The following is a 144,179-nucleotide window of genomic DNA, read 5'->3' as shown; positions in this document are numbered from 1 at the left end:
ATCCCTTCTATATGATCTACATATAGTTACTATATGGTTTGCATGCAGTTTCTATACAGTTTACATGGAGTCTCTATACAGTCTACATGCAGTTTCTATACGGTCTACATATAGTTTCTATATGGTCTGAATGGAGTCTCTATACTGTCTACATGCAGTTAATATACGGTTTACATGGAGTTTCTATACAGTCTACATGGAGTTTCCATATGGATTACATGTGGTCTCTATACGGTCTACATATAGTTTCTATATGGTCTATATGCAGTTTCTAAACGGTTTAGATGCAGTTTCTATACAGGCTACATGGCATTTCTGTATGGTTTACACAGGGTTTCTATACGGTCTACATGCGTTTTCTATACGGATTACATGCGTTTTCTATACAGTTTACTTTTGGTCTCTATATGGTCTACATGGAGTTTCTATACGGTCTATATGAAGTTTCTATACAGTTTACATGGAGTTTCTATAGGGTTTTGATGCAGTTTCTATGCGGTCTACATGGTGTTTCTATACGGTCTACATGGAGATCCTATACGGTTTACATGCAGTTTCTATACGGTCTACATGGAGAATCTATACGGTCTACATGGGTTTTCTATACGGTCTACATGGGGTTTCTATACGGTCTACATGGGGTTTCTATATGGTTTCCAGGTAGTTTCTATACGGTCTATCTGCAGTTTCTATACGGTCTACATGCAGTTTCTATACAGTTTACACACAGTTTCTATACGGTTTACATGTGGGTTCTATATGGTTTACATGCAGTTCCCATACGCCTTACATGACGTTTCTATACAGTTTACACACAGTTTCTATACGGTTTATATGCAGTTTCTATACGGTCTACATGGAGTTTCTATACGTCTAAATGCAGTCTCTATACGGTTTACATGGACGTTCTATACAGTTTACATGTGGTTTCTATACAGTCTACATGCAGTTTCTATACAGTCTACATGGAGTCTCTATACGGTCTACGTGGAGTTTCTATACGGTCTATATGCGGTTTCTATACGGTCTACATGCGTTTTCTATACGGATTTCATGCGTTTTCTATACGGTTTACTTTTGGTCTCTATACGGTCTACAAGGAGTTTCTATACGGTCTATATGCGGTTTCTATACGGTTTACATGCAGTTTCTATACGATCTACATGCAGTTTCTATACAGTCTACATGGAGTCTCTATACGGTCTACGTGGAGTTTCTATACGGTCTATATGCGGTTTCTATACGGTCTACATGCGTTTTCTATACGGATTACATGCGTTTTCTATACGGTTTACTTTTGGTCTCTATACGGTCTACAAGGAGTTTCTTTATGTCTACATGGAGTTTCTATACGGTCTATATGAAGTTTCTATACAGTTTACATGGAGTTTCTATAGGGTTTTGATGCAGTTTCTATGCGGTCTACATGGTGTTTCTATACGGTCTACATGGAGATCCTATACGGTTTACATGCAGTTTCTATACGGTCTACATGGAGAATCTATACGGTCTACATGGAGATTCTATGCGGTCTACATGGTGTTTCTATACGGTCTACATGGAGATCCTATACGGTTTACATGCAGTTTCTATACGGTCTACATGGAGAATCTATACGGTCTACATGGGTTTTCTATATGGTTTACATGAAGTTTCTATACGGTCTACATGGAGAATCTATACGGTCTACATGGGGTTTCTATATGGTTTCCAGGTAGTTTCTATACGGTCTACATGGAGTTTCTATACAGTTTACACACAGTTTCTATACGGTTTACATGTGGGTTCTATATGGTTTACATGCAGTTCCCATACGGTTTACATGACGTTTCTATACAGTTTACACACAGTTTCTATATGGTTTATATGCAGTTTCTATACGGTCTACATGGAGTTTCTATACGTCTAAATGCAGTCTCTATACGGTTTACATGGACGTTCTATACAGTTTACATGTGGTTTCTATACAGTCTACATGCAGTTTCTATAAGGTCTACATGGGATTTCTATACGGTTTACATGCAGTTTCTATACAGTCTACATGCAGTTTCTATACGGTCTACATGGAGTCTCTATACGGTCTACGTGGAGTTTCTATACGGTTTACATGCAGTTTCTATACAGTCTACATGCAGTTTCTATACGGTCTACGTGGAGTTTCTATACGGTCTACATGATGTTTCTATACGGTCTACATGCGGTTGTTTATACGGTTTACATACAGTTTCTATACGGTCTACATGTGGTTTCTATACTGTCTACATATAGTTTCTATGCGGTCTACATGGAGTCTCTATATGTTCTACATGGAGTATCTATACGGTCTACATGGAGTATCTATACTGTCTGCATGGAGTTTCTATACTGTCTACATATCCCTTCTATATGATCTACATATAGTTACTATATGGTTTGCATGCAGTTTCTATACAGTTTACATGGAGTCTCTATACGGTCTACATGCAGTTTCTATACGGTCTACATATAGTTTCTATATGGTCTGAATGGAGTCTCTATACTGTCTACATGCAGTTAATATATGGTTTACATGGCGGTTCTATACAGTCTACATGGAGTTTCCATACGGATTACATGTGGTCTCTATACGGTCTACATATAGTTTCTATATGGTCTATATGCAGTTTCTAAACGGTTTAGATGCAGTTTCTATACAGTCTACATGGCATTTCTGTATGGTTTACACAGGGTTTCTATACGGTTTACATGCGTTTTCTATACGGATTACTTTTGGTCTCTATACGGTCTACAAGGAGTTTCTTTATGTCTACATGGAGTTTCTATACGGTCTATATGAAGTTTCTATACAGTTTACATGGAGTTTCTATAGGGTTTTGATGCAGTTTCTATCCGGTCTACATGGAGATCCTATACGGTTTACATGCAGTTTCTATACGGTCTACATGGAGAATCTATACGGTCTACATGGGTTTTCTATACGGTCTACATGGGGTTTCTATATGGTTTCCAGGTAGTTTCTATACGGTCTACATGGAGTTTCTATACAGTTTACACACAGTTTCTATACGGTTTACATGGAGTTTCTATACAGTCTAAATGCAGTCTCTATACGGTTTACATGGACGTTCTATACAGTTTACATGTGGTTTCTATACAGTTTACATGCAATTTCTATAAGGTCTACATGGGATTTCTATACGGTTTACATGCCGTTTCTATATGATCTACATGCAGTTTCTATATGGTCTACATGGAGTTTCTATACAGTCTACATGCAATTTCTACACGGTCTACGTGGAGTTTCTATACGGTCTACATGATGTTTCTATACGGTCTATATGTGGTTTCTATACGGTCTACATGCGGTTGTTTATACGATTTACATACAGTTTCTATACGGTCTACATGTGGTTTCTATATGATTTACATGGAGTTTTTATCCGGTCTACATGCAGCTTCTATATGGTCTACATGCAGTTACTATACGGTCTGCATAGAGTTTCTTTACAGTCTACATGCTTTTTCTATATGGTTTACATCTAGTTTTTATATGGTCTACATATAGTTTCTATGCGGTCGACATGGAGTTTCTATACGGTCTAAATGGAGTTTCTATACGGTTTATATGCAGTTTCTATACGGTCTCTATATAGTTTCTATACGGTCTACATGGAGTTTCTATATGTCTACATGGAGTCTCTATATGGTCTAAAAGGAATTTCTATATGTCTAAGTGGAGTCTCTATACAGTCTTCATGTGTTTTCTATACGGTCTATATGCAGTTTCTATGCGGTTTACATGAAGTATTATACGGTTTACATGGAGTATTATACGGTTTACATGAAGTATTATACGGTTTACATGGAGTATTATACGGTTTACATGCGGTTTCTAAACGGTTTAGATGCGGTTTCAAAACGGTCTAGATGGCATTTCTATATGGTCTACATGGGGTTTCTATACGGATTACTTTTGGTCTCTATACAGTCTACAAGGAGTTTATTTATGTCTACATGAAGTTTCTATACAGTTTACATGGAGTTTCTATATTGTCTACATGGAGTTTCTATAGGGTTTTGATGCAGTTTCTATACGGTTTACATGCAGTTTCTATACGGTCTACATGGAGAATCTATACGGTCTACATGTGTTTTCTATACAGTCTACATGGGGTTTCTATATGGTTTACATGCAGTTTCTATATGGTTTCCAGGTAGTTTCTATACAGTCTACATGCAGTTTCTATACGGTCTATCTGCAGTTTCTATACGGTCTACATGGAGTTTCTATACAGTTTACACACAGTTTCTATACGGTTTACATGTGGGTTCTATATGGTTTACATGCAGTTCCCATACGCCTTACATGACGTTTCTATACAGTTTACACACAGTTTCTATACGGTTTATATGCAGTTTCTATATGGTCTACATAGAGTTTCTATACGTCTAAATGCAGTCTCTATACGGTTTACATGGACGTTCTATACAGTTTACATGCAATTTCTATAAGGTCTACATGGGATTTCTATACGGTTTACATGCAGTTTCTATACAGTCTACATGCAGTTTCTATACGGTCTACGTGGAGTTTCTAAACAGTTTAGATGCAGTTTCTATACGGTTTACATGCAGTTTCTATACAGTCTACATGCAATTTCTATACGGTCTACGTGGAGTTTCTATACGGTCTACATGGAGTTTCTATACAGTCTACATGATGTTTCTATACGGTCTATATGATGTTTCTATACGGTCTATATGCGGTTTCTATACGGTCTACATGCGGTTGTTTATACGGTTTACATACAGTTTCTATACTGTCTACATATAGTTTCTATGCGGTCTGAATGGAGACTCTATATGGTCTGAATGGAGTTTCAATACGGTCTACATGGAGTCTCTATACGGTCTACATACAGTTTCTATACAGTCTACATAGTGGTTATATACGGTCTACATACAGTTTCTATACAGTCTACATAGTGGTTATATACGGTCTACATATAGTTTCTATACGGTCTAAATTGAGTTTCTATACGGTTTACATATCGTTTTTATATGGTCTACATATAGTTTCTATACAGTCTACATGCAGTTTCTATACTTTCTACGTGGAGTTTCTATACGGTCTACATGTGATGTCTACATGGAGTTTCTATATGGTCTACATGGAATTTCTATATGGTCTACATATAGTTTCTATACAGTCTACATGGAATTTCTATATGGTTTACATGTGGTCTCTATACGGTCTACATGGAGTTTCTATATGTCTACACGGACTCTGTATACGGTCTACATGTGGTTTTTATACGGTCGACATGCAGTTTCTAAACAGTTTAGATGCAGTTTCTATACAGTCTACAAGCGGTTTCTATACGGTCTACATGCAGTTTCTATACAGTCTACATGTAGATCCTATGCGGTTTACATGCAGTTTCTATACGGTCTACATGGGGTTTCTATACAGTCTACATGCGTTTTCTATACGGTCTACATGGGGTTTCTATACAGTTTACATGCGTTTTCTATACGGTCTACATGCGTTTTCTATACGGTCTACATGGGGTTTCTATACAGTTTACATGCGTTTTCTATACAGTCTACATGGGGTTTCTATACAGTTTACATGTGGTTTCTATACGGTTTATATGGTCTACACAGGGTTTCTATACGGTTTTCTTTTGGTCTCTATACGGTCTACGTGGAGTTTCTTTATGTCTACATATAGTTTCTATACGGTCTATATGCAGTTTCTATACAGTTTACATCAGGGGTGCACAACCTTTTTTGGTCTGAGGGCCGCGATGTACACAGGCCGATGTAAAGTGACTGGGGAGGAATGATCGCTCTCACAGTCATTCCTCCTTCAGTTACTTACATTGACTATCAGTAGCCCATCCCTGATCACACAGAGAGATGTGCGGCACCATTATACCGCCAGTTAGTGAGTGTCCCCATGAAGACGTGTTCCCAGTAACTGACCTGAATATCTCGCTGCTGGCCCTGGATAAATACTAACAGTGGCCCCGGTTTGTAGTCGGGTACAAATTGATGGAAGTCCGGGCCAGCGATACCATATTGTGGCACATTATACCGCCCCACAGTCCATCACACAATACTGCCCCCATGAGCACAAAATACATCCCCAAAAACTCTCACTGGCCGGCCGTGAGGAGGGCCCAGGCGGCCCCCCGGGAAGTTTCCCTGTCAGATCTATGGCTAATCCACCCTGGCTTAAAGGGGTTTCCCAGTAAAAATGAATTTTTAACATGTTCTTGCAGCATGGCCCCTTAAACCGAAGAGTTATACTTACCTGCTCCCGGCACTGATTACACCTGTCAGTGCATGGCCATGGTCACATGTACCTCTGCAGCCAATCACTGGCTTCAGCGGTGATGTGGCCACAAGCAGCGTGTCACTGCTGCAGCCAGTCATTGACTGGAGCGGTGTATGTGACCATGGTCATGCCCGGACAGGTGTAAAAGTGCAGGAACCGGAAGATGGAGGCAGCGGGGGCAGGGCGGCAGGGAGGCAGCGGGGGCAGGGCGGCATGGAGCAGGGAGGCAGCGGGGGCAGGGCAGAATGGAGCAGGTAAGTATGCATCTTCTGGTTCAGGGGCCACGCTGCAGGAACTGCAGAGGCCGTGCTCCCTGGTTATTACCGCCTCCTGCCCCCAGTCACAGGCGCCCTGCGATAACCAGTAAGCACTTCCTCTTACTAGTGGGGAAAGCGCTTATTGGTTAACTCTTTAATAACCAGGCCTGAAAAGACACTTTTTTTGTGTTTTTGTGCACCTGGTGGTTCAAACTTTTTTATGTGTTGGGAATACCAAAATAATTTTTGCAACAATTTCTCACTTGACAGATAGGGCCTTATGATTATTTTTTTGTTTTATTGCACAAAACATTTTAAAAAGTATTTTTTTTTCAAACTATAGCTCCTTAGTCTTTAAATATGCAAACTGACACCAAAATAAATTATTATAATTAGTTCCCTATTTTGTGTCAGTCGTTTGTTATATTTATATAATGGCAACGGTTTTGGTTGGTGTGGGCGTTTTTTCTTTTATGTATTTTATTATTTTTCATTGTATTTTAATCTTTTTTAACTTAATTTTTTATATATTTCTGCTACAAATAATATCCCCCAAGAGGTCATAAAAAGACCTTTGGGGGACACTGACACTTTTTGTGAATTTTTCACTCTTTCTTTTTTATTTATTGCTTTTATTTGTATTTGAATAATATTTTATTGTATTCTTTTTTTTATAATTGGTTTATTACTTATTATTTAAATATATTTTTGCCACATAATATCTCCCCCAAGAGGTCACAAAAAGACTGTTTGGGGACAATGAACACTCTACTATTTTGCACTTTTTTTTTCTTTTATTTGTATTATATTATTTTTTATTTATTTATTTTTTCTGTATTTTTTTTTATATATATTTTTGCCACATAATGACAAGGGATCATAAAAAGACTGTTAGGGGGCAGTAAACACTCTTTTGCTTAGCAATTTTTTACTTTTATTTGTATTGTATTTTTTTTTATAATTTTCAATTTTTTTGCCACATCATATTTTATTAATTTTTGTCTTTTTGTCACTGAAAGACCTTTGGGGACACAGACCTTTTTTTGCACTATTTCCCCTGTAACTGGAGCATCTAAAGGAGCCCCGGGTACAGGGTAAAGCAGCCTGCGGGGGGGGGGCATTGTACACAGGTCTCCTGACCCTGCAGCGCAGCGCTCCTCTGCCCCCGAGCCGGGTCCACCCTACATAGCGCTCCCCTGTGTGAGGAGAAGCGCTGATAAACTGCCTCCTCCTCGGCTCCCCCGCAGTCACTGACAGCCGACGACCCGTCCTGCTACAGTGCAGGAGCGGTAATCATCCACCGCGCGGCGCTGCGGGCAGGAACACAGATGAGTTACGATCAGCTGTGTTTCTGTCCAGGAGGACGGGGGCCGCAAATCTTGGCTCTGGGAGCCGCATGCGGCCGGCGGGCCACAGGTTGTGCACCCCTGGTTTACATGGAGTTTCTATACGGTCTATATGCAGTTTATATGCGGTTTACATGGGGTTTCTATGCTGTTTACATGGGGTTTCTATATGGTTTACATGGAGTTTCTATGCTGTTTACATGGGGTTTCTATACGGTTTACATGGGGTTTCTATGCTGTTTACATGGGGTTTCTATATGGTTTACATGGGGTTTCTATGCTGTTTACATGGGGTTTCTATACGGTCTATATGCAGTTTCTATATGGTTTACATGGGGTTTCTATATGGTTTACATGGAGTTTCTATGCTGTTTACATGGGGTTTCTATACGGTCTATATGCAGTTTCTATACAGTCTCCATTCAGTTTATATAGGGTTTAGATGCAGTTTCTATACAATCTACATCCAGTTTCTATACGGTCTACATGGAGTTTCTTTACGGTTTACATGTAGATTCTATACGGTCTACATGGAGTTTCTATATAGTTTACATGGCATTTCTATAAGGTTTACACAGAGTTTCTATACGGTTTATCTGCAGTTTTTATATGGTCTACATGTGGTTTCTATACGGTTTACATGGAGTTTCTATACGGTTTACATGGTGGTTTCTATACGGTTTACTTTTGGTCTCTATACGGTCTACAAGGAGTTTCTTTATGTCTACATGGAGTTTCTATACAGTTTACATGGAATTTCTATATGGTCTACATGGAGTTTCTATACAGTTTATACATGGGGTTTCTATATGGTCTACATGGAATTTATATACAGTTTACATGTATTCTCTATACGGTTTACATAGAGTTTCTATACAGTCTACATAGAGTTTCTATACGATTTAGATGCAGTTTCAAAACGGTCAACATGGAGTTACTACACGGTTTACATGGGGTTTCTATATAGTCTACATAGAGTTTCTATATGGTCGACATGCAGTTTCTATACAGTCTACATGCAGTTTCTATAGGGTTTTGACGCAGTTTCTATACGGTCTACATGCAATTTCTATACGGTCTAAATGGAGTTTCTATACGGTTTACATGGAGTTTCTATACAGTCTACATATAGTTTCTATATGGTCTACATGCAGTTTCTATACAGTCTACATATAGTTTCTATACGGTCTACATGCAATTTATATACGGTCTGCGTGGAGTTTCTATACGGTCTATATGTGGTTTCTATACAGTCTACATAGAGTTTCTATACGGTCTACATGCAGTTTCTAAACGGTCTACATGGAGTTACTATGGGGTTTACATGGGGTTTCTATACAGTCTACAAGTGGTTTCTATACGGTCTTCATGTGGTCTCTATGTAGTTTACATGAAGTTTCTATAGGGTTTAGATGCAGTTACTATAGTTTCTACATACAGTTTCTATACTATCTACATGGAGTGTCTATACCTCTACATGCAGTTTCTATATGGTTAACTTTTGGTCTCTATACGATCTACAAGGAGTTTCTACACGGTCTACATGCAGTTTCTATAGGGTTTAGATGCAGTTTCTATACGGTTTACTTGGAGTTTCTATACAGTCTACATGGCATTTCTATATGGTTTACACAGGGTTTCTATACGGTTTACATGCGTTTTCTATACGGTCTACATGGAGTTTCTATACAGTTTACATGTGGTTTCTATACAGTCTACATATAGGTTCTATACAGTGTTCATGCAATTTCTATAAGGTCTACATGGAGTTTCTATATGGTTTACATGCATTTTCTATGTGGTCTGCATGCCGTTTGTATACGGTCTACATGGAGTTTCTATACAGTCTACATGCAGTTTCTATATGGTCTACATGGAGTTTCTATATGGTCTACATGGAATTTCTATATGTCTACATAGAGTCTCTATATCAGGGGTGCACAGCCTGTGGCCCGGGGGCCACTTGTGGCCCTCAATACCATTTTATGCGGACCCAGCCATCTGGTAGCAGACATGTACAGTACAGACCAAAAGTTTGGACACACCTTCTCATTCAAAGAGTTCTCTTTATTTTCATGACTATGAAGACATCAAAACTATGAATTAACACATGTGGAATTATATACATAACAAACAAGTGTGAAACAACTGAAAATATGTCATATTCTAGGTTCTTCAAAGTAGCCACCTTTTGCTTTGATTACTGCTTTGCACACTCTTGGCATTCTCTTGATGAGCTTCAAGAGGTAGTCCCCTGAAATGGTCTTCCAACAGTCTTGAAGGAGTTCCCAGAGATGCTTAGCACTTGTTGGTCCTTTTGCCTTCACTCTGCGGTCCAGCTCACCCCAAACCATCTCGATTTGGTTCCGGTCCGGTGACTGTGGAGGCCAGGTCATCTGGCGCAGCACCCCATCACTCTCCTTCATGGTCAAATAGCCCTTACTTTCAAAGTTTTCCCAATTTTTCGGCTGACTGACTGACCTTCATTTCTTAAAGTAATGATGGCCACTCGTTTTTCTTTACTTAGCTGCTTTTTTCTTACCATAATACAAATTCTAACAGTCTATTCAGTAGGACTATCAGCTGTGTATCCACCTGACTTCTCCTCAACGCCACTGATGGTCCCAACCCCATTTATAAGGCCAGAAATCCCACTTATTAAACCTGACAGGGCACACCTGTGAAGTGAAGACCATTTCAGGGGACTACCTCTTGAAGCTCATCAAGAGAATGCCAAGAGTGTGCAAAGCAGTAATCAAAGCAAAAGGTGGCTACTTTGAAGAACCTAGAATATGACATATTTTCAGTTGTTTCACACTTGTTTGTTATGTATATAATTCCACATGTGTTAATTCATAGTTTTGATGCCTTCATAGTCATGAAAATAAAGAAAACTCTTTGAATGAGAAGGTGTGTCCAAACTTTTGGTCTGTACTGTATATCTATGTCTTGTGGCTGCTCACATGAATCTTTCATGTATTGTCCCATTAGATGGGAGTACTAGAAGTGTAACTAGACATTTATAATATATACTGTATGTTCAATATGCCATAAATATAGTATTTCACTTGATAATACCCCTTTAAAGTTTATTTTCGGCCCTTGCAATTGTTTCAGGTTGAAAATGTGGCCCCCAACCAGAAAAGGTTGTGCACCCCTGCTCTATACGGTCTAAATGGAGTTTCTATATGTCTACGTGGAGTCTCTATACGGTCTACATGTGATTTTTTTACAGTCTACATATAGTTTCTATGCGGTCTATATGCAGTTTCTATACGGTTTACATGGGGTTTCTATACTGTCTACATGGAGTTTCTGTACGGTTTACATGGGGTTTCTATACGGTTTAATTTTGGTCTCTATACGGTCTACATGGAGTTTCTATACGGTTTACATGGGGTTTCTATACGGTTTACATGCAGTTTCTATACAGTCTACATGGAGTTTCTATACGGTTTACATGGGGTTTCTATACAGTCTACAAGCGGTTTCTATACGGTTTAATTTTGGTCTCTATACGGTCTACATGGAGTTTCTATACGGTTTACATGGAGTTTCTATACGGTTTACATGGAGTTTCTATACGGTTTACATGGAGTTTCTATACGGTTTACATGGAGTTTCTATACAGTCTACATGGAGTTTCTATACGGTTTACATGGAGTTTCTATATGGTCTACATGCAGTTTCTATACGATCTACATGCAGTTTCTATACAGTCTACATGCAGTTTCTATAGGCTTTAGATGCAGTTTCTATATTGTCTACATGGAGTTTCTATACGGTCTACATGGAGTTTCTATAGGGTTTAGATGCAGTTTCTATAGGCTTTAGATGCAGTTTCTATACGGTCTACATGGAGTTTCTATACGGTTTACATGGAGTTTCTATATGGTCTACATGCAGTTTCTATATGGTCTACATGCAGTTTCTATAGGCTTTAGATGCAGTTTCTATACTGTCTATATGCAGTTTCTATACGGTTTAATTTTGGTCTCTATACGGTCTACATGCAGTTTCTATAGGGTTTAGATGCAGTTTCTATACGGTTTAGGTGGAGTTTCTAAACAGTCTAAATGCAATTTATATACGGTCTACATGGAGTTTCTATACGGTTTACATGGAGTTTCTATACGGTTTACATGGGGTTTCTATACAGTCTACAAGCGGTTTCTATACGGTTTACTTTTGGTCTCTATACGGTCTTCATGTGGTCTTTATATGGTCTACATGCAGTTTCTATACGGTCTACTTATAGTTTCTATACAGTCTATATGGAATTTCTATACGGTTTACATGTGATCTCTATACGGTCTACATGGAGTTTCTATATGTCTACATGGAGTCTCTATACGGTCTAAATGGAGTTTCTATATGTCTACGTGGAGTCTCTATACAGTCTACATGTGTTTTCTATACGGTCTAGATGCAGTTTCTATGCGTTTTACATGGAGTATTATGCGGTCTACATGCAGTTTCTTAACAGTCTACATGCAGTTTCAATACGGTCAACATGGGGTTTCTATACGGTTCACATGGGGTTTCTATACGGTTCACATGGGGTTTCTATACGGTTTACATGCAGTTTCTATACGGTCTACATGGAGTTTCTATACTGTTTACATGGGGTTTCTATACAGTCTACAAGCGGTTTCTATACGGTTTACTTTTGGTCTCTATACGGTTTACTTTTGGTCTCTATACGGTCTTCATGTGGTCTTTATATGGTCTACATGCAGTTTCTATACGGTCTACTTATAGTTTCTATACAGTCTACATGGAATTTCTATACGGTTTACATGTAGTCTCTATACGGTCTACATGGAGTTTCTATATGTCTACATGGAGTCTCTATACAGTCTACATGTGTTTTCTATACGGTCTATATGCAGTTTCTATGCGTTTTACATGGAGTATTATGCGGTCTACATGCAGTTTCAATACGGTCAACATGGAGTTACTATACGGTTCACATGGGGTTTCTATACGGTTCACATGGGGTTTCTATACGGTTCACATGGGGTTTCTATACGGTTTACATGGAGTTACTATACGGTTCACATGGGGTTTCTATACGGTTCACATGCAGTTTCTATACAGTCTACATGGTGGTTTCTATACGGTTTACTTTTGGTCTCTATACAGTCTACATATAGAAACATAGAAACCTAGAATGTGTCGGCAGATAAGGACCATTTGGCCCATCTAGTCTGCCCAATATACTGAGTACTATGGATAGCCCCCGGCCCTATCTTATATGAAGGATGGCCTTATGCCTATCCCATGCATGCTTAAACCCCTTCACTGTATTTGCAGCTACCACTTCTGCAGGAAGGCTATTCCATGCATCCACTACTCTCTCAGTACAGTAATACTTCCTGATATTGCTTTTAACCCTTTGCCCCTCTAATTTAAAACTATGTCCTCTTGTAGCAGTTTTTCTTCTTGTAAATCTTCTCTCCTCTTTCACCTTGTTGATTCCCTTTATGTATTTAGCAGTTTCTCTCATCTCCCCTCTGTCTCGTCTTTCTTCCAAGCTATACATGTTAAGGTCCTTTAACCTTTCCTGGTAAGTTTTATCCTGCAATCCATGGACCAGTTTAGTAGCTCTTCTCTGAACTCTCTCCAAAGTATCAGTATCCTTCTGGAGATATGGTCTCCAGTACTGAGCACAATACTCCAGATGAGGTCTCACTAGTGCTCTGTAGAGCGGCATGAGCGCCCCCCTCTGTCTACTGGTAATGCCTCTGCCTATACACCCCAGCATTCTGCTAGCATCTCCTGCTGCTCTATGACATGGTCTGCCTACCTTTAAGTCTTCTGAAATAATGATCCCTAAATCCCTTTCCTCAGATACTGAGGATAGGACTGTATCACTGATTGTATATTCTGCTCTTGGGTTTTTACACCCCAGGTGCATTATCTTGCACTTATCAACATTAAATTTTAGTTGCCATATTTTTGACCATTCCTCTAGTTTTCCTAAGTCCTTTTCCATTTGGTGTATTCCTCCAGGAACATCAACCCTGTTACAAATCTTTGTGTCATCAGCAAAAAGACACACCTCACCATCGAGGCCTTCTGCAATTTCGCTGATAAAGATATTAAATAATATGGGTCCCAGAACAGATCCCTGAGGTACCCCACTGGTAACAAGACCTTGGTCTGAATATACTCCATTGACTACAACCCTCTGTTGTCTGTCCCTCAGCCACTGCCTAATCCATTCAACAATATGGGAGTCCAAGCCCAAAGACTGCACTTTATTGATAAGCCTTCCATGTGGGACAGTATCAAAAGCCTTACTAAGGTCCAGATAAGAGATGTCTACTGCACCTCCGCCATCTATTATTTTAGTCACCCAATCGAAAAAATCAATAAGATTAGTTTGGCATGATCTCCCTGAAGTAAACCCATGCTGTTTTTCATCTTTCAATCCATGGGATTTTAGATGTTCCACAATCCTCTCCTTAAGTATGGTTTCCATTAATTTCCCCACTATTGAAGTCAGGCTTACTGGCCTATAGTTGCCCGATTCCTCCCTACTACCTTTCTTGTGAATGGGCACAACATTTGCTAATTTCCAATCTTCTGGGACGACTCCTGTTGCCAGTGATTGGTTAAATAAATCTGTTAATGGTTTTGCTAGTTCAACGCTGAGCTCTTTTAATAGCTTTGGGTGTATACCATCAGGCCCCTGTGACTTATTAGTAGTAATTTTAGACAGCTGACTTAGAACCTCTTCCTCTGTAAAGACACATGCATCAAAAGATTCATTAGTCTTCCTTCCTAACTGAGGTCCTTCTCCTTCATTTTCCTTTGTAAAGACTGAACAGAAGTATTCATTGAGGCAGTCAGCTAGTTCTTTATCTTCTTCTATATACCTTCCTTCTTTTGTTTTTAATTTGGTAATTCCTTGTTTTAGCTTCCTTTTATCATTTATGTATCTGAAGAATGCCTTATCGCCTTTTTTCCCTGACTGAGCTAATTTCTCTTCTGCCTGTGCTTTAGAAGCTCTTATAACTTGTTTGGCCTCTCTCTGCCTAATATTGTAAATTTGTCTGTCATCCTCGTTTTTTTTTTTTTTATAATTCCTAAATGCTATCTTTTTGTTTTTAATGATTTTGGCCACTTCTGCTGAGTACCACAGTGGTCTCTTCCTTTTTTTGCTTTTACTGACAAGCCTAATGCAATTTTCTGTTGCCTTCAATAGTGCCACTTTTAAGTAGTCCCATTTCTCCTGGACTCCAATGAAACTGTTCCAATCTGATAGGGACTCGTATACCACTAATATAATTTTAGAAAAGTCAGTTTTTCTAAAATCTAAAACTTTTGTTTTTGTGTGGTGTGACTCAGTCGCTGTACTTATAGTAAACCACACTGACTGGTGATCATTAGATCCCAAGCTTTCCCCTTCAGTAATATCAGATACCAAATTCCCATTTGTGAATACTAAATCTACAATGGCCTCCTTCCGGGTTGGCTCCTCAACTACTTGCTGTAGAGATAATCCCAGTAGGGTTTTTAGAATATCTGTACTCCTGGCAGAACTAGCTATTTTGGTTTTCCAGTTTACATCTGGAAGATTGAAGTCTCCCATAATGATAACTTCCCCCTTCAATGTCATTTTAGCTATTTCCTCAACTAGTAGATCATCTAATTCTTTGACTTGGCTAGGTGGTCTATATATCACACCTACACGAGTTACCTTATGATTATCAAGCTGCACGGTAACCCAAACTGACTCTAAATTGTTCTCGCTAACTTGTATCAAATTAGATTTTATGCTATCTTTCACATACAGGGCCACCCCTCCCCCCTTCTTGCCTTCTCTGTCTTTCCTGTATAGAGAGAACCCTGGTATTGATATATCCCAGTCATTACTCCCCTTGTACCACGTCTCAGTAACAGCCACTACATCTATATTCTCAGATGCCATTATAGCCTCAAGTTCATTGATCTTATTCCCTAGACTGCGAGCATTTGTAGACAAGACTCTGAGCTTGTCATTCCTTAACCTTTGTGCTACTGGCCTCTTCTGGCTTTGTTCCGGGGGGCAGTTGGACTGCTGGATTATCACTCTTTTGCCCCCCTTTCCTAGTTTAAAGGGGGGCATAGAGTTTCTATACAGTCTACATAGAGTTTCAATACGGTCTGAATGGAGTCTCTATACGGTCTTCATGTGGTCTTTATATGGTCTACATGCAGTTTCTATACGGTTTACATGGAGTATTATGCGGTCTATATGCAGTTTCTTAACAGTCTACATGCAGTTTCAATACGGTCAATATGGAGTTACTATACGGTTTACATGTGGTTTCTATACGGTTTACATGTGGTTTCTATACTGTCTACATGGAGTTTCTATACGGTTTACATGTAGATTCTATACGGTCTACATGGAGTTTCTATACAGTTTACATGGCATTTCTATAAGGTTTACACAGGGTTTCTATACAGTTTACATGTGGTTTCTATACGAATTACATGCGGTTTCTATACGGTCTACATGGGGTTTCTATACAGTTTACATGGCATTTCTATAAGGTTTACACAGGGTTTCTATACAGTTTACATGTGGTTTCTATACGAATTACATGCGGTTTCTATACGGTCTACATGGGGTTTCTATTCTGTTTACATGCAGTTTCTATATGGTCTACATAGGGTTTTTATACGGTTTACATGGAGTTTCTATACAGTTTACACACAGCTTCTATACATTTTATATGCAGTTTCTATATGGTCTACATGTGGTTTCTATACGGTTTACATGTGGTTTCTATACGGTTTACATGTGGTTTCTATGCGGTCTACATATAGTTTCTATACGGTCTACATATAGTTTCTATACATCTACATGCAGTTTCTATATGGTTTACATGGGGTTTCTATTCAGTTTCTATACAGATTACATTACATTTCTATATGGTCTACGTAGGGTTTCTATACTGTTTACATGCAGTTTCTATACAGTTTACATGGAGTTTCTATACAGTCTACATGCAGTTTCTATACAGTTTACATGGAGTTTCTATACAGTTTACATGGCATTTCTATAAGGTTTACACAGGGTTTCTATTCTGTTTACATGCAGTTTCTATACGTCTACATGGAGTTTCTATACGATCTACATGCAGTTTCTATACAGTTTACATGGAGTTTCTATACAGTCTACATGCAGTTTCTATATGATCTACATGCAGTTTCTATACAGTTTACATGGCATTTCTATAAGGTTTACACAGGGTTTCTATTCTGTTTACATGCAGTTTCTATACAGTCTACATGCAGTTTCTATATGGTCTACATGGAGTTTCTATACAGTCTACATGCAGTTTCTATACAGTCTACATAGGGTTTTTATATGGTTTACATGGAGTTTCTATACGTTTTATATGCAGTTTCTATATGGTTTACATGTGGTTTCTATACGTCTACATGGAGTCTCTATACGGTCTACATGGAGTTTTCTATACGGTTTTCTTGGAGGTTCTATACAGTTTACATGCAGTTTCTATACGTTTAATTTTTTGTTTCCATACGGTCTACAAGGAGTTTCTATAATGGTCTACATGAAGTTTCTATACAGTCTACATGCAGTTTCTATACGGTTTACGTGGAGTTTATATACAGTCTACATGCAGTTTCTATAGGGGTTTAGATGCAGTTTCTATACGGTCTACATGGAGTTTCTATACATTTACATTGAGTTTCTATACGGTCTACATGGAGTTTCTGTACGGTCTACATGCAGTTTCTTTATGGTCTACATGGAGTTTATATATACGGTCTACATGCAGTTTCTATACGGTCTACATGTGGTTTCTATATAGTCAACATCAGGGGAGTTGCTAGGGTCTCAAAGATCCGCATGTAGATCGTATAGAGACTCCATGTAGACCATATAGAAACGGAATGTGGACCGTATAGAGACTCCATGTAGACCATATAGAAACTCCATGTAGACTGTATAGAGACTCCATGTAGACCGTATAGAGACCAAAAGTAAACCATATAGAAACCACTTGTAGACTGTATAGAAACTGCATCTAAACTGTTTAGAAACTGCATATAGACCGTATAGAAACTCCATGTAGACTATATAGAGTCTCCAACGTTTGCCCTGAAGTGCCCCCAGTATTTATATCGCTCCCTACTGTTATAATGCTCACCCTGAAGTGCCCCCAGTATTTATATCGCTCCCTACTGTTATAATGCTCACCCTGAAGTGCCCCCAGTATTTATATCGCTCCCTACTGTTATAATGCTCACCCTGAAGTGCCCCCAGTATTTATTTCGCCCCTACTGTTATAATGCTCACCTTGAAGTGCCCCCAGTATTTATTTCGCCCCCTACTGTTATAATGCTCTCTGTGAAGTGCCCCCAGTTTTTATATCGCCCCTACTACCGTAGTATAATGCTCGCCCTGAAGTGCCCCCAGTATTTATATCGCTCCCTACTGTTATAATGCTCACCCTGAAGTGCCCCCAGTATTTATATCGCTCCCTACTGTTATAATGCTCACCCTGAAGTGCCCCCAGTATTTATATCGCTCCCTACTGTTATAATGCTCACCCTGAAGTGCCCCCAGTATTTATTTCGCCCCTACTGTTATAATGCTCACCTTGAAGTGCCCCCAGTATTTATTTCGCCCCCTACTGTTATAATGCTCTCTGTGAAGTGCCCCCAGTTTTTATATCGCCCCTACTACCGTAGTATAATGCTCGCCCTGAAGTGCCCCCAGTATTTATATCGCCCCTACTAGTATAATGCTCTCCCTGATGTGCGCCCAGTATTTATAACGCCCCCTACTGTTATAATGCACGCCCTGAAGTGCCCCCAGTATTTATATCGCCCACTACATTATAATGCTCGCCCTGAAGTGCCCATGGTGGCTCAGTGGTTAGCACTGGTGCCTTGCAGCGCTGGGGTCCTGGGTTCGAATCCAACAAAGGGCAACATCTGCATGGAGTTTGTATGTTCTCCCCTTGTTTCCTGCCACACTCCAAAGACATACTTACAGCGCATCGAGGCATGAAGGGTAAGACTGTGTGTACACAAGACTATACATCATCATCATCATCCAGTATTTATAATGCCCCCTACTGTTATAATGCTCAAACTGAAGTACCCCCAGTATTTATAATGCCCCCTACTGTTATAATGCTCAAACTGAAGTACCCCCAGTATTTATATCGCCCCCTACTGTTATAATGCTCAAACTGAAGTGCCCCCAGTATTTATATCGCCCCAACTAGTATAATGCTCTCCCTGATGTGCCCCCAGTATTTATATCGCCCCCTACTGTTATAATGCTCAAACTGAAGTGCCCCCAGTATTTATATCGCCCCCGTAATGTTATAATGCTCGCCCTGAAGTGCCCCCAGTATTTATATCGCCTCCTACTGTTATAATGCTCGCACTGAAGTGCCCCCAGTATTTATATCGCCCCCTACTGTTATAATGCTCTCCCCTGCAATGTCCCAGTATTTATATCGCCCCCTACTGTTATAATGCTCGCCCTGAAGTGCGCCCACTATTTATATCACCCCCCACTGTTATAATGCTCTCCCCTGCAGTGCCCCTAGTATTTATATCACCCCCTACTCTTATAATGCTCTCCCCTGCAGTGCCCCCAGTATTTATATCACCCCCTACTGTTATAATGCTCGCCCTGGAGTACCCTCAGTATGTATATCGCCCCCTACTGTTATAATGCTCGCCCTAAAGTGCGCCCACTATTTATATCACCCCCTACTGTTATAATGCTCTCCCCTGCAGTGCCCCTAGTATTTATATCGCCCCTACTGTTATAATGCTTGCCCTGGAGTGCCCCCAGTATTTATATCACCCCCCACTGTTATAATGTTCGCCCTGAAGTGCCCCCAGTATTTATATCACCCCCCACTGTTATAATGCTCGCCCTGAAGTGCCACCAGTATTTATTTCGCTCCCTACTGTTATAATGCTTGCCCTGGAGTGCCCCCAGTATTTATATCACCCCCCACTGTTATAATGTTCGCCCTGAAGTGCCTCCAGTTTTCATATAGCCCCCTACTGTTATAATGCTCGCCCTGAAGTGGCCCCAGTATTTATAATGACCCCTACTGTTATAATGTTCACCCTGAAGTGCCCCCAGTATTTATATCACCCCCCACTGTTATAATGTTCGCCCTGAAGTGCCTCCAGTATTTATATCACCCCCCACTGTTATAATATTCGCCCTGAAGTGCCTCCAGTATTTATATTGCCCCCTTCTGTTAGGGTCCATTCACACGTCCGTTGTTTCTTTCCTGATCTGTTCCGTTTTTTGCGGAACAGATCTGGACCAGTTCTGTACCCATTAATTTTCAATGGGTCCTGAAAAAAAACGGACAGCTCAGTGTCAGATTTTTTTTCAGGACCCCTTGAAAATGAATGGGTACAGAACTGGTCCAGATCTGTTCCGCAAAAAACGGAACAGATCAGGAAAGAAACAACGGACGTGTGAATGGACCCTTATAATGCTCTCCCCAGAAGTACCCCCAGTATTTATATTGCCCCCTACTGTTATAATGCTCTCCCCAGAAGTACCCTCAGTATTTATTTCGCCCCCTACTGTTATAATGCTCGCCCTGAAGTGCGCCCAGTATTCATATCGCCCCTACTGTTATAATGCTCGCCCTGAAGTTCCACCAGTATTTATAATGCCCCGTACTGTTATAATGTTCACCCTGAAGTGCCTCCAGTATTCATATCGCCCCCTACTGTTATAATGCTCCCCCTGAAGTGCCACCAGTATTTATACTGCCCCCTACTGTTATAATGCTCCCCCTGAAGTGCCTCCAGTATTCATATCGCCCCCTACTGTTATAATGCTCGCCCTGAAGTGCCCCCAGTATTTATAATGCCCCGTACTGTTATAATGCTCCCCCTGAAGTGCCCCCAGTATTTATAATGCCCCCTACTGTTATAATGCTCCCCCTGAAGTGCCCCCAGTATTTATAATGCCGTGTACTGTTATAATGCTCCCCCTGAAGTGCCCCCAGTATTTATAATGCCGTGTACTGTTATAATGCTCCCCCTGAAGTGCCCCCAGTATTTATAATGCCCCGTACTGTTATAATGTTCGGCAACTTGAGAGGAGGAAATGAAAACAAAGTTGCGGCACTCACCGAAGTGTATCAAAGGTGTTCTTTTATTGTGGCTTCCTTAGCAGGTAGCAGAAAGGATCCGGGGCGGACACATAGTTGCAAGCAGCGACGGCCGTTTCGCGCGCTAGGACGCGCTTCCTCAGGCCACTGATTACGTCATTGCGCATACGTGCGCTTTATGCGAAATGGGTGGGGGACGGCCGACGTCGTCAGCAAGTATCTCACTCCCACGGATGTGACGTGATAAAATTATTTTTTTTTCCATTTTCGGCTCAATTAACCATTGGATTGCATTTATACCTGTTGTTTTGTATGTAATTTTATCACGTCACATCCGTGGGAGTGAGATACTTGCTGACGACGTCGGCCGTCCCCCACCCATTTCGCATAAAGCGCACGTATGCGCAATGACGTAATCAGTGGCCTGAGGAAGCGCGTCCTAGCGCGCGAAACGGCCGTCGCTGCTTGCAACTATGTGTCCGCCCCGGATCCTTTCTGCTACCTGCTAAGGAAGCCACAATAAAAGAACACCTTTGATACACTTCGGTGAGTGCCGCAACTTTGTTTTCATTTCCTCCTCTCAAGTTGCCATTCGTCTACTACACATTATTCTCTGCAGAGCACCACGTGGAGAAGTGTTTTCTACTGCACCTGGCTCGGTCTAAACATGGCGTGATCAGTGTATGCAGTGCCGCCTGACTACTTTCCACGTCTCCCTCCATTTACTGTTATAATGTTCGCCCTGAAGTGCCCCCAGTATTTATAATGCCCCGTACTGTTATAATACTCACCCTGAAGTGCCCCCAGTATTTATAATGCCCCCTACTGTTATAATACTCGCCCTGAAGTTCCACCAGTATTTATAATGCCCCCTACTGTTATAATGCTCACCCTGAAGTGCCCCTAGTATTTATAATGCCCCGTACTGTTATAATGCTCGCCCTGAAGTGCGCCCAGTATTTATAATGCCCCCTACTGTTATAATGCTCACCCTGAAGTACCCCCAGTATTTATAATGCCCCGTACTGTTATAATGCTCGCCCTGAAGTGCGCCCAGTATTTATTTCGCCCCCTACTGTTATAATGCTCGCCTTGAAGTTCCACCAGTATTTATAATGCCCCCTACTGTTATAATGCTCTCCCTAGAGTTCCCCCAGTATTTATAATGCCCCGTACTGTTATAATGCTCACCCTGAAGTGCGCCCAGTATTTATATCACCCCCTACTGTTATAATGCTCGCCCTGAAGTTCCACCAGTATTTATAATGCCCCGTACTGTTATAATGCTCCCCCTGAAGTGCGCCCAGTATTTATAATGCCCCCTACTGTTATAATACTCGCCCTGAAGTTCCACCAGTATTTATATCACCCCCTACTGTTATAATGCTCGCCCTGAAGTTCCACCAGTATTTATAATGCCCCGTACTGTTATAATGCTCCCCCTGAAGTGCCCCCAGTATTTATAATGCCCCGTACTGTTATAATGCTCCCCCTGAAGTGCCCCCAGTATTTATAATGCCCCGTACTGTTATAATGCTCTCCTCTGCAGTGCCCCCTGTAGTTATATTCTTCCATTTTCTGTCCTCAGAAATTATAATTCCTCAGCCTCTCCGCCGCACAGTCCCATGTAAATAACATTTCCCTCCCTCTGCCGTAGAGTCCCATGTAAATATCATCACACCATCTCTCCAGCCCCTTCAAAATACAGTCCCATGTAAATAACATCACACCATCTATCCAGCCCCCTCCAATGTACAGTCCCACATAAATTACATCACCCCTCCCCAGCCACCTTCAACATACAGTCCCATGTAAATAACATCACTCCACCCCACTGTCCCATGTAAATAACTTCCCCTTCCGCCCTAACATACAGTGCCAGTAAAAATAACCACAACTCCCAGCATTGCTCTGCCTCTCCCTTCACTTCCCTCTCCTCATGTACAGACCTCAGCACAGCTTCTTCCCCAGTTCTTTACTGCCGTCCTCTCCTGCACTGGTCACATGATGGTGACATCATCGCAGGTCCTTTTCAGCTACTGCATTTAGAACTAATCAAATGACTGTGATGTCACCACAGGTCCTTCAGGTCTTCCAGGTCATTAGATTTTATTGTATTGCTGCCCTGAGGACTTACAGTTGTATCTAGCAGGCAGGACATTCGGGGCCTGGGACAAAACATCAGGGGCCCAGGCCCCGAATGTTTTAACCTAGCAATGCCCCTGGTCTACATGGGGTTTCTATACTGTCTACATGCAGTTTCTATAAGGTCTACATGGTGTTTCTATACAGTCTACATGGGGTCTCTATACTGTCTACATGTGGTCTCTATACAGTCTACATGGGGTCTCTATACTGTCTACATATGGTCTCTATACGGTCTACATGCAGTTTCTATACTTTCTACGTGGAGTTTCTATACGGTCTACATGTGATGTCTATATGGAGTTTCTATACAGTCTACATGGAGTTTCTATTTGGTCCACATATCGTTTCTATACAGTTTACATGCAGTTTCTATACGGTCTACATGGAGTTTTATATATGGTCTATATATAGTTTCTATGCTGTATATATGCAGTTTATATATGGTCTACATGTGGTCTCTATACGGCCTACATGTAGTTTCTATATGGTCTACATGTAGTTTCTATATGGTCTACATATACTTTTTATACGGTTTACATGCAGTTTCTATACAGTCTACATGGAGTTTCTATATGGTTTATATGGAGTTTCTATAGTTCTACATATAGTTTATATACTGTCTACATGCAGTTTCTTTAGGTCTACATGGATTTTCTATACTGTCTACATGTGGTCTCTATAAGTTCTACATGCAGTTTCTATATGGTCTACATGCAGTTTCTATACAGTCTACATATAGTTTCTATACGTTCTACATGGAGTTTCTTTACTGTCTACATGTGGTCTCTATACGGTCTACATGGAGTTTCTATATGGTCTACATGCAGTTTCTATATGGTATACATATAGTTTCTATACGTTCTACATGGAGTTTCTTTACTGTCTACATGTGGTCTCTATACGGTCTACATGGAGTTTCTATATGGTCTACATGCAGTTTCTATATGGTATACATATAGTTTCTATACTGTCTACATGGAGTTTCTATACGGTCTACATGGAGTATTATATGGTCTACTTGGAGTTTCTATACGGTTTACATGGGGTTTCTATACGGTCTACTTGTGGTCTCTATACGGTCTACATGCAGTTTCTATACGGTCTACATGCAGTTTCTATACAGTCTACATGCAGTTTCTATACGATCTACATGCAGTTTCTATACAGTCTACATGCAGTTTCTATATGATCTACATGGAGTTTCTATGCGGTCTATATACAGTTTCTATGCGGTCTATATACAGTTTCTATGCGGTCTATATACAGTTTCTATTTGGTCTACATGCATTTTCTATACGGTTTACATGCAGTTTCTATACGGTCAACATGCAGTTTCTATACGGTCTATATACAGTTTCTATGCGGTCTATATACAGTTTATATGCGGTCTATATACCGTTTCTATACAGTCTACATGGAGTTTCTTTACGGTCTACATGTGGTCTCTATACGGTCTGCATGGAGTTTCTATACGGTCTACATGGAGTTTCTATATGGCCTACATATAGTTTCTATACAGTTTGCATGCCGTTTCTACACGGTCTATATACAGTTTCTATGCGGTCTATAGGCAGTTTCTATACAGTCTACACAGAGTTTATATACGGTCTACATGTGGTCTCTATACGGTCTGAATGGAGTTTCTATACGGTTTACATGCAGTTTCTATATGGTCTATATACAGTTCCTTTATCTAAAGTACATGGAATAAAACCGCAACCTACTCGTGTAATTAACATGATGGAAGGAACATGCTACATTTTTGAGAAGCAGTCCTCATTAATGCTGTGTGTGACCACAGCCTTACAGCATTGCCCCTTTCCCTTTGAAGAAGGCACAGATGTTCTAGGGGGTCCAAATATTCCAGGACGTGACGTGTCAGATTATCAAATGCTCTGGATTATTGGATGTCATAGGGTATTCTGTGAAGTTTAGGGCAGAAAACCTAGCTGTTTCCTACTATCAGAATTTCTGGACTATCAGACTGAAAGGGCATTGGCGCACCTCTTACACCTCCAGGTGAGTGATAAAGGATAATATGATGCAGGATATTTACTCCCCATCTAAACAACACTTACGACTCGCCTTTAGTCAGTTTCTGTGCCCAGGGCACCCCTGAGGATGGGCCCCTGTGATGGCTCAGTAGGTGCTCCACTTCACATCAGGCCCATCTGCTGCCACTCTACACCGCGGTGCGAATCAAGGGTTAGAAACTGGTACTGCAAACCAGAACCATGGAAGGCTTTATAGTTGTAGAGACTGGAGCCAGTTGTATCTGGATCTTAGGTCTACAGCCCTGGCATCTGGGCAGTTCTCTGGTATGGCTGGTTTTCTGGTATGGACACTTCTCTGACATGGGCAGTTCACCTCTACGATCAGTTCTCTGATATGATCGGTTCTCTAGCATGGGCACCTCTCTGGTATGGTCTGTTCTTCTGTATGGTCGGTTCTCCAATATGGTCTGTTCTCTGGTAAGGTCTGCTCTCTGGTAGGTTGTTTCTCTGGTAGGTTATTTCTCTGGTATGGGAATTTGTCCGGTATGGCCAGTTCTCCAGTATAGTCAGTTTTCTGGTATGGTCTGTTCTCTCGTTTGATCAGTCCTCTGATATCGGTAGGTCTCTGGTATGGGCAGTTCTCTGGTGTGATCAGTTCTCTTATATGGTCAGGTCTTTGGTGTGGGCAGTTCTCTGGTATGATCAGTTCTCTAGTATGGTCTGTTCTCTGGTATGGTCAGTTCTCTGGTGTGATCAGTTCTCTGGTGTGATCAGTTCTCTGGTATGGTCAGTTCTCTGGTATGGTCTGTTCTCTCGTATAGTCTGTTCTCTGGTATGGGCAGTTCTCTGGTATGGTCAGTTCTCTGGTATAGTCAGTTCTCTGGTATAGTCTGTTCTCTGGTATAGTCTGTTCTCTGGTATGGTCGGTTCTCTGGTATGGTCAGTTCTCTGGTATAGTCTGTTCTCTGGTATAGTCTGTTCTCTGGTATGGTCAGTTCTCTGGTATGGTCTGTTCTCTGGTATGGTCAGTTCTCTGGTATGGTCTGTTCTCTGGTATAGTCTGTTCTCTGGTATGGGCAGTTCTCTGGTATGGGCAGTTCTCTGGTATAGTCTGTTCTTTGGTATGGTCTGTTCTCTGGTATGGTCAGTTCTCTGGTATGGTCTGTTCTCTGGTATAGTTGTTCTCTGGTATGGTCTGTTCTCTGGTATGGTCAGTTCTCTGGTATGGTCAGTTCTCTGGTATAGTCTGTTCTCTGGTATGGTCTGTTCTCTGGTATGGTCAGTTCTCTGGTATGGTCTGTTCTCTGGTATGGTCAGTTCGCTGGTATGGTCTGTTCTCTGGTATAGTCTGTTCTCTGGTATGGGCAGTTCTCTGGTATGGGCAGTTCTCTGGTATAGTCTGTTCTTTGGTATGGTCTGTTCTCTGGTATGGTCAGTTCTCTGGTATAGTTGTTCTCTGGTATGGTCTGTTCTCTGGTATGGTCAGTTCTCTGGTATGGTCAGTTCTCTGGTATAGTCTGTTCTCTGGTATGGTCTGTTCTCTGGTATGGTCAGTTCTCTGGTATAGTCTGTTCTCTGGTGTAATTTGTTCTCTGGTATGGTTTGTTCTCTGGTATGGTCTGTTCTCTGGTATGGTCTGTTCTCTGGTATGGTCAGTTCTTCTGTATGGTCGGTTCTCAGGTAAGGTCGGTTCTCTGGTACGGTTGTTTCTCTGGTATGGTAATTTCTCCGGTATGGCCAGTTCTCCAGTATGGTCAGTTTTCTGGTATGGTCAGTTTTCTGGTATGGTCAGTTCTCTGGTTTGATCAGTCCTCTGATATGGGTAGGTCTCTGGTATGGGCAGTTCTCTGGTGTGATCAGTTCTCTTATATGGTCAGGTCTTTGGTGTGGGCAGTTCTCTGGTGTGATCAGTTCTCTGGTATGGTCTGTTCTCTGGTATGGTCTGTTCTCTGGTATGGTCAGTTCTCTGGTATAGTCTGTTCTCTGGTATGGTCAGTTCTCTGGTGTGATCAGTTCTCTGGTGTGATCAGTTTTCTGGTATGGGCTGTTCTCTGGTATGGTCAGTTCTCTGGTGTGATCAGTTTTCTGGTGTGATCAGTTCTCTGGTATGGTCTGTTCTCTGGTATAGTCTGTTCTCTGGTATGGTCTGTTCTCTGGTATGGTCAGTTCTCTGGTATGGTCTGTTCTCTGGTATGGTCTGTTCTCTGGTATGGTCACTTCTCTGGTATAGTCTGTTCTCTGGTATAGTCTGTTCTCTGGTATGGTCTGTTCTCTGGTATGGTCAGCTCTCTGGTATGGTCAGTTCTCTGGTGTGATCAGTTCTCTGGTATGGTCTTTTCTCTGGTATGGTCTGTTCTCTGGTATGCTCTGTTCCCTGGTATGGTCTGTTCTCTGGTATGGTCTGTTCTCTGGTATGGTCTGTTCTCTGGTATGGTCTGTTCTCTGGTATGGTCTGTTCTCTGGTATGGTCAGTTCTCTGGTATGGTCAGCTCTCTGGTATGGTCAGTTCTCTGGTGTGATCAGTTCTCTGGTATGGTCTGTTCTCTGGTATGGTCTGTTCTCTGGTATGGTCAGTTCTCTGGTATGGTCAGTTCTCTGGTATGGTCAGTTCTCTGGTATGGTCAGTTCTCTGGTATGGTCTGTTATCTGGTATAGTCAGCTCTCTGGTATGGTCAGTTCTCTGGTATGGTCTGTTCTCTGGTATAGTCAGCTCTCTGGTATGGTCAGTTCTCTGGTATGGTCACTTCTCTGGTATAGTCTGTTCTCTGGTATGGTCTGTTCTCTGGTATGGTCTGTTCTCTGGTATGGTCTGTTCTCTGGTATGGTCAGCTCTCTGGTATGGTCAGTTCTCTGGTGTGATCAGTTCTCTGGTATGGCCTTTTCTCTGGTATGGTCTGTTCTCTGGTATAGTCAGCTCTCTGGTATGGTCAGTTCTCTGGTATGGTCAGTTCTCTGGTATGGTCTGTTCTCTGGTATGGTCTGTTCTCTGGTATAGTCTGTTCTCTGGTATGGTCTGTTCTCTGGTATAGTCTGTTCTCTGGTATGGTCAGTTCTCTGGTATGGTCTGTTCTCTGGTATAGTCAGCTCTCTGGTATGGTCAGTTCTCTGGTATGGTCACTTCTCTGGTATAGTCTGTTCTCTGGTATGGTCTGTTCTCTGGTATGGTCTGTTCTCTGGTATGGTCTGTTCTCTGGTATGGTCAGCTCTCTGGTATGGTCAGTTCTCTGGTGTGATCAGTTCTCTGGTATGGCCTTTTCTCTGGTATGGTCTGTTCTCTGGTATAGTCAGCTCTCTGGTATGGTCAGTTCTCTGGTATGGTCAGTTCTCTGGTATGGTCTGTTCTCTGGTATGGTCTGTTCTCTGGTATAGTCTGTTCTCTGGTATGGTCTGTTCTCTGGTATAGTCTGTTCTCTGGTATGGTCGGTTCTCTGGTATGGTCGGTTCTCTGGTATGGTCTGTTCTCTGGTATGGTCAGTTCTCTAGTATGGTCTGTTCTCTGGTATGGTCTGTTCTCTGGTATGGTCTGTTCGCTGGTATGGTCTGTTCTCTGGTATGCTCTGTTCTCTGGTATGCTCTGTTCTCTGGTATAGTCTGTTCTCTGGTATAGTCTGTTCTCTGGTATGGTCGGTTCTCTGGTATGGTCTGTTCTCTGGTATGGTCTGTTCTCTGGTATGGTCTGTTCTCTGGTATGGTCAGTTCTCTGGTATGGTCTGTTCTCTGGTATGGTCGGTTCTCTGGTATGGTCTGTTCTCTGGTATAGTCTGTTCTCTGGTATGGTCAGTTCTCTGGTATGGTCTGTTCTCTGGTATGGTCTGTTCTCTGGTATGGTCTGTTCTCTGGTATGGTCAGTTCTCTGGTATGGTCAGTTCTCTGGTATGGTCTGTTCTCTGGTATGGTCAGTTCTCTGGTATGGTCTGTTCTCTGGTATGGTCAGTTCTCTGGTATGGTCTGTTCTCTGGTATGGTCTGTTCGCTGGTATGGTCTGTTCTCTGGTGTGGGTAGTTTGCTTTCCAGAGGAGATAAGTGTCTGCTGGCATGTGCCGCAAAAACCCATAGGAGGACAGAGGACTAAGCCAGTGAAATAAGATGGCTGTAGACAAGCTGCCTCCTCAGGTATCTTACTGGGCAGTCAGGATAATGCATCAGAGGCAGAGCAAGAGGACAGGTGTAGAAGAGTTTCTGCATTTTATTGAAGTCTGATGTAGCATTGTTGAACCCTGAATAACTTGGTGGGAAGACATCATCACTTCACACGCCTCGCCAACTTGAGAAGCAGAAGAAAATAAGTTGACCAGAGGAGGGGAGCAAGTCCGCTACACAGAGCTGGATCCAGGACAGGTACACAAATTTACTGCAGAATTCTGAGAACTGACTCCTATCTAGATTTGGCAAGGAATCTATGAAGAGGACTTTTACTCTTGGAGACCATATAACCCGCATTTCTCCTGAGTACCCAGTTTTGGTTTTGGGTCTTCAGGATTTTTAGTATTGTGCCTGTGATTCCTGTGATTGTCTCCCTGTTGCTGCAGGTCCTCCTCTTCTCCACATGTTCCACCATAAATGTCTGGAGCTACAGTCTTAGTCTTATTCAGTCCAGAATGTGGTAAAGCTTCAGTCCTGTTGTTTGTGCATCAAGTAGAAGATCCATCTAGATTTGGTCAATGATCAGAGACATCTGGCAACAGAAATTACTGGAGCCTGGACAATACTGATTTCTGTAGACACATCATGACATGAGGAGATCTCTTCTAGTTCTCACTTTCTTCTACCAAGTATTGGGCCACCTTGTGTCACAGGAGAAAGGACTCTACTGCTTCAACATGCTTCATATCTCTGCTGATGTATGAAGGGTTTTCTCCTGATATTAATACTATCCTCCCCAAAGACGTGATAAATATATGTGGTTTGGAGACTTGACAACCTGACCTACGACTTTGGGGCTACACTGTCAATAGTCACATCAATCATGAGAGGGAGGAGGAGCTCACATGGACATCTAGGAGTAGTCACATCATGTGACTGCTGGTGGCATGGACATGATGCTGCAGTGCGTTATGGAAGAGCAAAGGTCAGTTGTGCACTGAGATGTTATAATTAATGGGGGGATTGTCTGCCGGGCGCCGCTGATCTTCTTAGTACTGCTCCTGACCTAGAGGAGAGTGACCCAGAATACATCAGTCGTCCACATATACACTGCGTGCAGAATTATTAGGCAAATGAGTATTTTGACCACATCATCCTCTTTATGCATGTTGTCTTACTCCAAGCTGTATAGGCTCGAAAGCCTACTACCAATTAAGCATATTAGGTGATGTGCATCTCTGTAATGAGAAGGGGTGTGGTCTAATGACATCAACACCCTATATTAGGTGTGCATAATTATCAGGCAACTTCCTTTCCTTTGGCAAAATGGGTCAAAAGAAGGACTTGACAGGCTCAGAAAAGTCAAAAATAGTGAGATATCTTGCAGAGGGATGCAGCACTCTTAAAATTGCAAAGCTTCTGAAGCGTGATCATCGAACAATCAAGCGTTTCATTCAAAATAGTCAACAGGGTCGTGTTGGAAAAACCAAGGCGCAAAATAACTGCCCATGAACTGGGAAAAGTCAAGCGTGCAGCTGCCAAGATGCCACTTGCCACCAGTTTGGCCATATTTCAGAGCTGCAACATCACTGGAGTGCCCAAAAGAACAAGGTGTGCAATTCTCAGAGACATGGCCAAGGTAAGAAAGGCTGAAAGACGACCACCACTGAACAAGACACACAAGCTGAAACGTCAAGACTGGGCCAAGAAATATCTCAAGACTGATTTTTCTAAGGTTTTATGAACTGATGAAATGAAAGTGAGTCTTGATGGGCCAGATGGATGGGCCCGTGGCTGGATTGGTAAAGGGCAGAGAGCTCCAGTCCGACTCAGACGCCAGCAAGGTGGAGGTGGAGTACTGGTTTGGGCTGGTATCATCAAAGATGAGCTTGTGGGGCCTTTTCGGGTTGAGGATGGAGTCAAGCTCAACTCCCAGTCCTACTGCCAGTTTCTGGAAGACACCTTCTTCAAGCAGTGGTACAGGAAGAAGTCTGCATCCTTCAAGAAAAACATGATTTTCATGCAGGACAATGCTCCATCACACGCGTCCAAGTACTCCACAGCGTGGCTGGCAAGAAAGGGTATAAAAGAAGAAAATCTAATGACATGGCCTCCTTGTTCACCTGATCTGAACCCCATTGAGAACCTGTAGTCCATCATCAAATGTGAGATTTACAAGGAGGGAAAACAGTACACCTCTCTGAACAGTGTCTGGGAGGCTGTGGTTGCTGCTGCACGCAATGTTGATGGTGAACAGATCAAAACACTGACAGAATCCATGGATGGCAGGCTTTTGAGTGTCCTTGCAAAGAAAGGTGGCTATATTGGTCACTGATTTGTTTTTGTTTTGTTTTTGAATGTCAGAAATGTATATTTGTGAATGTTGAGATGCTATATTGGTTTCACTGGTAAAAATAAATAATTGAAATGGGTATATATTTGTTTTTTGTTAAGTTGCCTAATAATTATGCACAGTAATAGTCACCTGCACACACAGATATCCCCCTAAAATAGCTAAAACTAAAAACAAACTAAAAACTACTTCCAAAAATATTCAGCTTTGATATTAATGAGTTTTTTGGGTTCATTGAGAACATGGTTGTTGTTCAATAATAAAATTAATCCTCAAAAATACAACTTGCCTAATAATTCTGCACTCCCTGTATATATAGATCTCCACAATGACCTCTTACAGTACAGACCTCCGCAGTGTGACCGCTCTTACAGTACAGACCTCCGCAGTGTGAGCGCTCTTACAGTACAGACCTCCGCAGTGTGACCGCTCTTACAGTACAGACCTCCGCAGTGTGACCGCTCTTACAGTACAGACCTCCGCAGTGTGACCGCTCTTACAGTACAGACCTCCGCAGTGTGAGCGCGCTTACAGTACAGACCTCCGCAGTGTGACCGCTCTTACAGTACAGACCTCCGCAGTGTGACCGCTCTTACAGTACAGACCTCCGCAGTGTGAGCGCTCTTACAGTACAGACCTCCGCAGTGTGACCGCTCTTACAGTACAGACCTCCGCAGTGTGACCGCTCTTACAGTACAGACCTCCGCAGTGTGACCGCTCTTACAGTAGACCTCCGCAGTGTGAGCGCTCTTACAGTACAGACCTCCGCAGTGTGACCGCTCTTACAGTACAGACCTCCGCAGTGTGACCGCTCTTACAGTACAGACCTCCGCAGTGTGAGCGCTCTTACAGTACAGACCTCCGCAGTGTGACCGCTCTTACAGTACAGACCTCCGCAGTGTGACCGCTCTTACAGTACAGACCTCCGCAGTGTGACCGCTCTTACAGTACAGACCTCCGCAGTGTGACCGCTCTTACAGTACAGACCTCCGCAGTGTGAGCGCTCTTACAGTACAGTCCTCCGCAGTGTGACCGCTCTCACAGTACAGTCCTCCGCAGTGTGACCGCTCTTACAGTACAGACCTCCGCAGTGTGACCGCTCTTACAGTACAGACCTCCGCAGTGTGACCGCTCTTACAGTACAGACCTCCGCAGTGTGACCGCTCTTACAGTACAGACCTCCGCAGTGTGAGCGCTCTTACAGTACAGACCTCCGCAGTGTGACCGCTCTTACAATACAGACCTCCACGGTGTGAGCGCTCTTACAGTACAGACCTCCGCAGTGTGACTGCTCTTACAGTACAGACCTCCGCAGTGTGACCGCTCTTACAGTACAGACCTCCGCAGTGTGACCGCTCTTACAGTACAGACCTCCGCAGTGTGACCGCTCTTACAGTACAGACCTCCGCAGTGTGACCGCTCTTACAGTACAGACCTCCGCAGTGTGACCGCTCTTACAGTACAGACCTCCGCAGTGTGACCGCTCTTACAGTACAGACCTCCGCAGTGTGACCGCTCTTACAGTACAGACCTCCGCAGTGTGACCGCTCTTACAGTACAGACCTCCGCAGTGTGACCGCTCTTACGGTACAGACCTCCGCAGTGTGACCGCTCTTACGGTACAGACCTCCGCAGTGTGACCGCTCTTACAGTACAGACCTCCGCAGTGTGACCGCTCTTACAGTACAGACCTCCGCAGTGTGACCGCTCTTACAGTACAGACCTCCGCAGTGTGAGCGCTCTTACAGTACAGACCTCCGCAGTGTGACCGCTCTTACAGTACAGACCTCCGCAGTGTGACCGCTCTTACAGTACAGACCTCCGCAGTGTGACCGCTCTTACAGTACAGACCTCCGCAGTGTGAGCGCTCTTACAGTACAGACCTCCGCAGTGTGACCGCTCTTACAGTACAGACCTCCGCAGTGTGACCGCTCTTACAGTACAGACCTCCGCAGTGTGACCGCTCTTACAGTACAGACCTCCGCAGTGTGACCGCTCTTACAGTACAGACCTCCGCAGTGTGACCGCTCTTACAGTACAGACCTCCGCAGTGTGACCGCTCTTACAGTACAGACCTCCGCAGTGTGACCGCTCTTACGGTACAGACCTCCGCAGTGTGACCGCTCTTACAGTACAGACCTCCGCAGTGTGACCGCTCTTACAGTACAGACCTCCGCAGTGTGACCGCTCTTACAGTACAGACCTCCGCAGTGTGACCGCTCTTACAGTACAGACCTCCGCAGTGTGACCGCTCGCTCTTACAGTAGAGACCGCCGCAGTGTGACCGCTCCTCCTTCTTCTATTAGACAGCCTGTCTTCTGTTGCTGTGCTGTCTCTTTCCTGTCTGCGGGTAGCTGCGGACATATGATGTTTGGGGCAGTATTTCCAGCTTTAGCTGCAGCTGTCTGGCACTGGTTGTCATGTACTCGTCAGTCTTTTCATGCTCTTGTCTCTGTTCACACGACGTGTATTCTCTTCTGCAGTAATTCGGGGCTGACTCGTAGATTTCCGCTGGTGAGGTGTCACAGGTTTGCGGTTTGTACTGCTCCGCGAGGATCTGCCCTGTGGTCACTCAGTGTCGCCCTCCTCGTGTTCTCCACCTGTACGGGCTGACCGGCCACTTACCTCCACTGTGGCACCAAAAATCCATCATGGAAAATTCCAGTACCGGAGATTGGAGGCCGGAGTCAGTCCCGCTGGACGGAGCGTGTAGTCCGATTTTAGTTTAGAAAATCCATGTGAATAAAGTGTCATCCGGCAACTTCATAGCGGCAAACTCTATACTGTATGTGTGTACATAGTGTGTGTATATGTGTGTACATAGTGTGTGTATATGTGTGTACATAGTAGTGTGTATATGTGTGTACATAGTGTGTGTATATGTGTGTACATAGTAGTGTGTATATGTGTGTACATAGTGTGTGTATATGTGTGTACATAGTGTGTGTATATGTGTGTGTACATAGTGTGTGTATATGTGTGTACATAGTGTGTGTATATGTGTGTACATAGTGTGTGTATATGTTTGTACATAGTGTGTGTATATGTGTGTACATAGTGTGTGTATATGTGTGTACATAGTAGTGTGTATATGTGTGTACATAGTGTGTGTATATGTGTGTACATAGTGTGTGTATATGTGTGTGTACATAGTGTGTGTATATGTGTGTACATAGTGTGTGTATATGTTTGTACATAGTGTGTGTATATGTGTGTACATAGTGTGTGTATATGTGTGTACATAGTAGTGTGTATATGTGTGTACATAGTGTGTGTATATGTGTGTACATAGTGTGTGTATATGTGTGTACATAGTGTGTGTATATGTGTGTGTACATAGTGTGTGTATATGTGTGTACATAGTCGTGTGTATATAGTCGTGTGTATATGTGTGTACATAGTCGTGTGTATATGTGTGTACATAGTGTGTGTATATGTGTGTACATAGTGTGTGTATATGTGTGTACATAGTGTGTGTATATGTGTGTACATAGTGTGTGTATATGTGTGTACATAGTGTGTGTATATGTGTGTACATAGTGTGTGTATATGTGTGTACATAGTAGTGTGTATATGTGTGTACATAGTGTGTGTATATGTGTGTACATAGTGTGTGTATATGTGTGTACATAGTGTGTGTATATGTGTGTGTACATAGTGTGTGTATATGTGTGTACATAGTCGTGTGTATATAGTCGTGTGTATATGTGTGTACATAGTCGTGTGTATATGTGTGTACATAGTGTGTGTATATGTGTGTACATAGTGTGTGTATATGTGTGTACATAGTGTGTGTATATGTGTGTACATAGTGTGTGTATATGTGTGTACATAGTGTGTGTATATGTGTGTACATAGTGTGTGTATATGTGTGGACATAGTGTGTGTATATGTGTGTACATAGTGTGTGTATATGTGTGTGTACATAGTGTGTGTATATGTGTGTACATAGTGTGTGTATATGTGTGGACATAGTGTGTGTATATGTGTGTACTTAGTGTACACACATATACACACACTATGTACACACATATACACACACTATATACACACATATACACACACTATGTACACACATATACACACACTATGTACACACACATATACACACACTATGTACACACATATACACACACTATGTACACACATATACACACACTAAGTACACACATATACACACACTATGTACACACATATACACACACTAAGTACACACATATACACACACTATGTACACACATATACACACACTATGTACACACATATACACACACTATGTACACACATATATACACATCTATGTACACACATATACACACACTATGTACACACATATACACACACTATGTACACACATATACACACACACTATGTACACACATATACACACACTATGTACACACATATACACACACTATGTACACACATATACACACACTATGTACACACATATACACACACTATGTACACACATATACACACTATGTACACACATATACACACACTATGTACACACACATATACACACACTATGTACACACACATATACACACACTATGTACACACATATACATACACTATGTACACACATATACACACACTATGTACACACATATACACACACTATGTACACACATATACACACACTATGTACACACATATACACACACTATGTCCACACATATACACACACTATGTACACACATATACACACACTATGTACACACACATATACACACACTATGTACACACATATACACACACTATGTCCACACATATACACACACTATGTACACACATATACACACACTATGTACACACACATATACACACACTATGTACACACATATACACACACTATGTACACACATATACACACACTAAGTACACACATATACACACACTATGTACACACATATACACACACTAAGTACACACATATACACACACTATGTACACACATATACACACACTATGTACACACATATACACACACTATGTACACACATATATACACATCTATGTACACACATATACACACACTATGTACACACATATACACACACTATGTACACACATATACACACACACTATGTACACACATATACACACACTATGTACACACATATACACACACTATGTACACACATATACACACACTATGTACACACATATACACACACTATGTACACACATATACACACTATGTACACACATATACACACACTATGTACACACACATATACACACACTATGTACACACACATATACACACACTATGTACACACATATACACACACTAAGTACACACATATACACACACTATGTACATAGTCGTGTGTACATGTGTGTACATAGTGTGTGTATATGTGTGTACATAGTGTGTGTATATGTGTGTACATAGTGTGTGTATATGTGTGTGTACATAGTGTGTGTATATGTGTGTACATAGTAGTGTGTATATGTGTGTACTTAGTGTGTGTATATGTGTGTACATAGTGTGTGTATATGTTTGTACATAGTGTGTGTATATGTGTGTACATAGTGTGTGTGTATATATGTGTGTACATAGTGTGTGTATATGTATGTACATAGTAGTGTGTATATGTGTGTACATAGTGTGTGTACATGGTAGTGTGTACATGTGTGTACATAGTGTGTGTATATGTATGTACATAGATGTGTGTATATGTGTGTACATAGTCGTGTGTATATGTGTGTACATAGTGTGTGTATATGTGTGTGTACATAGTCGTGTGTACATGTGTGTACATAGTGTGTGTATATGTGTGTACATAGTGTGTGTATATGTGTGTACATAGTGTGTGTATATGTGTGTACATAGTGTGTGTATATGTGTGTGTACATAGTGTGTGTATATGTGTGTACATAGTAGTGTGTATATGTATGTACATAGATGTGTGTATATGTGTGTACATAGTCGTGTGTATATGTGTGTACTTAGTGTGTGTATATGTGTGTACATAGTGTGTGTATATGTTTGTACATAGTGTGTGTATATGTGTGTACATAGTGTGTGTGTATATGTGTGTACATAGTGTGTGTATATGTATGTACATAGTAGTGTGTATATGTGTGTACATAGTGTGTGTACATGGTAGTGTGTATATGTGTGTACATAGTGTGTGTATATGTGTGTACTTAGTGTGTGTATATGTGTGTACATAGTAGTGTGTATATGTATGTACATAGATGTGTGTATATGTGTGTACATAGTCGTGTGTATATGTGTGTACATAGTCGTGTGTATATAGTCGTGTGTATATGTGTGTACATAGTCGTGTGTATATGTGTGTACATAGATGTGTGTATATGGTGAACAGTCATTTGGATAGGTTCTTCTCTTGTTTCTGGGTTGGTCTGGAGGAGCTGCAGGTTTCGATGGTTTTCTTCTTCTTTTTCTGGTGTCCTCATACATTAGACATCTTCCCCTCCCCCACCATCAGCAGCAGCCTCTCCTCCATCCTCACACCCCCTCCCCGTTCTTCCATCTTCTTCCATTCCTGCTTCTGCTCTCAGATCAGTCGGTGTTTTCATCTGGTGAAGGGTCGGGGTCTATTTCATTAATGGACATCATATACTTCAGGATAGGAGCGTCGGTGTACTGGGGGGCTTTACAGGTCATTACCGACACTCTGCCCGGTCTTCTCCAGTCCTTGGACTATGTGTCCCTCACATCCCATTACTTGCTCTGCTGCAACCCTTCAGACCACAACCTGCTCCAATAGGATGATAACCAGTAGCTAGCCATACACATTACTGAAACGAGGTCCAGCTGACAGTCATTCCTCCGAACCCTCCCACCCCACATCCATGCTGGGCTTGGCTGAGTGTATGTGTCTTCTCAAAGGGCAGAGAGAAATAAACTGCTGTCATACCCCTCTGTCCCCCTCCAAATTACTCTGTCCTCCTGACTCTTTCGTACCCTCGAGACTCCTCTGTGTCTCATTCTGTCCCCTCCAGACTCCTCTGTATTCCTCCAGATCCATCTGTCCTCTCCCAGAACCCTCTGTCCTCCTCCAGACCCCTCTGTCCTTCTCCAGACCCCTCAGTTCTCCTCCAGACCTCCCAGTCTGCTTTAAGATGAACATGCAGGGTCAGCTGAGCATGTATATAGTGGAGTCAGTAGTTGGCCACCATTAGTTTGTGTTGCAGTCAGTTGCTTCTTAATCTGGTAGAAGCCCGAAGTCCTCCTCCTCTTCCAGACTCCTCAGCTGTCTTCCATGCTCATCTCTCATCTTCTTGGCTCTCGGTCCTATTCCAGACTCCTCTGTATTCCTCCAGACCCCTCTGTCCTCCTCCAGATCCATCTGTCCTCTTCCAGATCCCTCTGTCCTCCCTCCAGACCCTTCTTTCATCCTCCAGACCCCTCTGTCTTCTTCCAGACCCCTCTGTCCTCCTCCAGACCCCTCAGTTCTCCTTCAGACCTCAGTCCTCCTCCATACCCCTCTGTCCTCCTCCAGATCCCTCTGTCCTCCTCCAGGTGCCATTGTCCTTCTCCAAACTCCTCTGTCCTCTTCCAGACCCCTCTGTCCTCCTCCAGAACCCTCTGTCCTCCTCCAGACCCTTCAGCTGTCCTCCAGGCTCATCTTTCCTCTGTCCTCTTTCAGACTACTCTGTATTCTTCCAGACCGCTCTGTCCTCTTCCAGGTCCTTCTGTCCTCCTCTCAGCCCCTCTGTCCTCCTCGACACTCCTGTGTCCTCTTACAGACTCTTCTATCCTCCTCCAGACTCCTCTGTTCTCTTCCAGACCCCCCTGTCCATCCCCAGACCCCCCCCCCTGTCCATCCCCAGACCCCTTTTTCTTTTTCCAGACCCTTCTGTCCATCCCCAGACCCCTTTTTCTGTTTCCAGACCCTTCTGACCTCTTCCAGACCTCTCAGTCCTCCTTCAGAACCCCTCTGTCCTCTTCCAGACTCCTCAGCCCTCTTCCAGACTCTGTCCTCTTCCAGGAACCCCTGTCCTCTTCTATGCTCCTCAGTCCTCTTCCAGGAACCCCTGTCCTCTTCTATGCTCCTCAGTCCTCTTCCAGACCACTCTGTCTACCTCCAGGCTCCTCTGTCTTCCTCCAGGCTCCTCTGTCCTCCTTCAAGCCTCTCTGTCCTCCTTCAGACTCCCGTATCCCCCTCTAGTCCCCTCTATCCTCTTCCAGACCCGTCTGTCCCCCTCCAGTGCCCTCTGTCCTCCTTCAGGCCCCTCTGTCCTCCTTCAGGACCCTCCATCCTCTTTAAGGCCCCTCTGTCCGCTTTCAGGTCCCTCTGTCCTCCTCCACACCTCTCTTACCTCCTCCAGACCCCCCATATCCTCTTCCAGGCTCCTCTGTCCTCTTCCAGGCTCCTCTGTCTTCTACTAGGCTCCTCAGTCCTCTTCCAGCCACCTCTGTCTTCTTCCATGGGGTCGGTCAATGATCTAATATGTGTGGTGCATTCGTGATTCTCCAACCTGCGTGCCACTGCTAGATGGGTCTGGAGGACAGAAAGCTTTCCGGAAGGGGTTTAATACCTCTGGTATATGGTGGAGTCAGTAGTTGTCCACCATTAGTTAGTGTTGCAGTTAGTGGCTCTTTAATCTGGTGGTAGTCTAAGGTCCACCTCCAGACCCCAATGTCCTCTTCCAGACCTCTTTGTCCTCTTCCAAACCACTCAGTCCTCCTCCAGACTTCTCTGTCCTCCCTCCAGACCCCTCTGTCCTCTTTCAGGCTCCTCTGTCCTCTTCCAGACCCCTCTGTCCTCCTCCAGACCCCTCTTTCCTCCTCCAGACCACTTTGTCCTCTTCCAAACCCCTTAGTCCTCCTCCAGATTCCTATGTCATCTTTCAGGCTCATCTGTTCTCTTCCAGGCCCCTCTGTCCTCTTTTAGGCTCCTCAGTCCTCTTCCAGACTCCTCTGTTCTCCTCCAGGCCACTCTGTCTTCCTCCAGGCCCCTTTGTCTTCCTCTAAGCCCTTCTGTCCTTCTCCAGGCCCTTATGTCCTCCTCCAGACTCCTGTATCCTCCTTCAGGCCCCTCTGTCCTCCTCCACATCCCTCTGTCCTCCTCCACACCCATCTGTCATTCTCCAAACCCCTCTGTCTTCTTCCAGATCCCTCTCTCCTCCTCCAGGGCCCTCTGTTCTCCAGGCTCTTCTGTCATTCTCCAGGCCATTCTGTTCTTCTCCAGACCCCTGTGTCCTCCTTCAGACCCCTCTTTCTTCCTCCAGGCCCCCCTGTCTTCCTCCAGGCCCCTCTGTCCTCCTCCTCACCCTTCTGTCTCCTCCTTCAGGCCCCTCTGTCCTCCTCCACACCCCTCTGTCGTCCTCCAAACCCCTCTGTCTTCTTCCAGACCCCTCTTTCCTCCTCCAGGGCCCTCTGTTCTCGAGTCCCATATGTTATTCTCCAGGCCCTTCTTTCCTTCTCCAGACCCTTGTGTCCTCCTCCAGACCCCTCAGTCCTCTTTCAAGCTCCTCTGTCCTCTTCTAGGCTCCTCAGTCCTCTTCCAGTCCCCTCTGTCTTCCTCCATGGGGTCGGTTGATGATTTAATATGTGTGGTGTATTCGTGATTCTCTAACCTGCCAAATGGGTCTGGAGGACAGATGAACATGCATGGTCGGCTGAGCCAGTTGTGTGTGTATATGGTGGAGTCATGAGTTGGCCACCATTAGTTTGTGTTGCAGTCAGTTGCTCCTTAATCTGGTGGAAGTCCGAGGTCTCTCCAGTCCGCAGGCTGAATATCCGCCCCACCTGGGAGATCTCGGGGTGACTGATGTGGAACACTACCATAGAAATGCTAATAGGAACAACCGTGAACAGCTAATGAGCCCCTACATACCTCCTTTGCAGCCTCTCCTGTACACGTCTCCCTCCTTCCTCTGGTTAGTAGGCAGCCCCCCGCTCGATCCCCCTCCGTCTCCCGCACATCCACTAATTATAAGTTTGTTTCTGTAATTGTCGGATTGCAGACTATAAACAGAAGGACAAGTTTAATGAAGTAAATGTTCCTGTTATTATGATCAGGAAGAGCGGGGGGGGATGGAGACGGCAGAGCGACGAGGTGGAGGGCGGCTGATGTACAGGTTCATCCCTGACTGCTCCGAGCCTCATTAGAAGAACGCCTCAGAATGTTCCTAGCACAGGAAAGTGTAAATCCTGTGACACAAAGTGATGGCGATGACACTGATCAGGGTGACGACGTGTACGGCGCTCACAGTGCACTGGACGGCTGGCGGCAGATCTCGCTCCCCGACCACTTCTCTCTCTGACGTTGACTCGTCCTCTTGTCTCATTCCAGGTTCTTCGATGTCCTACTTGAGGAGATCTGGCGGTAGCTGTGCCCGGCTCAGAGATGGAACGTAACAGAGCGGTGGCCCCGACTCCCGTCCTGCAGATGTCTGCCACTCTTCCCTCCGCTACAGTTGGATGAGAGTGTGGTATCCCGATATGTGTGCCACGTCTCTCCTGGCGTGGTCGTCCACATCCATGACCCTGTCACGCTGACCCTTCTAGCTGAATTGGATTCTATTTTTTTGCCTTTTTTACTTCGTCTGAATTTTTTTATCTTTTTGGGGTAAATTTTCAGTTTTTTTTTTTGCCTTTTCTTCTGAAAGTTTTCTTTCTCGGGCAAGAGTGTTTCTGCCGCCATCTTGCTGCATTCTCCCTGATGGCGCCAGATCTCCGGGCTCCGCTGATGCTGTGGCTCCTAGCCGCGTGTCCTGCGGCAGGGCAGAAAGTGGACGAGAAATATCCGGTAGTGAACACCAACTATGGGAAACTGCGTGGAGTGAAGAAGGATCTAAATAACGAGATCCTGGGCCCGGTGGTGCAGTATTTGGGGATCCCTTATGCCACCCCTCCCATCGGAGAGCGCAGGTTCCAGCCGCCCGAAGCCCCGGCGTCCTGGACCGAGATTAGGAACGCTACAACCTTTGCCCCCGTGTGTCCACAAAACCTACATGGAATGTTACCCGGGATCATGCTGCCTCTGTGGTTCACCGAGAACATGGACGTGGTGGCCGGATATGTACAAAACCAGAGCGAAGACTGCCTGTACCTCAACATCTACGTCCCCCTGGAAGACGGTGAGCACATATGTGTAGTCATGTGCACGTGATGTGACCGTGTAGCTCTACAGCTCTGCTATACCCACTGCTCACACACACTGCGGAGAGGAGTAAGTGCCGAGGAAACTGCCACATAAACATCATATAACGTCCAGACACCATATCCGTAGAGGCAGGTGAACGGGTGACCAATGTAGAAAGTGTATGTGACCGCCACACACCTGAATATACATAGCGGGGTACACTACTATATACAGCCTGTGACAACCCCTCGCACATGATACACAGGCAGGTTGTCAGCAGTAATAGATGGTCCTGTAGTATAAGGTGTGTGATCTCATGTCTGATCACATGTCAGTATATCAGTGATGTCATCAGCAGGGGGCGGGGCTGTGACTACCTCTCAGACAGGATATACAGGCAGGTTGTCAGCAGTAATAGATGTTCCTGTAGTATAAGGTGTGTGATCTCATGTCTGATCACATGTCATTATATCAGTGATGTCATCAGCAGGGGGCGGGGCTGTGACTACCTCTCAGACAGGATATACAGGCAGGTTGTCAGCAGTAATAGATGCTCCTGTAGTATAAGGTGTGTGATCTCATGTCTGATCACATGTCATTATATCAGTGATGTCATCAGCAGGGGGCGGGGCTGTGACTACCTCTCAGACCTGATATACAGGCAGGTTGTCAGCAGTGATAGCGGTAGTATGTGGTGTGGATGCAGTCCTGATGTCTGGGATGACGGGTATAATACAGTAAATGCTTTAATATCTGCGGCTGATCTGCGGGGGGGGGGTTTGTTGGGTCATGTGACTTCTGGAGAAGGTTTTTTAATTACATTCAGTCCCCTGGGAGAGGTTTTTGCTGCTGCGGTAGAATCGCTGGACATTTCAGGCAGTCAGCACATTCCCAGATTATTCCTTAGTATGAAGAGACAGCAGCTCTCTATATGACCATAAGTATGTGCCCTCTCCATGTGCCCATCCCTTCATTACTGACTCAGGCCTCTTGCACACGAACGTTGTGTGCCCGTGGCCATACTGTGGCCCGCATATGGCGGGTCTGCAATACACCGGCAACGGCCCGTGTGCACTCCGCATCACGGATGCGGACCCATTCATTTGAATGGGTCCGCAATCACGGAGATGCGGAACGGAAGCACGGATCGGAACCCCACGGAAGCACTACGGAGTAAGGGGTGTTCTGGTGAGGAGGTCTGCTGGTGAGGAGATCTGTTGCTGAGGAGGTCTGCTGGTGAGGGGTGTTCTGGTGAGGAGGTCTGCTGGTTAGGAGATCTGCTGCTGAGGAGGTCTGCTGGTGAGGGGTGTTCTGGTGAGAACATCTCCTAGTGAGGAGGTTTTCTGGTGAGGAGTTCAGCTGGTAAGGGGTTCTGCTAGTGGAGGGTCTGCTGATGAGATGTCCTGGTCAGGAGATTTCCTAGTGAGGTGTCTGCTGGTGAGGAGGTCTGCTGGTGAGGGGTGTTCTGGTGAGGAGATCTGCTGGTGAGGGGTGTTCTGGTGAGAACATCTCCTAGTGAGGAGGTCTGCTGGTGAGGGGTGTTCTGGTGAGGAGATCTGCTGGTGAGGGGTGTTCTGGTGAGAACATCTCCTAGTGAGGAGGTTTGCTGGTGAGGAGTTCAGCTAGTGAGGGGTTCTGCTAGTGGAGGGTCTGCTGATGAGATGTCCTGGTCAGGAGATTTCCTAGTGAGGTGTCTGCTGGTGAGGGGTGTTCTGGTGAGGAGATCTGCTGCTGCTGAGGAGGTTTGCTGGTGAGGAGGTCTGCTGGTGAGGGATTTTCTGGTAAGGAGGTCTGCTGCTGAGGAGGTCTGCTGGTGAGGGGTGTTCTGGTGAGAACATCTGCTAGTGAGGAGGTTTGCTGGTGAGGAGTTCAGCTAGTGAGGGGTTCTGCTAGTGGAGGGTCTGCTGATGAGATGTCCTGGTCAGGAGATTTCCTAGTGAGGTGTCTGCTGGTGAGGGGTGTTCTGGTGAGGAGATCTGCTGCTGCTGAGGAGGTTTGCTGGTGAGGAGGTCTGCTGGTGAGGGATTTTCTGGTAAGGAGGTCTGCTGCTGAGGAGGTCTGCTGGTGAGGGGTGTTCTGGTGAGAACATCTGCTAGTGAGGAGGTCTGCTGGTGAGGAATTTAGCTAGTGGGAGGTCTGCTGATGAGATGTCCTGGTCAGGAGATTTCCTACTGAGGTGTCTGCTGGTGAGGAGGTCTTCTGGTGAGGAGGTCTGCTGGTTAAGAGCTCTGCTGGTGAGGAGGTCTGCTGGAGAGGAGGTCTGCTGGTGAGAGGGTCTTTTGTGAGTAGGTCTTCTGGTGAGGAGGTCTGCTGGTGAGGGAGTCTGCTGGTGAGAGGGTCTTTTGGTGAGGAGGTCTGCTGGTGAGGAGGTCTCCTGGTTAGGGGGTCTGCTGGTGAGGAGGTCTCCTGGTTAGGGGGTCTGCTGGTGAGGAGATCTCCTGGTTAGGGGATCTACTGGTGAGGAGGTCTGCTGGTAAGGAGGTCTGCTGGTGAGGGGGTCTGCTGGTGCAGTTTTTATTTCTGACCATTATCTGTCCTGCACAATAGAGTTGTGCCTTCTCCTTCCATTGCCCAGTCCGGGACTCAGCCATCATCCTGCCGAATGGTAAATGGGTTCAGGTGTCTGATGGTGAAGGATTTTCTGCCTTTCATGCACAGTGATCGCTGTTTATCCTGGAAGCTCCTGCCACTGAAGTTGTGGACAGATTCTTTCCAGCTTCATGTTCCATAATCTGATGGTCCTCCGATGTCTCGTTTCTAGATGTCTACACTCCATAACGTGCCAGTGTAATTCAATGACCACAGTAAAGTTCACTGAGGTCTCTATTAGAGATGAGCGAATTTCTGGTTTTGAAATTCGTTTGCACTTCTAACTGGTAAAAGGTGAATTGCGTTATGAATTCTGTTACCACGGACCATAACGCAATTCTATGACGGAATGCAGAACAGAATGCCTTTAGAGGACTCCCCTGCATAACGGAAACAGGACGGATCCGGTTTACAGCCCGTAGACTTCTATTATGACGGAATGAATTCTGTTATGGATTCCATCATAGAATTGCGTTATGGTCCGTGGTAACGGAATCCATAACGCAATTCACCTTTTACCAGTAAACGAAGCGTCAACGAATTTCAAAATATGACACTTTAGTCGTGGCTTGGAAGGTGCTGGGAGATGTGCAGATACTTTGGGCCGTGTAGTATATTGGCCAGTCTCTGGCTTCCACCAGTTATCTATAGAGGCTTGGGGTGAGATAAGAGGGATATTATGTGATTTTATATCAGTTTGTGCTATGTTCTGGTATATGGTGCTTTATTATAGAGGCGCCATATAGTGAATCATGTTCATTACTTTAAGGGTAGGTTCACATTAGGGAGGAGCGAACTTCATATTTTAAAGTTCGGGTTGGGATATATGCTGAATTGCGTTATGGATTCTGTCACCACGGACCATAACGCAATTCCCTGACGGAATGCATACCGAAATGCCTCTCAGTGGTAAGGACTATAAGAAGAGAAGTCAGAAGCGGCTGTAGGTTGTCTCAGTGGTCAAGACTATAGGAAGAGAAGTCATGAGAGGCTGTAGGTCATCTCTGTGGTCAAGACTATAGGAAGAGAAGTCAGGAGCGGCTGTAGGTTGTCTCTGTGGTCAGAACTATAAGAAGAGAAGTCAGGAGCGACTGTTGGTTGTCTCTGTGGTCAAGACTATAGGAAGAGAAGTCAGGAGCGACTGTAGGTCATCTCAGTGGTCAGGACTATAAGAAGAGAAGTCAGGAGCGGCTTTAGGTCGTCTCCGTGGTCAGATCGATAAGAAGAGAAGTCAGGAGCAGCTGTAGGTCATCTCAGCAGTCAGTACTATAAGAAGAGAAGTCAGGAGTGGCTGTAGGTCAATTGGTCCTCTCATGGGTCAGGACTATAAGCAAAGAAGTCAGGAGCGACTGTAGGTTGAGTCAGTGGTCCAGACTATAAAAAGTGAAGTCAGGAGAGGCTGTAGGTCATCTCAGTGGTCAGGACTATAAGAAGAGAAGTCAGGAGCAGCTGTAGGTCATCTCTGTGGTCAGGACTATAAGTAGGAAGTCAGGAGCGGCTGTAGGATGTCTCTGTGCTCAGCACTGTAAGAAAAGTCTGGAGCGGCTATAGGTCATCTCAGTAGTCAGAACTATAAGAGGAGAAGTCAGGAGCGGCTGTAGGTCATCTCAGTAGTCAGAACTATAAAAGGAGAAGTCAGGAGTGGCTGTAGGTCAGGCATCCTCAAACTGCAGCCCTCCAGCTGTTGCAAAACTACAACTCCCAGCATGCCCGAATAGCCTACAGTTATCAGCCTACAGCAGGGCATTGTGGGAGTTGTAGTTTTACAACAGCTGGAGGGCCACAGTTTGAGGATGCCTGCTGTAGGTCATCTCAGTAGTCAGAACTATAAGAGGAGAAGTCAGGAGCAGCTGTAGGTTGTCTCAGTGGTCAGAACTATAAGAGGAGAAGTCAGGAGCGGCTGTAGTTCATCTCAGTGGTCAAGACTATAAGAAGAGAAGTCAGGAGTGGCTGTAGGTCATCTCAGTGGTCAGGACTTTAAGAAGAGAAGTCAGGAGCGGCTGTAGGTTGTCTCAGTGGTCAGCACTATAAGAAGAGAAGTCAGTAGCGGCTGTTGGTTGTCTCAGTGGTCAGGACTATAATAAGAAAAATCAGGAGCGGCTGTAGGTTGTCTCAGTGGTCAGAAGTATAAGAGGAGAAGTCAGGAGCGGCTGTAGGTCATCTCAGTGGTCAGGACTATAAGAAGAGAAGTCAGGAGCGGCTGTAGGTTGTCTCAGTGGTCAGGACTATAAGAAGCGATGTCAGGAGCAGCTGTAGGTCATCTCAGTGGTCAGGACTATTAGAAAAGAAGTTGGGGGTGGGCTGTAGGTCATCTCAGTGGTAAGGATTAAAGGAAGAGAAGTCAGGAGTGGCTGTTGGTCATCTCAGTGGTAAGGACTATAAGAAGAGAAGTCAGGAGCGGCTGTAGGTCATCTCAGTGGTAAGGACTATAAAAAGAGAAGTCAGGAGCGGCTGTAGGACATCTCAGTGGTCAGGACTATAAGAAGAGAAGTCAGGAGCGGCTGTTTGTCATCTCAGTGGTAAGGACTATAAGAAGAGAAGTCAGGAACGGCTGTAGGTTGTCTCAGTGGGAAGGGCTATAAGAAGAGAAGTTGGGGACGGCTGTAGGTTGTCTCAGTTAGAAGGGCTATAAGAAGAGAAGTCAGGAGCGGCTGTAGGTTGTCTCAGTGGGAAGGGCTATAAGAAGAGAAGTTGGGGACGGCTGTAGGTTGTCTCAGTTGGAAGGGCTATAAGAAGAGAAGTCAGGAGCGGCTGTAGGTCGTCTCAGTGGTCAGGACTATAAGAAGAGAAGTCAGGAGCGGCTGTAGGTTTTCTCTGTGGTCAGAACTATAAGAGGAGAAGTCAGGAGCGGCTGTAGGTCACCTCAGTAGTCAGAACTATAAAAAGAGAAGTCAGTAGCGACTGTAGGTCATCTCAACGGTCAGCACTATAAGAAGAGAAGTCTGGAGTGGCTGTAGGTTAGTTGGTCCTCTCATGGGTCAGGACTATAAGCAAAGAAGTCAGGAGCGACTGTAGGTTGAGTCAGTGGTCCGGACTATAAAAAGAGAAGTCAGGAGCGGCTGTAGGTCGTCTCAGTGGCCAAGACTGTAAAAAGAGAAGTCAGGAGCGGATGTAGATTGTCTCTGTGGTCAAGATTATAGGAAGAGAAGTCAGGAGTGGCTGTAGGTCGTCTCAGTGGTCAGGATTATAAGTAGGAAGTCAGGAGTGGCTGTAGGATGTCTCTGTGCTCAGGACTGTAAGAAGAAAAGTCTGGGGCGGCTATAGGTCATCTCAGTAGTCAGAACTATAAGAGGAGAAGTCAGGAGCGGCTGTAGGTCATCTCAGTAGTCAGAACTATAAAAAGAGAAGTCAGGAGTGGCTGTAGGTCATCTCAGTAGTCAGAAATATAAGAGGAGAAGTCAGGAGTGGCTGTAGGTCATCTCAGTGGTCAGAACTATAAGAAGAGAAGTCAGGAGTGGCTTTTGGTCATCTCAGTGGTCAGGACTATAAGAAGGGAAGTCTAGAGTGGCTGTAGGTCATCTCAGTGGTCAGCACTATGAGAAGAGAAGTCAGGAGCGGCTGTAGGTTGTCTCAGTGGGAAGGGCTATAAGAAGAGAAGTTGGGGACGGCTGTAGGTTGTCTCAGTTGGAAGGGCTATAAGAAGAGAAGTCAGGAGCTGCTGTAGGTTGTCTCAGTGGTAAGGACTATAAGAAGAGAAGTTAGGAGTGGCTGTAGGTTGTCTCAGTGGGAAGGGCTATAAGAAGAGAAGTTGGGGACGACTGTAGGTTGTCTCAGTTGGAAGGGTTATAAGAAGAGAAGTCAGGAGCGGCTGTAGGTTGTCTCAGTGGTCAGCACTATAAATAGAGAAGTCAGGAGGGGCTGTAGGTCGTCTCAGTGGTCAGGACTATAAGAAGAGAATTCAGTAGCGACTGTAGGTCATCTCAACGGTCAGCACTATAAGAAGAGAAGTCAGGAGCGGCTGTAGATTTTCTCCGTGGTCAGAACTATAAGAGGAGAAGTCAGGAGCGGCTGTAGGTCACCTCAGTAGTCAGAACTATAAGAAGAGAATTCAGTAGCGACTGTAGGTCATCTCAACGGTCAGCACTATAAGAAGAGAAGTCAGGAGTGGCTGTAGGTTAGTTGGTCCTCTCATGGGTCAGAATTATAAGCAAAGAAGTTAGGAGCGACTGTAGGTTGAGTCAGTGGCCAAGACGTTAAGAAGAGAAGTCAGGAGCGGCTGTAGATTGTCTCTGTGGTCAAGATTATAGGAAGAGAAGTCAGGAGTGGCTGTAGGTCGTCTCAGTGGTCAGCACTATAAGAAGAGAAGTCAGGAGCGGTTGTAGGTCATCTCAGTGGTCAGGATTATAAGTAGGAAGTCAGGAGTGGCTGTAGGATGTCTCTGTGCTCAGGACTGTAAGAAGAAAAGTCTGGGGCGGCAATAGGTCATCTCAGTAGTCAGAACTATAAGAGGAGAAGTCAGGAGCGGCTGTAGGTCATCTCAGTAGTCAGAAATATAAGAGGAGAAGTCAGGAGTGGCTGTAGGTCATCTCAGTGGTCAGCACTATAAATAGAGAAGTCAGGAGCGGCTGTAGGTTGTCTCAGTGGTCAGAACTATAAGAAGAGAAGTCAGGAGTGGCTTTTGGTCATCTCAGTGGTCAGGACTATAAGAAGGGAAGTCTAGAGTGGCTGTAGGTCATCTCAGTGGTCAGCACTATGAGAAGAGAAGTCAGGAGCGGCTGTAGGTCATCTCAGTAGTCCGCACTGTAAGAAGAGAAGTCAGGAGTGGCTTTTGGTCATCTCAGTAGTCAGCACTATAAGAAGAGAAGTCAGGAACAGATGTAGGTTGTCTCAGTGGTCAGGACTATAAGTAGAGAAGTCAGGAGTGGCTGTAGGTCATCTCAGTGGTCAGGACTATAGGAAGAGAAGTGAGGAGCGGCTGTAGGTTGTCTCTGTGGTCAGGACTATAAGAAGAGAAGTCTGGAGTGGCTGTTTGTTGTCTCTGTGGTCAGGACTATAAGAAGAGAAGTCAGGAGCGGCTGTAGGTTGAGTCAGTGGTCTGGACTATAAAAAGAGAAGTCAGGAGCGGCTGTAGGTCGTCTCAGTGGCCAAGACTGTAAGACGAGAAGTCAGGAGCGGCTGTAGATTGTCTCTGTGGTCAAGATTATAGGAAGAGAAGTCAGGAGTGGCTGTAGGTCATCGTCTTAGTGGTCAGCACTATAAGAAGAGAAGTCAGGAGCGGTTGTAGGTCATCTCAGTGGTCAGGACTATAAGTAGGAAGTCAGGAGTGGCTGTAGGATGTCTCTGTGCTCAGGACTGTAAGAAGAAAAGTCTGGAGCGGCTATAGGTCATCTCAGTAGTCAGAACTGTAAGAGGAGAAGTCAGGAGCAGCTGTAGGTCATCTCAGTGGTCAGCACTATGAGAAGAAAAGTCACGGACGGCTGTAGGTCATCTCAGTGGTCAGGACTATAAGAAGAGAAGTCAGAAGCGGCTGTAGGTCATCTCAGTAGTCAGCACTATAAGACGAGGAGTCAGGAGCAGCACTATAAGAAGAGAAGTCAGGAGCGGCTGTAGGTTGTCTCAGTGGTCAGCACTATAAGAAGAGAAGTCAGGAGCAGCTGTAGGTTGTCTCAGTGGTCAGCACTATAAGAAGAGAAGTTGGGGATGGCTGAAGGTTGTCTCAATGGTCAGGACTATAAGTAGAGAAGTCAGAAGTGGCTGTAGGTCATCTCAGTGGTCAGGACTATAAGAGGAGAAGTCAGGAGCGGCTGTAGGTTGTCTCAGTGGTCAGCACTATAAGAAGAGAAGTCAGGAGCGGTTGTAGGTCATCTCAGTGGTTAGGACTATAAGTAGGAAGTCAGGAGTGGCTGTAGAATGTCTCTGTGCTCAGGACTGTAAGAAGAAATGTCTGGAGCGGCTATAGGTCATCTCAGTAGTCAGAAATATAGGAGGAGAAGTCAGGTGCGGCTGTAGGTCATCTCAGTAGTCAGAAATATAAGAGAAGTCAGGAGTGGCTGTAGGTCATCTCAGTAGTCAGAACTATAAGAAGAGAAGCCAGGAGTGGCTGTAGGTCATCTCAGTGGTCAGGACTATAAGAAGGGAAGTCTGGAGTGGCTGTAGGTCATCTCAGTGGTCAGCACTATGAGAAGGGAAGTCAGGAGCGGCTGTAGGTCATCTCAATGGTCAGGACTATAAGAAGAGAAGTCAGGAGCGGCTGTAGGTCATCTCAGTGGTCAGAAATATAAGAAGAGAAGTCAGGAGCAGCTGTAGGTCATCTCAGTGGTCAGCACTATGAGAAGAGAAGTCAGGAACGGCTGTAGGTCATCTCAGTGGTCAGGACTATAAGAAGAGAAGTCAGGAGCGGCTGTAGGTCATCTCAGTAGTCAGCACTGTAAGAAGAGAACTCAGGAGCGGCTGTAGGTTGTCTCAGTGGTCAGCACTATAAGAAGAGAAGTTGGGGATGGCTGTAGGTCATCTTAGTGGTCAAGACTATAAGAAGAGAAGTCAGGAGCATCTGTAGGTTGTTTCGGTGGTCAGGACTATAAGAAGAGAAGTCAGGAGCAGCTGTAGTTCATCTCAGTGGTCAGGACTATAAGAGAAGTCAGGAGAGGCTGTAGGTCATCTCAGTGGTAAGGACTATAAGAAGAGAAGTCAGGAGCAGCTGTAGGTTGTCTCAGTGGTCAGGACTATAAGAAGAGAAGTCAGGAGCGGCTGTAGGTCATCTCAGTGGTCAGGACTATAAGAGAAGTCAGGAGCTGCTGTAGGTCATCTCAGTGGTCAGGACTATAAGAAGGGAAGTTGGGGATGGCTGTAGGTTGTCTCAGTGGTCAGGACTATAAGAAGAGAAGTCAGGAGCGGCTGTTGGTCATCTCAGTGGTAAGGACTATAAGAAGAGAAGTTGGGGATGGCTGTAGGTTGTCTCAGTGGTCAGGACTATAAGAAGAGAAGTCAGGAGCGGCTGTTGGTCATCTCAGTGGTAAGGACTATAAGAAGAGAAGTTGGGGATGGCTGTAGGTTGTCTCAGTGGGAAGGGCTGGCTTGTACCTAGACACCTGGTATGTTTATATACAGTGGGGGAAATAATTATTTGACCCCTCACTGATTTTGTAAGTTTGTCCAATGACAAAGAAATGAAAAGTCTCAGAACAGTATCATTTCAATGGTAGGTTTATTGTAACAGTGGCAGATAGCACATCAAAAGGAAAATCGAAAAAATAACTTTAAATAAAAGATAGCAACTGATTTGCATTTCATTGAGTGAAATAAGTATTTGAACCCTCTAACAAAAAAAGACTTAATACTTGGTGGAAAAACCCTTGTTTGCAAGCACAGAGGTCAAACGTTTCTTGTAATTGATGACCAAGTTTGCGCACATTTTAGGAGGAATGTTGGTCCACTCCTCTTTGCAGATCATCTCTAAATCCCTAAGGTTTCGAGGCTGTCTCTGTGCAACTCTGAGCTTGAGCTCCCTCCATAGGTTTTCGATTGGATTAAGGTCCGGAGACTGACTAGGCCACTCCATGACCTTAATGTGCTTCTTCTTGAGCCACTCCTTTGTTGCCTTTGCTGTATGTTTTGGGTCATTGTCGTGCTGGAACACCCATCCACGACCCATTTTCAGTTTCCTGGCAGAGGGAAGGAGGTTGTCGCTCAGGATTTCACGATACATGGCTCCGTCCATTTTCCCGTTTATGCGAATAAGTTGTCCTGTGCCCTTAGCAGAAAAACACCCCCAAAGCAAAATGTTTCCACCCCCATGCTTGACGGTGGGGACGGTGTTTTGGGGGTCATAGGCAGCATTTTTCTTCCTCCAAACACAGCGAGTTGAGTTAATGCCAAAGAGCTCTATTTTGGTCTCATCAGACCACAGCACCTTCTCCCAGTCACTCTCTGAATCATTCAGGTGTTCATTGGCAAACTTCAGACGGGCCTGCACATGTGCCTTCCTGAGCAGGGGGACCTTGCGAGCCCTGCAGGATTTTAATCCATTGCGGTGTAATGTGTTTCCAATGGTTTTCTTGGTGACTGTGGTCCCTGCTAATTTGAGGTCATTAACTAACTCCTCCCGTGTAGTTCTAGGATGCTTTTTCACCTTTCTCAGAACCATTGACACCCCACGAGGTGAGATCTTGCGTGGAGCCCCAGAGCGAGGTCGATTGATGGTCATTTTGTGCTCCTTCCATTTTCGAACAATCGCACCAACAGTTGTCACCTTCTCTCCCAGCTTCTTGCTAATGGTTTTGTAGCCCATTCCAGCCTTGTGCAGGTCTACAATTTTGTCTCTGACATCCTTGGACAGCTCTTTGGTCTTTCCCATGTTGGAGAGTTTGGAGTCTGCTTGATTGATTGATTCTGTGGACAGGTGTCTTTTATACAGGTGACTAGTTAAGACAGGTGTCCTTAATGAGGGTGACTAATTGAGTAGAAGTGTCTAACCACTCTGTGGGAGCCAGAACTCTTAATGGTTGGTAGGGGTTCAAATACTTATTTCACTCAATGAAATGCAAATCAGTTGCTATCTTTTATTTGAAGTTATTTTTTCGATTTTCCTTTTGATGTGCTATCTGCCACTGTTACAATAAACCTACCATTGAAATGATACTGTTCTGAGACTTTTCATTTCTTTGTCATTGGACAAACTTACAAAATCAGTGAGGGGTCAAATAATTATTTCCCCCACTGTATAATACCACCATAGGGCATCACTTCTGCTCTACACAGGAGGATATGTTGTGATGGTCACACAGTCATCATCCACCTCACCAATGTCTCCAGAAACTTCCTCCTTCGTTTGCCTGCCACATGCACCCATGTTATAGACGCTTTCTCTGTGAGATGTCTGTTAGTGTCAGCAGAAGACGAGCTTACAGGGACATGTAGCAGCTGTGACAAAGCCTGCTACCCCCATCATCTGCCGAATTATATCGCTCATATGTTTCCAGTCTGCGGAGTCATCGTGCTGCGCTGCGTGTCCACTGACCGCATTCAGCATCTCCTTTCATCTGGAAACATCTTTTAAGGGCCGGTCCTGCAGCAGGCGCTGACTTACTCCACATACTGCCAGTCACCAAATAATGATGAGGGGTTAAAGCCGCAGGAAAGTGTCTCCCAGTGAGTCTGCAGCAGCTGCTCTGGGAGTCGCAGGCGGAGGGGGCTCTTACTTTCCTTCAGATATTTCTTGATGAGTAATGAGGCTTCATGCATCTTCTCCTCAGACCTTCTTGGATCCTTTGTCAGAAACTGTTCATACCAGGAAGGTGGTGGTGAACCTGAGACACCATTACTGTCCAAGGCCTTTTTACTGAACGAGCAATGTGGATGGCACCATTATTTATGTTCAGCTGTATTTAGCTGAAATCGCTCGAAGGAGCCAAATGAGAGAAGCAGGATGCCCTGCTATCCTCTAGAGTCTAGATACCATTTTACCCAGTCTCCTAAGGCCTCAGCTTCTGGGGTTAGTAGCCTGAACACAGACAACCCCAGTTATCTTCAGTTCGCCATCTGGTTGTGCCTCGGCCGCCGCTGCTGTAATATAGGGACGTGAAGCACTGAATACTAAATATTATCTCCAGGACTCTCACTGGAGGGGGGTGCTTGGCTCTGTTCTGCATGCCCTTAGAAGTCTAACATGATGTTTGCAGGAGAACACAGCAGTGTGGCCGGCATCCCTTGCTGGTGCAGCAGCTCCAAACACTAAAGTGGTGGCGTTACTAAACTCACATCACTTCAGGGATCACTCCATCACTGGTCATCATAGGTCACTTCAGAGATCAATTCATCACTGGTCATCACAGGTCATTTTAGTGATCACTTCATCTCTGGTCATTACAGGTTATGTCAGTGATCATTACATCACTGGACATCACAGGTCACTTCAGGGATCACTCCATCACTGGGTATCACAGGTCACTTCAGAGATCAGTTCATCTCTGCTCATTACAGGTTATTTCAGGGATCACTCCATCACTGGTCATCACAGGTCAGTTCAAGGATTAGTTTATCACTGGTCATCACAGGTCACTTCAAGGATCAGTCCATCATTGGTCATCACAGGTCACTTCAGGGATCAGTCCATCATTGGTCATCACAGTTCACCTCAGGGATCAATCCATCACTGGTCACCTCAGGTCACCTCAGGGATCAGTCCTTCACGGGTCATCACAGGTCATTATGTCATTTGATGATCAGTCTTTTACTGTTGATGACCTCTATACGTCTCCAGACTTCTACCTGTCTAGTTTCCCATACTTTCTACATGGACATCTGGTCATACTCCATGGCTGGAGGTCCTTCAGCTCATGGCTTGTTTATCAGCTATCCAGACAAATCCTGTATCTGAATGTCATGTGTGTTGGTCAGCTTGAGAAGTACTACAATACAGGAGTCTTCTGAGAAGTGGCTTCCTTGTTCTTAGGGTTGATTCATGGCCAATAACAAGCACCAATTCAATTGATGATTCACAGGGTCCGATAACAAGTGAATGGGGGAAGGACAATGGTTATTATGATTGTTTGACCCCCACCTACTTTGTATATTGTCAGCAGCAACAAGGATTTTAGATGCCACATTCGTCAGGTGATGAGAGGCACATATACACGGGGCAGCTATCAAGAAGTAATGTTGGTAGGAACCAGAGCATCTCCTTGAGATCTCCTGGTGACCTGACCATGACCCCTCTGATTGTCTCCATCCACTCTGTCATGCTGGTCTTCTCAAGTGAGCTAAGTGATCTTATTGTCTCCATCCATCATCTTGTTGGTCTTCTTTAGGGAACTGGATGGTCTGATTGTCTCTATCAGCCTTCTTGTTGGTCTTCTTCAGTGAGCTTGATGATCTTATTGTCTCCATTAAACTTCTTGCTGGTCTTCTCCAGCGAGCTAGATAGTCTGATTGTATCTATCTTCTTGCTGGTCTTCTCAAGTGAGCTGCATGGTCTGATTGTCTCCATCCTCTCTGACTTGATTGTTTTCTCCAGTTATCTGAGTGGTTTGCTTGTCTTCATCCATTATCTTGCTGGTCTTTTCAGTGGTCTGGGTGGTCTGATTGTCTCCATCAATCGTGTTGCTGGTTTTCCTCATTAATCTGGGTGGTCTGATTGTCTCGATTCATCGTCTTCCTGGTCTTCTCCAGTGAGGTGGGTGTTCTGATTGTCTTCATCCATCGTCTTGCTAGTCCTCTCTATTGAGCTGGATGGTCTGATTGTCTCCATCCATCATCTTGCCGGTTTTCTCCATTGAGCTGGGTGGTCTGATTGTCTCCATCCAGAGTCTTGATTGACTTCTTCAGTGAACTGGGTGGTCTGATTGTCTCCATCCAGCATCTTACTTGGCTTTTCCAGTGAGCCAGGTGGTCTGATTGTCTCTGTCAAGCTTCTCCATTGAGCTTGGTGGTCTGATTGAGCTGGTCCTTTTGATTGAAATGGGTGGTCTCTTTGTCTCCATCCATCATCTTATTGGTCTTTTCCAGAGAGCTGAGTTGTCTGGTTACTCCATTCATCATCTTGCTGGTCTTCTCCAGTGAGGTGGGTGTTCTGATTGTCTCCATCCATCATCTTGCCGGTTTTAGCCATTGAGCTGGGTGGTCTGATTGTCTCCATCCAGCGTCTTGCTTGTCTTCTTCAGTGAACTGGGTGGTCTGATTGTCTCTATCCAGCATCATGCTGACCTTCTCCAGTGAGCCGGGTGGTCTGATTGTTTCCATCTATTGTCTTGATGGTGTTCTTCCATGATCTGGGTGGTTTCTCCATCCATCGTCTTTCTGGTCCTCTTCATTAAGCTGGGTGAACTCAATGTCGACAGTCCATCTTTTTGGCTTGTTTTCTCCAGTGAGCTGAGTGGTCTGATTTTCTTTGTCCATCATCTTGCTGGTCTTCTCCAGTGAGCTAGGTGATCTGATTTTCTCCATCCCTTGTCTTGCTGGTCTTCTCTAGTGAGGTGAGTGGTCTGGTTTCTCCATCCATCGTTTTGCTGATCTTCTCCATTGAACTGGGTGGTCTGATTGTCTCCATCCATCATCTTGCTGGTGTTCTTCTGTGAGCTGTGTTGTCTGATTGTCCCCATCCATCCTCTTGTTGGTCTCCTCCAGTGAGATGGGTGGTCTGCTTGTCTCCATCCATCTTCTTCTTGGTCTACCCCATTAAGCCGGGTGGTCTGATTGTTTCCATCTATTGTCTTGATGGTGTTCTTCCATGATCTGGGTGGTCTGGTTTTCTCCATCCATCATCTTCCTGGTCTTCTCCAGTGAGCCAGGTGGTCTGATTGTCTCCATCAAGCTTCTCCATTGAGCTGGGTGGTCTGAATTTCTCCATCCATCATCCGACTGGTCTTCACCAGTAAGGTGGGTGGTCTGGTTTCTCCATTCATTTTCTTGCTGGTCTTTTCCATTGAAATGGGTGGTATCATTGTCTCCATCCATCATCTTGCTGGTCTTCTCCTGTGAAGTGGGTGTACTGATTGTCTCCATCCATCTTCTTGCTGGTGTACTCCAGTGAGCTGGATTGTCTCATTGTCTCCATCCATCATCTCACTGGTCATCTCCAGCCAGACCTATGATCGAACAGTTTACATCTGTAACGGCATACAAGAGAATGCTCCAAACTCCGAACGGAACCTCACGAATAGCTGCTAGCAGACGAAACGCACCCAAGCGGCTTACACTCCTAGCAATCGGTCTCTAACAGCATACAGTGAATCCCCCCAAGAACGAGACGAGGCTCCGTGTTGAGGGTCAAGAGCTGTGTGTTTATTGTTCTTATATAACATTGTTACACACTAGTACCACCCACAGGGTTTTGTAAAAACAACCAATAAACACGTACAATACAGTAAAACACTCCCACACAAAATCCTCCCCTCTGCCTGTGATACAATTACCTTACACAATGGGTTGATGTAATTATCACAGGCAGGAGAATACACAATGTCTTCTGTCCTGGAGACAACCGAGGAGTAATTCATATCTCTCAGGACAAAGGGAAATCGCCAATACACACATGGAGACAATAGGACAGACATCACTACTCAAATATACAATGTCCCAACCATTACAGTAAACATAGACATTTAACATATCCCCAGATGGCTTGGATCTGAGCGCTCAATATATACAAACAGCGCTCAGATGCCACAAACAGTCAAATCGCCATGGGGTTTTAGTTTAGCATGGGCTGATGAGAGGGCCCATAATCCTGGGGCAAGAGGCTGGCAACCAGGCTTCTCCAGCACCCAGTGGCGAGGTTAGTTTCGCCACACATCTCCCCATCTTTCCAAACAGACTAACAGGGTATCTGACCTTCTGCCGGTCAGTGCCCTTGTTAGTCCAGCAGCCCACCCACAAAATAGAAACAGCAGAACAGCCCACCCACAATAAATGGTTACTATATCTGAGCAAAGGATAAACTTGTCCATGTCCATGTGCCTCACTACGGCTGCGTGGGGGACTGGTAGACTGCCTTGGTGGGTTGCTGAGTGGGCAGAGACCAGCGGTACTTTGCCCTGGTGCCAGCGCTACCACGGAAAAAGCCTGGTTGTAGCCTGGTTGTTGGAGGGGGAGACCGACTGTCTCCCCTTTAGATAAACCACCATGCTGCTGTGGGGGGAGACCAACTGTCTCCCCTTTGGCTAAACAGCCCTGTTGCTGGGGAACAGGACCAACTGTCCCTACCCCCTGTGCTGTGAGTGCAGAGACCACGGTCCCATCTGCACGGTTGTGGGGCTTACTGTCTCCCCCTAGTACGTTAAGCTGCCGCTGGGGAATGGAGACTGGGCTCCCAATTCCCAACAAATCCTTCTGTTGCTGTGGGATGGAGACTGGGCTCCCAATTCCAAATAGATCACGTTGCCACTGGGGGACAGGACCGACTGTCTCTGCCCCCTGTAACTCAGCCTGCCGCTGGGGAATGGAGACTGGGCTCCTAATTCCCAATAAATCACATTGCCGCTGGGGAGAGGGGGTAACAAGCTCCTCTCCCATACATACTTCCAGCCTCTGGGGAGGGAGACCGACTGTCTCCGCTCCCAATACAGTGTCCTGTTGCTGGGGAAAGGAGACTGGGCTCTCTATTCCCTGTAGGACACTCTGCCGCTGGGGGACAGGACCGACTGTCTCTGCCCCCTGTAACTCAGCCTGCCGCTGGGGAATGGAGACTGGGCTCCCAATTCCCTGCAGGAGCAGTGGAGAGACCTCGGTCCCACCTCCACCGGCCACCTGGGGTTCTTCCCAGTAAACCTCCACAATATCCTCCCAGCTGAAGGGCTCTGGACCTGGGTCTGACTTCTTGCTGTCCTGCTGAGCCTTCCCAATGGAGTGGAAGAGATCTCGGTAGTCCTGCTCCAGTTCCCACTCCAGGGTTGCTAGGTGAGCCAGGTCTTTCTCCACCTCATGGGGGTCTTCCCAATCCTGCCTAGCCTCCCTCTCGTAGAAAATGTCCTGAAGTCTGGACTGTGCAGGGCTCCCGAAGTCAGGCTCTGCAAAGGACTCCCATAACAAGCCAGGACCATCAAACTCCTCTCCCTCTGGCTTGTCATGCTCAGCTGTCCAGGGTATATACTGTGCCATATACCACCAGAGCGCCTGTTAGGCATCCTCCAGCCATAGCTCCTGCCATACCCGGTGCTCTAGTTCCTTCACCCATTCCTCCAGGGGCTGCTCTCCCAGGAAGGGCATCCGCAGGGCCACTTGCTTCTCCAATCGCTGCTCTTCACTGGGGAGACTCTCACCTCGCTGGCATTGTACATTATCCAGGGCCTGGTACCAGATAGAGACATAGAAACATAGAATGTGTCGGCAGATAAGAACCATTTGGCCCATCCAGTCTGCCCAATATACTAAATACTATGGATAGCCCCTGGCCCTATCTTATATGAAGGATGGCCTTATGCCTATCCCATGCATGCTTAAACTCCTCCACTGTATTTGCAGCTACCACTTCTGCAGGATGGCTATTCCATGCATCCACTACTCTCTCAGTAAAGTAATACTTCCTGATATTACTTTTAAACCTTTGCCCCTCTAATTTAAAAATAGAAACCTGCCTTTCCTTAATGCATCCCGGCCATCCAGGTCTTCCTCATCGTATGCCACTGCTGGTTCCATGCTTCTGCTGTCAGGGACGCTGTACTAGGACATGCGTAGCCCTCAAATTGTAAAATCTAGGGAATGGTGTCTCCTGTAGCTCTCCTTCTGGCTGTGGGAACGATCCTGCCGCTTGCCACCAATTGTAACGGCATACAAGGGAATGCTCCAAACTCCGAACGGAACCTCACGAATAGCTGCTAGCAGACGAATAGGAAACGCACCCAAGCGGCTTACACTCCTGGCAATCAGTCTCTAACAGCATACAGTGAATCCCTCCAAGAACGAGACGAGGCTCCGTGTTGAGGGTCAAGCAGTGGACACCCAGAGCTGTGTGTTTATTGATCTTATATAACATTGTTACACACTAGTACCACCCACAGGGTTTTGTAAAAACAACCAATAAACACGTACAATACAGTAAAACACTCCCACACAAAATCCTCCCCTCTGCCTGTGATACAATTACCTTACACAATGGGTTGATGTAATTATCACAGGCAGGAGAATACACAATGTCTTCTGTCCTGGAGACAACCGAGGAGTAATTCAATTATCTCTCAGGACAAAAGGAAATCGCCAATACACACGTGGGGACAATAGGACAGACATCACTATTTAAATATACAATGTCCCAACCATTACAGTAACATAGACATTTAACATATCCCCAGATGGCTTGGATCTGAGCGCTCTCAGATGCCACAAACAGAGTCAAATCGCCATGGGGTTTAAGTTTAGCATGGGCCGATGAGAGGGCCCATAATCCTGGGGCAAGAGGCTGGCAACCAGGCTTCTCCACCACCCAGTGGCGAGGTTGGTTTCGCCACAACATCAAAGCATCTTCATGTGTTAGAATAGCCCAAAGTCCAACCTAAATCCCATTGAGAATCTGGGACAAGACCTGAGAATTGCTGTTCACAGACGCTCTCCATCCAATCTGACTGAGCACGAGCTCTTCTGCAAAGAAGAATGGGCAAAAATTTCAGCCTCTAGATGTGCAAAACTGGTAGAGACCGACCCCAAAAGACTGGCAGCTGTAACGGCAGCAAATGGTGGTCCTACAAAGTGCGGACTCCGGGGGCTGAATACAAGTGCAGATTATTATTTATAAATCATTGTGATAACCTCGGCTCATCTTCTTCTCACAGACTTGGACTTTGTGTAGGTCGATAACATAAAATCCCCAAAAAGTACATTTAAGTTTGTGGGTTTGGAAAAGGTCAAAGGGTGCGAAGACTTTTTCAAGGTACTGTAGTGATATATCCTGCAGATTACTACACCCCTGACCTCTCTAGAGATCTGCAGAACATCGCTCTGTCCTCTCTACCTCCTGACAGATACATAGTGATATATCCTGCAGATTATTACACCCCTGACCTCTCTAGAGATCTGCAGAACATCGCTCTGTCCTCTCTACCTCCTGACAGATACATAGTGATATATCCTACAGATTATTACACCTCTGACCTCTCTAGAGATCTGCAGAACATCGCTCTGTCCTCTCTACCTCCTGACAGATACATAGTGATATATCCTACAGATTATTACACCCCTGACCTCTCTAGAGATCTGGAGAACATCGCTCTGTCCTCTCTACCTCCTGACAGATACATAGTGATATATCCTGCAGATTATTACACCCCTGACCTCTCTGGAGATCTGCAGCACATCGCGCTGTCCTCTCTACCTCCTGACAGATACACAGTGATATATCCTGCAGATTATTACACCTCTGACCCCTCTAGAGATCTGCAGCACATCGCTCTGTCCTCTCTACCTCCTGACAGATACATAGTGATATATCCTGCAGATTATCACACCCCTGACCTCTCTGGAGATCTGCAGACCTTCGCTCTGTCCTCTCTACCTCCTGACAGATACATAGTGATAGATCCTGCAGATTATTACACCCCTGACCTCTCTGGAGATCTGCAGCACATCGCTCTGTCCTCTCTACCTCCTGACAGATACATAGTGATAGATCCTGCAGATTATTACACCTCCGACCCCTCTAGAGATCTGCAGCACATCGCTCTGTCTTCTCTACCTCCTGACAGATACATAGTGATATATCCTGCAGATTATTACACCCCTGACCTCTCTAGAGATCTGCAGCACATCGTTCTGTCCTCTCTACCTCCTGACAGATACATAGTGATATATCCTGCAGATTATTACACCCCTGACCTCTCTAGAGATCTGCAGCACATCGCTCTGTCCTCTCTACCTCCTGACAGATACATAGTGATAGATCCTGCAGATTATCACACCTCTGACCTCTCTGGAGATCTGCAGCACATCGCTCTGTCCTCTCTACCTCCTGACAGATACATAGTGATATATCCTGCAGATTATTACACCACTGACCTCTAGAGACCTGCAGCACATCGCTCTGTCCTCTCTACCTCCTGACAGATACATAGTGATAGATCCTGCAGATTATTACACCCCTGACCACTCTGGAGATCTGCAGAACATTGCTCTGTCTTCTCTACCTCCTGACAGATACATAGTGATAGATCCTGCAGATTATTACACCCCTGACCTCTCTGGAGATCTGCAGCACATCGCTCTGTCCTCTATACCTCCTGATAGATACATAGTGATAGATCCTGCAGATTATTACACCCCTGACCACTCTGGAGATCTGCAGAACATCGCTCTGTCCTCTCTACCTCCTGACAGATACATAGTGATATATCCTGCAGATTATTACACCACTGACCTCTAGAGACCTGCAGCACATCGCTCTGTCCTCTCTACCTCCTGACAGATACATAGTGATAGAACCTGCAGATTATTACACCCCTGACCTCTCTGGAGATCTGCAGCACATCGCTCTGTCCTCTCTACCTCCTGACAGATACATAGTGATATATCCTGCAGATTATTACACCCCTGACCTCTCTAGAGATCTGCAGAACATCGCTCTGTCCTCTCTACCTCCTGACAGATACATAGTGATATATCCTGCAGATTATTACACCCCTGACCTCTCTAGAGATCTGCAGAACATCGCTCTGTCCTCTCTACCTCCTGACAGATACATAGTGATATATCCTACAGATTATTACACCCCTGACCTCTCTAGAGATCTGCAGAACATCGCTCTGTCCTCTCTACCTCCTGACAGATACATAGTGATATATCCTACAGATTATTACACCCCTGACCTCTCTAGAGATCTGCAGAACATCGCTCTGTCCTCTCTACCTCCTGACAGATACATAGTGATATATCCTGCAGATTATTACACCCCTGACCTCTCTAGAGATCTGCAGAACATCGCTCTGTCCTCTCTACCTCCTGACAGATACATAGTGATATATCCTGCAGATTATTACACCTCGGACCTCTCTAGAGATCTGGAGAACATCGCTCTGTCCTCTCTAACTCCTGACAGATACATAGTGATATATCCTGCAGATTATTACACCCCTGACCTCTCTAGAGATCTGCAGAACATCGCTCTGTCCTCTCTACCTCCTGACAGATACATAGTGATATATCCTGCAGATTATTACACCTCGGACCTCTCTAGAGATCTGGAGAACATCGCTCTGTCCTCTCTAACTCCTGACAGATACAGTATCAGAAGTGATGATTGGAGTGATAGTACCTTTGTGTAACCCTTAAGTATCAGCAGTGATGATGGGGGTGATAATTACTCTGTGTAACTCCTCAGTATGAGCTGTGATGATGGGGGTGGTGGTGCTGCAATGTGGCCCCGCACTATCCATTGTGATGATGGAGGTGATATTTCTGCTCATTAACCCTTCCATGCCCAGATTCTGGGCTCACCAGCCCTCATCCAGTCTGAACCAGTGGGTCCTGCACTGAATTTAACCCTGTGTATCGGGAGCCATACTGACTGGAACAGAAGGAGTTAATGCTGTGATGCATGAAGTGCACTCATGTGTTATGTTCCCCTGAGAGATTTCCCAGAAGCCTCTGCTCACAAACATGTCTGACCAGTGGTCTGGAAATGTGTCCATCAGCAAAAACATGAAGAGCAGCCGCAGGGTAACGCCCCCTGCCATGTGCACACCACCGGCTCCTCTCTATGGGTCCGCAAAAAAACACTGCACACGGGCGTCATCCATCTGTGCGGTGTCCGACCATCCAGCCGTCAATCCGACTATCTATCAGTCCGTCCGTCCATCCATCTATCCATCTGTGCAGCCATCTATCTGTCTGTCCATCCGTCCGTCTGTCCGTCCATCCGTGTGGCCATTCCGCCCATTATAGAACATATTGCAAACAATAATCATTTCTAGTAATGGGAGGGAGAAGTATTATATGGACTGTACTGCAGACAGTGTGCATGAGGCCGAAGTAATACCCACAGCGGCAGAAGTAGTAGTAATTATAGCATTATTGCTATCAGTTTTCAGTAGTGGGGGTATTACTATTATTTATTATTATAGCGCCATTCATCCCATAGCGCTGTACATATGATAAGCGGTGCACATACATAATACAGACATTGCACTAATCATAAACAAGACGAGTTACAGACTGGTACAGAAGGAGAGAGGGCCCTGCCCGCGAGGCTTATAATCTACATGGTGTGGTAGGAGGACACAGTAGGTGCAGGTGAAGCGGGTCATGGCGGTATAGAGGCAGCAGGGTCACTGGTTGGAGGCTTGTCTGAAGAAGTGGGTTTTCAGGTTTCTTTTGAAGGATTCTACTGTAGGTGAGAGTCTGATATGTTGGGGTAGCGAGTTCCAGAGTATGGGGGATGCACGGGAGAAATCTTGTAATCGATTGTGGGAAGAGGCGATAAGAGGAGAGAAGGAGGTCTTGTGAGGATCGGAGAGTGCGTGTGGGGGTGTATCGGGAAAGTAGCTCAGAGATGTAGGGAGGGGACAGGTTATGGACGGCCTTGTATGTATTTGTTAGTATTTTGAAGTGAATTCGCTGGGCAATGGGGAGCCGGTGAAGTGATTGGCAGAGCCGAGAGGCAGAGGAGTAATAGGGTGAGAGGTGGATTAGTCGGGCAGCAGAGTTGAGGATAGATTGGAGGGGTGCGAGAGTGCTAGATGGAAGGCCACAGAGGAGAGTGTTGCAGTAGTCTAGGCGGGAGATGATGAGGGCATGTACAAGCATTTTCGCAGATTCAAAGTTGAGGAAAGCGCAGATGCGGGAGATGTTTTTGAGTTGGAGGCGGCAGGTGGTGGAAAGGGCTTGGATGTGCGGTCTGCAGGAGAGGACAGAATCCAAGGTCACTCCAAGGCACCGGACTTGGTTGACCGGGGATAGTGTGCAGCCATTGATCGTGATAGATAGGTCTGTTGGGGGGGTTGAGCAAGATGGGGGAAAGATGATGAATTCTGTTTTATCCATGTTAAGTTTTAGAAAGTGAGAGGAGAAGAAGGATGATATGGAAGGTAGACATTGTGGGATTCTGGATAGTAAGGTGGTGATGTCTGGACCAGAGAGGTAGATCTGTGTGTCGTCAGCGTAGGAGTGATACTGAAAGCCATGGGACTCTATGAGATGTCCCAGGCCAAAAGTGTAAATAGAGAAGAGCAGAGGTCCTAGGACAGAGCCTTGTGGGACACCAACAGAGAGGGAATGAGACGAGGAGGTGGTGCGGGAGTGGGAAACGCTAAACGTCCGGTCTGTGAGGTATGATGTGATCCAGGAGAGGGCCAGGTCCGTGATGCCAAGAGATGAGAGAGTTTGCAACAGAAGGAAGTGGTCGACAGTGTCAAAGGCAGAGGACAGGTCAAGGAGAAGGAGGACAGAGTAATGGAGAAGGCAGAGGACAGGTCCAGGAGGAGGAGGACAGAGTAATGGAGAAGGCAGAGGACAGGTCAAGGAGAAGGAGGACAGAGTAATGTTTTTTGGCTGTTAGTAGGTCATTGGTGACTTTGGTGAGGGCAATCTCAGTCGAGTGGTGGGGTCGGAAACCAGATTGTAGGTGGTCAAAGAGGGAGCAGGAGGAGAGGTGAGAGGACAGTTCTGAATGGACATGTTGCTCAAGTAGCTTTGAGGCATACGGAAGAAGGGATATGGGGCGATAACTGGAGAAAGAAGATGGGTCAAGTGAAGGCTTTTTGAGGATGGGTGTAATGGTAGCATGTTTAAAAGTAGAGAGGAAGACACCAGAGGTTAGTGATAGGTTGAAGAGATGAGTTATGGCTGGGATAAACACTGGGGTGAGGTTAGGGATGAGGTGGGATGGGATTGGGTCATGTCCACAGGTGGTCACATGAGATCTGGAGAGTACAGGGAGTGCAGAATTATTAGGCAAGTTGTATTTTTGAGGATTAATTTTATTATTGAACAACAACCATGTTCTCAATGAACCCAAAAAACTCATTAATATCAAAGCTGAATATTTTTGGAAGTAGTTTTTAGTTTGTTTTTAGTTTTAGCTATTTTAGGGGTATATCTGTGTGTGCAGGTGACTATTACTGTGCATAATTATTAGGCAACTTAACAAAAAACAAATATATACCCATTTCAATTATTTATTTTTACCAGTGAAACCAATATAACATCTCAACATTCACAAATATACATTTCTGACATTCAAAAACAAAACAAAAACAAATCAGTGACCAATATAGCCACCTTTCTTTGCAAGGACACTCAAAAGCCTGCCATCCATGGATTCTGTCAGTGTTTTGATCTGTTCACCATCAACATTGCGTGCAGCAGCAACCACAGCCTCCCAGACACTGTTCAGAGAGGTGTACTGTTTTCCCTCCTTGTAAATCTCACATTTGATGATGGACCACAGGTTCTCAATGGGGTTCAGATCAGGTGAACAAGGAGGCCATGTCATTAGATTTTCTTCTTTTATACCCTTTCTTGCCAGCCACGCTGTGGAGTACTTGGACGCATGTGATGGAGCATTGTCCTGCATGAAAATCATGTTTTTCTTGAAGGATGCAGACTTCTTCCTGTACCACTGCTTGAAGAAGGTGTCTTCCAGAAACTGGCAGTAGGACTGGGAGTTGAGCTTGACTCCATCCTCAACCCGAAAAGGCCCCACAAGCTCATCTTTGATGATACCAGCCCAAACCAGTACTCCACCTCCACCTTGCTGGCGTCTGAGTCGGACTGGAGCTCTCTGCCCTTTACCAATCCAGCCACGGGCCCATCCATCTGGCCCATCAAGACTCACTCTCATTTCATCAGTCCATAAAACCTTAGAAAAATCAGTCTTGAGATATTTCTTGGCCCAGTCTTGACGTTTCAGCTTGTGTGTCTTGTTCAGTGGTGGTCGTCTTTCAGCCTTTCTTACCTTGGCCATGTCTCTGAGTATTGCACACCTTGTGCTTTTGGGCACTCCAGTGATGTTGCAGCTCTGAAATATGGCCAAACTGGTGGCAAGTGGCATCTTGGCAGCTGCACGCTTGACTTTTCTCAGTTCATGGGCAGTTATTTTGCGCCTTGGTTTTTCCACACGCTTCTTGCGACCCTGTTGACTATTTTGAATGAAACGCTTGATTGTTCGATGATCACGCTTCAGAAGCTTTGCAATTTTAAGAGTGCTGCATCCCTCTGCAAGATATCTCACTATTTTTGACTTTTCTGAGCCTGTCAAGTCCTTCTTTTGACCCATTTTGCCAAAGGAAAGGAAGTTGCCTAATAATTATGCACACCTAATATAGGGTGTTGATGTCATTAGACCACACCCCTTCTCATTACAGAGATGCACATCACCTAATATGCTTAATTGGTAGTAGGCTTTCGAGCCTATACAGCTTGGAGTAAGACAACATGCATAAAGAGGATGATGGGGTCAAAATACTCATTTGCCTAATAATTCTGCACGCAGTGTAGAGTGGAGAATTTTTCTTCTGTAATGGTGGAGAAGCGGGTTTTGGGAGAAGAGGACCGAGCAGTTGTGTAGAGGGTCTGTGGGGACTGTGCGCTGAAGCTTTCTCTGATGTGGACTATCTTGTTTGAAGTATGTGGCAAAGTCCTCAGCTGAGAAGAGAGGAGATGAGAGGAGAGGGTGGGTGCGCTATTATTACGATTACTACAAGTTATGTTATCAGTAGTGGTGCCATTACTAGTAGTACTATTATTACTATCAGTTATATTAGTGTAGTCGTGACATTTGTATTAGTACTATTATTACTATTACTACCAGTATATTGGTTTTAAATTTTTATATATTTATTTTTATTTTTTTACACTTTTTATTCGTTCATTCATTAGATTAGCTTTTTCATAGACTATAATGCGTTACACTATGGGGGTCATTTATGAACTGATACACTCCAATTTTATGACGTATATCTGTCGCAGATTGGGGTATGAAAGGTTATTTGTGCTGCAATATGCGACTTCTCTCCGCTTTCGCCAGGTCTGAAGAAGGGGGCGTGGTGTGGGTGGGGAAGGGGGCGTGGTGTGGGTGGGGAAGGGGGCGGGCCGGAAAGCCCGTCTCATTTATCATTTCTGCATGGAAGCTGGCGTAGATTTAGACCGGCGGTGGATGTAGAGGCCGGCACCACTTCATATCTCCGGCGGGTCCTCCACCAGCACAGAGGTTATTAAGACCAGCATCTAAAACACTGCTGGTAATAAATGACCCCCTATGGTCGTATGGAGCCTCCACAGGCCACAGCTGCGGCAGCCTCACATCCCACACCATGCGGCTCCCCCGATCCTTGCTAGGGGAAGCCGTTGCACCCATGCTCCTGGGTTTTTGAGCTCCTAGATGCTGTGGTCACATTTGAGCATGGCATCTAAGGGGTTAAATGTGTGCGATCGATGTTGTTGTCCATCGCATACATTAGCCCCGGATGTCTGCTGTTTTAAACAGCAGGCACCCTGTGGTCATGGCGGGCGCCATCTTCAAATACCCAACGTATATTTACAGAAGGGGTTAAGCAGGCCGTCCACCATGCGATCCCCCATAGCTCTGTATGTCCCTCTAACAGTATTAATGCTGTCGTTATGTTGAAGGCGGTGGGTACAGTCCTAGGAGACCCCGGAGGGTCAAACACGACTTTTCAGGGCAATCTTTTGATTCGGGTTGAATTTATTTGTACGGAAATGTAATCTTCTGACTAATTTGCTAAAATGTTACCAATTTCAAGAAATGTACTCCTCACTATGTCTGAGTATCAGTTATGTATGACTTTAGTAGTAATATTACTTGTATTACTTATGGTAGAGGCCATGTTACCAGTAGTAATGATATTTCTGTTCTCTAGAAGTAATATATTACTATTAGTACTAATGTTGCTCTTCATATTGTTATGACTATCAGTAATAGTAGAAATACTGTATGGGACTAATGCTATAACTACTATGGGGGTCATTTATTAGTCATATTTCAGGCGCAGATTGCGGCGGCGCAGCTTCTCCCCGCTCACGTGGGGGAAATAGTGGGCGAGGAGGGGCCGGCAGCCCGTCTCAATTACCATTATCTACGCCTGTCTAAGAGGTCTAGAGAGGTCTAAATGTGAGACAGCTCGGAGGCTGGAGTAGATAGACCGGCGGTGGATGCGCCGAAGTTATGTAGAGGCCGGCGCTTCTTTATACTTTCAGCGGATACACCGCCAGCTATGCGGTTTATTAGGACTGGCGTCTTAGTAAATGTGCCCCCATCAGTTTTAACATAAGAAGTAGTATTCTCCCTATTATTATCAGTAGTAATTAGGGATGAGCGAATCTCATATTTTGAAATTCGTTTTCGGTTCGTGTTGTGGTATTTACTGAATTGCGTTATGGATTCTGTTACCACGGACCATAACGCAATTCTACATCGAAATGCTTTTAGAGACATTACGTTATTCATTCTGTCATAATAGAAGTCTATGGCCTGCATAACGGATCCGTCCTGTTTCCGTTATACAGGAGTCCTCTTGTGCATAACGTAAACCAGTAGTAGTATTATTACTATTATTATCAGATATATTATCAGTAGTAGTATTATTACTATTATCAGTAGTATTATTACTGTTATTATCAGTTATATAGTCAATATTATTACTATTATTATCAATTATATTTTAATAGTATTATAAAATTCTAAGTAGTATTATTAATATAAGTTATATTATCAGAAGTATTTTTTTATATTATTATTATTACTATTATCAGTTTTATTATCAGTAATAGTATTATTACTATTATTAGCTATATAATCAGTAGTAGTATTATTAATATTATCAATTATATTGTCAGTAATAGTACTATTACTATTATTTTCAGTCATATTATCAGTAATAGTATTAATACTATTATCATCACTAGTATTATTACCAATATTATCAGTAGTACTATTAGTATTATTATCAGTAGTAGTATTATTACTATTAACAGTCATATTATCGGTAGTAGTAGTATTATTATTATTACGGTTATCAGTTTTATCAGTATTAGTTTTATTACTATCAGTTATATTATCAGTAGTAGTATTATTACTATTATCAGTTATATTATCAGTAGTATTATTACTATTATCAGTTATATTATCAGTATTATTATTATTATTATTATTACTGTTATCAGTTTTATCAGTAGTAGTATTATTACTATCAGTTATATTATCAGTACTAGTATTATTACTATTATTATCAGTTATATTATCAGTAGTAGTAGTATTACTATTATCATCAGTAGTATTATTACCATTGTTATCAGTTATTTTATCTGTAGTATTATTACTATTATTATCAGTAGTAGTATTATTACTATTATCAGTTATATTATCAGTAGTATTATTACTATCATCAGTAGTATTATTACCATTATTATAAGTTCAATTATCAGTAGTATTATTACTATTATCATATATATTATCAGTAGTAGTATTATTACTATTATCAGTAGTATTATTACTGTTATTATCAGTTATATAGTTAATATTATTACTATTATTATAAATTATATTTTAATAGTATTATAAAATTCTAAGTAGTATTATTATTATTATTATAAGTTATATTATCAGAAGTAGTATTTTTTATATTATTACTATTATCAGTTTTATTATCAGTAATAGTATTATTACTATTATTAGCTATATAATCAGTAGTAGTATTATTTATATTATCAATTATATTGTTCAGTAATAGTACTATTACTATTATTATCAGTCATATTATCAGTAATAGTATTAATACTATTATCATCAGTAGTATTATTACCAATATTATCAGTAGTACTATTAGTATTATTATCAGTAATATTATCAGTAGTAGTAGTATTACTATTCTCAGTTATATTATCAGTAGTAGTATTATTACTTTTATCAGTTTTATCAGTAGTAGTTTTATTACTATCAGTTATATTATCAGTAGTAGTATTATTACTATTATCAGTTATATTATCAGTAGTATTATTACTATTATCAGTTATATTATCAGTATTATTATTACTGTTATCAGTTATATCAGTAGTAGTATTATTACTATCAGTTATATTATCAGTAGTAGTATTACTATTATTATCAGTTATATTATCAGTAGTAGTATTACTATTATCATCAGTAGTATTATTACCATTGTTATCAGTTATATTATCAGTAGTAGTATTACTACTATTATTATCAGTAGTAGTATTATTACCATTATATTATATTATCAGTAGTAATATTATTATTGTTATCAGTTTTATAATCAGTAGTAGTAGTAGTATTATTATCGGTTATATTATCAGTAGTAGTATTATTACTATTATCATCAGTAGTATTATTACCATTATTATAAGTTAAATTATCAGTAGTATTATTACTATTATTATCAGTAATATTATCAGTAGTAGTATTATTACTATTATCAGTTTTATAGGAGAGACGACCAGTGTGACAACATTAGTAAGGACATCCAGGGTTACAACATGAGGAGAGACAACCAAGATTACATAAGGAGAGACGACCAGGGTTACAACGTTAGGAGAGAGATGACCAGGGTTACAACGTTAGGAGAGAGACGACCATGGTTACAACGTTAGGAGAGACAACCAGGGTTACAAGGTTAGGAGAGATGAGCAGGATTACAACGTTAGGAGAGACGACCAGGGTTACAACGTTAGGAGAGAGACGACCATGGTTACAATGTTAGGAGAGACGACCAGGGTTACAACGTTAGGAGGGACGACCAGGGTTACAAGGTTAGGAGAGATGACGACCAGGGTTACAACGTTAGGAGAGACGACCAGGGTTACAACGTTAGGAGAGAGACGACCATGGTTACAATGTTAGGAGAGACGACCAGGGTTACAACGTTAGGAGGGACGACCAGGGTTACAAGGTTAGGAGAGATGACGACCAGGGTTACAACGTTAGGAGAGAGAGACGACAAGGGTTACAATGTTAGGAGAGACGACCAGGGTTACAACGTTAGGAGAGACGACCAGGGCTACAACATTAGGAGGGACAACCAGGGTTACAACATTAGGAGGGACGACCAGGGTTACAACGTTAGGAGGGACGACCAGGGTTACAAGGTTAGGAGAGATGAGCAGGATTACAACATTAGGAGAGACGACCAGGGTTACAACGTTAGGAGAGAGACGACCAGGGTTACAATGTTAGGAGAGACGACCAGGGTTACAACATTAGGAAGGACGACCAGGGTTACAACATTAGGAGAGACAACCAGGATTACTATTATTATCAGTAGTAGTATTATTACTATTATATTATATTATCAGTAGTAGTATTATTATTATCAGTTTTATTATCAGTAGTAGTAGTATTACTATTATCAGTTATATTATCAGAATTAGTATTATTACTATTATCATCACTAGTATTATTACCATTATTATCAGTAATATTATCAGTAGTAGTATTATTCCTATTATCAGTTTTATAGGAGAGACGACCAGGGTAACAACATTAGGAGAGAGAGACGACAAGGGTTACAACATTAGGAGGGACGACCAGGGTTACAACGTTAGGAGAGACGACCAGGGTTACAACATTCGGAGAGAGATGACCAGGATTACAACGTTAGGAGAGAGACGAACAGGGTTACAACGTTAGGAGTGAGACGACCAGGGTTACAACGTTAGGAGAGACAACCAGGGTTACAACGTTAGGAGGGACTACCAGGGTTACAACGTTAGGAGAGAGACGACCAGGTTGACGTTAGGAGGGACGACCAGGGTTACAACTTTAGGAGAAACGACCATGGTTACAATGTTAAGAGAGAGACGACCAGGGTTACAACATTAGGAGAGAGACGACCAGGGTTACAACGTTGGGAGAGACGACCAGGGTTACAACTTTAGGAGAAACGACCAGGGTTACAATGTTAGGAGATATGACCAGGGTTACAACGTCATAAGGGATCCCGAGCCATTACAACGTTAGGAGAGAGACGACCAGGGTTACAACGTTAGGAGAGACGACCAGGGTTACATCGTTAGGAGAGACGACCAGGGTTACAACGTTAGGAAAGACGACCAAGATTACAACGTTAGGAGGGACGACCAGGGTTACAAGGTTAGGAGAGAGACGACCAGGGTTACAATGTTAGGAGAGACGACCAGGGTTACAACATTAGGAGGGACGACCAGGGTTACAACGTTAGGAGAGAGAGACGACAAGGGTTACAACATTAGGAGGGACGACCAGGGTAACAACATTAGGAGGGACGACCAGGGTTGCAACGTTACGAGCGACGACTAGGGTTACAATGTTAGGAGAGATGAGCAGGATTACAACGTTAGGAGAGACGACCAGGGTTACAACGTTAGGAGAGAGACGACCAGGGTTACAATGTTAGGAGAGACGACCAGGGTTACAACATTAGGAAGGACGACCAGGGTTACAACATTAGGAGAGACAACCAGGATTACTATTATTATCAGTAGTAGTATTATTACTATTATATTATATTATCAGTAGTAGTATTATTATTGTTATTAGTTTTATTATCAGTAGTAGTAGTGTTACTATTATCAGTTATATTATCAGTATTAGTATTATTACTATTATCATCAGTAGTAGTATTATTACTATTATCAGTTTTATAGGAGAGACGACCAGGGTAACAACATTAGGAGAGAGAGACGACAAGGGATACAACATTAGGAGGGACAACCAGGGTTACAACATTAGGAGGGACGACCAGGGTTACAACGTTAGGAGAGACGACCAGGGTTGCAACGTTAGGAGAGAGACGACCAGGGTTACAACGTTAGGAGAGACGACCAGGGTTACAACGTTAGGAGAGACGACCAGGGTTGCAACGTTAGGAGGGACGACCAGGGTTGCAACATTAGGAGGGACGACCAGGGTTACAACGTTTAGAGAGACGACCAGGGTTACAATGTTAGGAGAGACGACCAGGGTTGCAACGTTAGGAGAAACGACCAGGGTTGCAAAGTTAGGAGAGACGACCAGGCTTACGTTAGGAGAGACAACCATGGTTACAACGTTAGGAGAGAGACGACCAGGGTTACAATGTTAGTGGAGACGACCATGGTTACAACGTTAGGAGAGACGACCAGGGTTACAACGTTAGGAGGGACGACTAGGGTTACAACGTTAGTAAAGTCGACCATGGTTACAATGTTAGGAGAGACGACCAGAGTTACAACGTTAGGAGAGAGACGACCAGGGTTACAACGTTAGGAGAGACAACCAGGGTTACAACGTTAGGAGAGACGACCAGGGTTACAACGTTAGGAGGGACGACCAGGGTTACAACGTTAGGAGGGACGACCAGGGTTACAACGTTAGGAGAGAGACGACCAGGTTTACGTTAGGAGGGATGACCAGGGTTACAACTTTAGGAGAAACAACCAGGGTTAAAATGTTAGGAGAGAGACGACCAGTGTTACAACATTAGGAGAGAGATGGCCAGGGTTACAACGTTGGGAGAGTCGACCAGGGTTACAACTTTAGGAGAGACAACCAGGGTTACAAGGTAAGGAGAGATGAGCAGGATTACAACGTTAGGAGAGATGACCAGGGTTACAACGTTAGGAGAGAGACGACCAGGGTTACAACGTTAGGAGAGACGATCAAGATTACAACGTTAAGAGGGACGACCAGGGTTACAATGTTAGGAGAGACGACCAGGGTTACAACATTAGGAGAGAGATGACCAGGGTTACAACATTAGGAGGGACGACCAGGGTTACAACGTTAGGAGAGAGAGACGACAAGGGTTACAACATTAGGAGGGACGACCAGGGTTACAACATTAGGAGAGACGACCAGGGTTACAACATTAGGAGGGACGACCAGGGTTGCAACGTTAGGAGAGAGACGACCAGGGTTACAACGTTAGGAGAGACGACCAGGGTTACAACGTTAGGAGAGACGACCAGGGTTGCAACGTTAGGAGGGACGACCAGGGTTGCAACGTTAGGAGGGACGACCAGGGTTACAACGTTTAGAGAGACGACCAGGGTTACAATGTTAGGAGAGACGACCAGGGTTGCAACGTTAGGAGAAACGACCAGGGTTGCAAAGTTAGGAGAGACGACCAGGCTTACGTTAGGATAGACAACCATGGTTACAACGTTAGGAGAGAGACGACCAGGGTTACAATGTTAGTGGAGACGACCATGGTTACAACGTTAGGAGAGACGACCAGGGTTACAACGTTAGGAGGGACGACCAGGGTTACAACGTTAGGAGGGACGACCAGGGTTACAACGTTAGGAGAGGGACGACCAGGGTTACAACGTTAGGAGAGAGACGACCAGGTTTACGTTAGGAGGGATGACCAGGGTTACAACTTTAGGAGAAACGACCAGGGTTAAAATGTTAGGAGAGAGACGACCAGTGTTACAACATTAGGAGAGAGATGGCCAGGGTTACAACGTTGGGAGAGTCGACCAGGGTTACAACTTTAGGAGAGACAACCAGGGTTACAAGGTAAGGAGAGATGAGCAGGATTACAACGTTAGGAGAGATGACCAGGGTTACAACGTTAGGAGAGAGACGACCAGGGTTACAACGTTAGGAGAGAGACGACCAGGGTTACAACGTTAGGAGAGACGATCAAGATTACAACGTTAAGAGGGACGACCAGGGTTACAATGTTAGGAGAGACGACCAGGGTTACAATGTTAGGAGAGACGACCAGGGTTACAACATTAGGAGGGACGACCAGGGTTACAACGTTAGGAGAGAGAGACGACAAGGGTTACAACATTAGGAGGGACGACCAGGGTTACAACATTAGGAGAGACGACCAGGGTTACAACATTAGGAGAGACGACCAGGGTTACAACATTAGGAGGGACGACCAGGGTTACAACGTTAGGAGAGAGAGACGACAAGGGTTACAACGTTAGGAGGGACGACCAGGGTTACAATGTTAGGAGAGAGAGACAACCATGGTTACAACGTTAGGAGAGAGACGACCAGGGTTACAATGTTAGTAGAGACGACCATGGTTACAATGTTAGGAGAGACGACCAGGGTTACAACGTTAGTAGAGACGACCAGGGTTACAACGTTAGGAGAGAGACGACCAGGGTTACAACGTTAGGAGAGACGACCAGGGTTACAACGTTAGGAGAGACGACCAGGGTTACAACGTTGGGAGAGACGACCAGGGTTACAACGTTAGGAGAGACGACCAGGGTTACAACGTTAGGAGAGACGACCAGGGTTACAACGTTAGGAGAGACGACCAGGGTTACAACGTTAGGAGAGACGACCAGGGTTTCAACGTTAGGAGGGACGACTAGGGTTACAACGTTAGGAGAGACGACCAGGTTTACGTTAGGAGGGACGACCAGGGTTACAATTTTAGGAGATATGACCAGGGTTACAACGTCATGAGGGATCCCCAGCCATGAATATGGTGTGAAGGGAGGACAGAGGTCACTGGCTGATCAGAGAGCTCTGTATCAGTGCAGCCTGATGAATGGAAGCTGGTCATAGGTGCAGCACAGGAGAAGGCACATCATCATGGGCATGGTGGCCATCTTTTCTCAGTGACACCAGGCAGCCATCTTTTCTCAGTGACACCAGACAGCCATCTTTTCTCAGTGACACCAGGCAGCCATCTTTTCTCAGTGACACCGGGCAGCCATCTTTTCTCAGTGACACCGGGCAGCCATCTTTTCTCAGTGACACCGGGCAGCCATCTTTTCTCAGTGACACCGGGCAGCCATCTTTTCTCAGTGACACCGGGCAACCATCTTTTGTCAGTGACACCGGGCAGCCATCTTTTTTCAGTTACACCGGGCAGCCATCTTTTCTCAGTTACACCGGACAGCCATCTTTTCTCAGTGACACCGGGCAGCCATCTTTTCTCAGTGACACCGGGCAGCCATCTTTTCTCAGTGACACCGGGCAGCCATCTTTTCTCAGTGACATCGGGCAGCCATCTTTTTTCAGTTACACCGGGCAGCCATCTTTTCTCAGTTACACCGGACAGCCATCTTTTCTCAGTGACACCGGGCAGCCATCTTTTTCTCAGTTACACCGGACAGCCATCTTTTTCTCAGTTAGACCGGGCAGCCATCTTTTCTCAGTGACACCGGGCAACCATCTTTTGTCAGTGACACCGGGCAGCCATCTTTTTTCAGTTACACCGGACAGCCATCTTTTCTCAGTTACACCGGACAGCCATCTTTTCTCAGTGACACCGGGCAGCCATCTTTTCTCAGTGACACCGGGCAGCCATCTTTTTCTCAGTTAACATTCCAGAACAGCTCATAGGTGACAGACCATTATACACTGTGATCTCCATGGTCCATGCAGGGTAGGAAGAGGTTGCTGAAGGGGCAGTGCAGGAGCCCAGAGCTGCACTTCACCCACCACACACAGGTACTTGTCTCCATGCTGTTGGAGCAGGTACTGTGGCCTGCACCTGATGTCTGGGCAGGAGATCATCTTCCTTACCCTGGTTAATTTAGGGAGGAGTTCTGATTGGTTAGCCTTTCTTTATATCTTCCTGTTTTCTGCCCATAGTAGCCGGGTGTAGCGTGAGCTCTGTGCGCTTCCAGCTTCCTTCTATTCCTAGTATCCTGTTCTAGTCTTAGTGTTGTCTCATTGCAGCTTGGCACTTGTAGTCCTTTTGGCTTTTATTGCTGCCAGCACTGAAGTTTGTTGTGTGTTTTCAGAGTTTGGTTTTGATCTGTCTCTGGCTCCACCATAAGGCTGATAACTACACTAGCCCAGAAGGGACTTCACCATAAACCTGGTAACCTGTTAACTACACTAAACCACAAGGAACTTCACCATTAGCCTGTTAACTATACCAGACCACCAGGGACTTCACCATTAGCCTGGTAACTATACCAGACCACCAGGGACTTCACCATTAGCCTGGTAACTATACCAGACCACCAGGGACTTCACCATTAGCTTGTTAACTACACCAGACCACCAGGGACTTCACCATTAGCCTGTTAACTATACCAGACCACCAGGGACTTCACCATAAACCTGGTAACTATACCAGACCACCAGGGACTTCACCATTAGCTTGTTAACTACACCAGACCACCAGGGACTTCACCATTAGCCTGTTAACTATACCAGACCACCAGGGACTTCACCATAAACCTGGTAACTATACCAGACCACCAGGGACTTCACCATTAGCTTGTTAACTACACCAGACCACCAGCGACTTCACCATTAGCTTGTTAACTATACCAGACCACCAGGGACTTCACCATTAGCTTGTTAACTACTCCAGACCACCAGGGACTTCACCATTAGCCTGTTAACTATACCAGACCACCAGGGACTTCACCATTAGCTTGTTAAGTACACTACACCACCAGGGACTTTTTAAACCTGATAATTACATTAGACCACCATGGACTTTCCACCATAAACCTATTAAGTACACTAGACCACCAAGGATGTTGGCATTAAGCCAAGGAATGTAAAGAGGGATAACTTCTTCAGCCCCTCTCATTTTCCTCACACTTTGTTACGTTACCAAGGCCCTTCTCCCCCGATTACTTAGATTGGGGGCGGAAGCACTTGGAAGAGTCCTGCTTCTTCTTCTTCCATGTAAGAATTTTGGAGGCCACTGTTCTCCTTGGAACTTTTAGTGCAGCAAAAATGTTTTGTCATCTTCTCCAGATCTGAGCCTCCACACAATCCTGTCTCTGGGCTCTACAGGCAGTTCTCTCTTCCTCATGACTTGGTTTTTGCTCTGATGCACTGTCAGCTGTGAGATCTTATATAGACAGGGCTGTGTCCAAATCATGTCCAATCACCTGAATTTACCATAAGTGACTCCAGTCAAGGTGTAGAACATCTCAGAGATGATCCAGAGAAATGGAGGCCGCAGATCGAAATGTCAAGTGTCACAAAGTAAAGGGGCTGAAGACTTAGGTCCATGTGAATGGGGCTGAATACTTGATGATGAGGTGAGAGAACAGAATGTGAGGAAAGGGAGAGGGTGTGAGGACTTTCCCCATGCACTGTATATATACACACATGGACAAAATTGTTGGTACCTTCCAATAAAGAAAAACCCACAACGATCACTGAAATAACTGGAAACTGACAAAAGTAATAACTGAAAATGTACTGAAAATCCACTCATGAGGCTCAGACGTTGCTTCTGAATTGTGGTTCAGCGGAGTCATTTATAAAACATACTGATGACCCCGGCCTGGACACAGATGATGGTTTCCCTAGAAAAGACTGAAGATAATGTGACCATAGGGACGTAAAGTCATGTCCTGTAATTACATCACAGGTTCCTCAGACTTGTAATCAGTCAGTCTGCCTATTTACAGCGTGAAAAGTAGTCCCTGCGCTGTTTGGTGTTGTGGTGGCCACCACTCTGAACATGGACGCTGAGGAGAGAGTTATCTCAGGAGATTAGAAAGAAAATTCTAGAAAAATATGTTAAAGGGGTTATCCAATTTCCCAAACTCCCCCATCATGTTCTGGGCCCCGCTCCCGGCACCGATCCTGGTCCCTGCAAAGCCGCTGACGCTTCTCTCTGCACGAACCTCCCGTCACCCGCGATGCTAGGGAGACTCTTTTCCGTCCCCACCTGCCACTGACTGCTCCCCCCCGACACCGGATGTTTTCATCCGTGTGCAGGGAGAATCAGCAGCGGCGGTGTGGGAACCAGGCCCGGTGCCGGGAACGGAGTAAGTATATTACCAGTGAGGGGCCCGGCACATTGTGGGGGGGGGGGGGGTTTAATAAATTGGATAACCCCTTTAAAGGTAAAGGCTATAAGGCATCTCCAAACACCTGAATGTTCCTGTTACTACAGTTACACATATTATTCAGAAGTTTAAGGTCTATGGACTGTAGCCAACCTCCCTGGACATGGCTACAAGAGGAAAATTGATGACAAATTGAAGGGACGTAAATTATGAATGGTAACCAAAGAGCACAGAACAACTTCCAAAGAGATTAGAGGTGAAGTCCAAGGTCAAGGTACATCAGCGTCAGGTCGCATCAGCCATCGCGGTGTTAGACAAAGTCGACTTAATGGAAGGCGACTGAGGAGGAAACCACTGCTGACAGCAAATCATCCAAAAATTAGACTGGAAATAGCCAAAATGCATATTGACAAACCACAATGCTTCTGGGAGAATGTCCTTTGGACAGATGAGACAAAACTGGAGCTTTTTGGCGAGTCACATCAGCTCTATGTTCACAGATGTGAAAGAGAAGAACATTGTACCTCCTGGGGGACATGGAGGCGGCTCAGGGATTTTTGGGGCTACTTTCTGCATCTGGCACAGGGTGTCTTGTATCTGTGCAGGGTGCAATAAAATCTCAGGACAATTAAGGGATTCTGGAGCGCAATGTGCCGCCCAGTGTCAGACAGTTTGGTGTCAGCCGCAGGTCATGGTTCCTCTAGCAGGATAATGACCCAAAACACAGCTAAAAACATCCAAGAATAATGAAGAGCAAAGCACTGGACTACTCTGAAGTGGCTTCTATCAGCCCAGCTCTAAATCCTGCAGAACATCTGTGGAAGGAGCTGAGACCTGCCGTCTGGAGAAGACACCTTCACATCTGAGACATCCGGAGCAGTCTGCTCATACGGAGTGACCAGAATACCTGTGGACGGGACAGAAGTCTCACTGAGAGGCAGAGGAATCGCCTCTAAAGTGATGAGTCCATCCTCTGTGTCCAGGACCGGGGCGTTCGTTGTACCTCATCCTGCTGGGCCACAATTCAGAAGCAGCGTCTGCTCTTCATTCGCTGATTTTCACTACAGTTTAAAGGGAGTCTGTCACCACAATTTGACAATATAAACTGCTTACATGGCGCTCTAGCACAACTACACAAGATTCCAATGGTACCTTTGTTGTATTCTTCTGACTTTCACCGGCTGAAAAAACATAGTTTTATCTCTATGCAAATGAGGGCCCGCAAGTGCCCAGGGGCGGGGTTCTTGTTGTAGGTGCCCAGGGGCGGGGTTCTTGTTGTAGGTGCCCAGGGACAGGGTTCTTGTTGTAGGTGCCCAGGGGCGGGGTTCTTGTTGTAGGTGACCAGGGGCGGGGTTCTTGTTGTAGGTGCCCAGGGACAGGGTTCTTGTTGTAGGTGCCCAGGGGCGGGGTTCTTGTTGTAGGTGCCCAGGGACAGGGTTCTTGTTGTAGGTGCCCAGGGGCGGGGTTCTTGTTGTAGGTGACCAGGGGCGGGGTTCTTGTTGTAGGTGCCCAGGGACAGGGTTCTTGTTGTAGGTGCCCAGGGGCGGGGTTCTTGTTGTAGGTGCCCAGGGACAGGGTTCTTGTTGTAGGTGCCCAGGGGCGGGGTTCTTGTTGTAGGTGACCAGGGGCGGGGTTCTTGTTGTAGGTGCCCAGGGACAGGGTTCTTGTTGTAGGTGCCCAGGGGCGGGGTTCTTGTTGTAGGTGACCAGGGGCGGGGTTCTTGTTGTAGGTGCCCAGGGACAGGGTTCTTGTTGTAGGTGCCCAGGGGCGGGGTTCTTGTTGTAGGTGCCCAGGGGCGGGGTTCTTGTTGTAGGTGCCCAGGGACAGGGTTCTTGTTGTAGGTGCCCAGGGGCGGGGTTCTTGTTGTAGGTGACCAGGGGCGGGGTTCTTGTTGTAGGTGACCAGGGGCGGGGTTCTTGTTGTAGGTGCCCAGGGGCGGGGTTCTTGTTGTAGGTGCCCAGGGACGGGGTTCTTGTTGTAGGTGCCCAGGGGCGGGGTTCTTGTTGTAGGTGCCCAGGGGCGGGGTTCTTGTTGTAGGTGCCCAGGGACAGGGTTCTTGTTGTAGGTGCCCAGGGGCGGGGTTCTTGTTGTAGGTGCCCAGGGACAGGGTTCTTGTTGTAGGTGCCCAGGGGCGGGGTTCTTGTTGTAGGTGCCCAGGGGCGGGGTTCTTGTTGTAGGTGCCCAGGGGCGGGGTTCTTGTTGTAGGTGCCCAGGGACAGGGTTCTTGTTGTAGGTGCCCAGGGGCGGGGTTCTTGTTGTAGGTGACCAGGGGCGGGGTTCTTGTAGGTGCCCAGGGGCGGGGTTCTTGTTGTAGGTGCCCAGGGGCGGGGTTCTTGTTGTAGGTGCCCAGGGGCGGGGTTCTTGTTGTAGGTGCCCAGGGGCGGGGTTCTTGTTGTAGGTGCCCAGGGGCGGGGTTCTTGTTGTAGGTGCCCAGGGGCGGGGTTCTTGTTGTAGGTGCCCAGGGGCGGGGTTCTTGTTGTAGGTGCCCAGGGACAGGGTTCTTGTTGTAGGTGCCCAGGGACAGGGTTCTTGTTGTAGGTGCCCAGGGACAGGGTTCTTGTTGTAGGTGCCCAGGGGCGGGGTTCTTGTTGTAGGTGCCCAGGGACAGGGTTCTTGTTGTAGGTGCCCAGGGGCGGGGTTCTTGTTGTAGGTGCCCAGGGGCGGGGTTCTTGTTGTAGGTGCCCAGGGACAGGGTTCTTGTTGTAGGTGCCCAGGGGCGGGGTTCTTGTTGTAGGTGCCCAGGGGCGGGGTTCTTGTTGTAGGTGCCCAGGGGCGGGGTTCTTGTTGTAGGTGCCCAGGGACAGGGTTCTTGTTGTAGGTGCCCAGGGGCGGGGTTCTTGTTGTAGGTGCCCAGGGGCGGGGTTCTTGTTGTAGGTGCCCAGGGACAGGGTTCTTGTTGTAGGTGCCCAGGGACAGGGTTCTTGTTGTAGGTGCCCAGGGACAGGGTTCTTGTTGTAGGTGCCCAGGGGCGGGGTTCTTGTTGTAGGTGCCCAGGGGCGGGGTTCTTGTTGTAGGTGCCCAGGGACAGGGTTCTTGTTGTAGGTGCCCAGGGGCGGGGTTCTTGTTGTAGGTGACCAGGGGCGGGGTTCTTGTAGGTGCCCAGGCAGCTCTGCCTTCTTTTCATATTACCCCTCCCCAGCCTCTTGCTGGTCCCGCCCTATAAGGCTGTTTCCTCATCCCAAGTACTGGCTGAGATCCGGCGCGTGCGCAGTTCACCGCCGGCCCGGGCATGCGCACTGCAATGTGGATATACTAACCTTTCTCTTGCTCGGATTGCCTCCAGTCTCCCTGCTTGCTTCCGGTCCACCAGCGCATGCGCACAACATAAATCGATGCCGCTCCCAACAATGGGCATCGTAGTGCGCATGCCCAGGCCGGCGGTGAACAGCCTTATAGGGCGGGACCTAATGTATTACTTCTTTCATCTTCAGGTTATTTCAGTGAGGGTTGTGGGGTTTTCTTTCTTTAACAGAAGGGTATCAACAGTTTTGTCCATGTGTACACTGCATATATGTACTGTATATATGTGTATGCACTGTGTATATGTACTGTATATATGTGTATGCACTGTATATAGGTGTATGCAGTGTATGTACTGTATATATATATGTATGTACTGTATACAGTTACAAGATAAAGTATGTGAACCCTTTGGAATGATCTGGATTTCTGCACAAATTGGTCATAAAATGTGATCTGATCTTCATCTAAGTCACAACAATAGACAATCACAGTCTGCTTAAAGGGATTCTGTCACCTCGTTTTACCCTATAGAGATGCGGACATGCTCGGCTAGATCGCCGCTAGCATGTCCGCAATATACCTGTCCCATATCTCTGTGTGGTTTTATTGAGTGTAAAAAATGATTTTATAGATATGTAAATCAGCCTGGTAAGGAGCACAAGGGGCTGTACTAACCGTTCTGGAGCCCAGCACCGCCTGTATCCAGGAATCTCCTCCTAAAACCACACAGAGATATGGGACAGGTATATTACGGACATGCTAGCGGCGATCTAGCCGAGCATGTCCGCATCTCTATAGGGTAAAACGAGGTGACAGAATCCCTTTAAACTAATAACACACAAAGAGTTAAATGTTACCATGTTTTTATTGAACACACCATGTAAACATTCACAGTGCAGGTGGAAAAAGTATGTGAACCCTTGGATTTAATAACTGGTTGAACCTCCTTTGGCAGCAATAACTTCCACCAAACGTTTCCTGTAGTTGCAGATCAGACACAACGGTCAGGAGTAATTCTTGACCATTCCTCTTTACAGAACTGTTTCAGTTCAGCAATATTCTTGGGATGTCTGGTGTGAATCGCTTTCTTGAGGTCATGCCACAGCATCTCCATCGGGTTGAGGTCAGGACTCTGACTGGGCCACTCCAGAAGGCGGATTTTCTTCTGTTTAAGCCATTCTGTTGTTGATTTACTTCTATACTTTGGGTCGTTGTCCTGTTGCAGCAGCCATCTTCTGTTGAGCTTCAGCTGGTGGACAGATGGCCTTAAGTTCTCCTGCAAAATGTCAATTTGTGCAGAAATCCATATCATTCCAAAGGGTTCACATACTTTTTCTTGCAACTGTATATACAGAATACTGTCCTCTGTAGTGTATATACAGTATACGTCCTCTGTAGTATATATACAGTATACTGTCCTCTGTAGTATATATACAGTATACTGTCCTCTGTAGTGTATATATACAGTATACTGTCCTCTGTAGTGTATATATACAGTATACTGTCCTCTGTAGTGTATATATACAGTATACTGTCCTCTGTAGTATATATACAGTATACTCTCCTCTGTAGTATATATATACAGTATACTGTCCTCTGTAGTATATATACAGTATACTGTCCTCTGTAGTATATATACAGTATACTGTCCTCTGTAGTATATATATACCGTATACTGTCCTCTGTAGTGTATATACAGTATACTGTCCTCTGTAGTATATATACAGTATACTGTCCTCTGTAGTATATATACAGTATACTGTCCTCTGTAGTATATATATATATACACAGTATACTTTCCTCTGTAGTATATATACAGTGTGACGAATACCACCCCTCATGCCCGCTTGACGTCAACTACATCGAGCTCACGAGATACGGTATGGTCACTGGTTACCAAGGCGTGAAGTTACGCCCTCCTGGAGGAGCGGGTATGGTCAATCTTGGTACAGTTTTCACAGATGCCTCCTGTTCACACGGGCACAGAGAGGCAACAAACTGAGAGAGCCTTTTCACTGCCCCAGTGAAACAGCGCATTCTCAGTCCGGAAAGACTGCCACCAATTCTTTGTTTGATATAAGCCCGGTCCGTTAATGGGATTTTATAGGGTAAGAAACCAACCCGAGGTAGCGTATAACTAGGCCAAAACATGGACGGGGGATTCGTGATCAAGATACAAGACAGCACAAGATTAAATTATATATTTAATCGCCTTAAAGGGTTTCTATCACTTCGTATGACATAATTAGCTGTCAGACACTAGCGATCCGCTAGTGTCTGCTCTGGCCAACCATCCTAATATAACAGCTTTTGGGGCAGCCGTTTTGCTAAAAAAATAACTTTTATAAATATGCTAATGAGCCTCTAGGTGCTATGTGGGCGTCATTAGCACCTAGAGGCTCCGTCTACCTTCATACACAGCCACCGCCCAGCGCGTCCCTCCAGCCCGCCCATCTCCTGCTGAATGCGATCCTCCGTGTGACGCAGCGGACGAATTCTCGCGCATGCGCCGTGCGCGGCTGTATTCGGCGCATGCGCAGTGAATGTCTGACCGCTTCCCTGCTCAGACATCTCCACTGCGCCTGCGCCGATGACGTCATAGTGCTCCAAGGAACAGGCGCAGTGGAGATGTCTGAGCAGGGAAGCAGTCAGACATTCACTGCGCATGCACCGAATACAGCCGCGCACGGCGCATGCGCGAGAATTCGTCCGCTGCGTCACACGGAGGATCGCATTCAGCAGGAGATGGGCGGGCTGGAGGGACGCGCTGGGCGGTGGCTGTGTATGATGGTAGACGGAGCCTCTAGGTGCTAATGACGCCCCCATAGCACCTAGAGGCTCATTAGCATATTTATAAAAGTTATTTTTTTAGCAAAACGGCTGCCCCAAAAGCTGTTATATTAGGATGGTTGGCCAGAGCAGACACTAGCGGATCGCTAGTGTCTGAGAGCTAATTATGTCATACGAAGTGATAGAAACCCTTTAAGGGCTCACTAGATATAACACTATACACACAAGGAATATATACAGTGGTCTGAGGTTACAAATACAGGTAATAGGGTACAACAGGATTAAGCAGAACAAAAGTCAGTTTACCAGATGGATGAGTCCTTTTGGGTTGTGATGAGTTCTTAGCTGTAGTCACATGGAGGGCAGTGATGTTAGCAGGTTGCAGGTCCCTCTAAACACATGGCACGATGTGATCCTCCTTCAGAGAAAAGACACGTCCGCTTGCTGGTACAAGACTTTTAAAATGTAGCCGGCCCCTCCTCTTCCCGCCTCTGGGTCCCCCCTCCATGCTGATCCTGGCAGCTCAATGATCCACAAAACCCTTTCGGGTTCATAGCTCCAGACCCGAAGGTCACAGAGAGATGGTTCTGGAACCAACAGACCCGCCAGGGTTCTGGCTACAAGTAGAGTCCAAGCATGGTATCGTTATTTAGTTTCTGTGGGGAGTTATGTATATCTCCCTTCCCTGGCATCCCACCACCAAACCATGACCACGGGCCTGTTCATTGTGGCCACAGGGACACAAATATGTATCCGGTTTGTGCCTGTGGTGGCCGGGCGATTCATAATTCCTTATGAACTGCCAGCCCCAGAAAGTCTGATAATTTCCATTGAACTGTGGAATGGACTAGACCTCCTGCAGAGAGGTCTTTCCTGTTCCATTAGCTGGGTTCCTGGCTGGCTGAATGGAAGTGTAAAAAGTTGTAAACACTGGTGGACTGCTAGAGGTCCTCTGCCATCTGCTGGCTTCGAAGCTGGGCCCCCCTGTGGAGTTCACTACCTCTGCTACCTTTCAGCTGATGGCTGGTGTCGGGACATGGCTGATAGTAAATATTAATCCATATTCCTCACACCTTCCCCTTTTAGAGGGCACTGGGGCAGCACATTCCTGTGTTTCCCTGTACGCCCATCCGCATCCTCTCTGGTGGTGAATGGCAAAGTGGTATGGCTGGTGCTTCAGGCTCCTGTGTACCCACCTCCCATTTGTTCCTGACCAATGGAGTCACCTGACTGAGCATGACACCGAGGCCCAATTACTGGCATAAGTCGGTACTATAAACGGTCGCGTGAAGTCGGCTGCCTGTAGTACCGGGAAGCTGGAAAGGGCATACTTCAGTGCCTGGAAGTCCGTCTCGCAGTCGTTCGTCCAATCGACTGCGGAGGCCAGTTTTTTTCCTGGTGCAGTCCGTCAGGGGCCTCGCCAGGCTACTATAGTGGGGCGCGAACCCCCTATAGTACCCAGCAGTGCCCAGGAAGGAGATCACCCGGTTCTTGTCCCGGAGGGTGAGCCAGGATGTGCTGGCATCCACTCTCCCGTTCTCCGGTTCCAAAGCTTCCTCGCTCATGCCCAGCTGGCACTTTCCTGGTGTAAGGGTCAAGCCTGCCTGGCAGATATGCCGAAGCATCTGCGCTAGGTGCTCTCGGGAATCGTCCCATGTAGGACCGAAGACGCCAATGACCTCCAGGTACGCGTACCCTTCAAGTCCCTTAAGCAGCTTGACCATCCGCTTAGAAGTGGCAGGGTCATACTCCATGCCCAATGGCATCTCGGTGGACGCCATCCTTCCGGGCGTTTTGGTGAACAGGTCCAGAAGGGGCGTCGTTTCTGGAGGGCACCTGCCTCCCGCTCATAATGCGCCTGTATCACGTTCACGGGGAAGGCCTTCTGCCTTCCCCGGGCGTGGTCCAGGGTGACCAGGTATATCCTGGCATTGAGCCACTGGTACGCGAGGTACGGGCCCTCCCAGGCCGCCTGAGGTTATCCTGAGGCATGGGAACCAGTATCCACGCTTGCTGACCCACCTGGTGGGTCCACTCACAAGCCATCTGATCGTACCCTCGCTTCTGGTCGGTCTGGACTTGCCCCATACTGTCATGCACCAACCGCGACAAGGCCTGCGCCTTTTACTGGAAGCACACGACACACTTGATGAACGGCACCCCAGGGGTGGCTACGTCTCCTGTCCAGGCCTCTGTCTTAGCGGCCCCTGTGTATCTGGTCATCGTAATTTCATGCCAAAGCACAGAAACTCCACCCTGAACGGATACGGTCCCTAGGCTACATGTCACGGAGGGGAGTGGGGGAAACCCCCCACCGTACGGTGTCAAAGGGTAAATGGGATCAGCCTGGCCAAAAAGGAGTGATAAGGGAGCAGGTCACCTCCTACAACGTCCCTAATCCTCTCCCTGACTCCTCACCTTATGAGCGGACCCCGATGGTAGGACGACTCATACTCAGGATTCCTAAAGACCCTAAGTCGCCCTGGTAATCCCTCACTTAGGAGCAGGGAAGAGACGACCTGTTCATCCCAGTAATGGAGGAACAGGAGTCTCTATCTGAGGCCAGGCTGCAAGGAGAGGTGAACACATACAGCTATAGAGATGGCAGGTAAGCGAAACCATAAGACACTTACCTGCCACAGACACACTGACTGGAACCCATGCACAAGTGCTGGTGTCCACACCAACATTAAAGGACACACCACAACCACACAGGAACCCAGGACACCCATAGCTGTAATAACATGAAACAGGGGAATGTCTAGCAAACATGACACCAAACACCACCAGACATGTAACACCAAACTAGACATATAAACACCCTGAACATAACCCACTCCATACAAATAGGGACAGGAAGGGAAGGAGACACCGAGATGACATTGAACATCTATGACCACAAGAGTGGCCCTCACTGGAAAGATGGTAAAGCCAGGAGCCGTGAACCACCAGCACACACCAAGCCTGGAGGAACACTCAGCTACAGGCTTCCAGCAGAGACTAAATAGCCCAAGCAGCCACACCCACAAACACACAACCCAGTGTTCACAAAACACTAGGAAGGGAGTTAACCCTTCCAACACCAGACAGAGGAAGGAAGCCACTTAAAGGAGAAGTGCACACACAAGCAAACTAAGCCACACGTTACCACCGGCAACAGCATGCGTGGCAACCATGTCACGGCAATCACCCAGAAGGCCAAGACACTGCCACCGCATGCTCTAACAGCAACACATTGCCGTGGGCAACCGCAAGTGTGGCAACAGTGTCACAGCGTTCACCATAGGCCGTGACACTACGCCTCTGGTGAGCCCTGCTGAACCGTTTCCCGGCACAACCATCCTTGGTCCCAGACCGCCCTCTGGAGGTCTGAGTCCAAGGGAGGCCGTGCCACCTGCTCTGTGAGAGCTTTCAAGCTGGCGCTAGCCCCTAGCACCACCTGAACCCCTGGTGGGTCGTGGTCAGAATAGACGAGACTGCCACGTCCCATGTCAGTTCTACTACCTGCCGGTACCTAGGCCACTCCTCCGGTGAGCCCTGCTGGACCGTGACCCGGTATAGCCGACCTTGGTCCCAGACCACCCGCTCGAGGTCTGAGTCTGAGGGAGGCGGTGCCGCTTGCTCCTTGAGAGTGTTCAGGCTGGCGTCAGCCACTAACGGCACCTGAAACCCCTAACCAGACGTGGCCAGAATAGACAAGACTACCACGTCCTCTGTCAGGTCCCCGGGACCTGTCTCCTGGCCTCCATCTGACTCGGCAGCCACTTGGTCGGAAGGGGGAAAGCCATCAGACCCCTGAGGGGCCCTAGCACTCCCACTGCGCGTGACAGCAGCTATGGCCGCTGCTACCGCTGGTAGTGCCTGCTTCCCCTCGGCTTCCGACCAAGTCACCAGTCCAGACGGACTAACCTGGCCCTCTGACATCCCAGTTGTGGAGGAACTGTGCACTGAGGCTTTACCTGGGAGCCCTACTTCTCCTGGGACAACCCTGACCTCATTTGCATCCTCCTCCCCCGCAGCTGTCTGCCCCCTGCTTGTCCCCTCAGTAGCCACACCTGAGGACAACAGGTTCCAGCAGTCTTGCTGGCCACACCCTGGGGCCTCAGCACAGCTGGCGTGAATGACCCCCTCCCCCCTGAGGGGAGAGGCACACATCACCATCAACAGGCATGTTATGAACAATAACAGTATCAACAGGGGTGGACATGACATCACATTCTGGGGGATCGGACCTCGGGGTGTCAAATAGACCTTGGCAACGGGCAGCGCCAGTTCTACTCCTCCAATCACGGAGACAGTAAGGGATCTCCCGGGCAGTAAATCATGGGGTGCCACCAGTTCAGGCCATACCAGAGTCATTTTAGCGCCGCTGTCTCTAAGTCCTATAGCCACGGCCTGGCCCACGGTGACCGGTTGAAAATTGTCAAGGGACCTCCCACCACACCCACACACAACACAGTGGACGGTTTCCGGGTCGATGACTGGGACGGGCCCCTTGGGCGCTGGGGACACATGGCCTCGAAGTGTCCTGGCTGTTTACAGAAGTAGCAAAGTCGGAGTTCCCCCACCGACGTGGAAAGTGAAGCCGGGCCGGTGCCCACTTGGGCCTAGGGGCAGGGGTAGCAGGTGCAGCGTGCATCTTACCCCCTCTCCAGACGACAGGTTTACGAGCCTCTGAAGTCCTGTTGTTGGTGTATTCATCGGCCAGGGCTGCTGTTGCAGAGGTCCCCTTGGGCTATCGGTCACGGAGGTACTGCTGGAGGTCCTCCAGGCAGTTCCACAAGAACTGCTCTGTGGCGATGAGCTCCTTCAGCTGCTGGACGGTGGTGAGCTCTAATCCTGTGGTCTATTGATCAACCGCTCTCAGCAAGGCCCGCATGTGATCGGCCCAGCTCTGGGTAGAACCTCCCTGCAAACTCCGGAGCTTTTTCCGGTATGTCTCAGGTGTCAATTTGTACTGCCAGACCAGAGCCTGCTTGATGTCCTCATAGCTCAGGATGGTCTTGCTGGGCAGGTACCCGAAGATTTCAAGGGCTTTTCCCCTGAGACGTGGTGTTAGGAATCGGACCCACTGGTCCCCCGGCAGCTGGTACTGATGGCAGGCCGTCTCAATCGCCAACAAGAAAGTGTCCAAGTCCCCATCTTTGTCTAGTAGGGGGAAGTCCTCCGCCCGCAGTTTTGGACTCCGGATCTCTGGAGACTCACATCGGGCTGCTGGAGTTGGAGCTGGAGCACTCGCAGCTGATGCTCCTGCTAGCAACGTTCTGCAGCCTCTGCTTGTTTGCGATGTTCTGCAGCCTCTGCTTGATCGCGACGCTCTGCAGCTGCCATGAGGATCTCGTAGGAAGCCTGGTCTCCAACCTGGAGACGGTCTAGGGCAGCCTGTAGGAGAGCAGCCGAGCCTGCCTGGCTTGGGGAGCTTTGGCTGTGCTCCCCCTTGCCTTGAAAAAAGTCGCCTTCCACCTCCTCCCAGCCCGCTATCTGGACTGCGTCCTCCCCGCCACAATTCATAGCCTCGGCCATTTCCTTAGCTTTGCTGCTTGTAAAACTGGGCATCATTGCCACGGGTGGTCATTGACACAGCCTGCAACCTGATGCACACACACCTTATGGTGTTTGCACTCAGACTGTCTAGTGTTGAGTTGATCTCAAGACTCCAGCGGCAAAAGCTACTGCTGGTAGTCTTTAGTGTCTGGGAGTATGGGTCCCACATTCACACACACTAGTTTCTCGATCCCACTTTGCTGCCACCAATATGTGACGAATACCACCCCTCGTGCCCGCTTGACGTCACAAAGCATGATGTTATGCCCTCCAGAGGAGCACGTAGGGTCAGCTTGGTACAGTTTACACAGACACCTCCTGTCTACGCGAGCATAGAGAGGCAACAAGCTGAGAGAGCCTGGTCACTGCCACAGTGAAACAGCGCCTTCTCAGCCTGGGTTATCTGCCACCAGCTTCTCGTTTGATATAAGCCCGGTCCGCTAACGGGATTATTTAGGGTGAGAAACCAACCCGGGGTAGCTTATAACTAGGCCGAAACACGGATGTGGGGATTCGTGATCGAGATACAAGACAGCACAAGATTAAATTATATATTTCATCTCCTTAAGGGCTCACTAGATAATACACTATACACACAAGGAATATATACAGTGGTCTGAGGTTATAAATACAGGTGGTATGGTACAAACAGGGTTAAGCAGAACAAAAGTCAGTTTACAAGATGGATGAGTCTTTTTGGGTGGTGATGAGTTCTTAGCTGTATTCACATGGAGGGCAGTGATGTCAGCAGGTTGGAGGTCCCTCTAAACACATGGCACGATGTGACCCTCCTTCAGAAAAAAGACGCACCCGCTTGCTGGCACAAGCCTTTTAAAGGGTCCTCCCCTCCCTGCTGATCCTGGCAGCACAATGACCCACAAAATGTTTAGGGTTCATAGCTCCAGACCCGAAGGTCACAGGGAGATGGTTCTGGGACCAACAGACCCGCCTGGGTTCCGGCTACAAGTAGAGTCTAAGCATGGTATCGTTATTTAGTTTCTGTGGGGAGATATGTATAACTCCCTTCCCTGGCATCCCACCACCAAACCATGACCACGGCCTGTTCATCGTGGCCACAGGGACACAAATATGTATCCGGTTTGTGCCAGTGATGGTCGGGCGATTCATAATTCCTTATGAACTGCCGTCCCCAGAAATTCAGATAATTTCTATTGAACTGGGGAATGGACTAGACCTCCTTCAGAGAGGGCTTTCCTGTTCCATTAGCTGGGTTCCTGGCTGGCTGAATGGAAGTGTGAAAAGTTGTAAACACTGGTGGACTGCTAGAGGTCCTCTGCCATCTGCTGGCTTTGAAGCAGTGCCCCCCTGTGGAGCTCACTACCTCTGCTACCTTTCAGCTGATGGCTGGTGTGGGGACATGGCTGACAGTAAATATTAATCCATATTCCTCACATACAGTATACTGTCTTCTGTAGTATATATAAAGTATACTGTCATCTGTAGTATATATGCACAGTATACTGTCCTCTGTAGTATTTATATATATATATATATATATATACACACACATAGTATATTGTCCTCTGTAGTATATATATACAGTATACTGTTCTCTGTAGTGTATATATACAGTATACTATCCTCTGTAGTATATATGTACAGTATACTGTCCTCTGTAGTACATATATACACACACATTGTATACTGTCCTCTGTAGTATATATACAGTATACTGCCCTCTGTAGTATATATATACAGTATACTGTCCTCTGTAGTATATATATACAGTATACTGTAGTATATATATATATATATATATATACAGTACACTGTCCTTTGTAGTATATACATACAGTATACGCATGTACATGTATATGGTCTGTATGTACAGTACAGACCAAAAGTTTGGACACACCTTCTCATTCAAAGAGTTTTCTTTATTTTCATGACTATGAAGGCATCAAAACTATGAATTAACACATGTGGAATTATATACATAACAAACAAGTGTGAAACAACTGAAAATATGTCGTATTCTAGGTTCTTCAAAGTAGCCACCTTTTGCTTTGATTACTGCTTTGCACACTCTTGGCATTCTCTTGATGAGCTTCAAGAGGTAGTCCCCTGAAATGGTCTTCCAACAGTCTTGAAGCAGTTCCCAGAGATGCTTAGCACTTGTTGGCCCTTTTGCCTTCACTCTGCGGTCCAGCTCACCCCAAACCATCTCGATTGGGTTCAGGTCCGGTGACTGTGGAGGCCAGGTCATCTGGCGCAGCACCCCATCACTCTCCTTCATGGTCAAATAGCCCTTACTTTCAAAGTTTTCCCAATTTTTCGGCTGACTGACTGACCTTCATTTCTTAAAGTAATGATGGCCACTCGTTTTTCTTTACTTAGCTGCTTTTTTCTTGCCATAATACAAATTCTAACAGTCTATTCAGTAGGACTATCAGCTGTGTATCCACCTGACTTCTCCTCAACGCCACTGATGGTCCCAACCCCATTTATAAGGCAAGAAATCCCACTTATTAAACCTGACAGGGCACACCTGTGAAGTGAAGACCATTTCAGGGGACTACCTCTTGAAGCTCATCAAGAGAATGCCAAGAGTGTGCAAAGCAGTAATCAAAGCAAAAGGTGGCTACTTTGAAGAACCTAGAATATGACATATTTTCAGTTGTTTCACACTTGTTTGTTATGTATATAATTCCACATGTGTTAATTCATAGTTTTGATGCCTTCATAGTCATGAAAATAAAGAAAACTCTTTGAATGAGAAGGTGTGTCCAAACTTTTGGTCTGTACTGTATATCCACTGTATATACGTGTATACAATTTATGTATATGCACTGTATATATGTATATGTACTGTATGTATGTATATGGACTGTATATATGTATATGGACTGTATGTATGTATGTATATGCACTATATGTATGTATATGGACTGTATATATGTATATGCACTATCTATGTATATGGACTGTATGTTTATGAACTGTATATATGTATATTCACTGTATGTATATGAACTGTATATATGTGTATGCGCTGTATATATGTAGTTGTTATTGAGGCGCCCCCCAGTTGCTAGTGAGGGGCTCCCCCATTGTTGGTGAGGAGCCCTTCCCCCCAGGTGTTGGTGAAGAGTTCACCGTTTTTGGTGGGGAGTCCCCCTGGTTGTTGCTGAAGAGACCCCCAGTTACCGTAGTTGCCAAGTTATTTGTAAGGAGACTCCAGTTGTTGGTGAGGAGACCCAGGGTGTTGGTGAGGAGACCCCCGGGTGTTGGTGAGGAGACCCCTGGGTGTTGGTGAGGAGTCCCCCCAGTTGTTCTGTATGTACTGTAGGTGTATGGACTGTATGTATGTATATGCACTGTACATATTGTGGGGTTTCACTCTAGTAGATAGGGTAACCAGGTGCAGTACAGAGGAAAAATACAAGTTCCTAACTCAAAACATCAGTGTTTATTCACACTTGAGGTAATTGCACAAAACAGCAGTAACTTTGCAGTCTTGGTGGTAATTCACACACTATGGAAAGTTCATATAACACAAGTCACCTTGCTGGCAGTTCTGCCTCCAGTGGTCCACAGCAGGCTTTAGGGGGCCTGTTTTCCCAGCTTGCGGCTCTCAGCCCTCCAGCACGGCACAAAGCCTCAGATCCTCAAAAAAAGAGACATCTCTGCTGAACCCAGCTGCCTATTTAAGGACAGCCAGGTGCTGCCAAAACCCGGACCCACACTTAAACTCCGGTCCGGTATTTGACCTCACCTGGCTGAAAACCCAGCCCAGCCGCACATGCTGGGAGGAAAATACCTGACTTGCCAGAGACAACCCCTCACTGTGTCACATACCCCCCCCCCATTGTTAAACCCTGAGGGAGTGGACACATGCCAGACAATGCAAAAAGTTCTGCAGAGACAAAAACCATCAGGTGACCCGGGCGGAACTTTCTCCCCAACAAATAGTAGCGGAGAGACTCAAGTGCCCACTTGATAGAAAGGCACTCTCTCTCCACTATACTATACCTGGTCTCGGCCTGGGTGAGCTTACAGCTGAGGAAGACAACGGGATGCTCCTCCCTGTTGACTTCCTGAGACAGTACAGCACCGAGGCCTACTACGGAGGCATCCGTTTGTACCACGAACTCCCTCTAGAAGTCGGGAGTCACCAAAACCTGTGACCCACACAGGGCCGACTTCAAAGCGGCAAAAGCCTCTTTCACCGATCATCCCAGCAAACCATCACTGACTTTGAGCCTTGTCAATGGCGCGGCTAGAGTAGGAAAGTTTTGAACAAACCACCATTCCCAGGAATGACTTTACTTGCCTAGTGGTGACAGGTCGGGGACAATTCCGTATCGCCTTTTTTTTGTTCACTTGGGGTTTGATGACTCTGCATCCAATGACATACCCCAGGTACTTAGTCTCTCCTAACCCTATCACACTTTTTTGGGGTTAGCGGTCAGGCCAGCTTTCCGAAGTGAGTCCACTATGGCCTGTACTTTGGGCAGGTGACTTTTTCAGTTGGTACTGTGGATGACAATATCGTCCAGGGAAGCCGAAGTGTACCAACGATGTGAATGTCCATTATTCGCTGAAAAGTGGCGGGGGCGCCATGTAGACCAAAGGGTGAGACCTTATACTGATACAGCCACTCAGGCGTAATGAAGGCAGTTTTCTCTTTGGCAGCCTCCGTTAAGGGCACCTGCCACCCTTTCGTGAGGTCCAAAACAAAATACCGGGCTTGTCCTAACTTCCCGATAAGCGCATCCACCCGGGGCATGGGATATGCATCAAATTTGGAAACCTCGTTAAGTTTTCGACAGTCGTTACAAAACCGCAACGTCCCGTCCGGCTTGGGTATCCGTACTATAGGACTGGCCCACTCACTTTTTGACTCCTCAATGATGTCTAGCTGCAACATTAGCTGCACCTCCTCCGATATGGCTTTTCGCCGAGCCTCGGGTACCCCGTATGGTTTTAACCGGACTTTTGCCTGAGGCTCAGTGACAATGTCATGCTGGATTATGGAAGTGCGTCCAGGGAGGTCCGAGAACACATCCGTGTTCCTGCTGACGAACTCCCTGGCCTCCTGAGCCTGTTTAGAGGAGAGGCTGTCAGAATTTTTCACTGTGGCAGCCGCCTTTCTTGCAGAGGGGCCGGTACCTCTTCTCCTAGAAAACCCGGCCGCGGGCTGTCTTGAGTGCAGGTCTCCCTATCTTTCTTCGGTTTGAGTAAATTCACATGGTAAGGCCTCATGCACACGACCGTTTTTTTTTGCGGTCCGCAAAAACGGGTTCTGTAGTTCCGTGATCCGTGTCCATTTTTTCTTCCGTGGGTCCTCCTTGAAGGAAAACATCGTTTTGGTGTCCGCCTGCCCGTGCGGAGCCAAATGGATCAGTCTTGACTTACAATGCAAGTCAATGGGGACGGATCCGTTTGACGTTGACACAATATGGTGCTATTGCAAACGGATCCGTCACCCATTGACTTTCAATGTAAAGTCAGGAGTCCCTATTATACCATTGGATCAGAGTTTTCTCCAATCCGATGGTATATTTTAACTTGAAGAGTCCCCATCACCATGGGAACGCCTCTATGTTAAAATATACCATCGGATCTGAGTTATATCGTGAAAACTCAGATCCAACAGTATATTCTAACACAGAGGCTTTCCCATAGTGATGGGGACACTTCAAGTTAGAATATACTAAGAACTGTGTACATGACTGCCCCCTGCTGCCTGGCAGCACCCGATCTCTTACAGGGGGCTGTGATCTGCACAATTAACCCCTGAGGTGCCGCACCTGAGGGGTTAATTGTGCGTATCATAGCCCCCTGTAAGAGATCATGTGCTGCCAGGCAGAAGGGGGCAGACCCCCCTCCCTCCCCTGTATTACATTCATTGGTGGCCAGTGCGGCCCCCCCTCCCTCCCTCCCCTGTATTACATTCATTGGTGGCCAGTGCGGACCCCCCTCCCTCCCCTGTATTACATTCATTGGTGGCCAGTGCGGCCCCCCTCCCTCCCTCCCCTGTATTACATTCATTGGTGGCCAGTGCGGCCTCCCCTCTCCCCCCCTCCTAATTAAAATCCCCCCCCATCATTGGTGGCAGCTGAGAGTTCCGATCGGAGTCCCAGTTTAATCGCTGGGGCTCTGATCGGTAACCATGGCAACCAGGACGCTACTGCAGTCCTGGCTGCCATGGTTACTTATCAATTTTAGAAGCATTATACTTACCTTCGCTGTCTGTGGCCGGCCGGGCGCTCCTCCTACTGGTAAGTGAAAGGTCTGTGCGGCGCATTGCTTATAGCACAGACCTGTCACTTACCAGTAGGAGGAGCGCCCGGCCGGTCACAGACAGTGCAGGTAAGTATAATGCTTCTAAAATTGATAAGTAACCATGGCAGCCAGGACTGCAGTAGCGTCCTGGTTGCCATGGTTACCGATCAGAGCCCCAGCGATTAAACTGGGACTCCGATCGGAACTCTCAGCTGCCACCAATGATGGTTATGATAGATTTGATGGAGCTCCTGGGGATCAGCACAGATTTGGATGTTTTTTATAACCTAACCCTGACTTGTACTTCTCCACAACATTGTCCCTTCCTTGTTTGGAGAGTTCCTCGGTCTTCATGGCAGTGTTCGGTCAGTGATGCCTCTGGCTTAGGTGTTGCAGCCTCTGGGGTGTATATGTAATGACAGGTCATGTGACACTTAGATTGCACACAGGTGACATCATGTCACTAATCATGTGACTTCTGAAGGTAATTGGTTACACCACAGCTTTTTATGGGCTTCCTAACAAAGGGGGTGAATACAAACGCACAGGACAATTTACTGTTTTCTATTTCTAAACAATAGTTTTATTTATATATTTCTCTCCTTTCTCTTCACCGACTTATTGTGTCCTGACCCATCACATAACATTCAGATTAACAGAACATTGAACAGAAGGCTGCAATGCAACTAAATACGAAGAAAGTCAGGGGGGTGAATACTTTTGCAAGGCACTGTATGTATATGTACTATATGTATGTATATGGACTGTATATATGTATATAGACTGCGTATTTGTGTATGGACTGTATATATGTTGTTGGTGAGGAGCCCCCCCCCCCCCCCCCGGTTGTTGGTGAGGAGCCCCCGCGTGTTATTGAGGACTCCTCCCAGTTGTTGGTGACGAGCCCCCCGGGTGTTAGTGACGAGCCCCCCGGGTGTTGGTGACGAGCCCCCCGGGTGTTGGTGACGAGCCCCCCGGGTGTTGGTGACGAGCCCCCCGGGTGTTGGTGACGAGCCCCCCGGGTGTTGGTGACGAGCCTCCCGGGTGTTGGTGACTAGCCTCCCGGGTGTTGGTGACAAGCCCCCCGGGTGTTGGTGACGAGCCTCCCTCAGAATGGACTCCTATTTCTCTGTTTCTGTCACCACCACAGACCACCAGAGGTGTCTCCATGAACCCCTTCACTGCCCTGGACATCCAGGGACTTTACCATTAAACCTTCCAGCACACTGGACCACCCAGGATGTGGCAAATTAACTCTACACTGCCCTAGACAGGCAGGCAGATTTACCCCATCATCAAATAGACCCCCATGGGTGTCCCCATTAACCCTATTACCATTAAACCTTTTTTGCCAATCGGAATGTAGCATTAACCAATTCACTACCTCAGACCACGAGGGATGTTGGCAAGTAAAACCTTTACTACCGTACACAACTCTATACCATCACTGTATGGCAGTATTATGTAGGTGCTGTATGAGGGGTATCACTGGATAATGTATAGGAGGTCAGCACTATGTGGTAGTATATACAGTCCATACACAAATATACAGTCTATATACATATATACAGTCCATATATATACAGTACAGACCAAAAGTTTGGACACACCTTCTCATTCAAAGAGTTTTCTTTATTTTCATGACTATGAAGGCATCAAAACTATGAATTAACACATGTGGAATTATATACATAACAAACAAGTGTGAAACAACTGAAAATATGTCATATTCTAGGTTCTTCAAAGTAGCCACCTTTTGCTTTGATTACTGCTTTGCACACTCTTGGCATTCTCTTGATGAGCTTCAAGAGGTAGTCCCCTGAAAAGGTCTTCACTTCACAGGTGTGCCCTGTCAGGTCTAATAAGTGGGATTTCTTGCCTTATAAATGGGGTTGGGACCATCAGTGGCGTTGAGGAGAAGTCAGGTGGATACACAGCTGATAGTCCTACTGAATAGACTGTTAGAATTTGTATTATGGCAAGAAAAAAGCAGCTAAGTAAAGAAAAACGAGTGGCCATCATTACTTTAAGAAATGAAGGTCAGTCAGTCAGCCGAAAAATTGGGAAAACTTTGAAAGTAAGGGCTATTTGACCATGAAGGAGAGTGATGGGGTGCTGCGCCAGATGACCTGGCCTCCACAGTCACCGGACCTGAACCCAATCGAGATGGTTTGGGGTGAGCTGGACCGCAGAGTGAAGGCAAAAGGGCCAACAAGTGCTAAGCATCTCTGGGAACTCCTTCAAGACTGCTGGAAGACCATTTCAGGGGACTACCTCTTGAAGCTCATCAAGAGAATGCCAAGAGTGTGCAAAGCAGTAATCAAAGCAAAAGGTGGCTACTTTGAAGAACCTAGAATATGACATATTTTCAGTTGTTTCACACTTGTTTGTTATGTATATAATTCCACATGTGTTAATTCATAGTTTTGATGCCTTCATAGTCATGAAAATAAAGAAAACTCTTTGAATGAGAAGGTGTGTCCAAACTTTTGGTCTGTACTGTATGTGTATGCTGTATGAGGGGTATCACTGGATAATGTATAGGAGGTCAGCACTATGTGGCAGTATTATCTGTATGCTGTATGAGGGGTATCACTGGATAATGTATAGGAGTTCAGCACTATGTGGCAGTATTATATGTATGCTGTATGAGGGGTATCACTGGATAATGTATAGGAGTTCAGCACTATGTGGCAGTATTATGTGTATGCTGTATGAGGGGTATCACTGGATAATGTATAGGAGGTCAGCACTATGTGGCAGTATTATGTGTATGCTGTATGAGGGGTATCACTGGATAATGTATAGGAGTTCAGCACTATGTGGCAGTATTATATGTATGCTGTATGAGGGGTATCACTGGATAATGTATAGGAGGTCAGCACTATGTGGCAGTATTATATGTATGCTGTATGAGGGGTATCACTGGATAATGTATAGGAGTTCAGCACTATGTGGCAGTATTATATGTATGCTGTATGAGGGGTATCACTGGATAATGTATAGGAGGTCAGCACTATGTGGCAGTATTATATGTATGCTGTATGAGGGGTATCACTGGATAATGTATAGGAGGTCAGCACTATGTGGCAGTATTATCTGGGCAGAATATTATTTGGCGTTGTGTTGTCTCTCTTGATGGCGGCACTATCCGTCCACACCATCAGGCATATGGACCCAGATGTGACTGAGATGCGGGTCATCCTCTGACACCCTGGAGCCGGTCCGGTTCTGGTGTTGGTTGTCAGCGGGTGTCAGTTTATAGCCTCGTGTAACATTCATGAGGTCAGTGCCTCTCCCCTGACAACTCTACAAAGTGTCAGCCGCTGACTCTTGGGTATTAGTTCTACAAAATCATTAGGGGGCGCCACAACAAAAGTGACACCTGTGTGACCCCGATAGGTACACCACAACCACCTGCTATTATTACTGCTGACAAGCAGCCTGTATGTCGTCTGAGAGGTTGTCACAGCCCTGTTACCAGTTTACAGATTATACAGCCGGATTCTTCAGACAGTGATTCAGAGTTTCCGCCTGTATAATACTTTACTGTTCTGCTGTGGGAACAGTCAGCAAATTTGTGGATACATGGACAGTCGGGGGGGTGAGTGCAGCGTGGTGTGTACAGATGGGGGGTGAGTGCAGCATGGTGGGTACAGATGGGGGGTGAGTGCAGCGTGGTAGGTACAGATGGGGGGTGAGTGCAGCATGGTGGGTACGGTCGGGGGGTGAGTGCAGCGTGGTGTGTACAGATGGGGGGTGAGTGCAGCGTGGTAGGTACAGATGGGGGGTGAGTGCAGCATGGTGGGTACGGTCGGGGGGTGAGTGCAGTGTGGTGGGTACAGATGGGGGGTGAGTGCAGCATGGTGGGTACAGATGGGGGGTGAGTGCAGCGTGGTAGGTACAGATGGGGGGTGAGTGCAGCATGGTGGGTACGGTCGGGGGGTGAGTGCAGCGTGGTGTGTACAGATGGGGGGTGAGTGCAGCGTGGTAGGTACAGATGGGGGGTGAGTGCAGCATGGTGGGTACGGTCGGGGGGTGAGTGCAGTGTGGTGGGTACAGATGGGGGGTGAGTGCAGCATGGTGGGTACGGTCGGGGGGTGAGTGCAGTGTGGTGGGTACAGATGGGGGGTGAGTGCAGCATGGTGGGTACGGTCGGGGGGTGAGTGCAGCGTGGTGTGTACAGTCGGGGGGTGAGTGCAGCATGGTGTGTACAGATGGGGGGTGAGTGCAGCGTGGTAGGTACAGATGGGGGGTGAGTGCAGCATGGTGTGTACAGTCGGGGGGTGAGTGCAGCGTGGTAGGTACAGATGAGGGGTGAGTGCAGCATGGTGGGTACGGTCGGGGGGTGAGTGCAGCGTGGTGTGTACAGATGGGGGGTGAGTGCAGCGTGGTGTGTACAGTCGGGGGGTGAGTGCAGCGTGGTGTGTACAGATGGGGGGTGAGTGCAGCGTGGTAGGTACAGATGAGGGGTGAGTGCAGCATGGTGGGTACGGTCGGGGGGTGAGTGCAGCGTGGTGTGTACAGATGGGGGGTGAGTGCAGCGTGGTGTGTACAGTCGGGGGGTGAGTGCAGCGTGGTGTGTACAGATGGGGGGTGAGTGCAGCGTGGTAGGTACAGATGAGGGGTGAGTGCAGCATGTTGTGTACAGTCGGGGGGTGAGTGCAGCGTGGTGGGTACAGTCTGGGGGGGTCTCCAGTGGGAGAGGCTGGTCCTGTCCCCCTAGATGTCCACCACGTTTCAGCGCTCTCTGGGAGGGAGCTGTAGTTATATGGTTTCTGAGCTGTTCATGAATACAATTCCAGAATCGCAGAGAAACTGACACAGTAGCAGAGTAGTGGATGAGAGGGCTGGGATGGACACATGTAAGACGGCGCAGATTTGCTGACAACTCCTCATGCCACTCTGTTGGTTGTCAGCGTCTGTCTCCCATCAGTATCACCATATGACTGGTGGCCCCCGAGGATGATGGGGCCGGTTCAGCCGGAGGGAGAATTAGGAAGGGGGCGAGGGCTTAATCCTCCTCATTCTCAGGATCGGCGGGGGTCTCACAGGTCACATCAGGTGGGCTTCACACCAGCAGTACTGGGAGAACTGGGTGCTCGTTCCCTGAATGGTAAATCCTGCCCGTTATACGGGGTCAGGAGCGGCGGGACGTTCCAGGCTGCAGAGGGTTAAGGCGATTCGCACCTTCCCCTGGTTCTCACGGATGACTTGTTCTCTCACATTACTCACTCTGACGCCTTCACAGATATATATATATACCCCTCCGCTGTCAGCTGACACGCCGTGACTGGCGGAGAGAGGGCCTATCAAGACGTGATCACATGACCAGGTAACACACGTGTCTCATGTTACACGCCATGGTCTGCCTCAAGCACACGACTCCTCTTCCTGTGTTCTTCCTGTCCATCGTTCATGCACTGGTAGCAGAGGTATTGGCCATGGCCGCGTCCTAGACCGCCCCTTCTTTGGCCGTGAGACGCCTCTTTTTGGCTTCACGTCCAGACGTTTTTTACTTTTTGCTCTTTTTCTATTTGCTCTTTGGGCAGGAAGGATTTTGATTCTTTTCCTCGATTTTTCTTGCCGTCTTTGGATTTTCCTTCCTGATTCATCCTCCATTTTTTCTGCCCATTTTCGGGGTTCATTTAGTTTTTAGTTCACTGTACATTCTCTTGCGATGGGAGAGAGAGGGGATTCATCACTTTTTCTTTCTTTTTTTTCATACTTTTTTTTTCATTTGTAATCAGAAATCTTAAGATCGTTTTATTTTACTGAGCCGGAGTACGATCCGCCACATGAGTGGTAACATACAGCCGGTGGTCCTGAAGACAGCCGTCCACCTCCTCCGAGTGTCACCGCCAGGCATGCCTCGGGTGATGGCGCCCACAGGCCCAGCTTCTATCCTGGAATCTGGACATAAAATGACTGACTGTAGGAAGGTGAAGAACGAGGTCAGCACATGACGGCAGTATTCACTGGATCAGTTGGAGGGGTGACGGGGAGGACAGGAGCGTTATGGAGGTCAGCACATGACGGCAGTATTCACTGGATCAGTTGGAGGGGTGACGGGGAGGACAGGAGCGTTATGGAGGTCAGCACATGACGGCAGTATTCACTGGATCAGTGGGAGGGGGTGACGGGGAGGACAGGAACGTTATGGAGGTCAGCACATGACGGCAGTATTCACTGGATCAGTGGGAGGGGGTGACGGGGAGGACAGGAGCGGTATGGAGGTCAGCACATGACGGCAGTATTCACTGGATCAGTTAGAGGGGGGACGGGGAGGACAGGAACGTTATGGAGGTCAGCACATGACGGCAGTATTCACTGGATCAGTGGGAGGGAGTGACGGGGAGGACAGGAGCGGTATGGAGGTCAGCACATGACGGCAGTATTCACTGGATCAGTGGCAGGGGGGACAGGGAGGACAGGAGCGGTATGGAGGTCAGCACATGACGGCAGTATTCACTGGATCAGTTGGAGGGGGTGACGGGGAGGACAGGAACGTTATGGAGGTCAGCACATGACGGCAGTATTCACTGGATCAGTTGGAGGGGTGACGGGGAGGACAGGAGCGGTATGGAGGTCAGCACATGACGGCAGTATTCACTGGATCAGTTGGAGGGGTGACGGGGAGGACAGGAACGTTATGGAGGTCAGCACATGATGGCAGTATTCACTGGATCAGTTGGAGGGGGTGACGGGGAGGACAGGAGCGGTATGGAGGTCAGCACATGACGGCAGTATTCACTGGATCAGTTGGAGGGGGTGACGGGGAGGACAGGAGCGGTATGGAGGTCACCACATGACGGCAGTATTCACTGGATCAGTTAGAGGGGGGACGGGGAGGACAGGAACGTTATGGAGGTCAGCACATGACGGCAGTATTCATTGGATCAGTTGGAGGGGTGACGGGGAGGACAGGAGCGTTATGGAGGTCAGCACATGACGGCAGTATTCACTGGATCAGTTGGAGGGGGTGACGGGGAGGACAGGAGCTGTATGGAGGTCAGCACATGACGGCAGTATTCACTGGATCAGTTGGAGGGGTGACGGGGAGGACAGGAACGTTATGGAGGTCAGCACATGACGGCAGTATTCACTGGATCAGTGGCAGGGGGTGACGGGGAGGACAGGAGCGGTATGGAGGTCAGCACATGACGGCAGTATTCACTGGATCAGTGGGAGGGAGTGACGGGAAGGACAGGAGCTGTATGGAGGTCAGCACATGACGGCAGTATTCACTGGATCAATGGCAGGGGGGACGGGGAGGACAGGAGCGGTATAGAGGTCACCACATGACGGCAGTATTCACTGGATCAGTTGGAGGGGGTGACGGGGAGGACAGGAGCGTTATGGAGGTCAGCACATGACGGCAGTATTCACTGGATCAGTTGGAGGGGGTGACGGGGAGGACAGGAGCGTTATGGAGGTCAGCACATGACGGCAGTATTCACTGGATCAGTGGGAGGGAGTGACGGGAAGGACAGGAGCTGTATGGAGGTCAGCACATGACCGCAGTATTCACTGGATCAGTGGGAGGGGGTGACGGGGAGGACAGGAGCGGTATGGAGGTCAGCACATGACGGAGGTATTCACTGGATCAGTTAGAGGAGTGACGGGAAGGACAGGAGCTGTATGGAGGTCAGCACATGACCGCAGTATTCACTGGATCAGTTAGAGGGGGGGACGGGGAGGACAGGAGCGGTATGGAGGTCAGCACATGACGGCAGTATTCACTGGATCAGTGGGAGGGGGTGACGGGGAGGACAGGAGCGGTATGGAGGTCAGCGCATGACGGCAGTATTCACTGGATCAGTGGCAGGGGGGACGGGGAGGACAGGAGCGGTATGGAGGTCAGCACATGACGGCAGTATTCACTGGATCAGTGGCAGAGGGGGGACAGGGAGGACAGGAGCGTTATGGAGGTCAGCACATGATGGCAGTATTCACTGGATCAGTTGGAGGGGGTGACGGGGAGGACAGGAGCGGTATGGAGGTCACCACATGATGGCAGTATTCACTGGATCAGTTGGAGGGGGTGACGGGGAGGACAGGAGCGGTATGGAGGTCACCACATGACGGCAGTATTCACTGGATCAGTTGGAAGGGGTGACGGGGAGGACAGGAGCTGTATGGAGGTCACCACATGATGGCAGTATTCACTGGATCAGTTGGAGGGGGGACGGGGAGGATAGGAGCGGTATGGAGGTCAGCACATGACGGCAGTATTAACTGGATCAGTGGGAGGGGGAGACAGGAGCGGTATGGAGGTCACCACATGATGGCAGTATTTACTGGATCAGTGGCAGAGGATGACGGGGAGGACAGGAGCGGTATGCAGGTCACCACATGATGGCAGTATTTACTGGATCAGTGGCAGAGGATTACAGGGAGGACAGGAGAGGTATGGAGGTCAGCACATGACGGCAGTATTCACTGGATCAGTGGGATGGGGTGATGGGGAGGACAGGAGCGGTATGGAGGTCAGCACATGACGGCAGTATTCACTGGATCAGTGGGAGGGGGTGACGGGGAGGACAGGAGCGGTATGGAGATCACCACATGACGGCAGTATTCACTTGATCAGTGGGAGGGGGTGACAGGAAGGACAGGAGGAATATAGAAGACAGCTAATTGGATAGATGGTAGAGGAAAGACTAAGCGCAAGAAGGTAAGACCAGCGCTGATGAACTTGCTGAATTACAGAGGGAAGAAGTTGAAGGATGGCGGGCCAGACTGGAGTCATAGGAAGCTGAGTGAGCAGGATCTTCTCATCAGTGATAGATAATCATCTAACGTCCTCCATGAGGAATCTACTGCCCACTCTCTAGTTGTAGAACCAGCAGATTCCCGAAAAATGATGCTGATGTCAGTGGAGACTTAGAGGTCAGTGGAGATGTGGACATCAATGGAGGCATAGATGTCAAGGAAGGTGTAGACTCCAATGGAGAGATCTGTGGAGACGTAGATGTCAGTGGACCTATACACATCAGTGGAGATCTGTGGAGATATAGATGTCAATGTAGGCATAAACTCCAATGGAGAGATCCATGTAGATGTAGATGTCATTGGAGGTGTACACATCAGTGGAGATCTGTGGAGATATAGATGTCAGAGAAGGTGTAGACTAAAATGGAGAGATCTGTGGAGATGTAGATGTCAGTGGAGGTGTACACATCAGTGGAGATCTGTGGAGACATAGATGTCAGGTAAGGTGTAGACTCCAATGGAGAGATCTGTGGAGATGTAGATGTCAGTGGAGGTGTACACATCAGTGGAGATCTGTGGAGACATAGATGTCAGGGAAGGTGTAGACTCCAATGGAGAGATCCATGGAGATGTAGATGTCAGTGGAGGTGTACACATCAGTGGAGATCTGTGGAGATATAGATGTCAATGTAGGCATAAACTCCAATGGAGAGATCCCTGGAGATGGAGATGTCAGTGGAGGTGTACACATCTGTGGAGATCTGTGGAGACATAGATGTCAGGGAAGGTGTAGACTCCAATGGAGAGATCTGTGGAGACGTAGATGTCAGTGGAGGTGTACACATCAGTGGAGATCTGTGGAGACATAGATGTCAGGGAAGGTGTAGACTCCAATGGAGAGATCTGTGGAGATGTAGATGTAAGTGGACCTATACACATCAGTGGAGATCTGTGGAGATATAGATGTCAATGTAGGCATAAACTCCAATGGAGAGATCTGTGGAGATGTAGATGTCAGTGGAGGTGCAGACATCAGTAGAAGCATAAACGCTAGTGGCGACCCGTGGAGATGTAGATGCCAGTGGAGGGCTAGACTCCAGTCAAGATGTAGATATCAGAATGAAGGTGTAGATGTCAGTGCAGACGATAGTGGAGGCGTAGATGTCAGTGGAGACATAGATGTCAATGTAGGCACAGACTCCATTGGAGAGATCTGTGGAGATGTAGATGTCAGTGGAGACATAGATGTCAATGTAGGCACAGACTCCAATGGAGAGATCTGTGGAGATGTAGATGTCAGTGGAGGTGTACACATCAGTGGATATCTGTGGAGACATAGATGTCAGGGAAGGTGTAGTCTCCAATGGAGAGATCTGTGGAGACGTAGATGTCAGTGGACCTATACACATCAGTGGAGATCTGTGGAGATATAGACGTCAATGTAGGCATAAACTCCAATGGAGAGATCCATGGAGATGTAGATGTCAGTGGAGGTGTACACATCAGTGGAGATCTGTGGAGATATAGATGTCAATGTAGGCATAAACTCCAATGGAGAGATCCATGGAGATGTAGATGTCAGGGGACCTATACACATCAGTGGAGATCTGTGGAGATATAGATGTCAATGTAGGCATAAACTCCAATGGAGAGATCTGTGGAGATGTAGATGTCAGTGGAGGTGTACACATCAGTGGATATCTGTGGAGACATAGATGTCAGGGAAGGTGTAGACTCCAATGGAGAGATCTGTGGAGACGTAGATGTCAGTGGACCTATACACATCAGTGGAGATCTGTGGAGATATAGACGTCAATGTAGGCATAAACTCCAATGGAGAGATCCATGGAGATGTAGATGTCAGTGGACCTATACACATCAGTGGAGATCTGTGGAGATATAGATGACAATGTAGGCATAAACTCCAATGGAGAGATCTGTGGAGATGTAGATGTCAGTGGAGACATAGATGTCAATGTAGGCACAGACTCCAATGGAGAGATCTGTGGAGATGTAGATGTCAGTGGAGGTGTACACATCAGTGGAGATCTGTGGAGATGTAAATGTCAGTGGAGACATAGATGTCAATGTAGGCACAGACTCCATTGGAGAGATCTGTGGAGATGTAAATGTCAGTGGAGACATAGGTGTCAATGTAGGCACAGACTCCATTAGAGAGATCTGTGGAGATTTAGATGTCAGTGGAGGTATAGACTACAATGGAGAAATCTGTGGAGACGTAGATGTCAGTGGAGACATAGATGTTAATGTAGGCACAGACTCTATTGGAGAGATCTGTGGAGATGTACATGTCAGTGGAGACATAGATGTCAATGTAGGCACAGACTCCATTGGAGAGATCTGTGGAGATGTAAATGTCAGTGGAGACATAGACTACAATGGAGAGATCTGTGAAGACGCAGATGGCAGTGGAGACATAGATCTCAATATAGAGTTAGATATTAGTGGACATTTGGTTTGACAATGTAGGTGGAGATGTCCACGTTTTGCAAAGAGAGTAGAGACCAGCAGCACAACACTGATCACAGGAGCGGGTTGAATTTGATAGGATCCATCTTTTAATAGGTGGTGGGATTGGAGAGAATAACTGCAAAAAGGGAAGATTAAAGAAGAGGAAATGGGACAGGAAGTAAAAAGAAAAGACATTAGAGCCAACATCAGCAGAAGGGTTGGGCAGACACAGAGTATTAGACAGATGTGGAACGCTGAATGGAAAATGAGAAGATACAAGATGACTGTAACAGGAGCAATGCTGAAACAGGAACCGGCCAAAAAAAAGATAGAAAATGTAGAGAAGATCAGGATAACGGATGAAGAGGTAGATGTGGACTATGACACAGGAGACTGAAGATAATATAATGAAAGATGTCCATGGGTCTCCGAAGGCTCAAAAAGTAGGATGGTCAGTGACACTTACATCCTTGGCACCAGTGCAGGATATTGGGGCAAATGAGACCTCTTCTTCAAGCAGAATGGACATGAAGGGTCATGGACAGAGAGCTCTGGAAGATAGAGGACAGAGGGATGGTGAGAGGTCGTAGGTTGTGATCATGGCAATGAATGTGGCAAGATGAAAATAAGGGTGATGAGGAATGTAGATCTAGAGAACGCTAATGAAAACAAGACAGATCAAGGGGAGCTAGAAGATGACTCAAGATGAGTAGATTTATGGTGGGAAAGAAAAAAGGATAAAGGAGACCACTGAATAGATGACTGGGTCAGAGAAGATGGACTTGATATGTTACACAAGAGATAGTCAGGTGAAAGGGGCATAGATATGGAATGGAAAGATCGGAGGCCAGAGATACTATGTAAAATGTGTATATGTATGACATTCGGTAGGGGAAGACATACTGAGATGGCAGGGCTCAAACTAATACTGAGAGGAACCAGAGAAGGGCTTGGGAGCAAGAATGGTTATAGGTCTAATACAAGATGGGTGGGATAGAAATGATATGGATATGGAAGAGAAAAACAGAGGACATGGAGTGGACGCTGAATGTGGTGGATGGATGAGAAGGATGGTAGTGATTCAGACATGGTTTAGCATGGAGACAGAAGAGGTGTGAGGTCAGAAGACAGACATGTTAGCAGGGCAGGAGATCTGCAGAGTACAGGTGGAAGGTAAGTGAAGACATGGACACCACATGCAGCTCAGGTCTGAGGACTACATGACAAGGTCTTAGTATTTAAATCATCCACATTGATGTTGAGTAAGTAGGATGCAGATCGCACACATGTGGTGTATGTGATGGACGTCGCACAACCCTCCACCATTTATGACTTCTCTAACCTGCAATGACCAATCTACCATTGACTGGTGTAGAAAATGTCAGACGTGCTTCAGAAAATGAGGGTCACATACGAGAATTGGCCAGATCCATATGTGGACTGCAAGGTTATGAATGTGCAGTGTGCAGAATTACATATGGGGATCGGCAATAGGGAGGAGATATGGCCGACCCCACAGGAAGAAGGTGGAGTAATCAGAGGCAGGTGATAAAGGTGTCAGACGAGCTATAGGGAGTAACGGGCTTACAGGGAGAGTTATACGGGCCTATGGGAGGGGCTTTGACAAAATTGTAGGAATTCTATGGAGTATTAGGAGGAAATATATGAAGTAATAGCAGAGGTTATATGGAGTAGGAGGAGGAGTTATATGAACAAATAGGAGGGGTTATGTAAAGTAATGAAAAGTATTATTAGAGAATATAAGAGTAGTGGGAGGGGATATGTATAGTAGTGGGAGGAGTTATGTATAGTCATGGGTGGAGCTGTCCGGATCTCGTTTGTGATGTCTTGCCCTTTTTCTGTCATTACTCCTCATTGATTGAGGTTTTTTGCGTTTTCTTTTGGCCGCTCAGGTTCTCCAGTCAGTTGCTCCTCAGCTTCCCCTCCTGCTGTCATTGTATCTTGTACACTTGCTTTTTCTTTTTGATATTTAGAGCAGATGTTGAAATGTTTTTTGGTGACGTTTTCTTGAATCTATTTTTTCTGTCTCTCTTTCCCCCTTTCTCTCTCTCCCTCGGTTATTTTTTTTTTTATCTTTTTTTAATCTTTTTTTCTTTTCTTTTTTTCTTATTATATTTTTTTCTTTTTTTCTTTTTATATATATATTTTTTTCGCCTTGACCTCCAGGTCCCCTTTCCAAATCTCGGGAGGACTCAAGAAAGTCTCAGCACACTGCAGATGAAGGTAGATCTCACAGTCTTTTCTTGATTCAATTTTTCTTCCTTCTTTTTTTTTGGGGCATTTTGCATGTTGTTTCACTTTTCTTGATGAATTAGCCTCTCTGTCTGTGTATTGCTGGAGGGTGCTGTGCTGTGTACGTGTGAGCGGGAACAGAGGGGAAAACATTCTTTGCACAAGTGTTGGTGATTCTCACAGTTGTGTCTTACTTGACCATTGTTCTTATGTGGTCCAGCCGCGTGGGCCTAACAGATCTGCAGAGTGTTGCTCCTTCAGCTCATCCATTAACAGCTCCACCAAAAACCTGTGACATCATGGAACATGCCTCACGTCACTGATCTCAATCAAATTATACTACTCAGCATCAAGAAACCAAATAGTTTTGTGTGGAGGTGAAAACTACACATCAAGATCTCTGTTTTTACCCCTAACCTTGGGTGGAAATTCTGCACCTTCTACTCATCATCTTGCAGGTCACTGTTAACCGGCTGATGGTCAAAATACCTCAAAACAGCTTAAAGTTAGGGGACACAGGGTCTCATAGTAGTTAACAAGAGCTCAGGAGCAGAGCCAGCTCCACTCGTGGTCCTAAATGTCACTCTACAGTAAACTGCAAAAGGTGAAAGGAGGTAGGGTAAATTCTGAGTTGGAGGCAGAGGAAATGATGAAGATTGGAGTCTTAAGCTAAGAGGAAATCATAACAAGACAACAGAGATGACATGAGTGAAGCAGGCGTAGAAGTCTGTGATCAGAAGGATGAAGAAACTGGAAAGTTAAAGGTGTCCAAAAAGGGTCACTGGCAAGTTCAAGTGTTATGAAACAAGTCATAGGCTTCAAATAAGTGGATGGTGGAGATAAGGTAGATAAATATTGGAGATGAGGATGACCAATGAGGGAGCTGAGGTAGATGAATGACGGAGAGGAGATAGACAATTGGTGTAGATGACTAATGAAGTTCAGGTAGATGAATGGCATAGTTCAGGTAGATGAATGGTGGAGATGAGGTAGACAAACGGTGGTAACAAGTTAGACAAAGGTAGAGCTCAGGTAAATTAATGCTGGAGATGAGGTGGATGAATGGTGTAGCTCAAACAGATGAATGGTGGAGATAAGCAGAAAATGGTGGGGCTTAGGTAGCGGAATGATGGAGATGAAGTAGATGAATAGCTGAGCTCAGGTAGATGAATGGTGGTGACGGGAAAGACGATTGGCAGCGGCAAGGTAGACGAACGGTGGAGACAAGGTAGACAAATGGTGGAGCTCAAGCAGATGAATAGTGGAGCTTAGGTAGACAAATGATGTAACTCAGGTAGACGAACGGCAGAGAAGAGGAAGATGAACAGTGGAGGTGAGGAAGACGAACTGTGGAGACAATGAAGACGGACAGTGAAGTTGAGCTTGGTATTGGAGTGTCGTCACATTGTAGAATGGAGTTATGGCAATCTACAATCCACATGGATCTGACCCTACATGGATCTCACATTACATATATTTGAGTAGATAGCTCTCTTTGAAGTACAGAATTGGTTTGGATGTACATGATGTCAAATCCTGTCTTGGTTTCATGTGGACAATTCATGGATTATGGTTTATGTAGATCATATTCTAGAGCTTCTGCTCATCCAGTGTCTCTGTTCAATGTCCATGCATCAAAGGTCAGTGCCAATCATGGTCTCACTGCACGGCCCATGAAGGACTATGGTGACATTCCTCATGTATATTCATTGGTCTACAGACTATATTAATTATAGTGAAGATGAACAGTGGCCACCTGCATGGCCTGACTGCTGTGACTGAGATTTTATCTGGCAAACAGAAGGATGACTGGACAGTTTTAGCCAAAACTACTACAAACGTTTACAGATGTCTTCAGCCATCTATCTTGAAATACTGAAGAAGAACACTGCGTGACCTAGGGCCGGACTATGCAGCAGTAACATGCCGGACTATCAATCAGTATCGTGATTGCTGTGTATTGTGGCTGAAGCAACCATGGCTGGAATCTGGGTCACAACAGCTACTCTAGTAGAAGATGCTTGGAGCAAACTTCCAGCAGATGTGAACCTGCCTGGGATAAACATACATCTGTCCTAAAAGAAAGGGTCAAATATAAGGTCAGACTAGATGGACCACATGTTCTTCTCTTATTGCCATCTTCTAGGTTTCCATCTTGAGTCTTGTGCTTCCTCTGTCACCTTTCACATGTCTATGATTTGGCATCCAAACACCTATTGATACAAATGGAGAACACTTCCACCGCCATGTTATCTGTGATATTTTCACCATTTTCCACCACCTGTAGAGAGAAGACTCTTCCAGAACCAGTGCCTGGTAAGAGCTGGAGATCTGGAACATTGCAGTATTTGAGATACTGATGGAATAACCTTTCTCAGCATCTTGATGAGTAAGAAATTAGATAAAAATGATGGCATTAAGGAAAGGGAAAATGAAGGTTGAGTAAGTGGAGAAGATTGTGATGATGATCATAATGAGGAATGAGTCTTCACAAGACTGACAGCTGCTGAGCCCCCCCCCCCCCCTCGTTAAGGCTTCTGACTAATTAATCCTCTCAAATTACAGCATGATTAATTAGGACTTCGTTACCATGGAAAAGGGAGCAGAACATTTCTGGCTATGAATGAGTTAAAATAACACCTTTGGCTCCTTATTTTCTCCCTGTCTAAGAGCGAAGCTCCGCAGGAGGAGCTGGGGGCAATACTCTGCACCACACTGGCTAAAACATGGCTGAACTAACAAGGAGCGATAATTGGGAGGGCTCCCCTTCTGATCTGTGAAGACGAGCCGGAGAGATAAATGAGACATAGTATATGGGAAACGCTGGAAAGTTCCGGATAACCTTCTGCCGCACTCCGATATGGCAGCTCAGCAATACTAATCCATCTGGAATAAAGAACAGCGGAGCTCTACATCACACAAAAAGGCATACAGCTAGACAATAGGGATTTATACCTCACTGCAAGAAAAAGAGATGGAAGTGCGCTATAGAGCTCGGTCAGTGAAGGGTATAATAGTTTACTATAGAGCTCTATCAGCATAGGGATTAATAGTTTACTATAGAGCTCTATCAGTGTAGGGATTAATAGTTTACTATATAGCTCTATCAGTGTAGGGTATAATAGTTTACTATAGAGCTCTATCAGTGTAGGGATTAATAGTTTACTATAGAGCTCTATCAGTGTAGGGAGTAATAGTTTACTATAGAGCTCTATTATTGTAGGGATTAATAGTTTACTATAGAGCTCTATCAGTGTAGGGTATAATAGTTTACTATAGAGCTCTATCAGTGTAGGGATTAATAGTTTACTATAGAGCTCTATCAGTGTAGGGATTAATAGTTTACTATATAGCTCTATCAGTGTAGGGTATGATAGTTTACTATAGAGCTCTATCAATGTAGGGAGTAATAGTTTACTATAGAGCTCTATCAGTGTAGGGATTAATAGTTTACTATAGAGCTCTATCAGTGTAGGGATTAATAGTTTACTATAGAGCTCTATCAGTGTAGGGATTAATAGTTTACTATAGAGCTCTATCAGTGTAGGGATTAATAGTTTACTATAGAGCTCTATCGTTGTAGGGATTAATTGTTTACTATATAGCTCTATCAGTGTAGGGTATGATAGTTTACTATAGAGCTCTATCAATGTAGGGAGTAATAGTTTACTATAGAGCTCTATCAGTGTAGGGATTAATAGTTTACTATAGAGCTCTATCAGTGTAGGGATTAATAGTTTACTATAGAGCTCTATCAGTGTAGGGTATGATAGTTTACTATAGAGCTCTATCAATGTAGGGAGTAATAGTTTACTATAGAGCTCTATCAGTGTAGGGAGTAATAGTTTACTATAGAGCTTTATTAGTGTAGGGAGTAATAGTTTACTATAGAGCTCTATCAATGTAGGGATTAATAGTTTTCTATAGAGCTCTATCAGTGTAGGGATTAAAAATTTACTATAGAGCTTTATCATCATAGGGATTAATAGTTTACTATAGAGCTCTATCAGTGTAGGGATTAACACTTTACTATAGAGCTCTATCAGTGTAGGGATTAATAGTTTACTATAGAGCTCTATCATCATAAGGATTAATAGTTTACTATAGAGCTCTATCAGCATAGGGATTAATAGTTTACTATAGAGCTCTATCATCATAAGGATTAATAGTTTACTATAGAGCTCTATCAATGTAGGGAATAATAGTTTACTATAGAGCTCTATCAGTGTAGGGATTAAAAATTTACTATAGAGCATTATCATCATAAGGATTAATAGTTTACTATAGAGCTCTATCATCATAGGGATTAATAGTTTACTATAGAGCTCTATTCGTGTAGGGATTAATAGTTTACTATAGAGCTCTATCAGTGTAGGGATAAATAGTTTACTGTAGAGCTCTATCATCATAAGGATTAATAGTTTACTATAGAGCTCTATCAGTGTAGGGAGTAATAGTTTACTATAGAGCTCTATCAGTTTAGGGAGTAATAGTTTACTATAGAGCTCTATCAATGTTGGGATTAATAGTTTACTATATAGCTCTATCAGTGTAGGGATTAATAGTTTACTATATAGCTCTATCAGTGTACGGATTAATAGTTTTCTATAGAGCTCTATCAATGTAGGGATTAATAGTTTACTATAGAGCTCTATTAGCGTAGGGATAAATTTTTTACTATAGAGCTCTATCAGCATAGGGATTAATAGTTTACTATAGCGCTATATCAGTGTAGGGATTAATAGTTTACTATATAGCTCTACCAGCATAGGGATTAATAGTTTACTATAGAGCTCTATCAATGTAGGGAATAATAGTTTACTATAGAGCTCTATCAGTAAAGAGATTAAAAGTTTAATATAGATCTCTATTAGTGTAGGGATTAATGGTTTACTATATAGCTCTATCAGTTTAGGGAGTAATAGTTTACTATAGATCTCTATTAGTAAAGAGATTAATAGTTTACTATAGAGCTCTATCAGTGTAGGGATTAATAGTTTACTATAGAGCTCTATCATCACAGGGATTATTAATTTACTATAGAGCTCTCAGCATAGGGATTAATAGTTTACTATAGAGCTCTATTAGTGTAGGGATTAATAGTTTACTATAGAGCTCTATCAGTTTAGGGAGTAATAGTTTACTATAGATCTCTATTAGTAAAGAGATTAATAGTTTACTATAGAGCTCTATTAGTGTAGGGATTAAAAGTTTACTATAGAGCTCTATCAGTGTAGGGATTAAAACTTTACTATAGAGCTCTATCAGTGTAGGGATTAATAGTTAACTATAGAGCTCTATCAGTGTAGGGAGTATTAGTTTACTATAGAGCTCTATCATCATAAGGATCAATAGTTTACTATAGAGCTCTATCAGTGTAGGGATTAATAGTTTACTATAGAGCTCTATTCGTGTAGGGATAAATAGTTTACTATAGAGCTGTATCATCGTAGGGATTAATAGTTTACTATAGAGCTGTATCATTGTAGGGATCGTTAGTTTACTATATAGCTCTATCAGTGTAGGGATTAATAGTTTACTATAGAGCTCTATCAGTGTAGGGATTAATAGTTTACTATAGAGCTCTATCAGTGTAGGGATTATTAGTTTACTATAGAGATCTATCAGCGTAGGGATTAATTTTTTACTATAGATCTCTATCAGTGTAGGGATTAATATTTTACTATAGAGCTCTATCAGTGTAGGGAGTATTAGTTTACTATAGAGCTCTATCAGTGTAGGGATTAATAGTTTACTATAGAGCTCTATCAGTGTAGGGATTAATAGTTTACTATTGAGCTCTATCAGTGTAGGGATTAATAGTTTTCTATAGAGCTCTATCAATGTAGGGATTAATATTTTACTATAGAGCTCTATTAGTGTAGGGATTAATAGTTTACTATAGATCTCTATCATCACAGGGATTAATAATTTACTATAGAGCTCTCAGCATAGGGAATAATAGTTTACTATATAGCTCTATCAGTGTAGGGATTAATCGTTTACTATAGAGCTCTATTAGTGTAGGGATTAATAGTTTACTATAGAGCTCTATTAGTGTAGGAATTAATAGTTTACTATAGAGCTCTACCAGCATAGGGATTAATAGTTTACTATAGAGCTCTATCAATGTAGGGAATAATAGTTTACTATAGAGCTCTATCATCACAGGGATTATTAATTTACTATAGAGCTTTCAGCATAGGGAATAATAGTTTACTATAGAGCTCTATCAGTAAAGAGATTAATAGTTTACTATAGAGCTCTATCAGCATAGGGATTAATAGTTTACTATAGAGCTCTATCAGTGTACGGATTAATATTTTACTATAGAGCTCTATCAGTATAGGGAGTATTAGTTTACTATAGAGCTCTATTCGTGTAGGGATTCAAAGTTTACTATAGAGCTCTATCAATGTAGGGATTAATAGTTTACTATAGAGCTCTATCAATGTAGGGATTAATAGTTTACTATAGAGCTTTATCAGTAAAGAGATTAAAAGTTTACTATAGAGCTCTATCAGTGTAGTGATTAATAGTTTACTATAGATCTCTATTAGTAAAGAGATTAATAGTTTACTATAGAGCTCTATCAGTGTAGTGATTAATAGTTTACTATAGAGCTCTATCATCACAGGGATTATTAATTTACTATAGAGCTCTCAGCATAGGGAATAATAGTTTACTATAGAGCTCTATCAGTAAAGAGATTAATAGTTTACTATAGAGCTCTATCAATGTAGGGATTAATAGTTTACTATAGAGCTCTATCAGTGTAGGGATTAATAGTTTACTATAGATCTCTATCATCACAGGGATTAATAATTTACTATAGAGCTCTCAGCATAGGGAATAATAGTTTACTATATAGCTCTATCAGTGTAGGGATTAATAGTTTACTATAGAGCTCTATTAGTGTAGGGAATAATAGTTTACTATAGAGCTCGATCAGTAAAGAGATTAAAAGTTTACTATAGATCTCTATTAGTAAAGAGATTAATAGTTTACTATAGAGCTCTATCATTTTAGGGAGTAATAGTTTACTATAGAGCTCTATCAGTGTAGTGATTAATAGTTTACTATAGAGCTCTATCAGTGTAGTGATTAATAATTTACTATAGAGCTCTCAGCATAGGGAATAATAGTTTACTATATAGCTCTATCAGCGTAGGGATTAATAGTTTACTATAGAGCTCTATTAGTGTAGGGATTAATAGTTTACTATAGAGCTCTATTAGTGTAGGGATTCAAAGTTTACTATAGAGCTCTATCAATGTAGGGAATAATAGTTTACTATAGATCTCTATTAGTAAAGAGATTAATAGTTTACTATAGAGCTCTATCAGTTTAGGGAGTAATAGTTTACTTTAGATCTCTATCATCACAGGGATTATTAATTTACTATAGAGCTCTCAGCATAGGGAATAATAGTTTACTATAGAGCTCTATCGGTGTAGGGATTAATATTTTACTATAGAGCTCTATCAGTGTAGGGAGTATTAGTTTACTATAGAGCTCTATCAGTGTAGGGAGTATTAGTTTACTATAGAGCTTTATCAGTGTAGGGATTAATAGTTTACTATAGAGCTTTATCAGTGTAGGGATTAATAGTTTACTATAGAGCTCTATTAGTGTAGGGATTAATAGTTTACTATAGAGCTGTATCAGTGTAGGGATTAATAGTTTACTATAGAGCTCTATTAGTGTAGGGATTAATAGTTTACTATATAGCTCTATCAATGTAGGGATTAATAGTTTACTCTAGAGCTCTATCAGTGTAGGGATTAATATTTTACTATAGAGCTCAATCAGTGTAGGGAGTATTAGTTTACTATAGAGCTCTATCAGTGTAGGGATTAATAGTTTACTATAGAGCTCTATTAGTGTAGGGATTAATAGTTTACTATATAGCTCTATCAATGTAGGGATTAATAGTTTACTCTAGAGCTCTATCAGTGTAGGGTATAATAGTTTACTATAGAGCTCTATCAGTGTAGGGATTAATAGTTTACTATAGAGCTTTATCAGTGTAGGGATTAATAGTTTACTCTAGAGCTCTATCAGTGTAGGGATTAATATTTTACTATAGAGCTCTATCAATGTAGGGATTAATAGTTTACTATAGAGCTCTATCAGTGTAGGGAGTATTAGTTTACTATAGAGCTCTATTAGTGTAGTGATTAATAGTTTACTCTAGAGCTCTAACATCACAGGGATTAATAATTTACTATAGAGCTCTCAGCATAGGAATCAATAGTTTACTATAGATCTCTATCAGTGTAGGGATTAATATTTTACTATAGAGCTCTATCAGTGTAGGGAGTATTAGTTTACTATAGAGCTCTATCAGTGTAGGGATTAATAGTTTACTATAGAGCTCTATCATCACAGGGATTAATAGTTTACTATAGAGCTCTATCAGTGTAGGGATTAATAGTTTACTATAGAGCTCTATCAGTGTAGGGATTAATAGTTTACTATAGAGCTCTATCAGTGTAGGGAGTATTAGTTTACTATAGAGCTCTATTAGTGTAGGGATTAATAGTTTACTATAGAGCTCTATCAGTGTAGGGATTAATAGTTTTCTATAGAGCTCTATCAGTGTAGGGATTAATAGTTTACTATAGAGCTTTATCAGTGTAGGGAGTATTAGTTTACTATAGAGCTCTATTAGTGTAGGGATTAATAGTTTACTATAGAGCTCTATTAGTAAAGAGATTAATAGTTTACTATAGAGCTCTATCAATGTAGGGAGTAATAGTTTATTTTAGATCTCTATCATCACAGGGATTATTAATTTACTATAGAGCTCTCAGCATAGGGAATAATAGTTTACTATAGAGCTCTATCAGTAAAGAGATTAATAGTTTACTATAGAGCTCTATCAGTGTAGGGATTAATAGTTTACTATAGAGCTCTATCATCACAGGGATTAATAATTTACTATAGAGCTCTCAGCATAGGGAATAATAATTTACTATAGAGCTCTATCAGTGTAGGGATTAATATTTTACTATAGAGCTCTATCAGTGTAGGGAGTATTAGTTTACTATAGAGCTCTATCAGTGTAGGGATTAATAGTTTACTATAGAGCTCGATCAGTGTAGGGTATAATAGTTTACTATAGAGCTCTATCAGTGTAGGGAGTATTAGTTTACTATAGAGCTCTATCAGTGTAGGGAGTATTAGTTTACTATAGAGCTCTATTAGTGTAGGGATTCAAAGTTTACTATAGAGCTCCATCAATGTAGGGAGTAATACTTTACTTTAGATCTCTATCATCACAGGGATTATTAATTTACTATAGAGCTCTCAGCATAGGGAATAATAGTTTACTATAGATCTCTATCATCACAGGGATTAATAATTTACTATAGAGCTCTCAGCATAGGGAATAATAGTTTACTATAGATCTCTATCAGTGTAGGGATTAATAGTTTACTCTAGATCTCTATCATCACAGGGATTAATAGTTTACTATAGAGCTCTTTCAGTGTAGGGATTAATAGTTTACTATAGAGCTCTTTCAGTGTTTGGATTAATAGTTTACTATAGAGCTCTATCAGTGTAGGGATTAATAGTTTACTATAGAGCTATATCAGTATAGGGATTAATAGTTTACTATAGAGCTCTATCATCACAGGGATTAATAATTTACTATAAAGCTCTCAGCATAGGGAATAATAGTTTACTATAGAGCTCTATCAATGTAAGGAATTATAGTTTACTATAGAGCTCTATCAGCATAGGGATTAATAGTTTTCTATAGAGCTCTATCAGTGTAGGGAGTAATAGTTTACTATAGAGCTCTATCAGTGTAGGGAGTAATAGTTTACTATAGATCTGTATCAGTGTAGGGATTAATAGTTTACTGTAGAGCTCTATCAGTGTAGGGAGTAGTAGGATTTTCTGATGAATGATGACGTTCTGATAATCTTTTGACCACTTTTTTCTACACTTTGCAGATATCCGGGACAGTGGGAAGAAGCCGGTCATGATGTTCATCCATGGAGGATCTTATATGGAGGGCACTGGGAATATGTTTGATGGCAGTGTCCTTGCCGCCTATGGCAATGTGATTGTGGTCACTATGAACTACAGACTGGGAGTTCTCGGTATGTCACCATTGAGGTGGTAAAGTCTTCTCCATGAATCTATACACCTTCATGTCTATTACAAGCATGCCGCCTGTACGAAGCCTACATGATGATGAACCATGGTGCGAGAAGCATCCCCTTTTCCAAGATGGTTCCTGGGTCCCCTTCCACTGATAAGGTTCAAATATGTCATAGGAGCAGTTGGTGGCCCTGCTATCCATCTAGGCCACAGGTGCAAGGTTCCTGGCCAGTTCTCACCAGGAGAACAATATTTTCTTGGACTGTATCAGTCTTAATATATTATTGTTTAATCCAAATTATAAAAATTAAGGTTGTGTCTATAAATAATTGCTTATTCTTCTCTCCTTATTTTTTAGGCTTCTTAAGCACTGGAGACCAGGCAGCCAAAGGTAATTACGGCCTACTGGACCAGATTCAAGCCTTGCGTTGGCTAGAGGAAAACATCGGCCATTTTGGAGGAGATCCTGAGAGAATCACCATCTTTGGATCAGGGGCGGGAGCTTCATGTGTCAGCCTCCTCATCCTCTCCCACCACTCAGAAGGTCAGCACTGGCTTCATAAACAGTATATGTGACTTCTACGACATTTGTAGCAGCAGTGCCCAACCCCTGATGCATTCCTCTTATGGTTCTGCTGTATGGAGTAGTGCAGTCTTCTGTACGGTTCCATATAGAGATATACAGTATACAGACACGTACTGTGAAGAAATGAAGCCTCATATTGCACTCTGTCCTGTTGACTGCACACCAGAGTATGTTATGGCCATGGCTATGGCAGGAATGTGAGAAGGGACAGTTCTTCGTGGGTCACTGGCTTTGTTTGCACACCTCAGAGTAGAAGAGTTTTCTGTTCTCTTGATAGGAAGTTCTGACTGACTTCTCGATATTTGGTTAGGGTTGTGAATTGACAGAAATCTTCAATGTAATTCTTATTCATTCTTCTCAGCTTTTTCTATGACCTTGTAGGCATTTTCTGCTGTCTGCTGCATCAGTTTTCTTTTTGTTCTTACTCCAGGACTTTTCCAGAAAGCCATCGCACAAAGTGGGACCGCCATCTCCAGTTGGTCTGTAAACTACGAACCTCTGAAGTATACTCGTCTATTAGCAGCAAAAGTGGGTTGTGATTACACCGACAACGCAGAGATGGTGAGCTGCCTCAGGAGAAAGCCCCACAGAGATCTGGTGGACCAAGACATCCAGCCCGCTAGGTACCACATTGCTTTTGGACCTGTCGTGGATGGGGATGTGGTCCCAGATGACCCAGAGATTTTAATGGAGCAGGGTGAGTTCCTGAACTATGACATCTTGATGGGAGTGAACCAAGGTGAAGGTCTGAAGTTTGTTGAAGACACTCTGGAAAGCGAAGATGGAATATCTGCCAGCTACTTTGATTTTACCGTATCCAACTTTGTGGACAATCTTTATGGCTACCCAGAGGGGAAAGATGTTCTACGTGAGACGATAAAGTTCATGTACACAGACTGGGCAGACCGTGACAATGGTGACATGCGAAGAAAGACTCTGCTGGCTTTGTTTACCGACCATCAATGGGTGGCACCTGCTGTGGCAACAGCTCGATTCCACGCGGAGTATGAATCACCTGTCTATTTCTATGCTTTTTATCACCGATGCCAAGCTGAAGGAAGACCTGAATGGGGAGAGGCAGCCCATGGAGATGAAGTCCCCTACGTCTTTGGCGTTCCCATGGTCGGAGCCACGGATCTATTCCCATGCAATTTCTCTAAAAATGATGTCATGCTAAGTGCGGTAGTCATGACTTACTGGACCAACTTTGCTAAAACCGGGTGAGTTGTAAGTTTTACTCCACAACTAAAAACTGTTAGATTATCGATGCATAGAAGATGGCGTCACACCTAATAAAACATCAAATCAGCTGCCCACACTCCCTTTATCCCTTCTGCCACCGATAATCCCACCTGCCCTCCACACCATCTGCAGCTCGTGCTTCCAGTACCACATCTCAGCAAATCAACTTATAGCATTACACCGATTCCATCATCTCAGAGCTCTGCTACCCTCAGCTATACCTGCTTCTGTACACCTCTGTGTATGAGCTGTCCTACCCACCATATTGTTATGGACTCATATGTCTCATATACCAATGTTATTTTCCATAACCAACCATGACTTTGTCCTCCAACTTTGGAGTCTGTAATAACCTATAGCAGCTTCACTTCGAAATTTGTCCCATGCTTTGCTTCCTTGCTTTACTTTTCTTTTCTCTTCTGTTCCTTTTACTTTAACATATATTTATATTTTAAAATTAACTTTTACTTTACTTTTTCTTTCATTTTACTTTCCTTTAGTTTTAACCTTTACTTTTTAACTTTAACTGTTATTTTCTTTTACTTTAAAATTTCCTTTTATTTTTCTTAATAGTTTTACTTTAATGTTTTAACCTTTACTTTCCTTTAACATTTACTTCACTTTTAGTTTACTTTTTTCTTTAACATTTACATTTAGTTTACCTTTACTTTCCTTTTATTGTAACCTTTGCTTTTTAACGTTTACGTAAACATTTATTTCCTTATATTTCTTTAGTTTAAAATTTACTTTTATTTTCCTTTGTTTTTCTTTTACTTTCCTTCTACTTTACTTTTATTCTAACCTTTACTTTACTTTTGCTTTACTTTAACATTTACTTTGCTTTAACTTTTATTTTAATTTATTTTCCTTTTATCCTCCTATAACTTTTACTTAAATTTTTCCTTTTACGTTCCTTCTATTTTGCTTTTATTTTAACCTTTAAAATCTTTTTGCTTTATTTTTTATTTATTAACATTTGCTTAAATTTTTATTTTCCTTTTACCCTATTACTTAAACATTAGCATTACCATTAACTTACCTTATGCTACTGCTTGTATCTCATTCTCTTTCATTGTCTTTATTTTGATTGTAGGGATCCCAACCAGCCTGTTCCTCAAGACACTAAGTTCATCCACACAAAGCCTAACCGTTTTGAAGAGGTGGTATGGACAAAGTTTAATCCAAAGGAGAAACAGTATCTCCATATTGGCCTAAAGCCTCGCGTCAGGGACAACTACCGTGCCAACAAGGTTGCTTTCTGGCTGGAATTAGTCCCTCACCTTCACAACCTCAATACAGTCCAGCACCCTTCTACCACCACCAGATTACCCCCTTACACCACCCGCTGGACACCTGGTTCCAGGCCCAACAGTGGAAGTACCACCAGACGCCCACATTCCACACTTCCTCCTGATGGGGATGACGATGAGCTGGTGGAACGGCCTCGATATTCTCCATTTCCAGGCGACTCCCGTGACTATTCAACAGAGCTGAGTGTGACGGTAGCTGTGGGGGCTTCACTCCTCTTTCTCAACATCTTGGCTTTTGCTGCGCTTTACTACAAAAGAGATAGGCGTCACGAACTACGTCAGCGGAGACACAGTCCTGGGAGAGGAGGTGCCCCTGGCAATGACCTTGCGCACCACGGACCAGAAGAAGAGCTTATGTCACTTCAGATCAAACGAGCTGGTGGGGCTCCAGATCTTGAACCACTAAGGCCCCATGATATACTGAGGCCAGCTTGTCCTCCCGACTATACACTGGCACTGAGAAGGGCCCCTGAGGACGCTCCGCTCCCTCCACCACCTCCACCTCCTGGCTCCGTTATGGCCCCAAGTACCATTTCGGGGCTACCCTCATTACATCCTTTCAATACATTCCCCACCACTGCCCACAACAATACCCTTCCTCACCCGCATTCAACTACAAGGGTATAGTGGTGCTAGGCATCTCTCCCTCGACCCACGTGCTGCCCCTGTCTCCCCCTCCCTGTCATAAACAGCTATGCTGGCTATCTGGGCCTTCCAAGCTTGAGCTGGATTTTGCCTTATGGCAGGGGATGGGGTAGATAAAAAGACTTGTTTATAATGAGGGAGCAAGAAGAGAACTACCCGCGCTCCCCGTGCACCTCCTTTTCCTCCTCAGGCTATAAAAACTGCGATCGACCATCAGGTCCACAAAACCTGAACTGGAATCTCTGCCTATGTCATGGGGGAAACAGGGTCAAACAAGGGGGCAGTAATTTAACGGGATTGTAGGGGAAGATAAAAGTGTTTTGATCAAATAAATTATACCCCCTGCTTCCCTTTTAAGAAAGGGATAGGGGGTTCGGCTACGGGAGGAACAGCGGCCTACATGATTAGGCCAAAACCCTCCAGGGACTTCTACACCGGCTTTATTATTTTTATTCAAGGACGTTGTTCATTTGATGGGGACATTACACTGGGTGGGGGCATCGCGGATACCCTCGGTCTGGTGTGTACAATGCACTGAATCTTCATGGACTAATCTGCTCCCCAACATCTCAAATTACCATCACAGGAAGAAGGGGTGCCCCTCCGCGAAGAAGAGGGCAGGGGGTGAATGTATCAGGGGTGAATGCATGAGAGGCCAAATTGAAGCCCCTTCCTCGTAACACACACAGTGCCAATGATCCCTTCCTCCTCTCAGACTAGGTGGGCTGGCTAGTCAGTAACTTGGGGGGCTCCGAAAGGTTTAAAATTGCCTCTCCACTGCCATAGTCCTAGGGTGCCTGGGTAGAAACAAGAGGGGAAGGGGACTGTAAGTGTGCCAAAATCCGAGAGAGGGGGTTGTTATCTGACCGATCGTTCTCTTTTCATCTAATATTGTTTGTAATGATTGTCCTTCTCTGCTCAGTTTTCTCTCCAATCCCCCTCGGCTCCCCGTCCTGCCCCCCATCTTTGTCTCTACTTCACCAACTGTTTCTCCACAAAACCGGGCACGAGGTTCGTAATCAGAAGCACATTGAAGATCTCACCACCCTCTGCGGATGTAGGTCTGATGAATGACGAGTCGACGTGGGAGATCGTAGCAGTCCATAACCGGTAGATTATGAGGATGATATTCAGGCCGATCCTGTGATCTATGACAGAAGCTGCAGGGTCAGAAAAATCTTTAAGATTTCTATACATGAAATCGTCATATAGCTTTGCCTCGAGGAGATTCCCACAGGCTTTCTACAAGTTACAGCATCAGAGATTTATCCTATAATAGGGTCCGTCAGCTCTCCTCTGATAAATGCTCGCTCGGCTGGTTCCGCCGTTCACATGCATGCTGGGCTCGGCTGAGCGTGCATTGTTTTCACTGGGCATGGTTGAGGAAATCACTGCCGGGGGCGAATTTCCAACAGGGACAGGACAGCTAAAATACAACAAGCCCAATCTGCCAAGGGCGGTAATTGGCTGCTTATATGGAATGCCTATGGCCGGGTCTGGCCACACACAATACATTAGATAAGTCCGATTTTTTTCTCACCATTGATTGACATGACGAGGGATAAAAGGGGCCCAGGGGTCCCACAATGAGGAAGTTCATATTTATTATAAAGGGTCAGAGCCTTTGCTCCCCTCTCTGTCTAGAAGAATCCAGTGGTCTTGATGGGACCCTGAAGGTGACAACCCCAAGTACAGTTCAGAAGACTTATTCCAACCGTCCAATCTGCCAATTCACCCAACCCGGTCATAAAATACAGAGGGTGAATCCATTGTCAGAGATCTCACTCATGCCGTCGGTGTTTGCCGGTGGATCGTCTGCTCATAGGTCCGCGCTCGCCATCTCATCCCCTGCTGTAACTTGTAGGAATCACAGAGGCAGATGACTAACGAGAATGCAGTCTATGTGCTGTGGGCTGCTGTCCGGAACGGCGCACCAGAGAAGCCCCTCCCCCTCGCAGACCTTAAGATTTATATTATATAGATTGTTCTATAATTAAAGGGACATATGGAATATATAAATATATATAAAGTATATATGCACAGGATGGTGCACACACGGAGGTGTGTATATGGACACACGCTATATGCATGTATGCACATACACGCGTGTGTGTGTATATATAGATCTAGTCGTCGGTGGCATTGTACGAGCCAGCAGCAGAGCCCAATGGGCAAAGTACAATGGCGCAGACACCTACATATCAGTATACGTGTGTACATATACATGACATGAAGGCACAGGAGATGCCTTATTGCCTTTCTAGGTCCTGGCGCTGAATTGGTTAACTACTGGCACTTTTTTTTTCCTTTTTTTTTTTTTTTTCATTTCTTCTGTTTTTGGGATCTTGGACTGAAATAAAATGACAAATTTTGGTGACAATATGGTTGATCTTTCTTTAGGGGTAGACAAAGGAAACGATCCCAGAAACATCTGAGCGTTTGGGTCTCAGGTTAAAAAGTAAGAACCGTGACCTGTGCTCATTGAGAACATGCTATGGAGGACGCGGTCAGTTCGTCCATAAATGTCCCGTCCAGCAGCCAGTCACTGTAAGGTCACCACGTACGGTCAGCGAGGTAACTTACAGCCGACGAGCTCATGCATTATGGGGTTTCTTGGAACAGTTGGGGCAGATTAAGATTCCCTCACCTTCCCTTCATTATTCCTGACATATGTTCTCATATCAGAACATAAATAAATGTGCCAAGATACTGACACATGTCCCCGTCCACCATCTCCAGTAAGTGCTGATTATGGCGGCCCATTAATAACAGGTGCCCGGAATCCAGCACGCCACCCCATGTGAGAAGGTTTCAGCATGGTGGATGCCACTCATCCCACAATTCTTAACATTCCTGCCTTGACTGAAGGATAGGTCTAGGTTTGGTATCTGCCAGGAGAAGGCTTCCTCCCGGGATGTACATGCAGAGTGTGCTGAACTTGGAAAACATCTGATACCCTATATGGGTCCTCACATGGAAGTCAGAAAATAAGCCCTAGTATTGAACTAAGTTCCCTTATTACACAAGGATGTTAGCCACTAAGTCCTGAAGATCGGTCATCGATATTACGCCACTACACAACCCCTTTAATCTTAATGGTGACTGTTTGAGAGTTGTCCTTTCTGGTCCTCTGCTTTGTCATGTAACCGACCTTCTGACACAGCATCTTATCTGTGGACAGGAAATCATTTTCTCTATTCTTTCCTATGAAATTCACAATCAGAATGTTGGTCACATGACACTGCGGAGGACCTGAAAGAAGAGGATACATCCTGCCAACATGAAGAAGAACCAATGTCATGTACCTTTCTAATGCACCAGAGAACACAGGTTTTTGCAGGGGGTGCGTCTTTCATTTATCCAAGAACACATGACTGAAAGCAATCATAGTGTTGAGCTAAGCTCTCTGATGACATAAGGATGTATATAATCAGGGCCTGGTGTTTAGTTCCCAGATGTCATAAAGATATAAGTATAATTTACCAATTTTGAGCTATTCCTGATGACACAGAGATGCTGGGTATCAGTTCCTTGTGTTCAGCTAAGTCTCTGTTGACAGAAGGATGCATTATATAAGGCAGGGTATCAGGTACTGGTGCTGAGGACACAAGAACGTAGGGGATCAGTTCCTTGTGTTGAGCTAAGTTCCCTGATGACATGGGGATGTAGGGTATCAGTTCCTCGTGTTGAACTAGGTTCCCTGATGACATGGGGATGTAGGAGATCAGGCCCTGTTTTTGAGCCAAGTTCCCTGATGACATGGGGATGTAGGGGATCAGTTCCTCGTGTTGAGCTAAGTTCCCTGATGACATGTTGATCAGGCCCTGGTGTTAAGCTAAGTTCCCTGATGACATGGGGATGTAGGGGATCAGGCCCTGGTGTTAAGCTAAGTTCCCTGATGACATGGGGATGTAGGGGATCAGGCCCTGATGTTAAGCCAAGTTCCCTGATGACATGGGGATGTAGGGGATCAGGCCCTGGTGTTAAGCCAAGTTCCCTGATGACATGGGGATGTAGGAGATCAGGCCCTGGTGTTGAGCCAAGTTCCCTAATGACATGGGGATGTAGGGGATCAGGCGGCCCTGGTGTTAAGCTAAGTTCCCTGATGACATGGGGATGTAGGAGATCAGGCCCTGGTGTTGAGCCAAGTTCCCTAATGACATGGGGATGTAGGGGATCAGGCCCTGGTGTTAAGCTAAGTTCCCTGATGACATGGGGATGTTGGGGATCAGGCCCTGGTGTTAAGCTAAGTTCCCTGATGACATGGGGGTGTAGGGTATCAGTTCCTCGTGTTGAGCTAAGTTCTCTGATGACATGGGGATGTAGGGGATCAGGCCCTGGTGTTAAGCTAAGTTCCCTGATGACATGGGGATGTAGGGGATCAGGCCCTGGTGTTAAGCTAAGTTCCCTGATGACATGGGGATGTAGGAGATCAGGCCCTGGTGTTGAGCCAAGTTCCCTGATGACATGGGGATGTAGAGGATCAGGCCCTGGTGTTAAGCTAAGTTCCCTGATGACATGGGGATGTAGGGGATCAGGCCCTGGTGTTAAGCTAAGTTCCCTGATGACATGGGTATGTAGGGGATCAGGCCCTGGTGTTGAGCCAAGTTCCCTGATGACATGGGGATGTAGGGGATCAGGCCCTGGTGTTAAGCTAAGTTCCCTGATGACATGGGGATGTAGGGGATCAGGCCCTGGTGTTAAGCTAAGTTCACTGATGACATGAGGATGTAGGGTATCAGTTCCTCGTGTTGAGCTAAGTTCCCTGATGACATGGGGATGTAGGGTATCAGTTCCTCGTGTTGAGCTAAGTTCCCTGATGACATGGGGATGTAGGGTATCAGTTCCTCGTGTTGAGCTAGGTTCCCTGATGACATGGGGATGTAGGAGATCAGGCCCTGTTTTTGAGCCAAGTTCCCTGATGACATGGGGATGTAGGGGATCAGTTCCTCATGTTGAGCTAAGTTCCCTGATGACATGTTGATCAGGCCCTGGTGTTAAGCTAAGTTCCCTGATGACATGGGGATGTAGGGGATCAGGCCCTGGTGTTAAGCTAAGTTCCCTGATGACATGGGGATGTAGGGGATCAGGCCCTGATGTTAAGCCAAGTTCCCTGATGACATGGGGATGTAGGGGATCAGGCCCTGGTGTTAAGCCAAGTTCCCTGATGACATGGGGATGTAGGAGATCAGGCCCTGGTGTTGAGCCAAGTTCCCTAATGACATGGGGATGTAGGGGATCAGGCCCTGGTGTTAAGCTAAGTTCCCTGATGACATGGGGATGTTGGGGATCAGGCCCTGGTGTTAAGCTAAGTTCCCTGATGACATGGGGGTGTAGGGTATCAGTTCCTCGTGTTGAGCTAAGTTCTCTGATGACATGGGGATGTAGGGGATCAGGCCCTGGTGTTAAGCTAAGTTCCCTGATGACATGGGGATGTAGGGGATCAGGCCCTGATGTTAAGCCAAGTTCCCTGATGACATGGGGATGTAGGGGATCAGGCCCTGGTGTTAAGCCAAGTTCCCTGATGACATGGGGATGTAGGAGATCAGGCCCTGGTGTTGAGCCAAGTTCCCTAATGACATGGGGATGTAGGGGATCAGGCCCTGGTGTTAAGCTAAGTTCCCTGATGACATGGGGATGTAGGAGATCAGGCCCTGGTGTTGAGCCAAGTTCCCTAATGACATGGGGATGTAGGGGATCAGGCCCTGGTGTTAAGCTAAGTTCCCTGATGACATGGGGATGTTGGGGATCAGGCCCTGGTGTTAAGCTAAGTTCCCTGATGACATGGGGGTGTAGGGTATCAGTTCCTCGTGTTGAGCTAAGTTCTCTGATGACATGGGGATGTAGGGGATCAGGCCCTGGTGTTAAGCTAAGTTCCCTGATGACATGGGGATGTAGGGGATCAGGCCCTGGTGTTAAGCTAAGTTCCCTGATGACATGGGGATGTAGGAGATCAGGCCCTGGTGTTGAGCCAAGTTCCCTGATGACATGGGGATGTAGAGGATCAGGCCCTGGTGTTAAGCTAAGTTCCCTGATGACATGGGGATGTAGGGGATCAGGCCCTGGTGTTAAGCTAAGTTCCCTGATGACATGGGTATGTAGGGGATCAGGCCCTGGTGTTGAGCCAAGTTCCCTGATGACATGGGGATGTAGGGGATCAGGCCCTGGTGTTAAGCTAAGTTCCCTGATGACATGGGGATGTAGGGGATCAGGCCCTGGTGTTAAGCTAAGTTCCCTGATGACATGGGGATGTAGGGTATCAGTTCCTCGTGTTGAGCTAAGTTCCCTGATGACATGGGGATGTAGGGTATCAGTTCCTCGTGTTGAGCTAAGTTCCCTGATGACATGGGGATGTAGGGTATCAGTTCCTCGTGTTGAGCTAGGTTCCCTGATGACATGGGGATGTAGGAGATCAGGCCCTGTTTTTGAGCCAAGTTCCCTGATGACATGGGGATGTAGGGGATCAGTTCCTCATGTTGAGCTAAGTTCCCTGATGACATGTTGATCAGGCCCTGGTGTTAAGCTAAGTTCCCTGATGACATGGGGATGTAGGGGATCAGGCCCTGGTGTTAAGCTAAGTTCCCTGATGACATGGGGATGTAGGGGATCAGGCCCTGGTGTTAAGCTAAGTTCCCTGATGACATGGGGATGTAGGGGATCAGGCCCTGGTGTTAAGCCAAGTTCCCTGATGACATGGGGATGTAGGAGATCAGGCCCTGGTGTTGAGCCAAGTTCCCTAATGACATGGGGATGTAGGGGATCAGGCCCTGGTGTTAAGCTAAGTTCCCTGATGACATGGGGATGTTGGGGATCAGGCCCTGGTGTTAAGCTAAGTTCCCTGATGACATGGGGGTGTAGGGTATCAGTTCCTCGTGTTGAGCTAAGTTCTCTGATGACATGGGGATGTAGGGGATCAGGCCCTGGTGTTAAGCTAAGTTCCCTGATGACATGGGGATGTAGGGGATCAGGCCCTGGTGTTAAGCTAAGTTCCCTGATGACATGGGGATGTAGGAGATCAGGCCCTGGTGTTGAGCCAAGTTCCCTGATGACATGGGGATGTAGGGGATCAGGCCCTGGTGTTAAGCTAAGTTCCCTGATGACATGAAGATGTAGGGGATCAGGCCCTGGTGTTAAGCTAAGTTCCCAGATGACATGGGGATGTAGGGGATCAGGCCCTGTTGTTAAGCTAAGTTCCCTGATGACATGGGGATGTAGGGGATCAGGCCCTGGTGTTAAGCTAAGTTCCCTGATGACATGGGTATGTAGGGGATCAGGCCCTGGTGTTGAGCCAAGTTCCCTGATGACATGGGGATGTAGGGGATCAGGCCCTGGTGTTAAGCTAAGTTCCCTGATGACATGGGGATGTAGGGGATCAGGCCCTGGTGTTAAGCTAAGTTCACTGATGACATGAGGATGTAGGGTATCAGTTCCTCGTGTTGAGCTAAGTTCCCTGATGACATGGGGATGTAGGGTATCAGTTCCTCGTGTTAAGCTAAGTTCCCTGATGACATGGGGATGTAGGGTATCAGTTCCTCGTGTTGAGCTAAGTTCCCTGATGACATGGGGATGTAGGATATCAGTTCCTCGTGTTGAGCTAAGTTCCCTGATGACATGGGGATGTAGGGTATCAGTTCCTTGTGTTGAGCTAAGTTCCCTGATGACATGGGGATGTAGGGTATCAGTTCCTCGTGTTAAGCTAAGTTCCCTGATAACATGGGGATGTAGGGTATCAGTTCCTCGTGTTGAGCTAAGTTCTCTGATATGGGGATGTAGGAGATCTGGCCCTGGTGTTAAGCTAAGTTCCCTGATTACATGGGGATGTAGGGGATCAGGCCCTGGTGTTAAGCTAAGTTCCCTGATGACATGGGGATGTAGGAGATCAGGCCCTGGTGTTGAGCCAAGTTCCCTAATGACATGGGGATGTAGGGGATCAGGCCCTGGTGTTAAGCTAAGTTCCCTGATGACATGGGGATGTTGGGGATCAGGCCCTGGTGTTAAGCTAAGTTCCCTGATGACATGGGGGTGTAGGGTATCAGTTCCTCGTGTTGAGCTAAGTTCTCTGATGACATGGGGATGTAGGGGATCAGGCCCTGGTGTTAAGCTAAGTTCCCTGATGACATGGGGATGTAGGGGATCAGGCCCTGGTGTTAAGCTAAGTTCCCTGATGACATGGGGATGTAGGAGATCAGGCCCTGGTGTTGAGCCAAGTTCCCTGATGACATGGGGATGTAGAGGATCAGGCCCTGGTGTTAAGCTAAGTTCCCTGATGACATGGGGATGTAGGGGATCAGGCCCTGGTGTTAAGCTAAGTTCCCTGATGACATGGGGATGTAGGGGATCAGGCCCTGGTGTTGAGCCAAGTTCCCTGATGACATGGGGATGTAGGGGATCAGGCCCTGGTGTTAAGCTAAGTTCCCTGATGACATGGGGATGTAGGGGATCAGGCCCTGGTGTTAAGCTAAGTTCCCTGATGACATGAGGATGTAGGGTATCAGTTCCTCGTGTTGAGCTAAGTTCCCTGATGACATGGGGATGTAGGGTATCAGTTCCTCGTGTTGAGCTAAGTTCCCTGATGACATGGGGATGTAGGGTATCAGTTCCTCGTGTTGAGCTAGGTTCCCTGATGACATGGGGATGTAGGAGATCAGGCCCTGTTTTTGAGCCAAGTTCCCTGATGACATGGGGATGTAGGGGATCAGTTCCTCATGTTGAGCTAAGTTCCCTGATGACATGTTGATCAGGCCCTGGTGTTAAGCTAAGTTCCCTGATGACATGGGGATGTAGGGGATCAGGCCCTGGTGTTAAGCTAAGTTCCCTGATGACATGGGGATGTAGGGGATCAGGCCCTGATGTTAAGCCAAGTTCCCTGATGACATGGGGATGTAGGGGATCAGGCCCTGGTGTTAAGCCAAGTTCCCTGATGACATGGGGATGTAGGAGATCAGGCCCTGGTGTTGAGCCAAGTTCCCTAATGACATGGGGATGTAGGGGATCAGGCCCTGGTGTTAAGCTAAGTTCCCTGATGACATGGGGATGTAGGGGATCAGGCCCTGGTGTTAAGCTAAGTTCCCTGATGACATGGGGGTGTAGGGTATCAGTTCCTCGTGTTGAGCTAAGTTCTCTGATGACATGGGGATGTAGGGGATCAGGCCCTGGTGTTAAGCTAAGTTCCCTGATGACATGGGGATGTAGGGGATCAGGCCCTGGTGTTAAGCTAAGTTCCCTGATGACATGGGGATGTAGGAGATCAGGCCCTGGTGTTGAGCCAAGTTCCCTGATGACATGGGGATGTAGGGGATCAGGCCCTGGTGTTAAGCTAAGTTCCCTGATGACATGAAGATGTAGGGGATCAGGCCCTGGTGTTAAGCTAAGTTCCCAGATGACATGGGGATGTAGGGGATCAGGCCCTGTTGTTAAGCTAAGTTCCCTGATGACATGGGGATGTAGGGGATCAGGCCCTGGTGTTAAGCTAAGTTCCCTGATGACATGGGTATGTAGGGGATCAGGCCCTGGTGTTGAGCCAAGTTCCCTGATGACATGGGGATGTAGGGGATCAGGCCCTGGTGTTAAGCTAAGTTCCCTGATGACATGGGGATGTAGGGGATCAGGCCCTGGTGTTAAGCTAAGTTCACTGATGACATGAGGATGTAGGGTATCAGTTCCTCGTGTTGAGCTAAGTTCCCTGATGACATGGGGATGTAGGGTATCAGTTCCTCGTGTTAAGCTAAGTTCCCTGATGACATGGGGATGTAGGGTATCAGTTCCTCGTGTTGAGCTAAGTTCCCTGATGACATGGGGATGTAGGATATCAGTTCCTCGTGTTGAGCTAAGTTCCCTGATGACATGGGGATGTAGGGTATCAGTTCCTTGTGTTGAGCTAAGTTCCCTGATGACATGGGGATGTAGGGTATCAGTTCCTCGTGTTAAGCTAAGTTCCCTGATAACATGGGGATGTAGGGTATCAGTTCCTCGTGTTGAGCTAAGTTCTCTGATATGGGGATGTAGGAGATCTGGCCCTGGTGTTAAGCTAAGTTCCCTGATTACATGGGGATGTAGGGGATCAGGCCCTGGTGTTAAGCTAAGTTCCCTGATGACATGGGGATGTAGGGGATCAGGCCCTGGTGTTAAGCTAAGTTCCCTGATGACATGGGGATGTAGGGTATCAGTTCCTCGTGTTGAGCTAAGTTCCCTGATGACATGTGGATGTAGGGGATCAGGCCCTGGTGTTAAGCTAAGTTCCGTGATGACATGGGGATGTAGGGGATCAGGCCCTGGTGTTAAGCCAAGTTCCCTAATGACATGGGTATTTAGGAGATCAGGCCCTGGTGTTGAGCCAAGTTCCCTAATGACATGGGGATGTAGGAGATCAGGCCCTGGTGTTAAGCTAAGTTCCCTAATGACATGGGGATGTAGGAGATCAGGCCCTGTTTTTGAGCCAAGTTTCCTGATGACATGGGGATGTAGGATATCAGTTCCTCGTGTTGAGCTAAGTTCCCTGATGACATGGGGATGTAGGGGATCAGTTCCTCGTGTTGAGCTAAGTTCCCTGATGACATGTGGATGTAGGGGATCAGGCCCTGGTGTTAAGCTAAGTTCCCTGATGACATGGGGATGTAGGGGATCAGGCCCTGGTGTTAAGCTAAGTTCCCTGATGACATGGGGATGTAGGGGATCAGGCCCTGGTGTTAAGCCAAGTTCCCTGATGACATGGGGATGTAGGGGATCAGGCCCTGGTGTTAAGCCACGTTCCCTGATGACATGGGGATGTAGTAGATCAGGCCGTGGTGTTGAGCCAAGTTCCCTGATGACATGGGGAAATAGGGGATCAGGCCCTGGTGTTAAGCTTAGTTCCCTGATGACATGGGGATGTAGGGGATCAGGCCCTGGTGTTAAGCTAAGTTCCCTGATGACATGGGGATGTAGGGGATCAGGCCCTGGTGTTAAGCCAAGTTCCCTGATGACATGGGGATGTACGGGATCAGGCCCTGGTGTTAAGCTAAGTTCCCTGATGACATGGGGATGTAGGGTATCAGTTCCTCGTGTTGAGCTAAGTTCCCTGATGACATGGGGATGTAGAATATCAGTTCCTCGTGTTGAGCTAAGTTCCCTGATGACATGGGGATGTAGGGTATCAGTTCCTCGTGTTGAGCTAAGTTCCCTGATGACATGGAGATGTAGGGTATCAATTCCTCGTGTTGAGCTAAGTTCCCTGATTACATGGGGGTGTAGGGTATCAGTTCCTCGTGTTGAGCTAAGTTCTTTGATGACATGGGGATGTAGGGGATCAGGCCCTGGTGATAAGCTAAGTTCCCTGATGACATGGGGATGTAGGGGATCAGGCCCTGGTGTTAAGATAGGTTCCCTGATGACATGGGGATGTAGGGGATCAGGCCCTGGTGTTGAGCCAAGTTCCCTGATGACATGGGGATGTAGGGGATCAGGCCCTGGTGTTGAGCCAAGTTCCCTGATGACATGGGGATGTAGGGGATCAGGCCCTGGTGTTAAGCTAAGTTCCCTGATGACATGGGGATGTAGGGGATCAGGCCCTGGTGTTAAGCTAAGTTCCCTGATGAAATGAGGATGTAGGGTATCAGTTCCTCGTGTTGAGCTAAGTTCCCTGATGACATGGGGATGTAGGGTATCAGTTCCTCGTGTTGAGCTAAGTTCCCTGATGACATGGGGATGTAGGATATCAGTTCCTCGTGTTGAGCTAAGTTCCCTGATGACATGGGGATGTAGGGTATCAGTTCCTCGTGTTAAGCTAAGTTCCCTGATAACATGGGGATGTAGGGTATCAGTTCCTCGTGTTGAGCTAAGTTCTCTGATATGGGGATGTAGGAGATCTGGCCCTGGTGTTAAGCTAAGTTCCCTGATTACATGTGGATGTAGTGGATCAGGCCCTGGTGTTAAGCTAAGTTCCCTGATGACATGGGGATGTAGGGGATCAGGCCCTGGTGTTAAGCTAAGTTCCCTGATGACATGGGGATGTAGGGGATCAGTTCCTCGTGTTGAGCTAAGTTCCCTGATGACATGTGGATGTAGGGGATCAGGCCCTGGTGTTAAGCTAAGTTCCCTGATGACATGGGGATGTAGGGGATCAGGCCCTGGTGTTAAGCTAAGTTCCCTGATGACATGGGGATGTAGGAGATCAGGCCCTGGTGTTGAGCCAAGTTTCCTGATGACATGGGGATGTAGGGGATCAGGCCCTGGTGTTAAGCTAAGTTCCCTGATGACATGGGCATGTAGGGGATCAGGCCCTGGTGTTAAGCTAAGTTCCCTGATGACATGGGTATGTAGGGGATCAGGCCCTGGTGTTGAGCCAAGTTCCCTGATGACATGGGGATGTAGGGGATCAGGCCCTGGTGTTAAGCTAAGTTCCCTGATGACATGGGGATGTAGGGGATCAGACCCTGGTGTTAAGCTAAGTTCCCTGATGACATGGGGATGTAGGGGATCAGTTCCTCGTGTTGAGCTAAGTTCCCTGATGACATGTGGATGTAGGGGATCAGGCCCTGGTGTTAAGCTAAGTTCCGTGATGACATGGGGATGTAGGGGATCAGGCCCTGGTGTTAAGCCAAGTTCCCTAATGACATGGGGATGTAGGAGATCAGGCCCTGGTGTTAAGCTTAGTTCCCTGATGACATGGGGATGTAGGAGATCAGGCCCTGGTGTTGAGCCAAGTTCCCTAATGACATGGGGATGTAGGGGATCAGGCCCTGGTGTTAAGCTAAGTTCCCTGATGACATGGGGATGTAGGGGATCAGGTCCTGGTGTTAAGTTAAGTTCCCTGATGACATGGGGATGTAGGGGATCACGCCCTGGTGTTAAGCTAAGTTCCCTGATGACATGAGTATGTAGGGGATCAGGCCCTGGTGTTGAGCCAAGTTCCCTGATGACATGGGGATGTAGGGTATCAGTTCCTCGTGTTGAGCTAAGTTCTCTGATATGGGGATGTGGGAGATCTGGCCCTGGTGTTAAGCTAAGTTCCCTGATGACATGGGGATGTAGGGGATCAGGCCCTGGTGTTAAGCTAAGTTCCCTGATGACATGGGGATGTAGGGGATCAGGCTCTGGTGTTAAGCTAAGTTCCCTGATGACATGGGGATGTAGGGGATCAGTTCCTCGTGTTGAGCCAAGTTCCCTGATGACATGGGGATGTAGGGGATCAGGCCCTGGTGTTGAGCCAAGTTCCCTGATGACATGGGGATGTAGGGGATCAGGCCCTGGTGTTCAGCCAAGGTCTCTGATGACATGGGGATGTAGGGGATCAGGCCCTGGTGTTGAGCCAAGTTCCCTGATGACATGGGGATGTAGGAGATCAGGCCCTGGTGTTGAGCCAAGTTCCCTAATGACATGGGGATGTAGGGGATCAGGCCCTGGTGTTAAGCTAAGTTCCCTGATGACATGGGGATGTAGGAGATCAGGCCCTGTTTTTGAGTTAAGTTCCCTGATGACATGGGGATGTAGGATATCAGTTCCTCGTGTTGAGCTAAGTTCCCTGATGACATGGAGATGTAGGGGATCAGTTCCTCGTGTTGAGCTAAGTTCCCTGATGACATGTGGATGTAGGGGATCAGGCCCTGGTGTTAAGCTAAGTTCCCTGATGACATGGGGATGTAGGGGATCAGGCCCTGGTGTTAAGCTAAGTTCCCTGATGACATGGGGATCAGGCCCTGGTGTTAAGCCAAGTTCCCTGATGACATGGGGATGTAGGGGATCAGGCCCTTGTGTTAAGCCACGTTCCCTGATGACATGGGGATGTAGGAGATCAGGCCCTGGTGTTAAGCCAAGTTCCCTGATGACATGGGGATGTAGGAGATCAGGCCCTGGTGTTGAGCCAAGTTCCCTAATGACATGGGAATGTAGGGGATCAGGCCCTGGTGTTAAGCTAAGTTCCCTGATGACATGGGGATGTAGGAGATCAGGCCCTGGTGTTGAGCCAAGTTCCCTAATGACATGGGGATGTAGGGGATCAGGCCCTGGTGTTAAGCTAAGTTCCCTGATGAAATGGGGATGTAGGGTATCAGTTCCTCGTGTTGAGCTAAGTTCTCTGATGACATGGGGATGTAGGGGATCAGGCCCTGGTGTTAAGCTAAGTTCCCTGATGACATGGGGATGTAGTAGATCAGGCCCTGGTGTTGAGCCAAGTTCCCTGATGACATGGGGATGTAGGGGATCAGGCCCTGGTGTTAAGCTAAGTTCCCTGATGACATGAGGATGTAAGGTATCAGTTCCTCGTGTTGAGCTAAGTTCCCTGATGACATGGGGATGTAGGGTATCAGTTCCTCGTGTTGAGCTAAGTTCCCTGATGACATGGGGATGTAGAATATCAGTTCCTCGTGTTGAGCTAAGTTCCCTGATGACATGGGGATGTAGGGTATCAGTTCCTCGTGTTGAGCTAAGTTCCCTGATGACATGGGGATGTAGGGTATCAATTCCTCGTGTTGAGCTAAGTTCCCTGATAACATGGGGATGTAGGGTATCAGTTCCTCGAGTTGAGCTAAGTTCTCTGATGACATGGGGATGTAGGGTATCAGTCTCCGTGTTGAGCTAAGTTCTCTGATGACATGGGGATGTAGGGGATCAGGCCCTGGTGTTAAGCTAAGTTCCCTGATGACATGGGGATGTAGGGGATCAGGCCCTGGTGTTAAGCTAAGTTCCCTGATGACATGGGGATGTAGGAGATCAGGCCCTGGTGTTGAGCCAAGTTTCCTGATGACATGGGGATGTAGGGGATCAGGCCCTGGTGTTAAGCTAAGTTCCCTGATGACATGGGGATGTAGGGGATCAGGCCCTGGTGTTAAGCTAAGTTCCCTGATGACATGGGTATGTAGGGGATCAGGCCCTGGTGTTGAGCAAAGTTCCCTGATGAAATGGGGATATAGGGGATCAGGCCCTGGTGTTAAGCTAAGTTCCCTGATGACATGGGGATGTAGGGGATCAGTTCCTCGTGTTGAGCTAAGTTCCCTGATGACATGTGGATGTAGGGGATCAGGCCCTGGTGTTAAGCTAAGTTCCGTGATGACATGGGGATGTAGGGGATCAGGCCCTGGTGTTAAGCCAAGTTCCCTAATGACATGGGGATGTAGGAGATCAGGCCCTGGTGTTAAGTTTAGTTCCCTGATGACATGGGGATGTAGGAGATCAGGCCCTGGTGTTGAGCCAAGTTCCCTAATGACATGGGGATGTAGGGGATCAGGCCCTGGTGTTAAGCTAAGTTCCCTGATGACATGGGGATGTAGGGGATCAGGTCCTGGTAAGCTAAGTTCCCTGATGACATGGGGATGTAGGGGATCAGGCCCTGGTGTTAAGCTAAGTTCCCTGATGACATGGGGATGTAGGGGATCAGGCCCTGGTGTTAAGCTAAGTTCCCTGATGACATGGGGATGTAGGGTATCAGTTCCTCGTGTTGAGCTAAGTTCCCTGATGACATGGGGATGTAGGATATCAGTTCCTCGTGTTGAGCTAAGTTCTCTGATATGGGGATGTAGGAGATCTGGCCCTGGTGTTAAGCTAAGTTCCCTGATTACATGTGGATGTAGTGGATCAGGCCCTGGTGTTAAGCTAAGTTCCCTGATGACATGGGGATGTAGGGGATCAGGCCCTGGGGTTAAGCTAAGTTCCCTGATGACATGGGGATGTAGGGGATCAGTTCCTCGTGTTGAGCTAAGTTCCCTGATGACATGTGGATGTAGGGGATCAGGCCCTGGTGTTAAGCTAAGTTCCCTGATGACATGGGGATGTAGGGGATCAGGCCCTGGTGTTAAGCTAAGTTCCCTGATGACATGGGGATGTAGGAGATCAGGCCCTGGTGTTGAGCCAAGTTTCCTGATGACATGGGGATGTAGGGGATCAGGCCCTGGTGTTAAGCTAAGTTCCCTGATGACATGGGCATGTAGGGGATCAGGCCCTGGTGTTAAGCTAAGTTCCCTGATGACATGGGTATGTAGGGGATCAGGCCCTGGTGTTGAGCCAAGTTCCCTGATGACATGGGGATGTAGGGGATCAGGCCCTGGTGTTAAGCTAAGTTCCCTGATGACATGGGGATGTAGGGGATCAGACCCTGGTGTTAAGCTAAGTTCCCTGATGACATGGGGATGTAGGGGATCAGTTCCTCGTGTTGAGCTAAGTTCCCTGATGACATGTGGATGTAGGGGATCAGGCCCTGGTGTTAAGCTAAGTTCCGTGATGACATGGGGATGTAGGGGATCAGGCCCTGGTGTTAAGCCAAGTTCCCTAATGACATGGGGATGTAGGAGATCAGGCCCTGGTGTTAAGCTTAGTTCCCTGATGACATGGGGATGTAGGAGATCAGGCCCTGGTGTTGAGCCAAGTTCCCTAATGACATGGGGATGTAGGGGATCAGGCCCTGGTGTTAAGCTAAGTTCCCTGATGACATGGGGATGTAGGGGATCAGGTCCTGGTGTTAAGTTAAGTTCCCTGATGACATGGGGATGTAGGGGATCACGCCCTGGTGTTAAGCTAAGTTCCCTGATGACATGAGTATGTAGGGGATCAGGCCCTGGTGTTGAGCCAAGTTCCCTGATGACATGGGGATGTAGGGTATCAGTTCCTCGTGTTGAGCTAAGTTCTCTGATATGGGGATGTGGGAGATCTGGCCCTGGTGTTAAGCTAAGTTCCCTGATGACATGGGGATGTAGGGGATCAGGCCCTGGTGTTAAGCTAAGTTCCCTGATGACATGGGGATGTAGGGGATCAGGCTCTGGTGTTAAGCTAAGTTTCCTGATGACATGGGGATGTAGGGGATCAGTTCCTCGTGTTAAGCCAAGTTCCCTGATGACATGGGGATGTAGGGGATCAGGCCCTGGTGTTGAGCCAAGTTCCCTGATGACATGGAGATGTAGGGGATCAGGCCCTGGTGTTGAGCCAAGGTCTCTGATGACATGGGGATGTAGGGGATCAGGCCCTGGTGTTGAGCCAAGTTCCCTGATGACATGGGGATGTAGGAGATCAGGCCCTGGTGTTGAGCCAAGTTCCCTAATGACATGGGGATGTAGGGGATCAGGCCCTGGTGTTAAGCTAAGTTCCCTGATGACATGGGGATGTAGGATATCAGTTCCTCGTGTTGAGCTAAGTTCCCTGATGACATGGAGATGTAGGGGATCAGTTCCTCGTGTTGAGCTAAGTTCCCTGATGACATGTGGATGTAGGGGATCAGGCCCTGGTGTTAAGCTAAGTTCCCTGATGACATGGGGATGTAGGGGATCAGGCCCTGGTGTTAAGCTAAGTTCCCTGATGACATGGGGATCAGGCCCTGGTGTTAAGCCAAGTTCCCTGATGACATGGGGATGTAGGGGATCAGGCCCTGGTGTTAAGCCAAGTTCCCTGATGACATGGGGATGTAGGAGATCAGGCCCTGGTGTTAAGCCAAGTTCCCTGATGACATGGGGATGTAGGAGATCAGGCCCTGGTGTTGAGCCAAGTTCCCTAATGACATGGGAATGTAGGGGATCAGGCCCTGGTGTTAAGCTAAGTTCCCTGATGACATGGGGATGTAGGAGATCAGGCCCTGGTGTTGAGCCAAGTTCCCTAATGACATGGGGATGTAGGGGATCAGGCCCTGGTGTTAAGCTAAGTTCCCTGATGAAATGGGGATGTAGGGTATCAGTTCCTCGTGTTGAGCTAAGTTCTCTGATGACATGGGGATGTAGGGGATCAGGCCCTGGTGTTAAGCTAAGTTCCCTGATGACATGGGGAAATAGGGGATCAGGCCCTGGTGTTAAGCTAAGTTCCCTGATGACATGGGGATGTAGTAGATCAGGCCCTGGTGTTGAGCCAAGTTCCCTGATGACATGGGGATGTAGGGGATCAGGCCCTGGTGTTAAGCTAAGTTCCCTGATGACATGAGGATGTAAGGTATCAGTTCCTCGTGTTGAGTAGAGATGGCCCGAACTATCCGACGGCGAACAGTTCCCGGCGAACATAGCTTGTTCGCGTTCGCCTCTGCCGGGCGAACACATGCGATGTTCGGTCCGCCCCCTATACATCATCATTGAGCAAACTTTGACCCTGTACCTCACAGTCAGCAGACACATTCCAGCCAATCAGCAGCATACCCTCCCTCCCAGACCCTCCCACCTCCTGCACAGCATCCATTTTAGATTCATTCTGAAGCTGCAGTCTTAGTGAGAGGAGGGAGACTGTAACTGCTGCTGATTTAATTGGGAAATCGATAGCTAGGCTAGTGAATTCAGTGTCCACTCCAGTCCTGAAAGACTCATCTGATCTCTGCTGTAAGGACAGCGTCCTGACAGCACCCCAAAAAGCCCTTTTTAGGGCTGCAACATTAGTCTGCTTTTTTTTTTTCCTTTATATACATATTGCAGTTGCCTGGCCTGCCTGTGTGTGAGGAGCTGCAGGCCCACAGACTGTAGTGTGCCCACTGCCAGTGCTCACCCCTGTCATTCCGTGTGGCACAGGACTTTGCTTAAAAAAAGGCACTTTAATCTAAGGTTAGTTGCCTGCCAGTGTGTGTCAGGCTGACTTCCACTGACTGTAGTGTGCCCACTGCCAGTGCCCACCACTCATACCGGCTGGCACAGGACTTTGCTTAAAAAAGGCATTTAATTTTTACACTTTAATGTAATTTCAGCTGC

At 45.8% G+C, this 144,179-nt stretch overlaps 1 protein-coding gene across 1 annotated transcript; it reads left to right on the top strand.

Moving 5' to 3' along the window:
- Positions 1-42,050: 42,050 nt before the first annotated feature.
- On the top strand, positions 42,051-127,852 carry NLGN2 (neuroligin 2). The gene is made up of 6 exons (XM_040415367.1): positions 42,051-42,709; positions 111,598-111,654; positions 121,629-121,778; positions 122,138-122,323; positions 122,796-123,585; positions 124,701-127,852. The coding sequence occupies exons 1-6, from the start codon at positions 42,292-42,294 to the stop codon at positions 125,542-125,544; spliced, it is 2,445 nt and encodes an 814-aa protein (XP_040271301.1). The 5' UTR covers positions 42,051-42,291; the 3' UTR covers positions 125,545-127,852.
- Positions 127,853-144,179: the final 16,327 nt, after the last annotated feature.

Source organism: Bufo bufo, chromosome 1 (genome assembly GCF_905171765.1).
Source record: "Bufo bufo chromosome 1, aBufBuf1.1, whole genome shotgun sequence".
Taxonomy (NCBI): domain Eukaryota; kingdom Metazoa; phylum Chordata; class Amphibia; order Anura; family Bufonidae; genus Bufo; species Bufo bufo.
The sequence above is the reverse complement of the archived record's forward strand: the minus strand, read 5'-3'. Positions and strand labels throughout refer to the sequence as shown.

Coding starts and splice junctions, on each gene's coding strand:
- NLGN2 (XM_040415367.1), top strand. CDS start 42,292: ATGGCGCCAGATCTCCGGGCTCCGCTGATGCTGTGGCTCCTAGCCGCG. Junction 121,779..122,137: donor CTACAGACTGGGAGTTCTCG/GTATGTCACCAT, acceptor CTTATTTTTTAG/GCTTCTTAAGCACTGGAGAC. Junction 123,586..124,700: donor ACCAACTTTGCTAAAACCGG/GTGAGTTGTAAG, acceptor TTTTGATTGTAG/GGATCCCAACCAGCCTGTTC.